Source organism: Hyperoodon ampullatus, assembly GCF_949752795.1.
Source record: "Hyperoodon ampullatus genome assembly, chromosome: 18".
Taxonomy (NCBI): domain Eukaryota; kingdom Metazoa; phylum Chordata; class Mammalia; order Artiodactyla; family Ziphiidae; genus Hyperoodon; species Hyperoodon ampullatus.
In genome coordinates this window covers 47,125,845-47,264,000 of record NC_136931.1, presented here as the reverse complement: position 1 = coordinate 47,264,000, position 138,156 = coordinate 47,125,845, and the positions used below count along the sequence as shown (strand labels likewise).

General features: G+C 52.6%; 11 protein-coding genes across 19 annotated transcripts; 4 read left to right on the top strand and 7 right to left on the bottom strand.

Annotated features, from left to right (window-relative positions):
• Positions 1-7,263: 7,263 nt before the first annotated feature.
• Positions 7,264-18,657, top strand: PRODH2 (proline dehydrogenase 2; the record flags this gene model as incomplete). The annotated part of the gene is made up of 10 exons (XM_079723188.1): positions 7,264-7,437; positions 7,514-7,710; positions 7,801-7,939; positions 8,022-8,108; positions 13,325-13,405; positions 13,492-13,647; positions 13,752-13,918; positions 16,914-17,024; positions 17,411-17,496; positions 18,473-18,657. 10 exons carry the CDS (start codon positions 7,264-7,266, stop codon positions 18,655-18,657), a joined length of 1,383 nt encoding a protein of 460 aa, XP_079579314.1.
• Positions 18,658-27,636: 8,979 nt separating this feature from the next.
• On the bottom strand, positions 27,637-37,532 carry ARHGAP33 (Rho GTPase activating protein 33; the record flags this gene model as incomplete). The annotated part of the gene is made up of 16 exons (XM_079722992.1): positions 27,637-29,286; positions 29,380-30,045; positions 31,095-31,169; positions 31,250-31,395; positions 31,499-31,652; positions 32,288-32,433; positions 33,829-33,936; positions 34,021-34,103; positions 34,181-34,325; positions 35,530-35,632; positions 35,716-35,868; positions 35,959-36,018; positions 36,102-36,168; positions 36,254-36,331; positions 36,419-36,541; positions 37,440-37,532. The coding sequence occupies 16 exons, from the start codon at positions 37,530-37,532 to the stop codon at positions 28,028-28,030; spliced, it is 3,459 nt and encodes a 1,152-aa protein (XP_079579118.1). The 3' UTR covers positions 27,637-28,027.
• A 7,849-nt stretch (positions 37,533-45,381) lies between these two features.
• On the bottom strand, positions 45,382-53,728 carry PROSER3 (proline and serine rich 3; the record flags this gene model as incomplete). The annotated part of the gene is given in 10 exon segments (XM_079724416.1): positions 45,382-45,425; positions 45,428-45,507; positions 45,663-45,744; positions 45,844-46,819; positions 46,935-47,110; positions 51,374-51,516; positions 51,617-51,699; positions 52,352-52,452; positions 52,559-52,686; positions 53,658-53,728. Coding segments are annotated over 10 exon segments (1,869 nt in total). The 5' UTR covers positions 53,714-53,728.
• Positions 53,729-56,368: 2,640 nt separating this feature from the next.
• Positions 56,369-58,921, top strand: HSPB6 (heat shock protein family B (small) member 6). 3 transcript variants are annotated; one of them, XM_079723910.1, is made up of 3 exons: positions 56,369-56,571; positions 57,568-57,663; positions 57,802-58,921. In XM_079723910.1, exons 1-3 carry the CDS (start codon positions 56,374-56,376, stop codon positions 57,991-57,993), a joined length of 486 nt encoding a protein of 161 aa, XP_079580036.1. In that variant the 5' UTR covers positions 56,369-56,373; the 3' UTR covers positions 57,994-58,921. The 3 variants fall into 3 exon arrangements, with proteins under 3 accessions (XP_079580036.1, XP_079580035.1, XP_079580034.1); XM_079723909.1 differs by having other exon boundaries at positions 57,568-57,690; XM_079723908.1 differs by having other exon boundaries at positions 57,568-57,723.
• A 56-nt stretch (positions 58,922-58,977) lies between these two features.
• On the bottom strand, positions 58,978-63,903 carry LIN37 (lin-37 DREAM MuvB core complex component). Of its 4 annotated transcripts, none has more exons than XM_079722916.1 (9): positions 63,708-63,903; positions 61,069-61,144; positions 60,857-60,907; positions 60,509-60,538; positions 60,342-60,427; positions 60,090-60,256; positions 59,349-59,489; positions 59,187-59,260; positions 58,978-59,100 (listed from the first exon to the last, which is right to left on the bottom strand). In XM_079722916.1, the coding sequence occupies exons 1-9, from the start codon at positions 63,739-63,741 to the stop codon at positions 59,019-59,021; spliced, it is 741 nt and encodes a 246-aa protein (XP_079579042.1). In that variant the 5' UTR covers positions 63,742-63,903; the 3' UTR covers positions 58,978-59,018. The 4 variants fall into 4 exon arrangements, with proteins under 4 accessions (XP_079579042.1, XP_079579044.1, XP_079579041.1 ...); XM_079722918.1 differs by having other exon boundaries at positions 59,349-59,431; XM_079722915.1 differs by having other exon boundaries at positions 59,187-59,431.
• Positions 63,904-65,459: 1,556 nt separating this feature from the next.
• PSENEN (presenilin enhancer, gamma-secretase subunit) lies at positions 65,460-66,776 on the bottom strand. Of its 2 annotated transcripts, none has more exons than XM_079724307.1 (4): positions 66,718-66,776; positions 66,429-66,546; positions 65,898-66,002; positions 65,460-65,711 (listed from the first exon to the last, which is right to left on the bottom strand). In XM_079724307.1, the coding sequence occupies exons 2-4, from the start codon at positions 66,487-66,489 to the stop codon at positions 65,572-65,574; spliced, it is 306 nt and encodes a 101-aa protein (XP_079580433.1). In that variant the 5' UTR covers positions 66,490-66,546; positions 66,718-66,776; the 3' UTR covers positions 65,460-65,571. The 2 variants fall into 2 exon arrangements, with proteins under 2 accessions (XP_079580433.1, XP_079580432.1); XM_079724306.1 differs by having other exon boundaries at positions 66,429-66,584; positions 66,718-66,764.
• A 7-nt stretch (positions 66,777-66,783) lies between these two features.
• U2AF1L4 (U2 small nuclear RNA auxiliary factor 1 like 4) lies at positions 66,784-69,156 on the top strand (the record flags this gene model as incomplete). The annotated part of the gene is made up of 8 exons (XM_079724072.1): positions 66,784-66,863; positions 67,202-67,289; positions 67,685-67,751; positions 67,835-67,884; positions 67,959-68,057; positions 68,231-68,364; positions 68,475-68,570; positions 68,927-69,156. 8 exons carry the CDS (start codon positions 66,784-66,786, stop codon positions 69,009-69,011), a joined length of 699 nt encoding a protein of 232 aa, XP_079580198.1. The 3' UTR covers positions 69,012-69,156.
• Positions 69,157-69,925: 769 nt separating this feature from the next.
• IGFLR1 (IGF like family receptor 1) lies at positions 69,926-71,983 on the top strand (the record flags this gene model as incomplete). The annotated part of the gene is given in 6 exon segments (XM_079724071.1): positions 69,926-70,148; positions 70,629-70,811; positions 71,127-71,183; positions 71,186-71,522; positions 71,605-71,883; positions 71,886-71,983. Coding segments are annotated over 6 exon segments (1,140 nt in total). The 5' UTR covers positions 69,926-69,962.
• Positions 71,984-72,374: 391 nt separating this feature from the next.
• KMT2B (lysine methyltransferase 2B) lies at positions 72,375-92,936 on the bottom strand (the record flags this gene model as incomplete). Its single annotated transcript, XM_079723098.1, is given in 38 exon segments — positions 72,375-72,935; positions 73,026-73,155; positions 73,275-73,358; positions 73,476-73,583; positions 73,888-74,065; positions 74,170-74,244; positions 74,329-74,466; positions 77,434-77,543; positions 77,621-77,710; positions 77,797-77,990; positions 77,992-79,094; positions 79,178-79,405; positions 80,485-80,645; positions 80,747-80,825; positions 80,903-81,023; positions 81,270-81,428; positions 82,162-82,299; positions 82,380-82,471; positions 82,567-82,682; positions 83,286-83,359; positions 83,493-83,597; positions 83,683-83,772; positions 83,847-84,031; positions 84,189-84,302; positions 84,799-84,916; positions 85,388-85,483; positions 85,583-85,729; positions 85,851-85,964; positions 86,106-86,204; positions 86,483-86,577; positions 86,874-87,152; positions 87,383-87,438; positions 87,600-87,879; positions 88,164-88,314; positions 88,409-88,522; positions 88,756-90,779; positions 91,019-91,091; positions 92,568-92,936. Coding segments are annotated over 38 exon segments (8,163 nt in total). The 3' UTR covers positions 72,375-72,659.
• Positions 92,937-94,181: 1,245 nt separating this feature from the next.
• On the bottom strand, positions 94,182-96,566 carry ZBTB32 (zinc finger and BTB domain containing 32; the record flags this gene model as incomplete). Of its 3 annotated transcripts, none has more annotated exons than XM_079723106.1 (5): positions 94,182-94,462; positions 94,649-94,813; positions 94,937-95,005; positions 95,123-95,196; positions 95,454-96,566. In XM_079723106.1, the coding sequence occupies 5 exons, from the start codon at positions 96,353-96,355 to the stop codon at positions 94,182-94,184; spliced, it is 1,491 nt and encodes a 496-aa protein (XP_079579232.1). The 3 variants fall into 3 exon arrangements, with proteins under 3 accessions (XP_079579232.1, XP_079579233.1, XP_079579234.1); XM_079723107.1 differs by having other exon boundaries at positions 95,123-95,259; positions 95,454-96,355; XM_079723108.1 differs by lacking the exon at positions 94,937-95,005 and having other exon boundaries at positions 95,454-96,355.
• Positions 96,567-121,101: 24,535 nt separating this feature from the next.
• UPK1A (uroplakin 1A) lies at positions 121,102-129,877 on the bottom strand (the record flags this gene model as incomplete). The annotated part of the gene is made up of 7 exons (XM_079723124.1): positions 121,102-121,146; positions 121,226-121,309; positions 122,615-122,794; positions 124,465-124,572; positions 124,706-124,780; positions 128,081-128,281; positions 129,794-129,877. The coding sequence occupies 7 exons, from the start codon at positions 129,875-129,877 to the stop codon at positions 121,102-121,104; spliced, it is 777 nt and encodes a 258-aa protein (XP_079579250.1).
• Between the last annotated feature and the right edge of the window lie 8,279 nt (positions 129,878-138,156).

The following is a 138,156-nucleotide window of genomic DNA, read 5'->3' as shown; positions in this document are numbered from 1 at the left end:
AGGGAGACGCAAGAGGGAAGAGATATGGGAACATATGTATATGTATAACTGATTCACTTTGTTATAAAGCAGAAACTAACACACCATTGTAAAGCAATTATACTCCAATAAAGATGTTTAAAAACAAAAAGCCTGTAGCGTCCTTCGTCAACGCGGCAACCAAAAACGTTTGCGCAAATTTCCAAAACTCCCACCAGGGGGCGGTACCGCCCCGTTTGAGAAGAACCAGTCTACTAGAAGATTTGCTGTGTATTGGGGAGCTCGGGGGACGGGTCTGTGCTGGAGATGATAACTTGATGGTGGTGGTGGGAGTGTCTTCTGCATGTTTAGTGGTCACTGAGCCCCAATATTAAAGGCTAAGTAGCTGTGCAGGGCATCAAGACATAGGGGACCGCAGGAGCACAGAGTGCAGAGGGATTTTCTTAAAATTGTCGCTGGAGAATAACTGTCAAGGCAGGGGGAGGTAGGAATTGAGGCTGGCGAGATGGGCAAAGATATATCACGAAGGTCATCTTATGGCGTTTGTACTTTATCCTATGGGTGATACGAAGCCACTGAATAGCTGAAATGCAACAACGGACAGACAGCCTTTATTAGCTGTTTCCACATGCCAATCCCTCTTCTAAGTTCTTTTTATTTATTTATTTATTTATTTATTTATTTGCGGTACGCGGGCCTCTCACTGTTGTGGCCGCTCCCGTTGCGGGGCACAGGCTCCGGACGCGCAGGCTTAGCGGCCATGGCTCACAGGCCCAGCCGCTCCGTGGCATGTGGGATCTTCCCGGACCGGGGCACGAACCCGCGTCCCCTGCGTCGGCAGACGGACTCTCAACCACTGCGCCACCAGGGAAGCCCTAAGTTCTTTTTATGTATTCTCTTCCGGAACCATCAGAATTACTCATGAGCTCAGTTGTTCTGTCATCCAGAGTTCATTCACCCTTTTCCTGGTGACCTGCAGCCTTCTCTTGGGAAGCATCGGTGCCTGGCCACTTCAGATATGCTTTGTGCTTCGTATGTAGCCCACTCTACCTGGGGCTCCACGAATAGGGATAGCCCTGGGAACTGACCAACCAGAGTGTCTTATTTTCTAAGCCCAGTGGTTGGCTTACGAGTCATCAAGTAACCCAGTCAGAACCAACGAGAGGACTCTGACCCCCGCAGTTGTTCTCCCCCTTAGAACTCTGCCCTGCCTCTGAGCTAATATTAAAGACCCTTTTACTCTCAGCAGGAAGTGGGTGGTCACCCACAGAAGGACCATCTGGGAACTTCATTTAAGAACCTTCCCTAGCTACTGTTGAGCAGCTTGTTGTGTTCTGCCTGTTCTGCCAGGGGCTCAAGTTTCCCCACTTAGCCTCTGCCCCCCACCGCACTGTCATTTTCAACTTCACTTTCTACCAATCCTAGTTCTGTGTTTCAGGTAGTTAAGAAGAAATGCTTTACCTCCTTGCCTTTAAATCGTCTGTGATCTCAACCTGGTATGCCCACCCATTTTATTCAATAAGAATTTGTGGGGCATCTAGTCCATGCTATACTCTGGAGGATGCAGAGATAAATAGTAGATCTGGTTGTCTTCAATGTTGTGCAATTTCGTTTTGATGTATTTAGGCATGAATTTATTTTTATTTATCTTGTTTAGGATATACTTGCTTCTTGGAACTGTGGATTCATGTTTTTCATCAGTTCTGGAAAATTCTCAGCCATCATTTCTTCAAAGATTGCTGTTCCTCCGTTCTATTTTCTGCTTTTTGGTCTTTTATTAGATATTTGATGTATCTTAATCTCTCTTTCATATATCCATCTCTTTGTCTCTTTGTGCTATGTAATTTCCTCTGATAAATCTTTCAGTTCAAAAGTTCTGTCTTCAGCTATGTCTAATCCACTGTTTTGATTTTTATTGTGGGAATTACATTTATTATATTTTTAATCTCTAAAAGTTTCATCTTTTATTTTTCAAATCCACTTTTTTCATTCCTGATACTCTCTTGTTGCTTGCTTACATTTGTGATTGTATATTTTATTTCTTTAAACATTTTACAAAGGGCTAGTTTGTAGTCTGATTTTGACAATTCCAATATCTGAAATTTTTGCAGGTCTGAATCTTTTGTTTGTTGTTACGTTATATTGTATTTTTCCAAAGATGGCCAAAACAAAATTTGCTCTTTACAATATGACTTGACACAGGGCAAGTTTATGACTATAGCAGAAGTGACATTGTGATTTCCAAAGCTAGGTCATAAAAGGCAGTACAACTCCTCCCTGATTCCTTTAGGATGCTCACTCTAAGAACTCCACCACCATGCTGCAAAGAAATCCAAGCATCCTATGGAGAGGAACTGAGGCCCCCAGCCCACAGACCTGACCGAATCTCCAGCCAACAGCCAGCACCAAGTTGTCAGGCATGTGAGTACAGTATCTTGAAAGTGCATCCTCCAGCCCCAAGTTGAGCCAACCCTGCTCATCCTACATGGAACAGAAACAAACAACTGAACTGAGCCCTGCCCAAATTGAGAAATTGTAAGCAAAATAAATTATTGCTATTTTTTAAAGCTACCAATATTAGGGGTAGTTTATTTAGCAACAGTTGTTAACTGGAGCAGTTGTTTCTGCTAACCCTCACTCACGGTGGCTTACTCTCTTGTGTGCTTGGTGATTTTTTTTAATATATATATTACCAGGCTGGAACATCATTATTTTATACTTTTTTTTTTTTTTTGCAGTACGTGGGCCTCTCTCTGCATCATTAATTTAGAGTGATTTATCTTCTCTTTTAGGACAGACCTCAAAGTTAACTACTGATGAGATTTCCCATTTCTCATCTCTCTTGCTCGATAACCCTAAAGAACTCACCCCTAGTCTTGGATGGCCCCATCCTGGGACAGTCTGTACTTTTCACATTTGTAAATATCAATATCAGACTGATAATAATCTCATCACCACACCCCAGTTCACCCCCCACATCTCTACCCTGGGAGAAGAACTAAATTCTTCGATTGGTTAACACATTGTCAGAGGTCAGGGAGCAGGCTAGTTTCCTCCTACTACAGGAAATAGAAGACAACCACACACATCACTAGTTCAGTGTAAGTGTGGCTCACCTATGCCTAATTTGAGAAAGGAGCAAATTCGTTCTCCCTTCAGTAATCTCCCTCTATCACCATTAACCTTTGAGATCCCTAAATGCAAGCAGTTCACCTGCTGCTGCTTGGTTCTATCGCCTTAGTTGTGGCTCGCTGGCTTCTTAGTTGTGGCATGCGGGCTCCTTAGCTGTGGCGTGTGAACTCTCAGTTGCAGCATTCATGTGGGATCTAGTTCCCTGAGCAGGGATCAAACACGGGACCCCTGCATTGGGAGTGTGGAGTCTTAACCACTGTTCCACCAGGGAAGTCCTGGTTCTATCTCCTTAAGAACAAGCAAGGGGAGGAAAAAACGTAAGATCTGCCAGCTGAGAAATAAAAAATATCTTCTCCAAATCCCACTAAGGTGCCTTTTCCACCCAGAACTGAGTTTTCCCACTGCTATATATCTCCTTGTAACTTAATTAAAGAGCAATCAGGGCCTGCCTGCCTACCCTCCAGCATAAACATCCTTGGAAAACGTCAAACACACCTGGATAACTAATTTTGTCATGAGAACCTGTCATGAGAGAGGGGAAGATCTTGGCACCGCCTCTACTGGAGCGATGAGTGCAACACCACGGCACCTTGGTAAGCAGCGCTGCTGTCAGTAACCACTGTTAGAGCAACTCTACCTCTCCCAGCTGCCCCCTACTCTATCCCCTGTCAGATCATGACTTTTTTGAGGGAGTGATTCTTGTGGCCTCCTCTACTTCTTCCTGGATCAGCACTGACTCAAGAAGTTGATCTTATCCACATGGAAACAAATGTCCATCAACAGATGAATGGATAAAGAAGACGTGGTACATATATACAATGGAATACTACTCAGTCATAAAAAAGAATGAAATCATCCTATTTGCAGCAACGTGGATGGACCTAGAGATTATCATACTGAGTGAAGTAAGTCAGAAAAAGAAAGACAAGTACCATATGATATCACTTACATGTGGAATCAAAAATATGACACAAAAAACTTATCTATGAAACAGACTCACAGACATAAACAGAATTGTGGTTGCCAAGGGATGGGAGAGGGATGGGTTGGGAGTTTGGGATTAGCAGATGCATACTATTATATATAGAATGGATAAACAACAAGGTCCTACTGTATAACACAGGGAAGTATATTCAATATCCTGTGATAAACCATAATGGAAAAGAATATGAAAAAGAATGATGTATATATATGTATAACTGAATCACTTTGCTGTATGGCAGAAATTAACACAACATTGTAAATCAACTATACTTCAAAAAAATAAATTTAAAAATTTATGACTTTAGACCCAAACTCTGGTTTACAGGAAATACAGAAGATAAAGGAACACATTAAATGACATCACAATGACATCATAATCAGGCAAATACAATATGTAGGACATTCTATAAGACAACTTTAAACTTTGTTTGCAAATTTTCATGATAAAATATCAGGGAAAGTGAAGAAATTATCAGTGATGGGAATCCATTCAATACAACAATCTGCAAATGTTAAAAATGAGGCAAATCAGCAAACTATAGAGAAAATGAACAAAGCCAAAGTTTGAAAAAATCAGCAAGATTGATAAAATCCCCAGTTAGACTGATCACGAAAAAAAGAGAGAACAGAAATTACTAATATCAAGATTGGAAGAGAGATTATCACTACAAATTCTGTCACCATTAAAAGGATGTAAAGAGAATATTATGACAACTTTGTGTCAAGGCCTTGACAATTTAGATGAAATGCCAATTCCTTGAAAAACATAACATATGAGAGTAACTCAAGATGCAATAGAAAATATATTTATTCAAGAAATTGAACTTATTATTAAAATCCTTCCCACAAAGAAAGCTCCAGGCCCAGATGGCTTCACTGGTGAAATCTATCAAAGATTAAAGAAAGAAATAACATAAAATCTTTCAAATCTGAGATCCAGCTATATGTGCTGAGATGGAAACAATTCCTCAAGATACATTAAGTAAAAAAATCAATGTGCAAAGGGACAAGTAGTATTTTCTCATTTATGTAACAAAAAGGAGCTATATAGGTGTGTTTCTATGCACAAACTATCCTCCGCAAGGATACCCGGTTGCTTTAGAGGCATGAATTGAGGAGTTGGAGAAACTGTTTCACTCCTTTTCCTTTTGTATTATCTTAATTTTAAAATATGAACTGTGCATGTAATAAAAAAAGTTTAAAGACTTTTAACCCCGGATTTTCTGGATTTATAGTCTGACTCTTGTCCCTTGATTCTGTGAATTAGGTACTGAGGAAAAGACTGCAAAAAGGGTGGTTCAAATTTTATTCCTGGGGTTTAGGGGACAAGGACATTAAATCCACACTTGGCCACTGGCTGTGTGACTTCAGACATCTTTACCTCTCTGAGGCTCCACTTTTACTATCTGTGAATGGGAGGTTGTGCATTAGAGGATTAATTTTGTCCAACTCCTGGGAGGTAACCTCTAATCCCTTGGAATAGCCTGCTTGTTAGGAGTATCTTTGTTTACCTGGGGTCCTTGGGCTGTGCAGTATAAGCTTGACCCCTGGAGGGGCTGGAGACTAAGGTCAGTCATGTGGGAGGTAGGCCATGCCCATGTAACTGACCCCCAATAAAAAGTCTGGACACCACGGCTCATGTGAATGTCCCTGGCGTGGCACTCCATGTTTGTTTTCATGTTTTGTTGCTGGGAGAATTGAGCACCATTCAGTAGGCTCTGCTGGGAAAGGACAATGAGAAGCTTGCCTTGGTGTCTCCAGGACCTATGTCTTGTCTTGGTGTCTCCAGGTCGTATGTCTCCTATGTCCCATAGCTTCTTCCCTTTGGTATTTTTAATCTGTATCCTTTCACTGTAATAAATCATAACCATGAGTAAAACAGCTTTTCTGAGTTGAGTCCCTCCAGTGAATCGGTGAGCCTGAGGTGGTTTTGGGGATCCCTAAACACAGGGGTGATTAATGTCATATACCTCTTCAGGGGCATAGATACCAATGGGGTTGTACGTACACAAAACTTAATGATCACAGCCAGTATGTATTGAGCACATACTGTATACCAGGCTGTGTGTGTCCACGAGCTCACTGGCTCCTCATAACAACTCCGTGAGGCTGATACTATGATTAATTTCTTATTTTTATTTTATTGTGAAATGTATTGTACGTTCAGGAGTGTAAAATATAAATGTATGGCTTTAAAAAATACTTATAATGTGAACAACTGTGAATCCTCATCAGGTTAAGAAAAAAAGGACATAGAAGCCCCCATGAGCCCCTACCCAGTTACGACTCCTCTAATCCCTTGAGGTAACCACCTTTTTGACTTTTGTGATAATAATTTCCTTGCTTGCCTTTTCTTTATAGTTTGACCGCCCATGTATGTATCCCCCATACTATATTGCCATTTCATTATCCCTGCTTTTGAGTTTTTTGAATAGAATAAGACTGCATGTCCTGTTTGGCTGTTTGGTGTCTGGTTTCTTTCACACACCACGTGTGTGAGATTTATCCATGTGGTTGTATGTATCAGTAGTTTATGCTCTTTTCATTGCTCTGTAGTATTCTGTTGTATGACTAGACCACAGTGTATTTATCCATTCTCCAGTTGATGGAGATTTGGGTAGTTCCCATTTGGGACGATTACAAAGAATGCTGCTGGGAACATTTCTTCCTGTACATGTTTCCTGATGCCCATGTTCAAGTTCTCTAAGATATATACTTAATATGGAACAGATAGGTAAAAGGTTATGTGCATTTTCAAATTTATTCAGTAGCACTAGCCTCTCTCCCATTTTAAGATGAAGCAATTGCAACAAGAGAGGTTGATAACTTTCCCAAGATCACAAAGCGACACTGCCTTGCTCCCAGAGCCCACATTCTCACTTAACACCCACTGGCATATGATGGGCACCTAATAATTGTGAGCTGTTATTCTGAGGGTCGTTGGGGGCTGTTTTGGGGGGTTTCCTTTCCTGTCCCCGTTATTCTGAACTATGTCCCCATAAGTTAATAATTAACTGCCCCTCAAGGAGCCTGTGATCCTAAAGATTTACCTTTCCCTGGTTACTGTCTGGTTAATCAGTCACTGCCCCTGGCCGGGCAAGGGGCATTAGGTGGACCAGCTGCCTCCAAAGCCCCCTGACCTGGTGTGGAAGTGGCGAAGGATTCCTGATGCTCTGGACCTGTCGTGTGTTCTGCTCCCAAGCGGGCCCCTCCCCTGGGGGCTGGAAGCCCCTCAGCTTTGATGGTGGGGCCTTCCACCTCAAGGGCACAGGAGAACTGACGCGGGCTTTGCTGGTGCTACGGCTGTGTGCCTGGCCCCCTCTGGTCACCCACGGCCTGGCGGTGAGCAGTGACCGTGGGGACTGGCCCAGGGGGTCCCCAGGGCCAGACTCTGAGCCCTTGCTCCCTGTCACCCCAGCTCCAAGCCTGGTCTCAGCGGCTCCTGGGGTCCCAGCTCTCGGGCGCGCTTCTCCGAGCATCCATCTACGGGCAGTTTGTGGCTGGTGAGACCACAGAGGAGGTGAGGGGCTGTGTCCAACAGCTCCAGACCCTAGGCCTCCGGCCCCTGCTGGCAGTGCCCACCGAGGAGGAGCCAGACTCAGCTGTCAAGACTGGGTGAGTATGGGGCCAGGGACCAGGGTGGCCGGGAGGCTTGCAAGAAGGGGGTTAGTGGGCTCCAAACCCTGACGCCTGCTGGCTGGGCAGTGAGGCCTGGTATGAGGGGAACCTCAGTGCTATGCTTCGATGCGTGGACCTGTCACGAGGCCTCCTGGAGAGCCCTGGCCCGACTGGCAACATCCTCATGCAGCTGAAGATTACGGCGCTGATGAGCACTCGGCTCTGTGTAAGGGACTGGCAGGGTGGGAGGGGAGGGGGTGGGCGCCCCCCAGGTCCCCCTCGCTACCCCACCTACCACCTCATTCCAGAAGGAGCTAACCTCACGCGTCCGAAGGCCAGGGGGGTCCTTGGAGCTGAGCCCTGAAAGACTGGCTGAAGCCATGGACTCTGGGCGGGTAAGGAGCTCAGGCTGGGGGAGATTGGTTGGTGGGGAATGTGGGGGAAGCAGAGCCCCCTGGACTTGGAGGTAGCAGGCACCCGCCAGCGGCATGTTCAGAATGTTTAACTACCTCTACTTTCCAGGCTTAGAATGATCGGAATAAGTGTGGCTACAGACCTGGGGCATGGCTGGAATAAATGGAATATGGGTCACCTGTGGACTCTAGGGGAGGAGCCTGGGGGCTGGGAGCTCTCAGAGGAGAGATTGAGACAGCAGCTCTTTACCAACTAGAAGAAAGTAATCAATATTTTATCAATTGACTCAGCTATGCTAGTGTGTGCTAACTAGCTGGTAGCTATGATTAGACCAATGGGTTTTGGTTCATTCATTCACTCATTTGTTCTTTCATTTATTCTTTTTTTAAATTAACTGTAACTTTTGAAAAATGTTTACTCTATTCATTTATTTATTTGGTTGCGCCGGGTTTTAGTCGTGGCAGGTGGGCTCCTTAGTTGTGGCAGGTGGGCTCCTTAGTTGTGGCACATGTGCTCTTTAGTTGTTGCCAGCAGGCCCCTTAGTTGCAGCATGTATGTGGGATCTAGTTCCCTGAGCAGGGATCCAACCTGGGCCCCCTGCATTGGGAGCACGGACTCTTAACCACTGTACCACCAGGGAAGTCCCTCTTTCATTTGTTCTTTATTTCCATATCATATTTCTACCTTCCCTGCCATCAGCAGCATGTATCTCTTTGTTACTGTGATTTTGTTTTGCCAAGTATATGCTCTTTGGGGGCATATTTTTCCAACATTTTATTATGAAAAATTTCAAACGTACAGAAAAGTTGAAAGAATTTTACAGTGAACACCCATATACCTGCTGCCGTTAACATTTAACTATACTTGCTTTATTTATTTATTTTTTTTAAACATCTTTATTGGAGTATAATTGCTTTACAATGGTGTGTTAGTTTCTACTTTATAACAAAGTGAATCAGCTATACATATACATATATCCCCATATCTCTTCCCTCTTGCATCTCCCTCCCTCCCACCCTCCCTATCCCACCCCTCTAGGTGGTCACAAAGCACCGAGCTGATCTCCCTGTGCTATGCGGCTGCTTCCCACTAGCCATCTATTTTACATTTGGTAGTGTATGTACGTCCATGCCACTGGGCATATACTTGCTTTAAATCCTATCTATCCTTCTATCCATTCCTCTATCCATCCATCAATCCCCATTGTTTTGATGCATTTCAAAGTAAGTTGCAGACCTCAGCACACTTATCCCCCAAATGCTTCAGAATGCACATCACTAATTAGAGCTCTGTATTTATTTCTTTTCAGGTAAAATTTACATACAATGAAATGCACACATTGTAAATGTACCCTTTGATGAGCTTTGACAAATACACACCTGAGCAATTCAAATCCCTATCAAGGTATAGAACATTTCCATCACTGCAGGAAGTTCCCTTGTGCCCTTCTCCATCAATGGGGCTGGGTGGGGGGTGGAGGGTATAGTTTTAAACGCACACAAGTAACATTATGTTATCTATGGCATTCTGTTTCTTACTTTTTTCACTGAGCACTCTGATTTTAAGATCTCTCCAAGCATCTCTGTGTACATCTAATCCATTTTTAAAAATATTTATTTATTTATTTGGCTGTTCTGGGTCCTAGTTGTGGCATGTGGGATCTTCGTTACCGCGTGCAAGATCTTTTAGTTGTAGCATGTGGACTCTTAGTTACAGCATGTGGGATCTAGTTCCCTGACCAAGGATCGAACCTGGGCCCCCTGCACTGGGAGTGTGGAGTCCCAACCACTGGACCACCAGGGAAGTCCCTAATCCATTGTTTTTAATGGCTGCTTCTGGCCGCATGGTTTACCTCTCCTGGGATGGACACCCGGTTGGCCTCTGAGCCTCCGTCACCCCAAATAATGCTGCCTGGGACCTGCTGAGGTTTCTTTTTTTAATTCGTAATTTTTAATACGTGTCACAGAACACATAGAAGCAGGACTTAGTGCTTCAAAGGATCAGCTTTGGAGTGTACCGAATTTCACCTCTTCGTGAACTTAGTTTACTCATGTGAGGACAGTGATGGTAATTTCTTCCCAGTGTGGGTTTAAAGACTAAAGACCCTGCCAGGCTGGCATCCGCACGATGACAGAGGGGCCCTCATCCCTCTGTGTCACTAGCTTCCCTTGGCTTCCCCAACACCATCAGACCTGCTGTTCCTTTTCCATCTCTGCCAGCTCATTCTCAATCTGTTAGGTTTTACTCTGCCTGACTCTTAAATATGGAGGTTCCCCAGGGCGAGGTCCCGGCTCACTCCCCTCTCAGTCCTTACTCCCCTCCAAGGGGCCTTCGCACCCACCCCTACAGCCTGCTTCCCTGCTCTGCACTCATGATGCCTGCCTTCTGTCTCCAGCCCCAGCCTTTCCCCTGAGTCCCTCTGGAACCTCCGCCTGGACGTCCCCCAGACCCCTCACAACAACTGGGTCCCACACTGGCCTGTGTCTCCCCAAACCTGCCCCCTCCTCCTGTCCCCATCTCAGAGCAGTCCTACCACCCCCATCCCAGATCCCAAGCCCCACCCATCCTTGGTCTTCACAGCCACTGGCTCCACAGCACGATTCATAACTGTCCCGTTCACGGCCATATCCCAGGCCATGGCACCTAGACAAGATGTGATAAACATATGTTAAATAAATGAGTAAATGAATGGAGCAAGTGAGTCTGAAGCAGTAAACTAATGGTGGAGAACTTACCACTCACAATGTGCCACGCACTATCCTAAGTGGTTTACATGTGTTCAAGGGAAGCATTTACTCTCTGCCTGGAGATGCTGAGGTTTAAATCCCGGGTCAAGCTGTGTGATTTTATAAGTTTATTTATTTATTTATATTTTTGGCCACATTGGGTCTTTGTTGTTGCGTGCGGGCTTTCTCTAGTTGCGGCAAGAGGGGGCTACTCTTCGTTGAGGTGCATGGGCTTCTTATTGCTGTGGCTTCTCTTGTTGCGGAGCACAGGCTCTAGGTGTGCAGGCTTCAGTAGTTGTGGCTCACAGGCTCTAGAGCGCAGAATCAGTAGTTGTGGCACATGGGCTTAGGTGCTCCGCAGCATGTGGGATCTTCCCGGACCAGGGCTCAGACCCGTGTCCCCTGCATTGGCAGGTGGATTCTTAACCATTCTCCACCAGACACAGCTTGGAAGTCCCAAGCTGTGTGATTTTAGATGAATGACTTCAACTCTCTGTGCCGTCACCTCTGTTTCCCCCTCTGTAAAATGGGGATGACAATAGTCCCTACTTCAGAGGGTGGTGAAGGGTAAATGAGGACCTGAAATTGCATGTGGCACCCTCTTGGCCCTCTGTGAGGGTGGCGGCTCCACCAGCTGCTCACACCCCAGAACTCTCCTGGGATGATGCCCCACAGGGAGACAATTCTCTGATTGGGGAGAAGAACTCCACAGGTGCCCCTCACCCTTCCCTTCTCCTGGAGAGTCTTCTCCCCCGGGATGGGATCCATATCCATCCTGTTGACTATACTGGAGCCCTAAATTCCACCTGTTCCTCTTTCTTTAACTTCCCAATTTCTTTGAACCCAGCTGGACTCCCTGAGTCACCAGCAGCTCACATTCACCCTCGAATCCCCCTAAGAGGACCCTGAACTAGGGACAGTTATTATTTCCACATTACAAATGTAATAATTCCCTAAACGTTTGTTGAACATCTACCGCGTTCCAGGTGCTGTGCCAGGGGTGGGGATGATGACCAAGATAAACAAAATCTCTGCCCTCGAGGTAATTTCTTGCTAGTCTGGGAGGCGCAAGAGACACTCAGTTGTTAAAACCAAAGCCCAGTGGGGGCTTGCAGGGCCTCGTGCCAGTGAAGGGGGGGCGGCACAGCGCACCGAGCTAGGAAAATCATTCTTTTTCAAGTTTAGGTTCTAGTACCCCTCAGAGTCTCAGTTTCCTAATCTGGAAATTGGGAATAATATTTACTTAATTGTTTTAGGGGATCAAATTAATTAATGCAGATAAAGTAGGTGCTTTTGAAATTGGGCTCCGAGAGCTTCCCCCTATTAGTAAACCGCCTTTTCACCTGAGCTCTTTTGAAAGGTTTCTGTTTATTGTTCCCTTACAGTCAAATGATCTTGGATTCAGATGGGGAGAGTGGTGCAGAGACAGACACAGAGGAACATTGCCCTCTCTTCACTCTATCCATAAGTGTGTGAAAAAATGTAATAAATGTTTAATTGTACTAAAACAAAAAACAAAGCCGATATGTTACAAGTATAGACAGCCATTGTAGGGAAAAATAAGGCTGAGGAAGGGGAAAGGAAAGCCCCAGGAAGGGAGTTGCAAGTTCAAACCAGAGAAAACCTCATAGAGAAGGTGGCATTGAAATAAAGACCCTGCGGAGAGGTTGGAGTGAAGTAAGTGGACATCTGGGCGAAAAGTGTTCCAGGCGGAAGGAACAGCCAGAGCAAAGGCTCTGAGGTGGGAAGGTACCTGGCATGTTCAAAGACTAGCAGGGAGGCCAGTGAGGCTGGAGGGCAGTAAGCCAGGTGGAGGGTGGGAGGAGGTGAGAACAGAGGGGTCAGACCAGGGGAGCCTTGTGAGTTGCAATGAGGCCTTCAAAGTTTGATGAGGAAACTGAGGTCCCAAGAGACTAATGCAAGGTAACACTTATGGCTCTTATTATGAGCTAGCTACTGTTCCAAGCACCTTCTAGATGCTAATTCCAAGTCACGTCACTCTCCCACTGGAAAATAGAGCTTGGAATAACATCTGCCTACTAGGATCATTGTAAAGAGTAAATACATAAGATGGCATTTGAAGCCACCTATTATTATAACATGTATTGAGTGCTTATCATATTCTGGCACTGTCCTGTCCTGTTTATGTCCAGGCACATCTCACATATTGACACATTTTTATCCACACAGCAACTCCATGAGGTAGTTATTATTATCACCCCCATTTTACAGAGGAGAACATTGAGGCCCAGAGAGTTTATATGATTTGTTCAAGGCCACACAGTAAGTGGTAGAGCCAGGATTCAAACTCAGATTCTGAGCTCTCAACCATTGTATCAATATCAATGTGATACAGTTACTTTTCAATTTCTAAACTGTTTTTCCCTTCCTGCTGGTGGAGGAGAGAAGACTTAGGCTCTGGAAGGGTCCAGTAGCCCTGAACTGCTCTTGCCACCCCCCACCCCCCACAGGACCTCCAGGTCTCCTGCCTCAGTGTTGAGCAAACCCGGCATCTCCAGGCCTCCTTGAGCCGTTTGCACCGGGTGGTACAGGTAACACCTGCGGCCGCGGTCTGGCTCCACTGCACCTGCGTGCTGGTCGCTCCTGGGGGCCCGACCACAGTCTCTCTCACCCTCAGCACGCCCGGGCCCAGCATGTGAGGCTCCTGGTGGATGCTGAGTACACCTCCCTGAACCCTGCACTCTCTCTGCTGGTGGCCGCTCTGGCCACTCGCTGGAACAGCCCCAGGGAAGGCGGGCCCTGGGTGTGGAACACTTACCAGGCCTATCTGAAGGTGTGTGGTGCACTTGGGGTGGGGGTGGGGGAGGGGTCCGGGGGAGGGGACCGCAGGCCGGGGTCCCAGCACCTTGACCCGAAGCTGCCCCTGTGCTCTGCCAGGACACCTATGAGCAGCTGAGGCGGGATGCTGAGGCCGCAGACGGGGCTGGCCTGGCCTTTGGGGTGAAGTTGGTACGAGGGGCGTATCTGGAGAAGGAGAGAGAGGTGGCCCGGCTCCAGGGTACCGAAGATCCCACTCAGCCTGACTACAAGGCTACCAGTCAGAGGTGGGACTGGGGCAGGCTGGTCTCTGAGACAAACAATATTAGCATCTAACCTTTCATTAGCACTCACTTCCCAGGGAGCTGAGTGTCCTGTGTGGGTCTACACAACACTCCCTCTCCCCAGTCCAGGACACTGTCACTTCCCCCCTGAAGAGCAGCCTCCTCCTTGGGCTTCCTGCTCCCTTCTCTATCCCCCCTCCCCATTCGGTCCCCACATGCAGCCAGAGGGAGCCTGCCTCACATCTTGTCCCTCCTCAGTTCAAAATCCTCCCATGGCTCCCAGTGAACCCTTGATAAACCCCAGATCCTTGCAGCTGCCTGCAATCCTGTCTCCTCGCTCACTTCACTCCAGCCACACTGGCCTCCTTGATGCCCCCCAGGGCCTTTGCACTTCCTGTTCCCAATGCCCAGAACCTTCTCCCTCCAGACAGTGGTGTGGCTCAATCCCTCACCTCCTTAGGTCTTTACTTGTTGGTACCTTCTCAGGGGACCTTCCTGCCCTCCCTATCAAAAACTAGAACTCTCCACACCCACTCACTTCTTAGATTGATTTTTCTTCCGGCGCTTATCAGCAGTTGAGGTTTCACATTCGGTTGCTCATTATTCGTCTCACCCATGGGAGCGTGGGCCCGGGAGGGCAGGGCCTTCTGATTTGTTCACTGCTGAACCCCCAGTGCTTAAAATTGCGCCTGCTGTGTGGTGGGTGCTCGGTACAGATCTGTTGAAAGAATGAATAAACAACCCAAGCGGTAGACACTATTATTATCATCCCCATTTCACAGAGGATGAAATCGAGGCACAGAGAAGTGGAATCACTTACCCACGGTCGCACAGCTAGTGAGTGGCAGGGCCAAGATTTTTGGCAGACTGGCTCTAGAACCCACATTTTTACTCACCTCAAATCCTTGTGAGTTCCTTGGGCCACCATCCCATGGCCCTGGGAAGTAAGAATTTATTATTTCAGGGAATTCCCTGGCAGTCCAGTGGTTAGGATTCTGGGCTTTCACTGTTAGGGGCCCAGGTTCAATCCCTGGCTGGGGAACTAAGATCCTGTAAGCCAAGAGGCCACAGCCAAAAAAAAAAAAAAAAAAAAAAAGAATTTATTCTTTCAATACATACTTGCTGACCACTTTATTTATTTATTTTTCTTTTAAATGTATCTATTTATTTATTTATTTTTGGCTGTGTTGGGTCTTCGTTGCTGCGCTCAGGCTTTCTCTAGTTGCGGCAAGTGGGGGCTACTCTTCGTTGCTGTGCGTGGGCTTCTCATTGCGGTGGCTTCTCTTATTGTGGAGCACGGGCTCTAGGCGCACAGGCTTCAGTAGTTATGGCACGCAGGCTCAGTAGTTTTGGCTCACGGGCTCTAGAGCTCAGGGTCAGTAGTTGTGGCGCATGGGCTTAGTTGCTCCGCGGCATGTGGGATCTTCCCAGACCAGGGCTCGAACCTGTGTCCCTTGCATCGGCAGGCGGATTCTTAACCACTGTGCCACCAGGGAAGTCCCTGACCACCTGATTTAGATCAGGAACTGTGTTGCACCCTGGTTGCAGTGGCAACCAAGGTGGCCACCAGGCCCTGTCCTCATGGAGTTTTCAAAGCCCAATTCCATTTCACAGTGGACCAAGGAGAGGTCTGTAGAGTTGCAAGTACTTACCAAGCTTCCAGAGCAAGTTGCTAAGCCACGAAGGCTAAGCTTGCATCCAAGCCCATGAAGGTTCCTAGGCACATTTGTGTCCCATAGGCTTAATCATTTGGCACCATTTTTGTTTTTTTTTTACTGAGATATAATTCACATATCGTAAAATTTGCTATTTTAAAGTGTACAATTCAGTGGCCTTTAGTATGTTCATAAGATTGTGCAGCCATCACCACTATCTAATTCCAGAACATTTTCATCACCTCAAAAAGAAACCCCATATGCATTAGCAGTCACTCCCCATTCCCACCCACCCCCAGCCCCTGGCAACCACTAATCTACTTTCTGTCTCTATAGATTTGTCTATTCTGGACATTTCCTATTAATGGAATCATATAATATATGACCTTTTGTACCTGGCTTCTTTCACTCAGCATAATGTTTTCAAGGTTCAACCATGTTGTAGCATGTGTCAGTGCTTCATTCCTTGTTATGGTCGCATAATATTCCATTGTATGGAGAGTTCACATTTGATTTATCCTTTCATCAGTTGATGGATATTTGGATTGTTTCCACTTTTTTTGTCAATTGTGGATAGTGCTGCTATGAACATTCACATACACATTTTTGTGTAAACATACAGTTTTCATTCTCTTAAAAGTTGAGTTCTCTAGGACTGGAATCGCTGGGTCATATGGTCACTCCATGTTTAACTTTTTGAGGGACTACCAGATGGTTTTCCAAAGTGGCCGCAGCATTTTAGACTCACACCAGCACGGTGGGAGGGTTCCAATTTCTCCACATCTTCTCCAGCACAGTACCATTAATGTTTTAATAGAGATTTTGAATAAATAATACATTCACATGATTCAAAAATCAAAATGATATGAAAATGAACACACCAACACAGCTCACATTCACTCACATCCCCATGTAATCATGGGGTCTCCCTGCCCCCACAGGGGCACTCCACTCTCCTCTGGGTGTTCATTTAGCTGGTCCCCCACTTACAGACATTTGGGTTGTTACTAACCCTGCTCTGTAGACACTGCTGCAGTGAATGACCTTGGATAAATGTCATCTTGTGTGATGTGGCCCTTAGCTGTGACAGTGCCATTGTGCCAGAGGCTTTATGTCCACCCTCATCTCACTCCATCCTCACAGCAACACTGTTAGGTGAAGGTGAAGAAAAAGGCTCAGAGAGGGGATGTCTCTCGCAGCGGAGGCAGGTGGGATGCAGGTACTTCCTGACTTCAGGGTCCTTGCCCTTAGGCACCCCACCTCCCAAGGAAAGAAATCCCCAGTCCCTGGGGCCTAACCCTCACTTAGCAGGTGTCATATGCCAGACCTTCATCTCCCTTCAGTTACAGCCGCTGTCTGGAGCTGATGCTGACCCAGGTGTCCCATCGTGGCCCCATGTGCCCCCTCATGGTGGCTTCCCACAATGAGGACTCCGTTCACCAGGCAACCAAGCGGTATGGAGTAGGGGAATGGGAAACAGGTGCCCAAAGGGTGGTGGACATGGAACAAGGGGAGGGACAGTGTGGGCCAGTAGGTTCAAAGGGGATGGGGAGGATATTCAAAATATTTAACTCCTGCTACACCTGCAGGTCCCATAGTCCCCAGCTGAACAAGGCATTGTCCCTTATTTGCTGGGGCATGGGGAGGTCCCAGGGCTCCAGAGAAGAAGTGGGGACTCACTGGGGATCCTTCAGGGGGCCCAGGGCAGTGGTTATTTATCAGTGAGTCTGGAAGTACTTCAATATTTGAATAACTAGAACAGCCATATGAGTGCATCATGGCTGACTTTCAGCTCTGGATCCAGCCACTGTCTGGATTGATGATGTGGCCTTTTCTGTAGCATGTGGGAGCTGGGCATTCCTCTGGATGGGCCTGTCTGTTTTGGACAACTTCTGGGGATGTGTGACCATGTCTCCTTGGCACTGGGTATGTGAATGATCCGTCCCTCCCAGCCCCACTCCCACATCCCACCCAGTCAGCCCCAGGCCTCATTCCCTCCCACACAGATCCCATCTTCCATTCCCAGACAATGCCTGGCCAGGCTCCCATCCAGGGCCTGCAGCTGGCAGAGCGCCAGACCGTTCCAGATAAATCTGTCCCGTAGCTGAAGGCCTTGCAGGCCTGTGTCTCTGTGTCTCTGCGGTCTGTTGTTTTTGTTGGTTCTTCATCATGGTATCTTGTCGCCCGTGTGCCTTGTTATCTTTACTGTGTTGTTCACCAGGGCCTGAGACCAGAAGATTTATGTTTTCTCCTGCCAGGTGCTAAGGGGTACAAAATCAGTGCACCCTAACTTCACAGCTTGAGGTTTCTTGAGATATCCCAGGGATGCAAATTGGGGCTGCAAATATTTTAGGGGACTAACCCATGGCCACAACCTATCAGAGATGGATTTCTCTATTTTTTTCCTTGCTCTGCTCATGGTCAAGGCCATTCCCTGGGAGTGAGGGAGGGTGGGAGGTTTGACTTCTTGTTATCTCTTACTTTGAGGGTCTAGATTTTTGGGTTCCAACTTAATCTGGGGAAGTTCTCCTTTATAACTCTTACCCTGGTCAGGCTTTGAGCCTCCATTTCTGTACCCCCTGAGCTTTGAAGTCATTAAATAGCAGCTCAATTTTGCCTTCAGGATAGAAATGCTTCTTGTGTAACCCTTCCTTCTCTGGATTCTCACTTTCTCTTAATTCTTGGATTAGTAAATTCCTTATTCTCTTGGCAGCATTTTCATAACTTTGAGAATTTTTTTTTTTAATGTTTACTCCAGGATTTTTAGTTTTTTCAGTGGGAGATTTTGTCCAACCCACCTAGTCTGCCATGTTCTCAGAAATGGAAATCCCTGTTCCAGATGGGGCCTGGGGGAGCCTCTCCCCAAACACCAGCCCACACCCTGCAAATACTCTCCCTCCAGGGCAGGCTGGCTATGCTGTGTACAAGTCCATCCCCTATGGCTCCCTGGAGGAAGTGATCCCCTACCTGATCCGGAGGGCCCAGGAGAACCAAAGTGTACTGCGGGGTGCCCGCAGGGAACAGGAACTGCTCAGCCAAGAACTTCGGCGGAGGCTGATGGGGCGGGGCCTGAGGGTACCCCATTAGCACCCCCAGGGGTCATATGGTCAATAAAGGTCCTGAGCTGCTGCCCAGGCAGCTGCCCTGTATGGAAGCCACCTCCTTGGGGAAGGGCTCATCTCAGCCTCAGCCAGCCCAAGCTAAGGGGGCTCTGTGGCTCAAGAGAGATCTTTAGATGACCCTAGAGCATAGCAAGGGCATTGATCAAAGATTAATGAGCTCCCCCACCAACGCTGAGGCAGACGATCCTGCGATGGGCCTGGGGTCAGCTCTACTCAGCCAGTTAGTGGCTCACGCGGGAATTTTCTTCACTCCAGTGGACGCCCAGGTGAAGAGCACAGATGAAGAGCAGACACTGAGGCACTGAAATCTAGAGGCTGGGCTAAGGCCACACGTCCACGGAGGGACAGAGAGAAGACCCAAGCCACTCTCTCATTTAATAAGCATTTACTGAGTCTCCTTCTGAGCTAGGCTTCCAGGTGAACAGTGCTAGGGACACAACAGTGACCAAACACAACCCCAGGCCTGGCCTCACAAAGGTCTTAGTCCAGTAGGGGTAGACAGACCCATCTTCAGACAGTGACAGCCCAGGGTGGTCAGGGCTGTGATGAGGGGAGCCCAGGCAGAGTATCAGGGCAACGTTGGGAAAAGCCTGGAGGCTGTAGGAGGCCAGAGGAGACACCTGGTGATCAAGAGGGCGTCCCAGAGAATTCATAAGAATAACCAAGTGAGTACTGAGAAGAGCATTCCAAGACAAGGGCATGTGCATAAACAGACTGCGGAGTCGGGGACAAGGATGGAGGCGGGGGGGCCAGAAGATGCAGTCTTTGGTGCCACACTGCAGGGTATCGACTCTGTCCCAAGGGCACTGGGGAGTAAGGAGGCTTTGAAGCAGGGGAGGGACAGAGTCAGGCTGGGCTTTAGTGAGAGTCCCTTGGCTGCAGCACGGCGAGTGGACCTTGAGCTTTCCGCCTGAGAGCCCAGAGGAAGCTGGGGTAGGGAAGCCTGGCAGGTGGGTAGAGCAGGGCAGGGTGTGGGGAAGGGAGGAGGGGGCTGGTGGAGAGAACAAAATCAGGAGGCTGAGCGGAAGGGCCGTGGAGCTGATAGGCTGGATTTGAGGCAGACGTTCAGGGCCAGGCCCAGGGCTCTGGCTTAAAGAGGGGACAGTGGCTCCAACTCTGAGATGGGGATCTGGGAGGAGATGCAGTTTGGGGGAGATACTGAGGCCAGTGTGGGACCCAGTGGGTGTGAGGGTCCCAAGGGACGTCCAGAGAGAGGCAGAGTATCAGGACATTGTGGACCCCCAGGCGTGGGGCAAAGAAGAGAGGCTGGGGCTGAGATGGAGGAAACCGCCCGTGGGCGTGGGCGAAAAGCATGGAAAGGCAGCCACGGGCAGGGATCATAAAGGGCGCGCCAGCCCAAACAAGAAGGCGGTAACATTAGGGGGCAGTCAGTAGCTCTCGGGTGGCCATTGCTGTCTCTCCTACCGGGTTACCTCGGGGCCGCAGGGGCAGCTCTCAGGGGAGGGTGGCTACTGCGCAAGCGCACAGGTGGCCCGAGACAGCGGGTGCGCACGAGCCTAGGATTCCCGCTCAGATCGCCAGAACCAGCGCACGGGGTCACGTGGGGGTCACGTGGCAGCCACGTGGGGATCACTGCCGGAGCCCAACGGTAGGTACAAAGCTGCAGGGACTGGGCCCTCAGCTGTCCACCAGGCCCCTTCCGCAGCCCACAGACCCCCGCCCTCAGACGACCCCCGCCCTCAGACCTCCCCCTCCCTCACACTCCTCCCTCCTTCCCACCCCTCCTACGCCCTCAGACCCACCCCTTTATCAGACCCTGTCTTCATTACGCGCTCGCTTCCCTCAGCCCACGGATGCAGTCCTCAGACCCCTTCCTTCTCTCCGCCCCTTCTCATAATCCACAGACCCCATCCTAGCACACAGACGCTTCCCTAAACCTCAGCCCGTGCCCCCAACCCTCAGACCCTCTCCCAGCCGACAGACCCCAGCCACTACCCTCAGACCCCTCCTCAAGCCTGCAGACCCTGCCCTCAGACTGTCCTCCTCCCTTGGACGCCTCCCTCTCACAGCCCGTAGACCCCAGCCCCTCTCAGGTCCTAACCCTCAGACCCCTCTTCCTCCAGCCCCTCGGTAGTCTTCAGACCCTCTTCCCAAGCCCCCAGACTCCTTTCCTTGGCCCAGATCCTATCCCCGTAGCCCTTACACACTCTCTCCCAGAGGGAGCCCCCAGCCCTCAGATTTCCATAGATCCTCTTCACTCCCAGACCCCCTTGGACCCTGACCTGTTGTGTAGCTGTCCCAGAGCCCACCCCTTTTCTCATTCTGATGCCTCTCTCCAAAGCAGACCCCTCCCGAATTGCCTTTTTTTCCCAGCCTGCCCCCCAGGACTCCCAGCCAGCTCTGTCTTCATTGCCCCCCCAGAGGTCTAGTCCTTCACTTCCTCATGCCCTCATGAGACCCGCTAGCTGATCCCTGGCCAGGAGCTGAGTCCAGAGCCCACAGATGCCCTCACTGCGTTCTCGCTTCCCCGTGGAGCTGGGCTCCGTTCGGGATCCAGGAGGCCAGGTGGGCCATCTGCATCGCCTGGCTATGGCCAGGGACCCAGGCTGGGGCCTCACCCGGCTCCTGCGGAGAGGTGAGAGTTTGGCTGCTGGAAATGCCTGGGGGGACAAGATCAAGGGGCAGAATGGAGGGTGCGACTTCAGTTGGCCAGCCAACAAGTGTGTAGCAGGCACGTATCGTGTGCCAAGGCTCTGTTGTCTGAGATGGGGATTTATGGGTAAACATGACCTTCTGGGTCATTGTGAATGAAATCTAATATGAGAATTTAAGAGAGTGATGAGAATGATGTAGAAAGGAGAGGTAAAGAGGATGGCCTTCCGGATAGGGTGATACTTGGGTCCTCCAGTATGAGTCAGTTAGGCAAACAGCTGGGGGGAGAGCCCTTCAGAAAGATGGACTCGCCTGTGAAAAGGCCCTGAAGTCAAAACACACTGGGTATGTGTAAGTAACAGCAAGGAGCAAGGGGACTCAGGGAGAGAACTGAAGCTGAGGGGCAGCAGGTACAGACAGGAAGGGGCCTTAAGAGGGGCGTGAATTTTGTTGGATTTTGTTCTGTGTGTGATTGGAAACCATCGGAGTTGTAGGCAGGAAATTAACACTATCAAATTTAGTTTCTGTTTCTCATTGATTTTTGTAAGTTGATTGTGTATCCAGCCACTTTCTGAACTTGCTTAATAGTTGTAATTGTGTGTTGATTCTTTTACTTTTTTGTTATCTGCAGACGGTGACAGTTTGGTCTCAGCTATTCAATCTTTAAACTCCCATCTCTTTTTCCTGTCATAAGCTATTGGCCAGAACTCCCAAACTTTGTTGTCAATGGCCATCTCTTTCCTTGTTCTTGATATTAAAGGGAAGAGCCTATGTTTCTGCACTAGGTACCATGCTTGCTCTTTGGGTTTTGGTTTGTAATTTTTATCAAGTAAGGAAGTTCCCATCTATTCTTAGTTTTCTGCGGTGGTTTTTTCTCTCTCCCTAATCATAAGTGGGTATTGAATTTTATCAAGTGCTTTTTTCTACTGATGCAGTTATACGTGATTTTTGTCCTTTAATTCATGAATGTGTTTTGTTACATTGATAGATTTTCTTTTGTTGAATCATCCTTGCTTTCTGGGAAAAAATCGATTGGGTTACCCTTTTTACTTTATTTAGGGGCTTTGCGTATATGATCATAAATTGAATTGATATATAGCTTCATTTCTGACTCTGGAAACTCTCATCTGGTTTTGGAGTTAAGGTCGTACTAGCCTCATAAAAATGAGCCTTGCCCTCTTTTTCTATTTTTCTGTTTTGGACCAACTTGTATAAGGTTATACGTGAAATGAAGTGATTATCGTAATGATTATATTGTGAAATGATTTGTGTTTTAAGATGATCCCTCTGCAGGGCAAAGCAAATGCAGAAAACCAGTTAGGATGCCATTGCAAAAGATGGTAGGCTACTGAGTGAAATAGGATGCAGTAAATGTGATATTCAGAGGTTCCTGAAGGACCACATTTGGAAGGATTTTGAGGCAGAGACCAAGCTAGGTTGGACCAAGTACGTGATTAATTAGCTGTGTCTGCCAGTTACATAGGAATGCAGGGACAAAGACACCATGGGTATATGGGATAGAGTCTGGAGGAAGAGGCACTCAGGGATGATGGATGCAGAGAAACAGGGCTTGGGACATGATGGGTGTGGAGATGAAGGGTTGGGAGTGGGGCTCTGAGCAGGATGATGGTGAGTAGGGGATTGGCGAGGGCATGGAGGCTGAATCCAGAGGAGGTTACTACCTGGATTCAGCTCTTAATGGCAGTGTTCAAAAATAAACTTGAGAGATTTCCTGATAAAATCCAGAGAGTTTGCTTTTCTTGAATTTGGTGCTGACCACATGGGACCTGTATTCATATAGTGAAGTGGAGCTGGGTGGAGCCTGCCTGCCCTAGACAGTGCACGAGGCTCCTGTAAGCCCAAGTGCCCATGAAGTCCACTTCCTCCTGGCCCCTGGGTACCTTGGTGTGATTTTGACACCTCTGGGATGGGGGATGGATATTGGCATGGCAGGTAGATGTCACCTTGTTCCAGTTCTGTGGACTTAATGGTGAGGACTGTGTTGAGATGGATTCTGAGGCAGAGTCCCCAGCGGCTGGAAGGTGGGCGCTCCAGGACATAGAGACGGAACCTGGAGTCAAGGAGGGACTGTGGGGGCAGGGAATTGGGAGAGGACCTCTGCCCCCGGAGTAAGGGGCAGGGGTAATCCTCAGCCCTGCTGCCCGTCTGTTGTCCAGGTAGATGGTGAGAGCTCTGCCGGGCAGACGGCGCTCTTCCTCGCGGCGCTGCTGGGCCACAGCTCTGCCGTGCAGCTCCTGCTGGCCTTTGGTGCCAGCCCCAACCAGTGAGTGGACAGGTGGTGATGCCCCACTCTCCCAGCGCCCTGAGTCTGAGTCCCAGAGAGCCTGAGAGCCAGGGCTGTCTTCCCCAGAGGCCTGTCTCCCTCAGACCCCCTTCCATCCCCAGGGACCAGCCCCCACCTTGTTCTCTCAGTTCGCCCCTTCTTGTCCTCCAGTGACTATTCCCGTTCTCCCAGTGCCTCCCATGCCCACCGCTATCCTCTCACCCTCTCAGACTCCAGTGTGTTCCCAAGTGAGCCCCCCATCTTGATAGCCACCTCCCATGATCATAGTGACCCCTTTATCCCTCAGTCCTCCCATCCTGCCACCTCCTGTCCCTGTTCCGTCCCTTTCCTAATCCATTACTGTCCTCATCGTTCTGCTGCCTGGACGGCAGCACACCTGTGCATGCGGGCGCCTTCTCGGGCCGCAGCCTGGTGATGCTGCACGTGCTGCAGGCGGGGGGTGACCTGCGTCTGCATGGCCAGCAGGGTCGCACCCCTCGGGAGTGGGCAGAGCTGGGAGGTGAGCCGTGGCCGGGGGTGGTGAGGGCGTCAGGGCGGGCGCCCCACCCTGCCTCACCCCACGGGCCACCCCCTGTCCGGGTGCTGGAGCCGTTACAGCTCTGCCGTGCCCACACATCCGCACTGGTGCATGGCAGTGAGTTGGCACCCACTGCACCCCTGGGCCAGTTGCAGGCCAGCTCTGGACAGAGCCTGTGTGGTGGTGTGCGGCTGATGCAGGCCGACAGGTAACAGCCCACATCCCGAAGCCTGCCCGCCCACCACTCCCAGCTACCCTGGACTTACTCTCAGACGGCCCTTTACCCCAGGGCACGGAGGCCGGAGCAGATCAGGAGAACCCCCCAGATCCCAGCCTTAGGGTTCGGCCAGGTAAGCGGGAGACGTTGGAGGGAGTGGGGACCACTCTGTCCTCTTCCTGCCTCATGGTCCCGCTCCCACCCCCAGAGGAGCAGCTTGTGGCCACTGGGGCTGGTGACAGGCGGACCCTGAGGAGCTGCTGCCAGCCTGGGGTGAGCCCGACGGCACCTACGAGAGCAGCTCCCACACCCTCATGGCCAAGTGAGAGAGAGACCCCTCCCACACCCCTGCCTGGCTGTGCAGCAGAGCTCGGGGGAGAGTCCAGCTCTCCTCTCCCCTTACAGGGAAAACCCCCTTGTCTCAGACCCACACTCTCTCCCCCTCCCCGTTTCTCCAGCCTCCTGTGGAGGGCCACCCCGTGACCGTGACCGTGACCATGACCGTGTGGCAGCTGAAGGCACCTGGAGCCCAGCCTGATGTGCTGTTGCCTGACCTTCAGCACTGCAGGTACGTCACCCCAGCCTTCCCGCCAGGCCAGCCCAGTCCTGCAGAGCAGTCTCCTGCCTGCCCTCCCGACTCAAGTGTTTCGGAAACAGAAGCCCAGGGAGTGTGGCAGTGGCCGCGGTTACAGTCTTCACCTCTGGGCCAGCGCTTAGCGTGAAGCCCTCCTACCGGTGTGACCCCTCCCCACGGGCAAGTGGGTACCCAGTTCTGCGCACTGTCTTGTAGGCCTCTGAGAGGAGGCGGGCGTAGGGAGGGGCACCACAGACAGGGTGCTGGTTCGACCACTGCCAGGCTGTATGACCCGGGGGCTCAGTTTCCCCTCCGTCTGGTGGCTGAGGCAGATGCTCAGCCCCTGGTGCGTGGTGACCTGCGCCCGAGGGCAGCCCCCTTCCCCGTGTGGGTTGGGGCCTCCTCACGAGTGGCCTGCTCTCCGCCTGCCCAGCGCCCTGCACCACCCCAGCCTGTTGCTGCTGATGGCACTGAGCCCCTCGGCCGACCCGTCGGGGCTGTGCCTTCTCTTCGAACCCGTGTGTCTGGGACCGAGAGAGGGGGCCCCTGCCCTGTGCCGGCCGGCCGCCCGGCCACCTGCCGCTGCAGGTGCTGGAAGCCCTGCTGTTCCTGCAGGCCCGCTGGCGTGCTCCTGGCGGCCTCAGCTCCCATGCTGTGCAGCTGATGTGGCCAGGCCTGGCCAAGGTGGGCAGCCTGGAGCACGGGCGCCCGCTGCACCAACTCTGGCTGCGGCCCAGGTGAATGCCTGCCTCACTTGCCTGCCACTGCATCCCTGTCCGGCGGCCACTGGCTCACCAGGTTCCTTGGCCTCCACAGGCCACAGCAGGGCTACCCATGGGGAGGCCCAGGCCCAGGCCCAGGGCTGCCCCCACCTCCCGAACTGTACCCGTGGTTGCCACTTGAGCTCATCTGCGGTAACACGCCTGCCGCCACCTCACACCTCTACAGCTTCTGCATCCTGGCCCAGGAGGTCTTCACTGGTCAGCGAGTGACCCCGCTCCCTGCCCCAGTGAGGCCCCCCACCCGTTTGGGTCCCCCAGTCATGCTTCCTCACAGGAGAGCTTCCCTGGGCTGGAAGAGAAGGGCCTGAACTGGAGGCTGGTGAAGGCTGAACTGGAGGCCGGTGAGAGCCCAGCCCTGGACCCCCTGGTGCCAGCCCCCTACCAGGCCCTGGTTCGGGCTGGGCTGGGTCTAGGGCCTGCTGACCGCTGGGGCAGCCTGCAGAGTACACGATACCTGCTGCGGAAGGCCATGGCTCAGGTATAGGGCAGGTCGGCCGGGGTGGGTGGTAGCCCTGGCACCTCAGGCAGGGCCCGTGTCCCACACCCGGCCTCCTCTCCACAGGACTCAGCCTCTGAGGTGAGCTCCCCAATGGATTGGACCACACTGTGCCCTTCACCCCAGGGTTCTCCACCAGGTTAGAGGGCAAGGAGAGGACGGTAGCAGGTGCTAGGCACAGGTCAGCTGTGCCCCCACCCCATTCCAACCAACTGGTCTGTTCCCCCAGAGCCAAGACTGCACTCAGGCCTGTGCCCCCTGTGATGTCCCCAGGCCCCTCCCCATCCAAGGTAGGAGCCAGGACAGGCATGTGGAGGACCCAGGGAGCTGTGGGGCACCTGGGCAACCATGCCAGCTCTCTGCTGTCGCTCTCTGCAGGTCATGGGCCACAGCAAAGTCCAGAGGGGTGCAGCCTGGGACTCGGGCAGCAGTTCGAGTCCCAGCCCCAGCCTCTGCCCAGGGCACAGCCCCACAGCCAGGGTCAGCCTGGACCGCTGCCTGGAGCCCAGATCAACAGTATGGATACCCTGAGCCCTGCGCCACCATCCATTTGCTCACCTGTGACCCCTCCCTCCAGTTGTCACCAACCCCAATTTCCCTGGCTGCCTCTTCTCTGATCAGGGACCCGCTGGGACCCCCAACTGTCCACTCGATGACCTGTGACCCCCAACCAACCCTGCTTCCCTCAGGGCCCTGCCCTGTACTCCAGCTTTCAGGACTCAGCCTCCCTGCTGGGGACTCAGAGCTCTGAGGAGCAGTTTGAGAGGAAGTTCTCAGCCAAGATCCAAGCCCTGCAGGGGCTGCGGCGGCACACACACAGGGCTGCCCTGCTGGACCCCCAGCCCTGTGAGCCCACCACCTGCCTACTGACCCACAGGGAAGCTTCCCACACCCTGGAGGCTGCTGGCAGGGAAGGCCGCGAGGGCAGGTGAAGCCGAGGGCCCTGAGCCCCGCCCCTGCCCCACCCCACCCTCCCCGGGCCATCCTGAGCTCCGTGGCCTCCGGGTGGCAGCTCTGGTCTTTTACTCCTGCAGGTGCCCAGCCCTGAGCTGATCAGAGGAAGTCTCTTCTCCAGCCTGAAGAAGTGAGAAATGGGGCACTGGTGGGATGGCCACAGGCCCCTTCCTCATCCCTGAGATAACCCTCAGTCCAACCCTACCCGCCTGCCACCGCCCCGCCCCCCCCCAGGATGGATCTGCTGGAGGAGATCATAGCAGAGCTACAAGGTGGATGCCAACTTGAAGACAGGCCCAGGCTCAATCCCACTCCTGACACAAATTGTTAGGGCACCCATGGCCCCTTCTCTGCAGATATCGCCCCTCAGAATCTCCCAGGAGTGACTCGCCACTTAGCACCTGCTGAAATGATAAAATGAGAAAGCAACCCATCTGTTACTGCCTCTTTATTCACTGAGCCTGGCCCCAGCATGACACTAGCAGCCACATTTTCACCATTTTTATTCATTCATTTTGTCAGATGGTTTAGTGGGGTATGTGGGGGGAGATGGCAGGAGCTGTCCCCCCACCCCCTGTGCACAGGACAGGACATGCTGGGAACTCCTGGAGAGAAAGGGAGGACAGGGAGTCAGCCTAACCCTCTCAGATTTGTGCAAGAGCCCCCACGATGGAGGATGGTGGGGGGATGGGCATGCCCTTCAGCCCAGGGTAGGTAGGCTATGATAACAGGTTAGGGACCCACATCAGAGGCAAGTTACAAAGTTAGAAACCTGGGGTAGGGGTCAGGAGCTCAAGAAAATACAAAACAAGGGATAAGGTTGGACCAAGATCAGTGAGGGAGAAGAGAAAGTAGGAAGGTCTCTCCCAGCTCTGGCTCAACAGTAGCTTCGGGTCTGGCCCTCAGAGTGGAAGGACCAGCTGGGAGTGGGGTAGGGGGGTGGGGGACCAGCCCCCTCCCTTCCTTGCCCCCCACTCCTGTACAAGGACCCTCGGTGGTGCTCGCCCCCCCTCCCATAGGCTGGTGGGGCTGCCCTGTAGGGGAGAGGGTCTGGAGGGCCCCAGGGCCCAGGCACCCTGTGAGGGGTGTGGTGGCCCCAGGGGGCCCGCTGTTTCTGGGGGAGGCGGGGGGCTGGGGGACCAGGATCAGAGCGGCTTCTGGGGTGGGCCGGAGGGGAGGAGGAGCTGGAAGAGGCAGGTGAGGGACCCCTGGGCCCTAGGGCTAGGTTGACATAGAGGGGCTCAGGTCGGGTGGGGCGCCGGGCAGGGTGCTGGGGGGCTGAGTAGGCAAGGTGGTCGTGGGGAAAGCAGGAGGGGGGTGGTGGGTAACTGAGCAGGAAGTCGGGGGACCTATGGAGTGGTGGTGATTGGCCAAGCATGCCGTACGAGGCATTGAGCCTATCTGGGGGCATGGAACGCAAAGGACTCCAGGACCGGGTGGGACCAGAGTAAGGGGACCCCTCGCCTGCCTCGATCTCATAGTACAGGTTCTCTCCTCTGTCCAGTGGTGCAGGGGGACCCAGGGGGCTCCTCCAGACTGGGGCCGGGGAGCTGGGTTGGAAGGATGGGGAGCCGAGAGGGTACAAGCCTGGTCTGGGGACCCCGAGGAAGGATGGCAGGCACTCCCGGGGGGCTGAGGAGAAGAAGCCAGGGGTAGGAACCTGTGGGGGGACAGAACACAGGAAGTGGGCTGCCATCTCTGGCACATCCCTGCGCCTCCCACCTGTCCTGAGCTGGGCACTGACCTGGGAAGGGCCCCTGGGTCCCCTCCTTGAGGTCCCCGTGGGCCGCTGGCTCCTCACCAGGCTGCCGTCGGCTTGTTGTCTCGGTAGGGAGGGTGGGGGTCCTGGAGCCCAGGCAGCTGGGTGGGCTAGGGAGCGGGGGGGTGGCCCACCCCCTGAGGTCCCTGGGGGCTCACTGCCCACCTCCGGGGACCGCGAGCCATGGGAAGGGGAGTGGGGAGCAGACGGGGTGCTGCCCTGCTCCTGCTGGCTCTGTCTCTGAGCCACCTGCTGAGCCCGCTCAGCCAGGGCCAGGGCCATGAGGCGTGCTGGGTTTTTGGGAGGTGGGGGCGGGGCCCCCCCAGGGCGAAGGAGGGACAGGGGTGGGGGCAGCAGCGGTGAATCCATACCAGCACCTAGGAGGGGAGTGGGAAGAGGAGTCAGCAGGGTCTTGGGCGCAGCCTCAGGGCTGTGAGGGTGCGGGGTCGGGTGGGCTGGACAGGACTCACCGTGCTGGCCTTGGGCTCCCCGGGGACCAGGCAGTGCCAGCTTGCTGCAGATCTCCTGTTGGCAGGTGTCGCTCAGCTGGGCCTCAGCTCCACGCAGCAGCAGGGGGATGAGATGGGGGCGCAGGCCTGGGCTGGGGCTGAGGGCTGGCGCTGGGGTGGCCGAGGCAGGTGTTCCCCCAGCCCCCAGCAGCTCCAGAACAGCGGGTGGCACCGATACAGCCAGGGGCTCTGAGATGTCCAGGGCAATGGGTGAGGCAGGGCCGGTGGGCCCACGGGGCGAGAGGGCCTGGGGGGTCACCCTGGGTGGAAAGGCAGAGGCGGGGGCCGGGGGTGCCGGGCTGGCGGGAGGTGCAGGGTCCCCTGGGGTGGGGCTGCTGCATCGAAAGGTAAGGGGATCAAAGTCAAGCCCCCGGAGCCCCTCCAGGCAGCGGGGTGGGCTGAAGTCCAGCTCATCACCATCATCTAGCCAGGCTGAGGCTCGGTGTGAGGGGGAACCGGAGAGCGCCCCCAGCCCAGCTGCTGAGGACTCGGAGGACTCAGAGGACTCGGAGGACTCGGAGGACTCGGAGGATGACAGGCTTTCGCAGGAGCCAGCAGGTGCTGGGCCCACAGGAAAAGCATCACTGCTGGAGTGGGGTCGCCGTAGCCTGTGCAGCCTCTGGAGGCCTGGGAGGGCAGTATGGGGGGGCAGTTAGGGGTCAGGGGTCAGAACTTTACATACCCATATACATCAGTGAGAACAGGACACACCACCCAGTAAGTTGGGGAAATAACATGAAGAGGCACATCCCTGGATAGGGTCACAATGGCTGGGAATCCAGGGAGAGCTGTTCAGACTCGTGGGTGATAAAGGAAATAAATGGCAAGTCCATAAAGAGAATCCTTCCAGACCCAAAGGCAAGAATGAAGTCTGACGACCCCACTGGCTGTGAGCATGAGACCAGCAAGATCTCATACACAGTGGCTGGGAGTACAGCGTGGGGCGACCACGTCTGGGAAATACTTGGGCCTTGTCTTGTACAGTTGGACGTGAGCATACCGTACAGTATGCACCTCCACTCCTGGGCGAGCTCATCAGAGCCCCCAGATCCATCAGAAAGAGGGACGGACAAGCAACTCCCAAGGGGATACCCACACATGGAACACTAGAGAGTGACGGAGAGGAAGGAAGCTGAGCTATACTCAGCAGCGCGGACGGCAGCCTATAATGTAGTGGTGAGTGAATCCACATATAGCACGATACCGCTTTTAATGACACCCTTTAATTAAAGTTTCAAAACAACTAGAACTTCGCAGTATGTTATTGATGCCTGCACCTGCATGTGATAAAACTGTAAACGCAAAGGGATGAAGACTATCAAATTTAGAGGATGCCCGTGGTGGGGAGGCAGCAGGTAGGAGGGGGAGGAGTTCGCAGGTAACGAAGTGGCGCTCTTTTAGTTCTGGCCAGTGGGTTCATGAGTGTTCATTATACTATTTATTTTTTTTTTCCAAAAGGGATGAATAAAAGACTTTGAAAGGACGCTGCATGGACCAGTGATCACAGTGCATCATGAAACAAGGGTGAAGCTTTATCCAACTTATTGTACCTATGGTCCAGATTAAAAACGAAAAAGTCCAAGACCCCCAAATCTGAAAACACCACTTGGAGGCCAGCTCAGGGCCCAGTCCCTCACAGCTCCACCTGGGCATAGGCAGCGCTGCCCTGTGCTCACCAGCCCCGCTGGCCTGCGATGACAGAGACTCCTCACTCTTGGTAGATCTCAGTGTGACGGTGTCAGGTCGGCTGCCTGCAGGGAGAGGAAGAAGGGTCATGGGGGGCACTACGCAGTGCCTCTCTGACCACCACGCCAGCTGCCCGGCCTCTGACCTGAAGGCGGCGGTCGGGCACGGGTGCCCCCTAGCCAGGGAAGAGGCTTCTTTCGGGGGATGCTGGGGCCCCGGCCCAGGGCAAAGAAGGTCTTCCAGCTGCTACCCCCAGGCTTCCGCTGTTTCTCGCCTCTCTCCCCTTTCCTCCTGGAGTTTGGGTGAGACACAGGAGGCAGGCTGAGAGCTAGGGCCCCCAGGCTGGCCCCTCCCCTTCCAGGCCGGCCCCTCCCCTTCCAGGCCTCCCACTCACCTTTCCACAGGTGAAGCTGGGGCCTTGGAAGTTGTGGGCTCGATGGGCGTCCCCAGCCGGCCCTGGGTGCGAGCCTGGGCTTCTTCCAGCGTCAGCAGGCGAGTGGAGGGGCCGCTGCCCGCAAGGGACTTGGGCCTGGGGAGGAGGCAGCGGCCTGGGAAGTCGGGAAAGGGGGCAGCCGTCAGCTCTGGGACCATTCAAGGCCACAGGCAAAGCCAAGCGCTACAGCCCAAGCCCCGGCCCAGCAGCGTGCCCACCCGGGCTGGCAAGGCAGGGGGCCAGGGCGGATCAGGCGGGAACGGGTGGGCAGCAGGCAGGTGAGGAGGAGGCGTGAGGCAGAACGAGCTGATGAGGAGGCAGCTCCCAGCAGCCAGCGAGGACAGCGGCTCTGGCTTCAGTTACCTCGAGCCAGAGGGCCCTCCGACGTGCTGAATCCTGACTGGGCTGGGGTCCGGGGCAGGGCGGGGAGTCTGGGTGGGGCCGGGGCGGGGTCAAGTCTGGGGACCTCCCACCTCCTCCCAGGTGGACCCAAGGCCCCGAGCGCCCCCAGGAGCTACAAGGGGTGAAGGAAGAACGATGTCCGGGCCAAGAAGTGGGGATCCTGAGCGTAGGAGCTGAAATGAGAAGGGGGGGGAGGGGAGGGAGAGGCCGGGGCGGGGTCCTCAAGGAGCCAGAAGGGAGGTCCAGCTTCAGTGGGATAGGGATGGGGCTGGGAGCCCACCTGCCCTCCCGCTGCAGCCCGGACAATGAGGGGGCAGTAGTCAGGACATCAGGGGTGGATGGGCATACCTGCAGGGTCAAGGCCAGCAGAGGTGAAAGTGTCACTGAACAGGACGTCCACGTGGGTGAGCAGGAATTCCACCACCACCGACTGCACCCGCACCTCCCGGAAGGCTGCTGCCCCCCCCAGCCCCACTGACTCCAGCTCCATGGACCTGGATGGGAGGAGGGGGAGGGTGGCCGGGTGCCTTGAGCCCCAGCTGGTGGGTTCTGGCCAGGTGAGATAGGGAGCCTTGGAAGCAATGACTATCATGCAATGTCTCTGACCCTGTCAAACTAAAACTGCATTCTCAACCCTTCCCCGAACCTGCTCCCTCCCTGCCTATCCGATCTCAGTCAGTGTACTTCTTCTGCTGGCTCAGGCCAAACACCCTGGAATTGCCCTCAGACCCTCTTTCCCTCACACTCACATCCAATCTCAGCAGACCCTGTGGGCTCCACCCACAAAGTCCAACCAGAATCTAAACTCCGCTCCTCCACTGCCCCCACCCTGGCCCAGCCTCCATGCTCTCCCTCCTGGACCATCACACAGCCTCCTCCCTGGACTCCCTGCTCCCATCCCACCCCTACAGTCTGCTCCCCACACACAGCCAGAGGGAGCCTGTGAAGCCCTGAGTCAGATCAGGGCCCTCCTGGCTCAGAGCCCTCCTCTGGCTGCATCTCACTCCTGGTAAAAGCCAAAGTCCTCACTATGACCCACAACCCATAAGTCCCTCCCCTACCTGGTCCATCACCTCTCTGACCTTACTATCTCCTCCCCCTCAACCCCTCCCTCACTCACTCAGCTCCAGTCACACTGGCCCCTCTGCTGCTCCTCCAAAACACTAGGCCCTGACCCAGCCCCAGGACCTTTGCACTTGCTATTCTCTCTGCCTAGTTTGCTCCTCCTCAGATATCCACATGGGTCCTTCCCTCACCTTCTGCAGGTATCAACTCAAATGTTACCTTCTCAATGGAGTTTTCCCCACCCACTTCATTTAAAATTGTAAACCTCTATATTCCAGGTCTGTCTTTATTTTTTCCCCTGTAGTTCTTATACCTACCATGTACCATCTATTTTATTTATTTACTTATCTGTTTCCCAAGAAGAACTGAACTCCTCCAGGACAGAGAACTTGCCTGTCTTGGTCACCATCAAATCCTCTGGGGCTTACCCTGCTGCTGGCCATGGAAGACTTCTTCCTGAAGCCTTCACTGCCAATCTAAACATTTCAAATGCCATGGCCCTGCAGATCTCCCTTCCCCACTTTGTAATCTTTCTCCTTGCCACTCATCACCATCAGACAGTGCTCTGTGTTTTTCTTGTAATGGTTCACTGTCATCTCCTGCATGAGAATGTGAGCCCAGAGCACAGGTTCCTGCTCACTACTGTGTCCCCGGTGCTGAGAACAGGGACTGGCACACTGGCATCCAACACTTAAGAAATATGTGAAATGAACAAGAGAGCAAAAGCTGGGTGGGTTCCTGGGGTGGGGTAGGCATAGGGGGAGACTCAAGGCCGAGCCTGTGGGAGGGAGCTAGGGGGGCAGGCTGGTGAGCTGCCAGCTTACCGTAGCAGGTTGGGTGCCCAAACGATGGCCAGGTTGCGGGCATGCATGCTGGTGTTGGCACTGTGTCTCGCCATGCGGGCCAAGTGCCTCAGCAGGTACTCCAGGGTCCTGGGGGTGGAAGCGGAGGGGGACGCCTGAGCCTCAACTCCCTTGGGAGCCCACCACAGCCCTTCCCTGCCCCTCCTGGTTTACCTGTAGTGAGGCGGGGGCAGCTGCTGGATGACGTCGTGGACCCGCACCAGGCGTTCCTCCTCCCCAGGCACTGACATGGCTTCCTGAGATTGTGCGGGCATGAATGAGGGGGGCCGCACGCCTCCCAGCACCCTCCAACCTTGCCAGCGCCCTCACTCACGCTGAACTTCCCGTAGAGCTGGTATGTGAGCAAGGGGTTCGGCAGCTCTCGGAAGTAGAGCTTGCAGAGGGAGGACACGCTGTGGATGTCCTGCAGGAAGGCGGGGCCAGACAGTTCAGGGATCCTCTCACTGTCAAACTCATGCCTGAGGCCACCAGGTCAAGGAGGAGGAAGATTCAGGTCAGAGCTAGCCCACCTGGCCGTGTCCTTCCCCCGCCCCCTAAAGTGTCCACAGGTGGATGCAATCCTTTTCCTGTGCTGGGCCCTTCAGAGGCTCTCAGAACCTTACTGAGCCCCCTTCCCCCCAACAACCCTATGTGCCAAAGACAAGGGCACCCCACTTACAGAGGAGGACACTGAGGCTCAGGTGGGAGATGCCCTGCTTGTAGCTACCCAAGGCTATCTGCCTCCACAGTGTGACCGGGCTCTGTCCACAAAGTTGTGCCATTTTCCTGGCTCCAAGAGGTCACACTGGAAAATGCGGCTGAAATCCCAGCGGCCCCTGCTCACAACCTGGCGGTGTCCCACCCTCTCAGGTAAAAGCTCTATGCACGTGACCTCGGCCTCATCTCTCACTGCCCCAGGCTCCACGCTCTTGCTTCACGGCCTCCTGTCAGCGTGGAAGCCCATGCCTCACTGCCTCCCACCTCTTCGACTGTTGTTATGCATGCTGCCCCTCCTGGGCTCAGAACCCATCCTGTGGTTCTCCTCTTACTCGCAGTAAAAGCCCAAATCCTAACAGTCATCAAAAAGGCCCTGTGTGCTCTGCCCCTAATCATTTCGCAGACATCATCTCCTGCTGCTTTCCCTTCACGCTGGCTGGTCCCTCCAACGTGGATAAGCACATGGCTCGCTCCCTCACCTCCTCCACAGCGAGCTCTCCCCCAGGAGGCCTTCTCCGCCCACCCTACTGAAAACCGCAATACCCCTCCCTGGTTTCTTATTATGATCTTCCTTACCCCTGTCTTTTTTTCTCCGTACCACTCGTCACCTATTGTAAACTCTCTCATTTCTTTGTTTGGCTCCCCCTCTAGCACGTGGGCCCCGTGAGGGCAGGAGTTTCTGGCTGTCTCATTCACCACTGCGTCCCCAGTGCCTAGTGCTTGGCATGTGGCAGGTGCTCAGTGAAGGCCGACTCCTCTGCTTTGAGTGCTTGTTCTGCTCTCACCTTTCAGACCTCAGCTGGGGTGTCACTTCCTCAAGGAAGCCTTCCCTGCCCCCACCCCGGTCCAACCCTGCCCTGTGCCCTCCCAATAACTCTGTGTCCCCAGCACATGGCACAGGGCCTGGAATAGAGATGATGCTCAATAAATGTTTGCAGAGGGAAGGGGTTGGTGGAGGGTCCTCACCGTAGCCTCTGGATGTTGGATGACACACCCGAGAGCCGATAGATTCCATCTACCACCCCATGGGCCTCGATAAACTCAGAGCAGCAGCGAAGCACCTGGGGCACTGGGAGAAACAGCGGGGTCAGGGCTGGACAGGTTGCAGCCTGGGTGGGACGGTCGGGCAGGGCAGGTGGGCCCGGGCCTCACCATCCTGGCCTGAGTTGCTGAGGTGCTCTCCAAGGTCACAGCCGAACACCCTCTGCCGCAAGATGCCCCGCTGCCGCAGCCGCTGCCGGGAAGGGCGGGAGTGCATGAAGGTGCGGAGGAGGCCGGCCAGCTTCCCACGCGGCCGGGGCACAGCTGTGGGAGTAAAGGCGGGTCACACAGGGTCAGTGCAGCCCCTGGTCTGGTGGGGTGGGAGGCAGGGGCCACGCCCCTCGTTTGCATTACCTGAGGTCAGAGAGGAGATACCCTGGGGAGCTGGGACACCACCCGGGGGACCGTCAGCATCTGTGGGGCGAACAAGGGGTGGAAAGGATGGATGGCAGGCAAAGGATGCAGGAGGGCCTCCCCACTTTGCCCAGGACACTCACCCCCCTTTAGTCCTGGACCCGGCCGCTCTGTGAACAGCTCCACACACTCGCTGGGGAAGAATCCGACCTGAGGAGGGTTTGGGGTCAGTGACTGGGCCATCTGAGCTGGCGCGGTGCCCCGACCCCACCTGTCCACCCCAAGCCAGGCTCACCTGGAAGCCCCTCTTGCCCCGCCACCAGCTTCGATCCTCCGTGGGCGGCATGTCGATCACCGAGACAATGTCTCCCACCTGGGAGTGGGCAGGTGTGAGGAGGGAGGGTCAGAAGGCGCAGGGGAAGTGGGGACCCAGCTGGAGTCTGCTCCTCCACAGCCTCACCTCAAAGGACAGCTCGTCTGGTGCCTGGGCCGTGTACCGCTTCACCACGTGGGCAGCGGCCACCGCAGGGATATTGAGTGAGGCCTCCTCACTGAGGAGCAGTCGCCGGCCGTGGTTGTCCAGCTGAGATGGAAGGGAATGTGGCAGGGAGAGGCCAGAGGAAGGCGATGGTAAAGACAGAGAATGTTCCTCCATGCCCAATGGAGGCCACCACCTGTCCCCCACCCAAAAGCCCCTGTCACTCAGTGCTATTGGTCAAACACCTACATTCTTGCCCCTCCCAAAACAAAGCCGTTTCCATGTCCCAGGACTCCCCTGCCCGAAGTCTTTCTGATACACCCCTGCACCCTCGTCCTCCACAGCAGACACTGCACATCTGCTATCTAAAAACCTGCTGCTTGGGGCTTCCCTGGTGGCGCAGTGGTTAAGAGTCCGCCTGCCAATGCAGGGGACATGGGTTTGAGCCCTGGTCCGGGAATATTCCACATGCCACGGAGCAACTAGGCCTGTGCGCTACAACTAGTGAGCCTGCGCTCTAGAGCCTGTGAGCCACAACTACTGAAGCCCACATGCCTAGAGCCCGTGCTCCGCAACAAGAGAAGCCACCGCAAGGAGAAGCCCGTGCACCACAACAAAGAGTAGCCCCCGCTCCCCACAACTAGAGCGTGCAGCAACGAAGACCCAACGCAACCAAAAATAAAATAAATAAATAAAATTAAAAAAAAAAACCCCGCTGCTTTAAGCCACTCTTAGCCCGGCATTCTGTGAGCTACAGCCAAACCTATTTCTAACCAATATACCTTGAAATTCTCACATCCCTACAGCTCAACACCTGTGCGCACATGCGCGCGCACACGTTTTTCCCTCATAGGCAAGCGCCCACACACACACTGAAATACCAGCGTCTCCTCCACTCCTACTCGTTTCTTTCCTGTGCCCACACACACCCTCCCAGGCTGGTTCTTGCTCCCCAGACATCCCTCACTCACTCCCAGCTCCAAGCCCTCCTGCCCAGGCCCACCTCCATCCAGGTGAGCACGGGCCCACAGTTGAGGTTACTGTCCACCAGCCCTGACAGGGTCTCCAGGTACTGCAGCAGCAGCGGCACCAGCATCTGGGGGCAGGTGGTCAGAGTGGGCTATGTGAGAAGACTCCGCCCAAGACAGCCCACTGCCCTCCTGTACTGCCCTAGCTCGCCTCTGGCAGAGCCGAAATTCAACTTGTACGCATGGGTGCTGCTCCACTCGCTCTTAAGTACTGAAATGCTGTCATATCAATTGGTTAAATAGATTATGCCGAGTCCCTGTGTGCCCCCATTGGTCTGGCCATTCTGAGCCTTCCATGGAACCCCCGGGGACTCCCTATGATCCTACAACTAAAGGGAGTCTCCAGAACCCTGCTGCAGTTCTAAGGCCTCTGACTGGCTGGGACTCGGGCCATACCAGTGCTTAAATATTTATCTATTCCCATGCCTTGATGGTTTCACACATCTCTGATGAGGACACACCTTGGCTGAGGTAGGGGCTGGGATAACAAGTAGTTTACCTGGGCAGCCCTGGCACCCTCTGGGGGTGGGGGAAGCTCTGGGAGGCAGGAAAACCTCCGGTCAAATATGCACCGGTGGAGGTGGGCATCCAGGGAACGGAAGTCATCATAACTGCGAAGAACTGGCCAGGAACGGCCCTGTGGGAGTGGGAAGGAGAGGAGGGAGCAATGGTTCCGTTACCCTGAGCTGAGGACTGTGGCAACCAGTCCGCCAGGCTCGATGAGAGGCAGGGGTGGATGGCCTCACCTGACAGGTCACCTGCACCCCAAACACCAGTTCATTCTCTCCAGAGAAGCTGGGACCTTCACGCTCTGGAGACAGCAGGAGCTGTAGAGGGAAACAAAGGTCCAGGTGAGGGTCTCACTTTTTTCCAGCCCTGACCTCTCCAGGTTGGCAGTATCTAAGGATGGGTCTGTGTCCCCCTCCTGAGCCTCCCCAAAGGAAGGGCCTGGTGATGTCTCCGTCAGAGCACAGGGTCCTGGCACAAAGCATACACCTAACGAAAAGTTGTTGCTGAATGAATAAAGGAACGAATGAATGAACAACTCTCCCCTTCTGCCCTGCAGCTCCTGCCACTGAGCAGCCAGTCCCAAGGGCAGGTTTCAGTGGTAAAGTGGCTGATACTGCTTCAGGGTTGGGTGGGATCTTGCCTACCCACCTGGTGCAGCCCCCATACCTGAATGTGGCCGAAGTCAACGTTTTCGTAGTGGAAATGGGCACAGTCAGCTAGCCGCGGAAAGGGACCTCGAGGAGCCGAGAGCCTGGGGGACAGGTGACAGGTCACTAGTGGCTCCTGCGCTTGGTTCCCCTCCTAAGTTGAGCCTCTCCCTCACCTCTCACCTCTTCCCAGGCTTGCCCTTCACACTGGGCCCCCCAGCTGGGGGCAGGGGCTGCACTGAGCCTTCCCCTGGGCCATCCAGGCTGTCAGTGCTGCGAGCCTGTAGAGCAGAAAGAAGAATCAGAGGCCCCCAGAGATGGGATCAGAGAGACAACGGGAGCATTGTTATCTGTCAGCCTGGGCCTGCGGGCCCGAATCGCTCCATACGCTGCCCTGAGCAGGGAGAAGACGGGTAGGTCAGGGGGAGGTAAAGGCTGGGCTGAGGGTAGGTCTGCTTCTTCGTGTGTGGTCTGGGGTGGGGGGCTGGCAGAGCAGGGCCCACGGGTGAATTAGGGAAAGAGCATGTTGGTACCATCTCTCCCCATTTAAAACCCTCCTGTAGCCCCAGCAGAGTATAGTCATCTCCCGTCTGTGCCTCTCCACGCCTTTCATAGGCATCTGGACAGTCACTGCTCCCATCTTATCAGTCTTCCTGCTTCCACCTCTCCCTCCCTGCCAGCTTCTTCACAGCAAGAGCCAGTGTAACTTTCACAAAACACAAATCTGCCTCTGTCTCTCCACAGGTCATGAATCTTCAATGGCTCCCTGTTGTCTTTAAGATAAAGCCTAAATATTCTGGTCTGTTTACCTCTCCAGCCTCATCTCTTCCCATTGCCTCTGCTCTCAGAGCTCTCAAACTTCTAAGAGTCCAACAAAAGTACCATCTTCTCATTTCCTTCTAGGGCTTTGCAAAGGCTGTTCCTGCTGCATGGAACACCCTTCCCCATCCTTTCCCTGTCTTTTCACTTATCCCTCAGGTCTCAACTCTCATGTTCCCACCTCTCGGAAGTTCTCCCTGACCCTTCAGGCTGTGTCAGGCCCCTCTTCTGGACTCCCGCATCCCCTGAGCCACCCCCATCCCAGGCTTGATGATGTTGCCTGAGCTTCCCTCATTACAGCCTTGAGCACTCTGAGATGTTCCTGTCTGGTGACAGTCCAATGGAGGAGTCCATCTCCCCCATTGGACTGGGGCTGAGTCCCTAGTCCCCCAGCATTGCCCAGAACAGAGCTGGGCACAGAACTGATGCTCCTCACAGGTTGGGTTGTGCCTGATTCCTCTCTGGGTCCCAATGCCCAGTGCCAGCTCAGTCACACAGCGGGGGCTGGGTAAAATCTGATGAATAAATTAACCATCTGCCAGATGAGGATTCCTCAGACTGGGCTCTAGCCTCTCCCTCCTTCGTATCCCTACAACGCCGACTTCATCCTTTGGGTCTCACCCTTGGGTGGGTCCCTCTCCAGCCCATGAAGCTCCCCAAGGCAGGAGGGGATCTGACTTTCTCTGTGCCTGGAGCAAAGGGGCTACACAGAGGTCTCAGTGAATGTTAAGTGAGCGAATGAGGGAATGAATGGATGAATGAGCAGGAGCAGCAGGGTGGGAGAGGGAGATGGTGGGGGAGGGCGGATGAGGACAAGAAGATGGAGAGGACCCAAGGATCACATCGGGGTACAATGCACGCTCGGGATTAGGGTGGAGTAAGGAGGAGGGTAGCAGCTGGAGAGGCTGAAGTAAAGGTTCAGGCTGATGGGGGATAAGGGAGGGTTGGTTGAGAGGGACTGGGAAGGGGTGAGAAAGACGAGAAGGAGAAGAAAAGGGTCAGGCTGAGGATGGAGCCGGGTGGGGGTGGGGCTCAAGAATGAGAAACCGGCTGATGGTAGGAGGAGGAGGGGTCTAGGCCAGGGAGGGGTGGAGGCTGGGATGGGGACGCTGAGGATGGCTCTGGGATAGGGCCTGGTGAAGGACCCAGAGAGCCTCAGCAGGCCCCTGCGGGGGCCACTTGGAGGATGCGGGGTCCTTCCCTGGACCAGCCCTTTTTCCTCCCAAGTCTGGGTCTTCGGCTACTGTCACCCCCATCCAGGGCGTGGAAGGGGGATGCGCGCTGAGGGGGCGGGGCTCGGGTAAGAGCTCGGGCCCAAGACCGGGCCGGGGTACGAGAGGGACCGCGGTGAGGGGTGAGGGGCGGTGCAGGCCGCGGGCTCGGGCGGGGCCGGGGGCGGGGCGCGCGGGGCGTGGCCCTGCGCGGACAGACTGACTTCGCCGACAGATTGACGGCCGCGTGGGCGCCTCACCACCATGGTCGCGTAGCCTCCTCAGGCGCCGGCCGCGCTGGACCTCTCGCTCGTCGTCCTCGTCGCCGATGCCGCCGCCATGGCGACACAAAGGGGAGGGCGCGAGCTGCGCGCGGGCGGCTGCAGGCCCCGCCCCTAACGGCCGCCCGTGGCTCCGGCACTAACCTCACAGGGGCGGGGGCAATGCGGGACGCGGCGCAGCGTCTCATTGGCTCCACCCTTGGCCTTAGGACGACGCCCCGCCCACCTGGCGGATTTTCATTGGCTTGGGTCTCATTTCTGGCTCGGTCTCTCCGGTCCCGCCCAGCGAAGTTTGACAGCGCCACGCCTATGCCTGCTTTTCATTGGCCGTCATTCCCCTCCTGAGACACACCCTCAGGTTCTTTATGCTTTGCTTCTAACATTTCTAACACTAAGCAGTGGACCCTTCCCTTAGTCCACTGTCAGTGACAGCTCCTCTGCCACTTTCAATTGGCTTCTCCCATAGCCTCAAGCTTTTCTCCATCCCCTAAGCAGCTCTTCAAAGTCTCGCTCTTCTGACCCCAATTTGTCAGTCCTTGACCCCTCCCCTGCCCACAGAATACTAACAACATTGGCCCCTGGATGTTTTTCACTGGCTCAGATGCCCTGCCTGGGACATAACCCTAGGCAATCTGCGACTTCGCCTCCCCCTACTCACTGGACATTTTCCTTGCCTCCTCCTCTACTGCTTCTTACAGGCTGGCCTCCAGCCTTGACCCCTTTTTCCTAGGAATAAATTTAGCCTGCATGCCTGAACATGACCACGCCTCCCATAAAGCCAGTCCCAGTTGTTCCCGCTGTTGACTGAGGCTCAGAAAACACTCTGTAGGGACTTCCCTGGTGGCTCAGTGGTTAAAGATCCGCCTACCAATGCAGGGGATACGGGTTCGAGCCCTGGTCCAGGAAGATCCCACATGCCGCGGAGCAACTAAGCCCGTGTGCCACAACTACTGAGCCTGCGCTCTAGAGCCCGCGAGCCACAACTACTAAGCCTGCATGCCACAACTACTGAAGCCTGAACACCTAGAGCCTGTGCTCTACAACAAGAGAAGCCACTGCAATGAGAAGCCTGCGCACCGCAACCAGGAGTAACCCCCGCTTGCCGCAACTAGTGAAAGCCCGCGCGCAGCAACAAAGACCCAACACAGCCAAAAATAAATAATAAATAAATTAATTATAAATAAATAAATAAAGCTCTCTGATCCCTAGCCAGGTATGTACATTAAAAAAAAGAAAGAAAGAAAGAAAAAGAAAACACTCTGTAACAACGCCCTTTCCAAGAGAATTTGCCATTGGTCATGCCCTCAACAAGGCCCTCGAAGGTACATCCTTGATCCACCCATTCAATCATTCAAAAACTCTGATCGCTTAATTTGTGGATATATCAGTAACCAAAACAGGGGAAAATATACCCTGCCCACATGGAGCTCAAAAGCTAGTGGGAAAAGACAGTTTACAAAATAAGTATTTTAAAATATAGAATATTAGAAGGCAATAAGTTCTATGGATAAAATTTAAGCCAAGATTGGGGAAAGGGAGTGCTGACGGAGGGGTAAATTTACAGCTACTTATTTCAGTTTATTGAACTTGCTGACCTCACTTCCATAACAGGGATTTCCCACATGAATTTCCCTCCGCCCGGAGTATTCTCTGCGGGCCCCGCTGCCCCCCCCCCCCCCCATTAAAACACGACTGCAAATTCTTTCACACTCCTCTCATGAAAAGGTAGAGTCTATCTCCATCTGGGCAGGATTGTGACAACTTCAACCAATAGAGAATAGGAATGAATAGAAATTGACACTATGTGATTTCCAAGGCTATGTAGTAAAAGGCAAAGGCATTCTTTGTCTACTGGAATGACTAGCTCTGGAGCCTTGAGGCATCATGTGAGAAGTGCAACTCTGCTGAGGTAGTCGTGCTCTGAGGAAGCATAAACCACATGGAGAGACTTTGTGTAGGCACTACAGTCCGTAGTTCCAGCTTAAAGTCATCTGAGCCCTGATGTCAGACTTGGGAGTGAAGAAGCTCCAGAGATTCCGCCCCCAGCTGTCAAGCCACCTTTGTCTTCCCAGCTGAACCCCTAGACATCATGGAGCAGAGACAAACTGTCCCCAACTGTGCCCTGTCCAAATTTCTGACTCACAGAATCCATGAGCATAATAAAATGATTGTTTTATGCCACTAAGTTTTGGGGTGGCTTGTAACCCAGAAATAGTAATTAGGATGGCCCTTTGTTAGTTATTAATTCCTACGTGTCTCAGCTCAAATATAACTTCCTCAGGAAAATTTCTAGGTCCCACTCACCCCCCAAGATCAGATTCTGCTACTATAAACATCTTTTTTTCTCCTTATATCTAAGCAGCTATTTCCTTCTTTTGATTTTATTTAAATGTATGGTTTGTTCAAAAAGACTGAAAACAAATATTTACTATGTCTGTGACATACAGAAGCTACTTTTTAAAAATAAATTTATTTATTTATATTTTTTATTTTTGGCTGTGTTGGGTCTTTGTTGCTGAGCGCGGGCTTTCTCTAGTTGCGGTGAGCAGAGACTGCTCTTTATTGTGGTGCGCAGGCTTCTCATTGTGGTGGTTTCTCTTGTTGAGGAGCACGGGCTTCAGTAGTTGTGGCTCGCGGGCTCTAGAGCGCAGGCTCAGTAGTTGTGGCACATGGGCTTAGTTGCTCCGTGGCATGTGGGATCTTCCCAGACCAGGGCTCGAACTCGTGTCCCCTGCGTTGGCAGGCGGATTCTTAACCACTGCGCCACCAGGGAAGTCCCAGAAGCTACTTTTTACAGAAATCTATCCTATCTTCTCTTTTTTTGTAAATACAAATATCAAAATAATCCTGATCATATATTCTCCAACATTTTATTATAAAAATTTTCTAACATACAGCAAAGCTGAACAATTTTACACCCATATACCCACCACTTAGATCCTACCATTAGCATTTTACTATATTTGCTTTATCTCACATCTACTTATTACTCTATTCATCCATTAATCTAATTTTTGGATGCATTTCAAAATAAATTAAAGACATTGTATACTGTCTCCTAAATACTTCAGCATGCATATCCTTCATTGGAGTTCAATATTTATTTTTTTTTGAGGTAAACTTTACATACCATGTAATTCATAAATTTCACTGAATTTTGACACCTTTGTAGTCAAAATCCTTATCCAGGATGGCAACTGGACTTTTTATATGGCATTCCAGGGCTCCAAAAGGAGGGGGACGGGGAGAGACGGAGAGAGAAGAGGGACTGGGAGAAAAACAGGTGGAAATTATATCATCTTTTCTAATCCAATTTAGAAAGTTAAAGTAATATCACTTCCTCTGCATTTTATTTGTGGAGGCGGTCACAAAGTTCAACCCAGTTTCAAGAAGGGACATAGACTCTACCTTTTTGATGGGAAATGTGTCAAGGTATTCACAGATAAAACAATAGGTTTTTCACAATAGTCCGGACAGGTGACGATAGCCTAGACTGGGGTGGGGCAGTGGAATGGGAATAAAGGCGGGGTTAAATTCTGGAGAGATTTTAAAGGTAGAGATGATGATAGAAATTGCTGGTCAGCTGACTGTGGGTGTGAGGGAACGAGAGGAGTCAATGACAGCTGTGAGGCTTCTGACCTGAGCAAGTAGAAGGATGGAGCCGAGAGCCAGGGAGGAGCAGGTTTAGGGGGAAGATTAAGATCTGTGGAGTTTGAGACGTCTCTTAGACCTTTTTGTGTGGATGATGAGCAAGTAGCAGGGTACAAGAACCTGAGGTTCTAGGCTGAAGATAGAAACTTGTGGACTATCAGAAAAGAGATGGGGTTTAGAGCCCATGACGCCAGATGAGAGCACCCGGGATTGACTGTAGATGGAAAAGTCAAGGCCAGGGCCCTGGGACGCACTAAAGTGACAGGGGCGAGGCACAATGAGAAAGCACAGCCAGAGGTGAGGAGAGCGCTGGGGTGCTGGAAGCCAGGAAAAGAAGTGCTTCAAGGAGGGGGCGGGGATCAGAGCACCAAATGCTGCAGCTGGCTCAAGCAGGATGTGCACTGAGGCCTGACCATTGTCCAACACTCTGATGACTCTACAAGCTTCATACCCAGAGGACAGTTCCTTTGGTCTCATCTGAGACAGGAGGATCCACTCCTGAGTTGAAGGTCACATAAGGTGAGTCCCAGTCTTGCCCGGAACCCCTCTCCTGCCCTCATAGAGGATGAAACCAGAAGAGACTTTGCTTCAGTGGTCAGAAACTAGGGTGCGGTGGGGCAGCGCAGAGCTAGGGTGTGTGTGTGGGGGGGGGGGGGGGGCGGGGCATCGGAGCTATTTCCCTAAATCAGCATGACCCTTGGCCTCTCCAAAACAACTTCTTTCTCAGAGACAACCAGTAACCTGAAAAAAAAATTTATTAGGAAAAATAGAATCTGTACAATTCAAAGTCGTCTGGCCTCAAGAGAGGCTCCTTCCCTCCTCAGCCGCATCCCTGGGGACCCGGGAGGCGACCTGGCTGGAGGAGACCAAGACCCTGGGTCTTCAGTGTGGCCCAGCAGACGGGATATCTGGGCGTCCACATTCCTGGAAAAAGGACAGGGGAGCAGAGGCTGAGGTTCTGCTCAGGATTGGGGTCCGGGGCTGTGTATGTTCTGGGAAAGGGTCTCAGGAGAAGTGGGTACCAAACGGCGGTCTCAGAGGATTCAGGGGCCGGGTGTCTTAACTCCTCGCATGGTCACCTTTTCTGCCGCCGCAGCTCCGCCCTTTGAACCCTTAGCACCTGCAGTATAGGGTCATCCTGGAACTCGCTGCCGTCGGAGTCTGGGGGAAAAAGAGCGAGATTCAGGAGGCCGGACTCGTAGCGTGCTGGACTGCCATTCAGGTCCGGGCAGCCACGAGCATCGGTGCGCATCAGCTCACCTTCCGCAGCCTGCAGAAGTCTGGCAGCCTGGGAGAGGACGTCCTCTGAGGGGGCGTGGCCACCAGCGGATGAGGGCGTGACCACAACTTCAAGAGCCCCCTCCTTGAACGGACGGGTCGGGGCCTTAACACAAGTGGCCGCCTCCTCAGCTGGAGGGGGCCGGACCTTGGGCGGCTTACACCCGACTTCAGCCAAGAAAGTGGCTTTGTCCTTCCTAGGCACCGATCCCACTAGGGGGAGCATGGCCTTGGCGTTCCGGGACTCGGCCTTAGACCGACCCTGCGGGGTCTCTGCCTGGGGACACCGTGATTCAGATGAAGGGGCCGTGACCTCTGAACGAGAGGACAGAGCCTCGGTTTGAGGGCGTGTGGCCTTGACTTTCTGAGATTCAGCCTCGGGTGGAGGCGGGCCCTCTTGGCCAGGGGGCGTGTCCTCCAGGCTGTCCGGAAACAGCCGAGCCGCCACTACTTGGCCCAGCGCGCCTCTGAGCTGCGGGCCAGGGCCCTCGTCCGCTGCCGTGATTCGCCCAGCAGACTCCCGGCGTTGGGCTCTACTTCTTCGAGGCTTGGAGCTCTGCCTCTCGAGCTCGGCTGGGCTGCATGGTGCAGGGGTGGGCGGGCCCTGGGGGGCGGCAGGGGGCGCGGGAGTGGAGGCAGAGGGCGCAGTGGTTGAGGCTGGAGGCGCAGGAGTGGAGGCTGGGGGCGCTGGGGGGGAGGCGGCGGCCGTGGGAGGGATGGCCCCAAGAGATACCCAGGGACCGGGCTGCGGGTCCCAGAAGAATCCATGGGGACTGGGGCCCCAAAAGATATGTGGAGAGAACCCTGGGGGAATAGGAGGCCTCTCCAAGCGGAAGGCTTCCCGGGGACCAGGTGGAGCCACACTGCCCCAAAGTGGGATGCAGTTAGGCTGGGTTCCCAGGGAACCAAGGGTCTCCGCAGGGGCAGGAGAGGTCTGTAGACAGATGGGGATAGGGACCTGAGAGGGAGAGAAAGGGTAGAGGGTCCTCAGTCCTCCTCAGCCTCCCCCTTCCTCCAATTTCCCTTAGGATCCCCGCTCCAGCCCCCTCAGTCTCCTCCCTCCCCCATCTCACCGTAGGGGTGAGGGCAGGGGTCTGGGGCAGCACCCAGGTTCCATCACCCTGGCTTCCTCGAGCCTGTTCAAGCTTCCGCCGCTGCCGCCACTGGTACAGAATGTCATCCTCTGGCCGCAGGGGTGCCCGGGAGGAGACTGGGGATGGAGTAGGGATGGGGGCAGGTGCTGGGGTTGCTGTGGAGTAAGTAGAGGGAAGAGGGGTAAGGCAGGGCCTGGGGGGATGAGCAAGGACAGCCTAGCACACACCCTTCGACTGTACCAGAAGGTTATTCAGACAGGCTCTCCAGATAATGTCCCAAGTCCCCCTGCAGATTGGGAAGTGGGGAAAGGGGCAGAATCAGAGAAGAGAGCCCTCATGGGCTTCTCAACTTGTCATCATTCAATTCTTCATTCATCAACAAATATTTATTGAGCTCTTACTATTTGCCAGGCACTGTTCTGGACATGGTGGTTACAGCAGTGACCAAGGCGGATCCTCCAGAATCTGCCCACTTCTCCCCACTTTACTTCCCTCACCTGCCAACCTCAAAGCAACTTCCTCCCTGGTTTCCCTTCTTCCTATCCTCCCAAACTGTCCCCACCCGCAGCCAGAGGGAGCCTGTGAACACCTGAGTCAGATCAGGGTCCTCCTGGGTTAGAATCTTCCCCGGGCTGCACCTCTCTCCTGGTAAAAAGCAAAAGTCTTTGCATTTATGGTTTCTTCTGCCTGGAAGGCTCTTCGTTCATGTAACCACAGGGTTCACTCTAAGTCTTTCCAATATTTGCCCAGGTATCACCTTCTTAGTGAAGCCTTCCCTGGCTACCCTATTCAAAACTGCAACAACCCCAGCCCTACCACTCTCCATCCTCTTTCCTGTTCCATTTTTCTCCTTATCACTTATCACCTTCTAACTAAAGATCATACTTCTTTGCTTACTTATTGTTCATCTCTCCCTCCACAATGCCAACTACACAAGGGCCTTCTAACTACTAAATATCATACTTCTCTGCTTATTTATTGTTCATCTCTCCCTCCACAATGCCAGCTACACAAGGACAGCAATTTTTGTCTATCTGGCCATTATCATATCCTCAGTGTCAAGAACAGGACCTAGTGTCAGTATTTGTGGCATAAATGCAAAATGAACTGTTTATTGTGTTCCATCCCAGTGCCCAGCCCTGTTCTGGGAATACAGCAGTGACTAAAGGCAGGGCCACTGGCTGTCCTCGGTCCTGTGGGGCAAAGAGACACCATTCCCTATCACCCAGAGCATCATTTTGTCAGTTACGATTAGTATGGCTACCATTATCTCTCAGAAGCCCCACCTACTAATGCTGCACAGAGAAGGGGGGCGGGGTGCCTCATGTGGGACCTCTTCTTCTCTCCCTTCTATATACTGTGATTCTAATTCCAGACCTGGCCACTTCCCTCTACTCTGCTCCTCAGGCTCTGGCCCAATCCAAACTACCAGAGTCTGTCTCTCACCAGATGTTGATAGCAGCCATAGGGAGCCAATAAAGATCCCGTGCCCTCCTTGCTCAGAACTCTCCCGTGGCTCCCCGGTAGATTATGACCAAATGCCTCACATGCCTACATAGCCCATGGAATCCGACCCCTGCCAATCTCTTCCACCTTATCCCACACTACTCTTACTCCTGGCTCTTGCCTTTCCTAGTTCATTGTCTGCATCGTGTTCCCTCCGACCTCAGGTCCTTTGTGCAGGCTAGAGGGCTATTGTCCCCACCTGCATCATTCAGGTCTCCACTTAGATAGCACCTCTTCCAGGAAGGCCTTCTCTGACATCCCAGCATCGCAATTCTCTCCTGCATGGCCCTCGTTTCTGCTTATATTTCACATTTGTTTGTGGAGTTATGTAGCTATCCTCTGCCCCACACTCACTATCCTGTGAGGACCATGAAGGTGGGACCATGTATGGTTGGTTCACTAAGGAATCCCCAATCCTGCTCACAGGCTTCATACACAACAGATATTCAATGTTTGTTATGTGAAATAATGAATACATTTAATCTGCAAAGCAACTCATGAAGTAGGTAGTAGTTTTATCCCCATTTTACAGATGAGGAAACTGAGGCTTAAGGAGGAGAAGTGAATAAAAAGAGAATAAAAAGAGAAGGAGCAAAGAATCAGACAGGGGAGTGCTTGGGCAGGATCACACAACATGCACAAACACCACTCTGTTCTCTCTGCTTGCCTGTCCCCACTCACGGGAGTCCTGTGAGACATGGAGAGCATCTGTCCTGTGCACCACTGCATCCCAGGACCTGGACACAGAGTAACGGTAACAACGATGACCGTAACAGTAACCCAGGTCCTTAATCCAATCTCTGAAATCTTGGGGGCAGAAATTTGAGAGTTCAACTGTGTGCATGTTTTAGCAAAGTTACATGGTATGTACAGTGTTGACAGGGGTCTGGGTCAGTACACCAGACTCAAACACATTGGTATTTAGTTGAACAATATGAAATTCCCATTATTCAACCATTTTTCACTTACAGACAAAAGTTTCATATGGTTCAATGTTATATATCCATAGAAAGAAGAATGAATATTTACTCCCTGACTTCAGACTATACTACAAAGCTACAGTAATCAAAACAGAGCAGTACTGGCACAAAAACAGACAAGTAGGTCAATGGAATAGAACAGAGAGCCCAGAGGTAAACCCACATACTTATGGTCAATTAATCTACAACAAAGGAAGCAAGAATATACAATGGGGAAAAGACAGTTTCTTCAATAAGTGGTTCTGGGAAAACTGGACAGCTACATGTAAAAGAATGAGATTAGAATATATTCTCCCACTACATACAAAAAGAAACTCAAAATGGATTAAAGACCTAAATGTAAGACCTGAAGCCATAAAACCCCTACAAGAAAACACAGGCATGGAACACTCTTTGACACAAATCATAGCAAAATTGTTGTAGATCTGTCTCCTAACGCAAAGGAAACAAAAGCAAAAATAAATGAATGGGACCTAATTAAACTTAAAAGGTTTTGTACAGCAAAGGAAACCATCAACAAAACAAAAAGACAACCTACTGAATGGGAGAAAATATTTGCAAGCAGTATGACTGATAAGGGATTAATGACCAAAATATATTAACAGCTTATACAACTCAACATCAAAAAACAAACAACCTGATTAAAAAAGATGGGCAGAAGACCTGAATAGACATTTTTCCAAAGAAGACATACAGAAGGCCAACAGGCACATTCAAAGATGCTCAACATTGCTACTCATCAGAGAAACGGAAATCAAAATCACAATGAGATATCACCTCATACCTGTCAGAATGGCTATCATCGAAAAGACCACAAATAACAAATGTTGGTGAAGATGTAGAGAAAAGGGAACCCCTGTACACTGTTTATGGGAATGTAAACTGGTGCAGCCACTGTGGAAAACAATACGATGGTTCCTCAAAAAACTAAAAATAGAACTACCATATGATCCAGCAATTCTACTCCTGGGTCTATAGCTGAAGAAAATGAAAACAGTAATTCAAAAAGATACATGCACCCCAATGTTCATAGCAGCATTATTTACAATAGCCAACATATGGAAGCAACCTAAGTGTGTCCATCAACAGACAAATGGATAAAGAAGATGTGGTGTATATATACAATGGAATCCTACTCATCCATTAAAAAGAATGAAATTCTACCATTTGCAACAACATGGATGGACCTGGAAGGTATTATGCTTAGTTAAAGAAGTCAGACAGTGAAAGGTGAATACCATATGTTATCACTTATATGTAGAATTGAAAGAATAAAATAGATGAATGAATATAACGAAACAGAAACTGACTCACAGATACAGGGAACAAACTAGTGGTTACCCGTGGGGAGAGGGAAGCAAAGGAGGGGCAGGATAGGGACAGGGGCTAAGAGGTACAAACTACTATGTATAAAATAAAGAAGCTACAGAGAAATATTGTGGAGCACAGGGAATATAGCCAATATTTTATAATAACTTTAAATGGAGTATAATCTGTAAAAATTTTGAATTACTATGTCGTACACCTGAAACTAATATAATATTGTAAATCAACTATACCTCCATAAAATAAGATAGATATATGAATATTCTTCGTATTGTTTACATCAACTTTTGCTGGCAAATCAGCTGCGGTGCCAAATTTGCAAGAAGCCTTCTGATTTTGGGGCTTCGTGTTCAGAACTGCAGACAGGATGCAGAGAGAGAACATGCATAGTCCTGATAGCTACTGTTAACAGAGTCGTGCTAGGTGTTCCATGTATTCACCAACTCATTTAATCCTCACAACACCCATAGCAGAGGAGTACAATTATTTCCCCTGTTTTACAGCTGGGGAAACAAGGCCCAGAGAGGCCCAAGGTCACAGAGCTGGTAAATCGAAAGGCTGGGATTTGCAACCAGACTGCCCTCATCCTTGCCTCTCAGAACCTACCTTGTGCCTTGGGGTCAGAGCCCTTGCTGGAGTCAGAAGTGAAGGTCATGGAGAAGGGAGAGAGGCCATCAGAGCTGACGGGGAATGAGGAGATGCCGGCATCGCTGGGGCTGAGGGAGGAGGAGGAAGAGATGGAGGCCTTGCTGTAGGGAGAGGCAGAAGTGAGGCAACGGGGGTCTCAGAGGCAGTGGCCCGAGCCTGGAGGGGAAGGAGTGGGGAGGGTGACGGGGGCGGGGGAGGCACCTGCGTTTGAGCAGCTTGGCAGCTCTGCTTTGCAGGCTCAGTGTCTCCAAGTCCAGCAGGGATGAGTTCCACGTGTTGAGGCTCTGTGAGGTGAGAGGGGTCAGAGGCCAGTCCCCATCCCAAAGGCTACTGGGAAAGGGGCTCGGGACAGAGGGCCTGGATGCAGGTCTACATTCCACCTGGCGCCCTCACATGCTGGCTTAGAATCTGCTCTTCTTCCTCAGGAAAGAGAGACCAGGTTTTCCTCTGTGGATCCATATCCCTCAGTGCAGTCATTGTTATAGAAGGGTTGACCCTGCCTTCCTGATCAGGCCTGGCTAGTCATAATGTTCTGTCCTCTGGTTCACAGTGATTGGCTCAAAGATGAGCGAATGAGAGTAAGCCCTGGGGTTTAGGATGGAGCTATTGGAAAAGGCTTCTCTTTCCACTGGAGTGATCAAGTACATTAGAAGCCTAGAGTAAACGGGGCCATCTTAGCTATTTTGAGGGGAAAGCCTACCTGAGATTGAGCCAAACAAGGAGGAACAGGGAGCCATGAGAGTCAAGTTCCTCCCAATATGGTTCAAACACCTGGATTCAGCTATACCTGAAAGCAGCTACCTTTGGATTTCTTGATTGCATTAGCCAGCAAGACCTTCCTTTTTTGTTTACACTTCCTTGAATTGGGGGTTGACTCTAATTCTATCCCAGGGCTGGTGCTGCCAGTTCAGGGGAAGGAGTGGATGGGGATGTCACCTGCTTTATTTCCTGAAGGGGGGCCATAGTCTGTGATGCACTGGCTACCTTGGCACGAGTCGGGACTGCTGTGTTGGGTCTTTCTTCTGGTTCATTGGCTCCTGTTGAGAAGCTCCAATTGATTTGGGGGGGCCAGGAGGAGTGGCTGCTGGGGGTATAGCTCAGGAGAGGTTATAGGCCAGGAGTAGATGAGACTGAAGCAGGTACCTGCTGCAAGTTGACTGCTGGGGTCTGGTGATTCAGGCCACAGCCACCAAAAGTCAGCTGGGGTTGGGCCCGCAGACTCGCGTTCCTCTCGGCTTGTGGGCTGAGCCTGTCGGAACCGGTTTATGTACCTGCGAGCATCAGAGAATTACAAGGTGGGTGGGATGAGGAGAGCTTAATACTTAATAATAACCATAATAATCACAATAGCCAATTTTTACCTAGCTCCATAGCAGCACTTGGGAGTTGCCCCTCAATATCAGTTCTCCTTTCTTATAGAGTAATGCAATTTTGTTTTGTTTTGTTTGCTACACTGTGCGGCATGTGGGATCTTAGTTCCCCAACCAGGGATTGAACCTGTGGCCCCTGCATTGGGAGTGCGGAGTCTTAATCACTGGACCGCCAGGGAAGTCCCCCAGTAATGCAGTATTATATAAGATGATATAATCCGGGGCACATAGCCACTCTTCTATAAATACATTTACCAGGTGCCCTTGTAGCTTTATGGCCATGTAACTCTGTTCTTGACCAACAGGTATGAGGAGGTGTGATTCTGGAAAATGGATGTGGCTGGGAGCCATTATGGGCCATGAAGGAAAGGGTAACAGACTAGGGAAGTGAGAGCGACAAGAGAGAAGGAAACTATGTCTCTGGCACCTCAATTAGGGGCTGCCACATCAGACCTGGTTGCTTCTGTCTGGACTATTAGGTGAGGAAGGAATAAGTACTCTCTTGTTTAAGCCACAATTAATTTGGGACTCTGTGTTATAGCAGCTGAACTTGGATCCTACAAATCCAAGTGCTCACTATGTGACAGGCATTGTTATAGATGCTGTACGGACAGTGACTCATTGAAAATTTAAAACAGCCCTAGAGCATACATGCTATTAATATCCCCAATTTACAGATGAGGAAACTGAGGCCAGGATCATATACAGAGTTGGTGACAAAGCTTGGATTTGAACCTCGCTCCAGATCGCTTGCTAACGTGCATGAAGTGTGGTCCTAAAAGTGCGGATCTGGCTGTGATGATTATTATGGGACGTCTGCCCCCTCCCGCTGATCCAAACCCTTCTTTTCCCCCAGGGCTACTGTTACTTACTTGGCCACCACAGAGTCCCCGCTGTCAGTCACGGTGAGTGGTGGAGAGGCTCCCATCTGTCCCTCAGTGGTGCTGGGGGGGGAAGGGGTCCCTGAGCTGGATGGCCAGGACTCCTCAAACAGCTCAGGGGATTTGGGACCTGTGGCCAGAGCCCTGGGAGCTTCTGGGAGCCTGGATCTCTGGGACTTGGATGAGTTCAGGGTCTAAGATAGGGGAAGCGAGGAGAAGAAAAAGTGAGGCCGAGGGGTTATCCCTGTAGGGTAACGAAGACACATACGAAGTCTCAGTCCGGAGGGGAGGAAACACATCCCACGACTGCAACAACTCAAAGTGATTGGGGCTGTGATGCAGGATTTAGGTGGTAGAGGACAGGATAAGGGTAGGGCCATAGGGAAAAGAGGAGGGACTGTCTTTTGATCTCTCACCCCCATCTCTCATCATGTGTTCCTTCCCTCTAGTCGTCACTCCCTTGCTACTGGGCTGGAACACAGCACTCTCTGTTGGGTGTCCTCACCTTGGGGTGCCAGGTCAGTAGTGGCTTCGACCCAGGGGGCCGTCCCCAAAAGTACTGTCTTGGGTGGAGAAAACTGGCAAGCTGCAAGGGGAGAGGGGGGTTGGCAGGCAGGGCATGGTCACTGCAGCCCTGCTGGGAGGCTGTATGTGGGTGGGGTGAATGGGAGAATGGTAAGAGGGCAGAACCACACTACGATTCCCATGGATTCCTGGAAGAGATGGACTATAATTCCCGTGAAGCACCACTGCACACTCAAGATAATGATACCGGAGGCACGATTCCCACCAGCCCTTGGAGCAGTCTCAAAAGAGAAGAACCCAGGAACTGTTGGTTGGTGGTTCTTAACCGTGGATCCAGTCTAGGAGGAGTCTTTTAAAACTACAGATGCGTGATCCTCACCCCAGACCAAAAGAATCAGAATATCAGGAAGGGGGCTGGGCATCTACATACATCTTCTTCGCAGTGTCCCAGGTGATTCTGAAGTGGAACTCACGTTAAGGGCCAAGGCTAAACCTTATCACTGTACATTTCCCATAAGTCCTTGGGACACTATCTGAGGAGAAAGGGGTAGATGGATTACAATCCCTATAGTCACTGGGCTCCGCCTAAGCAAGAAAGGTCAAAAATAACACCCATGGGAGTCTGGGGACAAATTCAAAATTAAGAATCTTAATTCCCAAGATGCCCCTGAGAATTGCGAGGTTAGAGGAGGAAAAAAAAAAAAAAAAAAAAAAAAAGCCCTCGGGGCCACTTAGCAGAACGTAAGACGCTATGGAAACCCCGGGATGGTGAAGTCCAAGGCGGGAGCCGCTTAAGGCTGTGGAGCATCTTGGGAGTTGTAGTTCCAGTGCGGTTGAGAACGAGAGACTCCGCACCCTAGAAAACCTGATCCTAGGCTGCGTTGCTCTCACCCTTGGTCCTCCCCAGCCCTCTTGTGATCCCCGGAAGAGGGATCGGTCTCACCTGCAGTCCATCCCGCAGCTACCTCGCCGATTCCGCCTGCTCTTCTCGGTCACCGGACTCACTCGGAGCGCATCTTTGTCGCTTAGCAATGTCCTATCAGCCCCGCCCCTCTCTGGGACTGCAGGCGCGGGAAGAGAGCGGCCTCCAAGGCGACGAATGATAGGAAAATAAAAGTAATTGGACGGTGGCCAAAGGGAGATGTCTCACAACTGGTTGGCTGTAACGTGAATGAGAGAGCATGTTTAATTGGAGAACCGTAGCGAGCTGCTGTAATTGGCAAGCCCGTGGACCAATGGAAAGGAGCTGAGGCTGGGCTCGCGGTTAGGAGGGGTTCCAATGTACTCTCGCTTTCCTGTACTCGTGTATGCTGGCCACGCCCCCTCTGGCAGCGTATATCTCATCCAGATTTCAGTCGAACTACGGTTTTTCCCGTTGCAGGGGCAATAAGGGCGCCTATGCCCTTTCTAACCGCCGTCCCTCCATCAGTCCAGCAGCCTACCAGTCCCACCCGGTCATCTAACCACTTCCGTCTTGCTCCAGGAGCAGCTGGTTGCGCCAAATGCCAGGCCTGGGCTCCTGGCCGAGGTGGCTGGATCAAAATGAGCTATTTTGGGCCCCGGCGCGCTGCCCCAGGGGGGCCAGCCTGGACTGCTCTTGCCCGCGCCCCCTGGCCGCTGCTCACCTGGCAGACGCCGCTGCCCTGTGCACCCGAGGCTGAGTCAGACGCACAGAATTAGGCCCGGCTTGCCGGGGGGCTGGGACCAGGGCCCTGCTGAGATGGAAATAGGGTCTGTTCTGTGTCCTCCTGACAGCCTGGCCCAGCTACCGCATTCCCTGTACCCAGGAATCTGCTCCTAAGACCGCCATCTGCGTCATCCTCAGAGCGCCTTCGGGGCGGGGGTGGATTAAAGGGACTGGGAATTCTTTGGTGGGTTTCTCAGGCCGTGGGTCCCAAACGCCACGCTTGCACCCCACTCTGGCAAGGCTCCGCCTCCTCAGCTTTAGTTTTCCTTTCGGAAAATTGGGGAATGATACCTCCCTGGCATTCAGCAGGCGCTTAATAAATGGCCAAGTCATTGTTGGGCTGTCTAAATAAGGCTCTATTAATGGCCGGCTCTGGCCGCAGTCCCAACGTCCCCGGGCGGCCCGCCGAGGGGCGGACACAGAGCGTACTATAAAGCAGCGGCGACACCCGCTGGGGCACTGCGGAGCCTAGGGCGGCGGCGGCGGCGGAGCACGATGGAGATCCCGGTGCCTGTGCAGCCGTCTTGGCTGCGCCGCGCCTCGGCCCCGTTACCCGGGCTTTCGGCACCCGGGCGCCTCTTCGACCAGCGCTTCGGCGAGGGGCTGCTGGAGGCCGAGCTGGCTGCGCTCTGCCCCGCCGCGCTGGCCCCCTACTACTTGCGCGCACCCAGCGTGGCGCTGCCTACCGCCCAGGTGCCAGGCCTGGGGGAGGGGCGGTAACCCGTCTACTTCCAAGGCTGGGGTCCCCGGTCACCCTGAGGGGGGTGAAGGAATGTCCCTTGACTTTGAGCGGGCCAGAGAGTCCGGCCCCTCAGAGGGGCTTCCGGAGTTCCCTGAGTATGGATTCTCGGAGGTCAGATTACTGAAAGGGGTGGGAGGTCCCCGTCAGTCTGAGGAGGGTCTCAGCTCCGAGAGGAGTGTAAGGGCTGGGTCACTAATTGGGTGGGGGCGGTCACTCTGAGGGAAGTCTTGGTGATTCTGAAGGAGGCTGGGGACCCAGGGAATCTGGGGGAAACGGGGAGCCCAGTCATTCTGAAGGGCGTGGGGCTCCCAGTGCCTCCCGAGGGGAGGGAATATTTTGTTATTCTTGAGGAAGAGAGTTTGGAGACTGTGGTGACTGTATGTCTCCTGGAGAGGTAGAGGGGAGGGAGGGTCCTGTGACTTGAGAAAGGGGGGTCTGGCCACTCAGAAGTGGGGGAGGAGTACTGGTAACTACTGAGGGCTCAAGCGATCCCGTGACTCGAGTGGGAGGGTAGAAAGTGGACTCTGGAGACTGGGGGAGGAGGCATCTTGGCGATTTCTGGCGTGGGTGGTGCAGTAAGGGCCCCTGGGGCTCTGAGGGGAAGGGGGCTGAGCAGTCAGTGTTCAGAAGGACACGCTGACTACGGCATTGCTGACACTGGGGGAGAGGGCAGGCCTTACCCCGTGAGGACGGAGGTCCCTGACCTTGCAGGGTAAGGGGGCCTCATCACTCTGGATGAGAGGGGAATCCTAGTGGCTACAAGGGGAGGGATGATCCCAGTTATTCTGGGCGAAGAGGTCCTCGGTGGCTACGTGTAGGAAAGGGGACGCCCCAGTTCCAGAGGCCAGGAACAGCTGCAGCACCGGAACCAACGGAGAACCAAGGGGAGGGGCCTTTCTGGGTCCCCGGAGCCTCGCCCCGCCCGATGACTATCGGGCTGTGCGCAGGTATCGACCGACCCCGGGCATTTCTCGGTGCTGCTGGATGTGAAGCACTTCTCACCGGAGGAAATCGCCGTCAAGGTGGTTGGCGACCACGTGGAGGTGCACGCGCGCCACGAGGAGCGCCCGGTGAGCCCGCTGGCGGGGGCGGGGCCAGAACAAGTACGCGGGATCCGCAGGCCGGAGGGGCGGGGCATCTACAGGGAATGGGCCGAGCCCCTCAAGCCTCTTTCCCTCCAGGATGAGCACGGATACATCGCGCGCGAGTTTCACCGCCGCTACCGCTTGCCGCCTGGCGTGGACCCTGCGGCCGTGACGTCCGCGCTGTCCCCTGAGGGCGTCCTTTCCATCCAGGCCGCACCTGCTCCGGCCCAGGCTCCACTGCCGTCGCCGCCGGCGGCTGCCGCCAAGCAGGAGCCAGGGCACGCTTGAACCCTGGAAGCCGCCTGAGGCCCCTCCACCGCACTTTTAAAGCCGACCTGACTCCGCCCAGCCAGATATCCCGAGCGCGCCAAGACTACCCGCCCACCCAATCTGGGATCTGCCTTGAACCTTCCAACCTAGACTCAGCCTTGATAACCTAGACCTTTCCACTGACACTCCCTCTCTCACACACTCTCCTGTTTTCAAACCTCCCGACACCTCTCTGGCTTCCAGACCCTACAAGCACAATCTCTCAGCCTACAGTCTCCCATCCCCACTGACCCCGCTTGGCATAGAACCCCACTCCAAACTCCCTATTTCCTTCTGACTTCTCTAGGAAAACATCTCCACACCCCGTTTCAATCCCCCCCACCCAAGATTATGGTGTAGACAGACCTGCCCCCACCCTAGGCCTAGGCCAATCAAGCATAAGCCCCCGCTTCCCCTCAAATGTCCCAGACTCTGCACAGACCTCCCACCCTGGACCTTCCTGGCCTGGTCCCCAAGACTCTGGGTCCTTCCCCTCATTCCAACCAGATACTCCACTTCTCCTCACTCTCTCCCCCCAACCCATCTTCTAACTTGAAACCTCAGCCAGCCACCCCCAGACTCTTGAACCCCTTTTCTGACCCCCACCCTTGTACACCTGTTCTAGGCCAACCAGGACCCTCAACCTCACACTGTACAGATACCCACCCCATCTCCTCAGACTCTGCACGGATGTCCTAGGCCCCTATGCCCAGCTCTAACCAGAACCCCCCAGTCACTGTCTTGACCCCCAAGTCTCCAACCACATAACCACCTTCCACACCCCTCCCCTTATTCTCCAAGACCCAACCAAGCAGCCATTTTCTTTGATTCCCCACAATCTTTCTCTCGCCTCAAATTCCCTGATGCCCCGTCTCCTCACTCCCCCAATAAATGTGCTAGAGCTGTGCCAACTGCTTTATGTCTGATCCGGGAAGGATGGGCTGGAGAAAGCGGAGGCCAGTGTGGAGGAGGGGAATGTTTATTGGGGTGGGGACAGGGGAACATCACTGTCGCTCGTACATCTCCCGTAGGATCTTCATGCTTTCTGAGTAACGAAGCTGGTTCCGATGGGATGCCTCCTTCCACCTGCAGTTGGGGTGGGGGGAAGGCAGAGGGAGGACTCAACAGTTGGAACACAGGCCACAGGGAACAAGCAGTTGGGGGATGCTCACCTCTGGCGGATGCGTTTCCAGCGCTGCATGTTTCGGTAGATGAGTGTGGAGGGTGAGGGCTCAGGCTCAGAGGGCTGCATGGACAGAGAGGCCAGGCTGGGTGGCCACGCCCGAGCCCCACAACTCCTGCCCCATTGCCCCAGGCCGGCCTTGCACACCCACCTCATCATCAGGGGTACCCTGGGTCTCAGGCTGCAGTGGGGATGGAATTCGGGATCTACAGGCATCTCCGGGTGGTCCGGGAGCTGTGGGTGGAGGCAGCTTATACACATCACGACTCTTGCTGTTGGTGACCTCTGAACCCTGAGGATACAGGACCCCACCCAAGCCCAAGAGAGTCAGAGAAGAGGGCCAGGGGCACACATTTCACACCTCCTTCCTTTCCCAGTGACAAAAGACATGAGGGACTCACCAGGGACCTGTACTTAGGAGTCATGTCTGTCTGCTCCAAGGATCCCTGTTTTCTCCTATCCAACCCAGGGATCCCCTCAATTACTCCTGCCCAGCACACAGACCTCCATCTATGGAGACTTCCATTCCCAGCCCAAGGGGTCCCCATCTGCTCCCCTAGGCCAGGTGGCTACACCTGTTTGCACTAAGAACCCCTGCCCAGTCCCCCAGCTCTTGGGAACCCCTGATCTTGGAGGTCACATCTATTTGCCCAGAGGAACCCTGTCTCCTCTCCCTCCCAGACCAGATAGCCACGTCTGTCTGCTCTGGGGCACTCCAACCGTTCCCCTGGCCTAAGGGTTCCTATCTGTGTGCCCCACCGGATCCAGGAGTTACCTGGGAGACACAGAGACCTGTGCTTGTCTATCCCATTAGCCTGGGGGGAAGGTACCTTGTGACTGTCTACCCACTGCCCTCCCTGGCTGCTGGGCAGGGGCCCACCACCCATCCCACCTCCTCATCCTCAGGCAGTGGGGGCAGCGGTGAACTGGGCGAGCGTTCACGCTCGCGCACTGTGGGGCTGTTGCGCATCCAGGCTCGGCAGATCGGGTACAGTGGTGTGTTCTCACTGAACTGAGCCAAGTCCACGCTCCGGTCAAACAGCTTGATCACGTACGAGTCTAGGGTGGTGAGAGTGGGAGGGGTATGAATATCGTCACGTAGACCGCCATCACTGCCTGCCCTCCAGGGCCACCGACTACTCACTGGATCGCTGTGGCCCTCCCTCGGCCAGCCCCTCATCCATCTCCCTCCTCTTCTTCCTCCGCTGATGGGGGAATCGGGCAGATGGCCTGTGTGGGGAGGGAGAATTTCAGGACCGGGGTGGGGACTGAGGACCTCTCATCAGCTGGCTGGGGCCCCTGCCACCTTACCGTTTGCCGCTGGCCGTGATGGAGCAATCCCTGTGGGGAGAGGCAGGGCGTCAGCAGGCTTACCTTTGAACAAATGCCTGCTCAAAACCCCCCAAAGGGCACCCTGGGGGTACTGTGATCAAGCTCATATAGATGCCACCAACTCCTCAGTCCTTGTGTTCCCCCCACACCGGGGCTCGAGGTGGCATCATCAGGGGATCTAAGCTTCTGCTGCCCCAGGGCCTTTGTACATGGAGAGTGGTTAGGAGTGTGGTGGAGAAAGCATGGGGCAGGGTGGTCAGGGATTGGATGAGGAAAGAAGTTATCTACTACAAACCCTCAAACACAGATCCCATCAATAAAACTTACTTGTTGTGGGTGTCTGAGGGGGTCTTCCCAGCTTCCTCATCCAGACGCTCCCTGGTAGCAGAGGAGAACTGTAGGCTCAGGGTTCCAAGGGCCCAGGGTGGGAAGGCACCCAGTGGCCTCATCCATTGGGCCCCTTCCTCCCTAAGCCAGCCTCTGGGGTCCCACCCAGGGCCCCCGACTCCCTATGACCCCATGCTGGGCCAGGTCCCAACCTGTCCATGTGACTCTTCTCCAGCAGACACTGCAGAACAGCATCCAGTTGGTTCCGGGCCTTGGCCATCTCCAACTCTGGGGAAGAGGGTACCGAGCAGGAGTCACTTCCCAGGCCCACCGCAGGTGGGCAGCCACTGGGCCAGGGAAGGGCATGTGTATCCAATCCTTCGGTCGGGCCCAGGCATGATGGGAGGGTACAGTGGGCAGAGACTACTGAAATGATGAGCAAGAGCTCTGGCTTCCAGGGCTGACGCACATGCTCACGTGTGACCTAAGATGGATCACCTTACCTCATTGAGCCTGTTTCCTCATCTCGAAAATGGGTCTCTGAATGATACCTACCTGCTAGGACTGTTTTGAGGTTTAAACAAACCTATGTTGTATATGAATCTCTTAGTAGGATGCAATAATAATAAGTAACATATATAGAGTGCTTATTATGTGCCAAGCACTGTTCCAAGCACATCACACATATTAACCCATTGAGTTTTCACAATAACCCTGGCAGGTAAATATGATGTTTATCCCCATTTTACAGATGATGAAACTGAGGCACAGAGATGTTAGGCTACTTGCCCAAAGTCACACAGCTAGGAAATTGCAAGGCTGAGGATTTGCACCCAGGTCATCTGGCTCCACAGCTGAAGTTATAAGGCACGGACTCAAACTGGGTGCAGAATCCAGCCGCCAGATGTGCTTTGTTTGGCTGAGGTAGTTGTGTTATTTTAAATCTGAGTTAAATCTGAATAAGATGACTAAATTTAATAATTGGGAGATTTCATCTCAAATACCCATTTTTGGCTTTTTTTCCCCCAGGAAATGAGATCTGGGCCCACCGTCCTGCATGCCACAGCCCCTGCCTGGCCCTGTCAGACTGTGTGTTTGCCTCTCTTCATCACGGAACATAAGTAGGTGATGATGTTATGAATATTCTCCTCTTACTCTTGTAGGGTGTTCACTCTTCTCTTCCAACTAGTAGGAGCTCTGACCCAGCGCTCAGAGCCTGGAAGGACACTTGGGGACATGCTTTGCCAGCCCTGAGACTTCCTGAAGAGACCAGGAGACATGACTCAGAGGAGAGACAGGGTGGGGATGCAGGGCTGGGGGCAGCTGAGATTCTAGCAAAGAGCCTTGGTTAGGAGCCAAGGTATGGATCATGCCCACCTCTCCTTCCCTAGTCCTTGCTTCTCTCCTGAACCTCAGATCTTGGGATCCTATGGACTCCTGGACACTTTCCCCTTGACATCCCCCAGGCTCCTGCCACCTACGGGGTCCCACACTGGCCTCAGTGTCTCTCTAAACTTATCCCTTTTCCTGGACCCCCTTCTCAGGGGTATCCACACTGTCACCCCATCCCTCCCTGGGCCTCAACAAGGTCACTTCTCTCCCTCCCCCGCCCACCCCACGGCCTGTCCACTTGGTCCCCTGAGTGTCTCTCCCCCCTCCCTAGTCTGCCCACCCGGGTCCTTTCCCTCCCTCCCCCTGGGCTCCCTGCCTCAGTCTCCCCTTCTAATGAACCCTCCACAAGGTGGCCAGGGGAATCTTCCTAAACCCAAACCTGACCCTGATCCTTCCCTGCTTAGAACCCTCCATGACTCTGCAGTGCCCCCCTGGGGCAGAGTCTGAGTGTTTCAGCCTGGTGTTCACAGGCCTCCATGACCCTGACTACTCCTTCCTCACCACCATCATTTTGTTGTGGTCAGGCCCCCTTCACTTTTCCACCCACGATTTTGGGGGCATTTTTTGGCATCTGGGGGGCCGTCTTGTAAAACTCCCTCCTTGGTTCAAAACCCTCCCTTGGCTCCCCATTTCCCTCAGAGCAAAAGCCAAAGACCTGCCCCCCCCCCCCCCCCCCCGCCTTTGCTCTCATCTCACACTTTCTACGTCACTCGCTCTCCTCCAGCCACACTGGTCTCCGTGCTGGCCCTTGAACACTCCGGACAAGGCTTTCACCTCTCCGCTGTTTCAAAGCTATTTCCTTTGTCAGATTTTCTGTTCTCTCACTTATCCTCATCACTCTCTCCCTCACCTTGCCTCACTCCTTATCTCCCTACCTTCTCCTGTTTCGTTTTATTACCACTTATAGCATTTAACATCTCACGTCATTTTACTATTATTTTGTTGTCTGGATCCCATGCCTCTCCCACCACCCTTAACGTGCCAGTCCTGGGTTCCCATCAAGCTTGGCCCCAACCCAAAATGACTTCCTCTCTCTCAGATTCAGTTTCCCCATCTACCACATTTCCCACGTCCTAGGATTATTGGGATACAGTGACTACGAGGATTAAAAGCTTTCCTGTACTTCAGGTGCTCAGCAAATGCTGGATTCATGACCACTGCGAGAAATGGAGAAACGGACAAAAGAGTCCTTCTTTGAGTCACACGGCTCGGGATCCCCATGTCTTACCGCACCACACCACTGCCTGAGCCACCACCATTCAACCTCAAAGCTATCCTGAACACACACCGGGAGGGTATCAAGGTGGCAGGAATCGCTCGATGCCTGACAGCGATAGTCAGATGGGCTGCGGGGAGAAGTCGCGTAGTCCGCCTTATCGCGATAATGCTGTCTATAGGGACTCCCACACCCTGATCAGTCCGGTGCTCCCCTACAGGTCCCCGACCTCGGGGTCCTCACCTGATTTCTCCACTTTCACCTTCACCGGGAACATGGTTGGGGTCTGGGGTCTGGCTAGCTGGGTCAGAGAAGCCCAAAAGAGCCTACGGTCACAAGTCAAGGCCGGAGGCAGACGGGGAGAAGTCAAAGGTAAGCTTCGTGTGTGGGCAGTCCTCCGCCCTGAGCAGTGTCCGGCCGCGACGGCCGCGGAGGCCGCCGCCGCCTCCTCCAGTTCCCCTTCTGTGGGCGGGCCCTTCGGCAATCCCTTGTTTCCATTAGTCAATGCAACCGTCAATCTCGTACCCTGGCCAATTCACAGCTGCCGCTGTCTGTTCCCAGCTCTAAGTCCCACCTTTCTGGGTCCAGGTTTCCGGAAACAAACCAATGATATCCCAGGGCGCTTCCTGGGCGGTGGAGTTCTAGCTCCCGAGACTCAGCCGAAGTAAGGGCGCCTGCGCCGCGCGAGGCACGCTGGGAGACCAAGGATCAGAGCGTCGCGAGGTTGCTTGGCACTTATAGTATTAGAAGCTTTGAGTAACACCAATTTCGCTATTGAACAGGAGTTATTTAACCGTGGGAGTCTCTCTTGGTCCCTAAGAGGAAAACAATTCTGGGGTTAGGCTGGGTTCCCTCTTAACTAAGTATTCACTACGTGCCAGCTACCTGTTAAACTCTTTTCAGGTGCAGCCTCATTCACTTAGCAAATATTAAGTACCCTGAGCCACGTACTCTTCTAGGTACTGGAGACACCGCAGTGAACAAAATGGACAAAAATCCTTGCCCTAATGAGCTTATATTTTAGAGGATGGAAGACGAACAATAAACAAGTAGAGCATTTAAAATGAAATGTAAGAGGAGAAAGGATATAGCCTGAAAGAGACACAGGGAGTGTGGTGGCCCGAGCGCGGGTTGGAAAAGAATTTCCAGACACAAGGCAGAATGTAAGAAAGATAGAGTTTATTAAAGAGAAGGGTCGCTGCAAGAACAGCGGGCCAACTTCCTGGTAGCCAGGGAAAGTCAACCCCCTTTGTGGGCTAGCAGCCAACTTTTATAGCCTCAAGACAAAGAAAAATCCTGTGGGCAGGATGGCATTAGGTGATTGGTCAGGAAGCTACAAGCTTACTACATGGTGAATATTTTACCTAATATGGAGTCGGAGGGGCTGTCCGGTTTAGATTTGGAGAGCCCATGGCAACAGTTGCTATGGGGGCTTGGTTAATTCCAGAGTTTTTGTCCCGTGTCCTTGATGTACGGTGTCCTTGATGTAGGGCTCCACAGGGGGTGCCAAGGCGGGGATTGAAATTTTAAATAGGAGAGTCAAGGAAACCTTCTCTAATGAATCTCTTGAATACATGTCTATTGCTGCAGACAATCTCCTTCAGAAAATGAGGAACTTCCATTTACCACATGTGCCTTGGCATAGATAAATTCTAGGGGGTAGCATTGTGATCCACACTTCTGATAAGAATAATGAGGTCGAGCGGGGAAGTAATGTTTTCAAATTCACATACTACCTGTACAGGATAACAGTCCCTAGTAATGGAAGTATTATTCCTTCTTTGGTTCCAGATCTGTACAATAGGGTTCCCAAGCAAGAAAGTTCCTATTCTTGATGGGTTATGAGTAGTATACAGTGAACTAATGCACATAATGTATGAAGCACTAAGCCTAGCACAAAGTAAGCAATCAATAAATGTTTCGGAATATTAATAATCATTTTATGTTTCAACCTCCAAAAGATCCCAGGAAATCAATATTGAGAATTAGGGTCCTTTATTAGGGGATGTCAGCAGAGAACACAGGAGACAGGAACAAGTCTTAGGGGCTTGAGAGTGGGCTTGGAGGAGAGGGGCCCATCCTGGTCCTCAGGCCTGTGCAGAAGTTGTCAGGGGGTACCCAGGGGTATGGTGAAGGAGAGGTAGTCCCCAAGGGCGCCCCAACGTGGCCGGTAGATCTGGAAGATAGTGATCCAAGTGGTGAGTACAATCACCCAGAAGAGGAAGCCCACAGCTGAGCGCCAGACATCTGTAAGAGGGAACAGGAGGGGAAAGGTTGGCCACCACCTGCTCTCTGGTCTCCCCGAGACCGGCCCTCTCTTCTCTTCCACAGAGTCCCAGAATTCTGGAACCTCCATTGTCCCTTCCCACCAAGGCTCCCACAGTCCCCCTCCCCACACCCGATGGCCTCCCTTCACCTGTGCCCTGGACTCACAGCCTTTGATTTGGCTCTGTTCCGTGTATGCCGGGACAAGGAAGGCCTCTCGGAAGAACCAGAAGATGTTGACCAACCAGAGAAAAGGCAGGAAAGCAAACCCACCTAAAGAGAAGAAAATAAACTGGGACTTAAGGCAATGAGGATCCTCCCAACACCCACGTAGATGACCAATTTGGAAGGTCCTCTCCCATACCCAAATTCAAATGGAGATCTCTGCTATCAGGGATTCAAGAATCCTGACTCCTCCCCGGGATCCAGGAATCTGAGTCCTCAACCAGCTTTTTGGCAGGACCAGGAGTCCAGGCCCCCAGGCCCCCAACTCCCCTCCTCTCTTGGGACCCAGAAATTGAGGCCCCAGTCTCCTCCTCCCGCAGGACCCAGGCCCTTCCTTTCTTGGGACCCAGGAGTCGGCGTCCCCAGCCACTTCATCCTCTAGACCCAAGAATCCAGGCCCCCAGACCCTCTTCCCCCAGGCGCCCTCGTCCCGTCCCCTCTCTTCTCCGGGGACCCTAAGATATCAGCCCTTACCCAGGTAGTACTTCCGGCACAGGTTCAACTTCTCCTCGTTGGACACCCGCTCCAAGTTCATAGTTGCGCTGGGGCCGGGTCTTCCGAGGGTCTTCAGGGCAAGACCCAAGCCCTGACCCTAAGTGACAGATGCAAGGATCACAAACAACCACGCCCCTATTACGACAAAAGGGAGAGAAATTGAAGGGTGGGTTTTCTGAAAGAAGGGTACCCCCGCCCCCACCAGCAAGCTGACTGGGTTGAGACGCTCTTTATGTTTATTGGGGTACGGAGACGACCCCTAACTCACCGGTGGAGTCTTACTTCCTCCGGTTTGGACCCCTTTGCCACTTTCAACTACGGACTTTTGCGCGAGATGCCGCAAGTGTCTCTGGACCTTGTAGTCTTTTTGGTCAGGCAACGCTGCACGCATGCGCTTTCAGGAAACTCCAGTGGGTGAGTCCATGGGGAGGGTGCGAGCCTCCATCACGCAAGCGCACTAGGGAGTTTCTGAGTGTCCGGAGTCAGCGAAGAACTACATTTCCCAATGCCCTTAAGCAACGGAAGTGGCGTAATAGCAGACATAGTTGGAGGGTTCGGGTAAAAATGGCCGAATATTTAGCTTCGATATTCGGGACTGAGAAGGACAAGTGAGAACGGGCGCAGGGAGTGGCCCCTCGGGAGCCCGAGGACGAGGCACTTGGTTCCCTGGTGGCTGGGCGGCGTGGGGCGGTGTTTCTGGGGTGTCCGGCTCCCCGGCCCTCGGTTCACCTCTGTCTCTGCACCTCTTCCAGGGTTAACTGCTCTTTTTACTTTAAGATCGGGGCCTGCCGGCACGGGGACCGGTGCTCCCGGCTTCACAACAAACCGACTTTCAGCCAGGTGAGACTCGGCACGGAGCCTGGGGGGTTAACCTCCTGTCCGTTCCCCTTCTGTTGTCCACCATCACGAGGTCCCGCCTTTTCCGGATTTCTAGGGCCCACCCTACCGCCCGGCTTTTTTCTTGTCGGACCTCTGCAGGTTCCTCTCCCAACCTTCAGGCCCTTCTCCCAGGAACTTGGCCACGCCCCCGTACGTAAAGACCACACCCCTGGGCTGTCCCTCACTGCTAGGTACCCCCTCTTCTGGTTTTCTGAGGGACAGGCGTTGCTGATGCACTCGGGATGCTTATGCTTTTTCTCTGGTGCAAGGTCTCACCCCCAACCTTCATACCCAACCTCTTTGCATATAGCCCCGCCCTCTGAGCTCAGGCCCCGCCCCCTTTAAATTCTGTTCAGACCATAGTGCTGCTCAACCTGTACCGGAATCCACAGAACACCGCCCAAACCGCAGACGGATCGCACTGTGAGTGAGGGACCTGTCTTGGGGGCAGGGCGGACAGCTCCCGGCAGGCCACGCCCTGATTCCACCCTGCCCCCCTCCACCAGGTCACGTGAGCGACGTGGAGGTGCAAGATCACTATGATAACTTCTTCGAGGTGAGGGTTGGCAGGGGTGGGTTCAGTTTCCTGTGGGCCAGCAGCTCGGCTGAGTTTCTCCTGGTCTTCCACAGGAAGTGTTCACGGAACTGCAGGAGAAGTACGGGGAGATTGAAGAGATGAATGTGTGCGACAACCTGGGGGATCACCTCGTGGGCAATGTTTATGTCAAGGTGCCTGCTGTCTCCCCATTAGAGCCTAGAGGTGGAGGCAGTTCAATGCCTAACGGCCACCGCTGAAGCCTCACAGCTTGAGGTCCATCACTAGATCCACTCCAGGCCCTGAGCTGCTAGCTAATCCCCTGATTTCTGAGTTTGATTGCTGACCCTGACCGACTTTCCCTCAGTTTCGGCGCGAGGAGGATGCAGAGCGGGCAGTGGCTGAACTCAATAACCGCTGGTTCAACGGGCAGGCTGTGCATGCCGAGCTGTCTCCCGTCACTGACTTCCGGGAGTCGTGCTGTCGGCAGTATGAGATGGGGTATGGTAGTGCAGGGGTGGGATGGGCACCTGGAGTCCCAGACTTCTGTGTATGAGTTGAGGGGGCTGTCAGTGACAATGGCCTCATCCGTCCATCCATGCTTTACCCAGGGAATGTACCCGGGGTGGTTTCTGCAACTTCATGCACCTGCGACCTATCTCCCACAACCTCCGGCGGCAGCTCTATGGGCGGGGACCCAGGCGCAGGTACCTCAGGACCAGCCTGTCAAGACTTCTCGTATCCCAAGGCCCCTGTATCCTGAGATGAAACTGATCCTGTGCCCCAATAAGTGTCTCAAGCCTTTTGTGCCCTAAGGCTAGCCCTGAGCCCCATCTGAAGACCAGCACCTAAGTCCCAACCCCCAAACCAGCCTGAACCCCAAACCCAAGTCCATCCTGGATCTCCAATCCTGAGGTCAGCCCCTGTGCACCTATCCTGAGGCTATCCCCAGGAACTCTACTTACTTCATCAACGGCCATGCCTTATCCCAGAGCAGAGAGGCAGAACTGGGGGATCTGCACACCATTCCCATGGCTCTAACCCTCCTCTCTCCTGACCCCAGGTCACCCCCAAGGTTCCATACTGGCCACCGTCCCCAAGAAAGAAATCGACGCCGGTCCCCAGACCACCGGCATAGCCGTTTCTGAGATGCTGACCTTCTTGCCCTCCACCCCTGGCAGGCACTATGTTCCTGGCCAGGACCCCTCCTCAAAGCCCCCTTAACTCCCTGGTGCCATCTTTTCCAGGCTCCGGGTCTCCATGATGTAATACCTTCAACACAGGGAACTTCTATCGCCCCGCCCCTAATAAAGTTCTATATTGAGGGTTTAGAGCTTCGTTGTTAGCTTGAGCCTGGCTGTGGGCTGGTTTCCTTCCACCCCCACATCTGCTGATGAAAAGGGGAAGTAGGGCTGGGCTCTGGCCACAACCTCAGCCAAGAAACTTCCAACAACAGGTGGGAAAGCAGCATGCCCAGGGTCCTAGAAACCCCCAAGTGGGACTGGTTGGGTGGGGCTGCCTTTGTGCTGAAACTTCAGCACGTCCATCAGAGGATTCTCAAGGGGGAGATGCTTGGTTGTGGCAGGTTGGAGGATTCCCAGTCTGGAGGAGATTGGGGTTAGGAGCTAAGGTAAGATTGCTGGGAGTTGGGTGGGAGTCTCCAGTGGGTGATGGCTGGGTCCTCCATGCCCACTGCCCTGAGACGGGAACAGATAGTACCTAATAGTTAAGCTTAGTCTATGCCAGGTGCCAGGTGTTCTAAATGCTTTACTTCCAGTAATGGTTTTACTTCTCCACAATAACCTTCTAAGACAGGTACTATTATTATACCATTTTACAGATGGGAAAAGAGAGGGCAAGAAGATGGCAGAGATGGGATATAAATCCACGCAGTCCGGCTCCAGAGTCCTCGCTGTAGCCATTTGAGGCCTTGTGGCCTCTCTGATAACGGGCCAGGAGCTGGTCTGGGGGCTGGAGAGTAGATTCCTGGCTTCCAAAGGGGACTGGGGATCCTATTCCCCCACATCCACTGCTTCCTTCTTCTGCCCCGGTTTCCTGGCAAGTGCGGCAGAGGTGCTGTGGCAGGAAGTCCTGTGGTCATGGCCCCCCAGAAGGCAGGCTCCGCCAGGATGGGGCCCCTATGCCTCCTCCTGACTGCCGTGCTGCTCCTGGCCCAGGCGGCGCCGAGAAAGGCCTCTCAGCACTGCAGCCGCCTCGAGTACTGGAACCCTGATGACCTGTGCTGTGGCAGCTGCCTGCAGAGCTTCGGGCCGCCCCCTGCTCGGGTAAGGAGCGGGGACTGGGCGTTTGCATATGTTCAGGCGGAGTTAAGGGGTGATAGGGAAGGGGGAAGGGGCGAGGTCTGTGGGGTATGGCCCGTGAGGCTTGCTTCGGGGTGGGGGCGGTGGGCCGTACGTAGACAAAGTGGGGATGGGGGGCTGAGCCTGCGAAGAAAGGGACAGTGTGAGTTAAGAGGGTCGTGGTTAAGGGGTGTGGCCGGTTAGACAGGCGGGAACCGGGAGGTGAGGAAGAGGCGGGCGGGGGAATCAAAGGGGCGGGGTCTGTGTAGAGAAGGTTGGGAGACTGGCAGGGCTAGTGTGAGTGGGGGGGTGAGGGGGGCTAGAGAGATGGGCACGTCAGCTGATAGGTTGGGTGAGTACAGTGCAAGGGGCGGGGACTGCTGGGATAGGACAAAGGGGAAAGCACGTAGCTAGCGCAGAGGAGGCAGGTTTGGCGGTTGCACGTGAGACGCTGTGTCCCACCAGACTGAATTTTCGGAAAACTGCGGGCCCGATGATGCGGGCAATCACGTAACGCACCCCTTCAAAGAGTGTCCTCCGGGGCAGTGCAACCCCAAGAACGAGGAGCTATGTAGCCCTTGTGGCGGCGGAGCAACGGCCCCCACTTCCTTGGGGAGCCGCGGCGGGACCCGGAGGCGCGGCAGACAGGTGCTGGTTGGGCTCGGGAGAGCCTGGGCAAGGTGCAGCCCCCCGGAGGGGGGCGGGGGAGGGGGCGGGGCTTGGGTCGGGTGGGCGGGGTCTGTATCAAGGGAAGGGAGGGTGTAACCTAACTGAAGAGGACAGGGGTGGGGCACAGTATTAATAGTATCAGGGTTTAAAGGAGTCGGGGTGGGGGGGGGGGGGTGGGGGGGGGTGGGGGGGCTGGATCCGGCGGAGATGTGGCCCCATTGAGGGATTTAAGGATGGGAAGTTTGTGCTGAGGAGGCAGGAGTAGGGAGGGCATGCTTCCCACTTTATTTCCAGAAGCCGGTCCCTAACAAGGAGCCCTGCCCCCTGACACGTGGAAAGCTGAGCGTCCTTAGAGTTCCCAGGAGCCCAGCGCACCGGCGATTCCCAGTCTCCTGTGGACATTTGAGCACAAAGTCCCTCAGCAGGCCTGGCCGAGTTGGAGTTTTGACCTGTCCCTGGTGCTGGTTCTGCTCGTGACCTCAGCAGAAATCCTCCTGCTCGCCCTGCAGAGGCACCGCCGTCGCCACCACCAGGGGAAAGCGGTCCAACACCCCTATCCTGGCTTGGTTTGCAACGACCTCAACACCCACACCCTATTCTCCTTGCACTTGTCCCCTCCAGGCTCCCTGGAGGCTTCAGAGGCAGGGGACTCAGGGAAGGAGGTCCCTCTGCCTCTACTCCTAGGCAGGGGTTAGTTGAGGATACACCAAGGGGGGGGAGGGGGGCTGGAAGCTTGCGCTAACTCCCCTTCACCCCTCCCTTTGTCTCCTAGAGCTGCCAAGTCTGGAATCACAGCCACTGTCTCGCCTCCTGGATGAGCTGGAAGTGCTGGAGGAGCTGATGGTGCTGCTGGATCCTGAGCCTGGGCCACGTTGGGGGAGAGCCTGTGGCAGCACTCGACACCTGGCTGCAAAACATGGACTGCCTGCTGCCTGGTCCACTTCTGCCTACTCCCTGCGGCCCAGTCGCTGGCCTCGGCGGGCCCTGATGGAGATGGTGGTGGCAAGGGAGCCCTCTGCCTCTCTGGGCCAGATTGGCGCACACCTGCCGAGAGAGGGCAGGCAGATGCACTGCGGGTGCTGTCCAAGCTTGGCCGAGCTGGGGCCTGCCCGGCCCAGTACCCGATAAAAATAAAGTTTCCATTGAAGTAGGTGCCTGCTGTCTCTGGGCATCACGGGTCCTCTTAAAATAGTCTTAATTGGGCCAAAACCCAACAGACATCCTCTCACTCCCCTCCCCATTCAGGGAATGGGCCAATCCCACCACACACACAAGACCAGATGCGGGTTACTTCTGGGCAACCAGGGTCCCCTCTGAGAAATGGCCCTGCTACCCTTGGGAGGGTTCATCTATAGGGACCCATCTGAGTTCTAACTTGGGAATAGGTGTTCCATTTATGCTCTGGGCCTTAAGAGACCCCCCCAGTTTACTTCTAATTCTGAACGATGCCCTCTCGCCTTCCCTGGCTCAGGATGAGTGTGGGGCACAGAGGACCAGAAGCTCCGACCTGCCCCCAGCACCATACAAATGGAAGACCACCTCTCCAAACATTGACAGACTTTATTGTGGGGGGTTCCCACCTGGGATCCCACCCTCTTAAATAAAAAAGTGCATAGAAAAGAAGGGATTTAGAAACTTTTGTACAATATCTACATCCTGGGCCCCCAGGGAAAGAAGGGGGTGATTGCTGGGTGGGCTGGAGGGGTGGAGGCAGGGCCCTTGCCACCTGCATGCCCACATCCACCCTGAACATGAGGGTGGGGTGAGATGCTCTGGGAGGGACGAGGGGCAAGACGGCAGCGGGGGGCGTGGCAGGCAGCCACAGCTTCAGTTAAGGAACCGACGGCAGCGCTTGGCGCCACAGTTGCAGGGCAGCTTGTTGCTGGCATCCTCAATGGGGAACTTGTAGTCATAGGTGAGCTCCTCGCCACGCAGGATGCGGCGCAGGGCGAAGATGACGATGTGCTTCTGGCCCTCCACGTGGATGACTCGAGAGAAGCAATTGGGCTCACACGAGTGGTTGATGAAGCGGGCGGCATTGCCATGCATGGTGGCATCCACCACGTCAAAGTCATCCATGCGGAACATGTAGCACCCAATGCCCTACAGGGACAGGGTGGGGCAGTCAGGGGCTCTGTTCCCATGGACCACACTGTTTCACCCGTCTCATTCCCATGGCCTGGCAGAGCCTACCTTCCCGTCATAGAACTTCTCCCGCTTGTCAGTCAGCACAGAGCGAATGACAATACCAGAGTACTCAATGACCATCTCGCCAGCATCGATGTTGCGTTTACAGAACAGGCCCCGCCCGTGGATGGCAGATCTGCAGGGTTGCATGGGCAAGGGGGAGGTCAGGGGGCAGGGGGACAGAACCAAGGTGGTCCCACACTAGGGCACCTGTCCATCCACCCAAGGGGCATCCTCCCCCCCAACCCCACTGACCTGTAGACACCCACAGCCTCTTTGGATGTCTTCTTGAGGTGGCGAAAGCGCATGGCCATGGGCAGCTCCAGACTGGTGGCGCGTCTGGTGGGGGACGGCAGCGTCACACAGGTTGGTACCCAGGAATGACCTCTCTTGCCCTGATCACCCTCTTTTGGACCTTTCCAGACCATCCCCAGTACCCTGGCCTGCCCTCCATACCTGGTTGACCTGAGCTGCACCTCATCCTCTTCCTCGTCACAGGTGGCTCCCTCAGGGAGCACCCGGTGCTGGGAGGCCAGGAAGTTGAACATGTCAAAGGTGCACTTCCTGCAGGTGGGAGGGAGGAAAGGAAGGAGGTTCACAGCCATTCTTTCAAGAAGATGCGACCCATCTATTCTTTGGCCTGGGCCTGCTGCTGGTAGGGTAGGAGCAATACTGCTACTACTGAAGACACAGCAAAAGGGGAACAGATGAGGTTCATTCTTCTGATGGGAACTCTAGGAATAAGTTCTGGAGTGGCCTAGTATCTTCTCCTCAGACCTCAGTTTCTAAACTGTAAAGACTTAATTCCCACCCTTGAGAACTCCGACAGGGCTACCCCGACTCAGGCGCCACACCCCAGACCTCTCACCGGAGATAGACCTCAGCGCGGGCTGCCCCATGGGGATTCAGGGGTGGCTCCTCCTGGCCCTCTCCCTGCTGGTGGTAGCGGAATTTATAGTGCTGACAGCGCTGAGCTCCGGGCAGTTGCTCTGCCAGGAAGATGACTGCATCGTGGTGGATGCCCAGGAGCCTTGCCCCACTCATTCCTGGGGAGAGTCAAAAGTGAGGACACGTAAGTCATGTCGGAGGCCCATCCTGCCAACAGGGAGTCATCCCGGCCCCCAGCATCCCTGTGAAACCCCTCAGTTACCACTAAAGGAGAGATGTCTGAGCCGGGCATGCCCTCGGGCCTCTTGCACCTTCTCAATCAGAATTCTCCATGCCCCTGGGGAGAGGGCAGGGCCAGAGCTGTCAGGATGGTGTTCTACGGGACACCTTCCCTCCCTGTCGATGCTACTCCCAAACTCACCCTCCAAGCTCTCGGCCTCCACGCTGAACCCATCCTCACTGCTGATCTCGAAACGCAGGTGTGGGCCCGCCCGTTTAGGGGCCTGGTTCTCTTTGTCCTCTGGGGATGGAGGCTCTTCCTCAGAGCTTGAAGCCTCACCTGGTCCCAAGGAGCAGATCAGAGTTGGGGAGGGTCACCCCTCCTGGACTCAGAAGCCCCTGGCTCCCCTTTGCCCTTCCTTCCTCCTGGCGTCTAAGCACAGCTGCTGGGTCTGAGGGCCTTCCTCCTGCAATATTTGCCCAGTGAACCCTATAGAATGGACATTATTTTTTCTAAAGGGCCTACAGTCCCTTTACTGCAGGACACGCTTATGGCTCACTCAAACTCAGCCTACCGTAAATGCCGATCTACTCCTCATTTTTCTGCATCTCGCACAAAATTTATAATACCGGAGAACTACTATATTTTGCACATGTATTTTTCTTATGTGTACCACATTTCCGTAAAGATTACCAATATATTATTATAAAGGCCCATACTCACAGAATCAAGTATATGTACACTACGAGGGATTTCTCAGGGGCTAAAAATTTTAAAGCTAGAACAGATAGGACTAGCTGACACAGGTGAGGTGGATGTGAGAGAAAAGGGGGGTCAAGGACAATTCTTGAGGTGTGGAGCCTGAACAACTGGAAGGATAAAATGGTCACTGACTGAGATGGTGAAGGTGAGGGAGAAACGAGTTTGGGGTGAATGTCGAGAACTCAGTTTGGAACATGTTGGGGCTGAGATTCCTCTTAGAAAACCTTGCCTTTCAACTTGCTTGTGGAGATGGCGAACAGGCAGCAGGATATAAGAGCCTGGCTAGTGACTTGGGGGCTATCAGAATTAGACATGGGGTTTAGAGCCAGGAAGCTAGACGAGAGCACTCGGGAGTGAGTGGAGATTAGAGAAGTCAAGGCCAGGGCCCTGGGACACACCAAAGCTGACAGGCTGGGGCAGTGAGGAGGCACAGCCAGAGGTGAGGAGAGGGCTGGGGTGCTGGAAGCCAGGAAAGGAAGTGCTTCAAGGAGGGAGGGATCAGCACACCAAATGCTGCTACTGGCTCAAGCAGGATGTGGACTGAGGCCTGACCATTGTACCTGGGTTGAGTGGGGTGGGGGGCATACGTTTGAGTGGAGCATACTTTAGGAGGGGCAGGAGCCACATGGCCATACTTTCTCCCCACAGAACTGCTCTGGGCCAACCTGCCTATGTGCCCTTCCAGCCCTAAGCAAGACTCTAAACCTAACTCTTGCTGTGTGTCCCACATCATCCTTGGGCCTCGCAATGCCCTAGGGTCCACCTCTGACTTCTGCCACCTTTCCCCATCCTCACTTCCATTCTGTTCCCTGAGCACAACCACAGAGGCCTCGCCTGGGCACACTCTCACTTTCTTCTTTCTCATGGTGCTCATCCTAAGCTAGAATGTGCTTGTTAATTACACATCTGTTTCCTCTAGCAAAATGTGGTCTGGTTCCTATGGGCAGGGGACCTGTCTGTCATGGTCACTGCCATATCCTCATGCCATCTCCGACCCCTGTAAGTAGCCTTTCAGTTAAACAGTCTCAGTCTACTTCATTCCACTTCCATACTCAGCAGCTTAGCTCTACATAATGAGAAAATCCACACATCTGGACAGGACTTGGGGCCACAAGGAATTCCGAGCCTCAGGCTGCTCAATTATCAGCTTACTTGGCTGTAGCCTACTCCCTCTCCCACTGCCCTCCATGACCAACAGAGCACTGCCCTTCCAGCTTCACTGAGTCCATCAGCCAGAACTGCTCCACGTGCCCCCATCCCGCATACTGATGTCTCGTATCTCTGCAAGTACAGGCATAACTCGGAGATACTGCGGGTTCAATTCCAGACCACGGCAACAGAGCGAATATTGCAATAAAGCGAGTCACACAAATCTTTTAGTTTCCCAGTGCATATACAAGTTACGTTTGTACTATACTGTAGTCTAGTAAGTGTGCAACAGCATTATGTCTAAAAAAACAATGTACGTACCTTAATTAGAAAATACTTTATTGCTAAAAAAATGCTAAACATCATGTGAGCCTTCAGGGAGTTGTAATCTCTTTGCGAGAGTAACAGCAAAGATCACTGATCACAGATCACCGTAACAAATAATGAAACAGTTTGAAGTATTAAGAAAATTACCAAAGTGTGACACAGAGACACCAAGTGAGCAAATACTGTTGGAAACATGACGCTGATAGACTTGCTCCATGCAGGGTTTCCAAAAACCTTCAATTTGTAAAAAACGTGACAAAGCAAAGGGCAATAAAACGAGGTATGCCTGTACACCTTCCTCATGTCCTTCCCTCCATCTCAGGGGTCTCTTATGCAAACCTGACCGCTATGTCTCCTCCCACCTCCTTTTCCATCCACGAGTCCCCGTCACCCTCATCCTTGCTTTTGCTGTCACAGCCCTCACACCAAACCCCTCTGAGCTGCTCCCCCCAACCCCCAACCCCCACCCCAGACTCTTAACTGAGCTTTTTGGCAAAGTGCCTGGCTGCTGTTCTGGCTTCCTCGTCAAACACTGTCTTCAGTTCTGGACTCTGACACAACATCCTCCCTACCCTGTGCTACCTGCCCAAGCAGTACACCCATCCTAGACCCCACATGCCTGGTGTTCTCTGTGGCAGTTGGGACTGCTGACCACTCCCTTCCCTGAGCCTCTGGGACACCACCCTCCTCTGATCTCCTTCCCACTGTTCTTGTCCTTCCTCTGGGTCCTAGGTGGGCTCCATAGTGTGGATGATCCCCAGAACTTCATCTCTGGCTTTACTAGGTACCTAACCTCTGACCCTGGTGCACTAGCCCCTGAAGCCCGTCCTTGGGCTCTTGGGCACACTGAACAGGCATGTGTCTGTTTCTGACACAGGCCATAAGCTCCCAAGGGTGTCCCTGTAACTCTAACACCCAGCCTCAGGCTCGTACCCAGGTAGGTGTGCAATGTGCAACACCCAGTGAGCTGTTTTTTTTTTTTTAAGTGGACCAATTCTGTATCAGTGAGTTACTCAGCTGAGGCAAGCACGAGGAAGGACACAGTGAGAGGGAAAGGCTGGCCCCTACCTGAGTAGTGGTGCCACTGGGACTCAAGCAGCAGGTCAGGGGGACCATCGGGGGCCCGGGGAGGACCACCTTCTGGAAGTGGCAGCAGAGGGGACCGGTCCTGGAGGGACCTGTGAGGAGAGACCTGTCAGAAGGAGGAAGTGACAGAGGTTCCAGAGCCTCCAGGGAAAGGAGGCTGGCCACTCACCTCGGGCTTTCCCCCCAAGTGGGCTCCCCAGGATCATCCAGGTCGAGAACTCCACGCACAGTGGGCGTTTTCATCCTCACTCGGCTAAACCTGGTGCGGAGTGGACTATGAGAAGGCTGAGCTGCCTTCTCCTGCCCACCTTTCTCCCACTCCGCAGCCTGGGCACGCTCACTCACCCGCTGCCACAAAGCCCTGGACCCTGCGGGGGGTCCTCCGAGGACTCTCCATCTTCCTCCAGCCGGGGAGTTTTGCTTGGGGGAGGTGCTGGTGGGGAACGGCCAGAGAAGGTGGACACCCTTTTGACGCGGATGGCCTGGCGGGGCGGGCTGGGGGGCCCACTGCTCAGCACCAGCGTCAGTGGAGGGGGGGGGTGGGGGAGGGGCAGGGCGGACCACCCCTACTACTGGCAACACACCCAGCAGGGGTCCGGGGGGCAGAGTCCAGGAAGCAGGGGCCGTGGGAGGGATGGGAGGGGGCAGAGGTGGTTGCTTCACTGGGGGTGAGACAGGTTCACCCTCCCCTGCCATCTTTACGAACACTTGCCCCAGCTTGTTGACCAGGATGATCTTGGATGTGGCAGGTTTGGGGGGCTCGGGGGCAGGGCCCAGGCTCAATACCCGGACCCCTGGGGCCCCAGGGAGCCAGGCAAACGTCCGGGTGGGGTCAGCTGGGCTAGGGGGCAGGCCCTGAGGGGGCTGGCTGCCATTGGCCAAGGGAGGTGCTGGGGGGAGTGGCTCCTCTCTAGGCCCAGCGCCCCCCTCCCCAGGCCCCCCTAGGTTCTTCAACACAAAATCCACAATTTCTGACGGCAAGTCCTCGGGAGGTCGAGCCCTGTCCCCTGCAGCCCCGATGACCCCAGCCCGGCCTGCTCCTGGCCCTGAAGGTGGAGTCCCCTGGCCCCGAGGCTGCTGGACTGCCTCGGCCTCGCTGTCGGTGCCATCATCCACTCCGTCCAGCTGTTCAATGCGGGGGGCTCCAGGGAGGGCTCCAGGGGCCAGGGCAGGGCCAGACACCACAGTCACAGGGAAGTGGACGTAGCGGGGGGTGGGGCTGGCCTCCTCCTCCGAACTGTCCCCTGGGCCCCCGTGGCTGCTCCCCACTGCCCCTGCAGCCACAATCTCTTCCTGGAAGGGCTCAGTCCCCAGCAGGCTGGCCGCAAAGTCCAGGTCAGCAGCACTCAGTCCTGACACCACCTCCATGTCCTCAAAGTCTGGGCCCAGGTCTTCAGGGGGTGGTGGAGGAGATGGGGCCCGGCCAGGGGGAGCCAGCTCCCCTGAGGTAGGTGTGAGGGCTCTAACGACTGAGGTAGGAGGGGGGACCCTGAGCTGAGGAGAGGTTCTGAGAGGGGGAGAGGCCCGCCGTGATGGTGGCAGCCTGGAAGCCAGGGGACTGGGACGACGGGAGCGTCTTGGGGGAGCTGGGAAGTCCGGGTCTCCCACCGTAGGGATGTGGTGGGTCAGAGAAGATGGACTTCCTGTAGGCGGAAGGGTCAGGGTCAGCCAGGAGCTCCTGCCGCACCCTGCCCCACCCCTCTCCCAGACACTCCCAGGTACTCACCAGGGGAGGGCAGGGGTCCAAAGGAGACACCCCCCAGGGGCCTCCGGGATGGTGAGTAGTTGGGCACTTTGATTCGAGCCCCCGAGAAGGAGCGGGGGGCTGGAGGAGGGGCGCTGCTTGGATCCGGCCGAAGTGGGGGGTCCTGGTTCTCAACGGGTGAGTGGTGCTCAGGAGCTCTAGGGATAAGGGCACCTGTATCTGGTGGGGGGTCCACATGATCTGGGGGCTCTAAAGAGGCAAAAGAATGGCATCATGGGTGGCAGGGGCTCTTTGTGAAAGCCTCCCCTCACATACCCTTTGTTCTTTTGAACCAACCGCACCTTCTCTGCCTGGCCCCTGAGCTGGGGACAAGGCGCATGGGTTCCCAGTCATCACCCAGGTCCCAAACCCCTCTGTGGCTTCTGCAAAACCTCCACACACACCTGGGTCAGAGTTCCTTTGTGACCCCTCCTCACCCATCCTTTGCCATCTCCCCACTTCCTGGCTGCCTACTGCTCTCTGATTCAGGCCCCACACAGGGCACTGCCCTCTCTCCAGCACGGCCAGTCCTACCTGCTCTGCACATCCCTGCCACATCAAATGCATCCACCCCGTCCTGGCGCTTGCGGCTCCCCATTACCTGGCTCCACCCAATCTGTGCAAGCTGATCTCTGCTGCCTCCTCCCAACACTTTCTTGTTTCCAGCCAGGATGGCTGTACCCTCCTCCCCTCTCTACCCTGTGTCATGCTCCAACCCAGAACAAACACCTCACCCACAAGCGCAATCCAAATCTCCTCCTCCTCCCATTCGGCCCACAAGGACCTCTCCCTCTACCTATCTCCAAGCCCATTCTTTGCTTTGTGCCATCCAGCGCTCAGCTACATCCCTCAGTGCTAGCACAGATGGGAAGGTGCCAGTTTGGGAAATGAGCAGATTTAGGTTTGAATCCTGGCTCCACCACTAGGTCACTGTGGAGAGCTACTGCCCTCTTTGAGTTGTACAGAGGAGCTTATACTTTTCTCAAAGGGCTGTGGGGAGCACTACATGAGCACGCAGCCCCAAGTCAGGTGGCCATAAATGCTCCCTACATTTGTGCACAAGCAGGTAGCATGGCGCTCTCCCCTCAGCGTCCTGGGAGATGCTGAGCACAGTCCCCGCACACTATGCGCAGCCATTAAGTCATCTCAAGCTACTGCCATTACAACAAGTGGCACAATGGCAAGCATCCTGGGGTTTCCTTAGGGCACAAGGAGAATAAGGATTGGTGGGTAACTGTTTGGGGAGGGCAGCACTCAGGGAAGAAAATGAAGGAGTTCCAAGGCTGTACCTGAGGAAGGGGCGGGGCTGTGCACAATGGTCTGGTTCTCCTCTGCTGCCTCCAGGTGAACTGGCTCTTCCCTCGGCCCCCATGGCCGATACTCCAGAATTCGACACCGATACCAGCAGCGCCGCCGAGCATCTACTGTGCTCCAGTATAGACGGGAGCACCTGATGGGTGGGCGTGTGGGACAAGAGGGTCAGGACAACTTAGGAAACAAGATCCAGTCCTGGAGACCCCCAGCCCCACCAATGTCCCTTGGGCTGCTCACTGGTAGCCAATGGGGAAGAGCCGTCCCTCGCAGTCTGAGAGGTCAGACAGAGTGCCCAAGGAGTCGATTCGGATGGAGCCTATGGTGCAGAGGAGAGGTCAGGAGGGTGGGTCCAGGCAGGGTCAGGAAGACCAGGGTAGAGAGCAAGCTGCTTACCAATGAGCACATTGATGGCATCAGGTTCAAGCCCCGTCAAGAACTTTCGCTTGAAGTTGATACCCTCAAAGTCCACATAGACTCGGCGGAGAACATCAAAACCGTCAGGGGTCACGATCTCCTGGGAGGGGGGTGGCAAATGGGGTTGCTGGATTGGTGGTGGGTGAGGGGGATGTGAAGGCAGGCTCTGGAGGCAGAGACTCTGGTCAGTCAGGGGCTTGACTACAGGACTGGGGGCGGGGGGTAAGGGAACAAGGAAGAGACACTGAGAGACAGCTGGGGCCAGGCCTGAGGGGCTACGGAGCCCCCTGAGTGGAAGAGGAAGAGAGTGCAGTGGGGAGCTGTCTCCTCAAGGGTGCGGGCCCACCTTGCCATCCAGCAGGTCTGTGTGTTTCTGGCAGAAAACTTTCTTGTCATCTTGGAAGATGCAGTAGCTGGCCCGGGCACACATGAAGTGGAAGTTGCTGAGGCAGGAGGAAAGGCAGCAGCCCACCGTGGCTCCAGGCTTCAGGCAGAGCTCACAGCGCTGTGGGGGGAAGGGGCTGCTAAAGGGGGAAGCCAGTGACCTGAGCCAGGGTCTGACACTCAGCATCGTTGTCCCTGAGACTCTGCTTGGGCCCCTGCCTAGCCCAGCACCTCACCAAGCAAAGGCACTCACCAAACATTACCTCTCCCCTAGCTGCATCCAAGGCCAGGTACACATCAAAACCATTTCAGACTGTTTCAAACAGAATTGCAGCAGGAAGAAAAATAACAAGAGCCAAGGCTGAGAGTGGCATTTACCTTACCATCTTCCTCATGCTGTTCTAGCATGGAATCTGTATTATTTCATTTCATCTTCACACCTGCCCCGTGGTACGTCTATCATCCTTCTTTCTGAGGGTGAGCTGGAGACGTTCTACAGTACCTGACTTAGGTTCGAAACTGGTAAGGGGGATTTCTAACTCAGGCTACACCTCACCTCATAGGGATATAATAAGAGCTAAACCCCACACTGTATGGAAAGCATCCAGCACAGGTTTAATCAACAAATTCAACAGACTAACTTTTAGGCTCCCAGGCTTCAGGCCCATATTATGGCCAGAGAGCACAAATAGGAAAAGAGTTGCTGTCACTGCAGCACCACAGTGCTGGGACAACCAAGAAAGGTACCTAGGACCAGCAGTGGAAGGACAAGCTGTGGCAGAGACTGAACAAGAGCGTCTCTGAGTGGAGGAGGGCCCCGAGGACTGCCCACCTCTCCAGGCCCGTGCCCTCACCATCTGCCTCCCTCGAGCCACAGCAGCGTGCACATTCTTGAGGGAGCCGTCATTTTCTTCGAACACTTCGGCTGACCAGATGGCACAGTTGACATGTGTCCACTCATTCTGCCCGATGTACAGAAGCCGCCCTGCCTCCTGAGGACAGAGGAGGGTGGCAGAAGGGGAGGCCCCAGAGACCAGACCCCACAGCCTGGGCTTCATGCAGTAGCCCTCACCTTAGAGTCTGCATCCCCATATTTGAGGCACAGCGCACACTGACGGGGGTCCTCCAGGTGTGAGAAAGCAGCTGAATCCTTGCCCTGGAAAGCTGGAAGGGGTGTGGGAAGGAAGGTCCAAGAATGAGGACCTGGAGCCTGGCCCACCAACCAGGGGATCTGGCTTCCAGCCCCGTTTTCCCAGTACCTGTTGAGGGATCCCCTGGAGGCTGCCCTGATTCTGGGGTCTCTGGTTCCTGCTGCCTCCACTGAGCGTAGACATGGTCCAGGGAAGGGGGCAACACGGCATTGGGGAGGACTCCGCTGTGGACAGGCAGGGTCAGCCTCTGACATGTCTCTTAACGGGGGGTGGGGGCTGCACCGGGGCCCACCCACAGTATCAGCGTGAATATGCCATGACACCCTCTGTCCTCTCTCTACGTGGAATTTCTCTCAGTCTCCCAAACAAGCCAGGCCCTTTCATGCCACCTTTGGCCCACGAAACACTGTTCCTCATGCCCGGAATACTTTTCCTCCACTTCTCAGCTTGGATGTCATCTCTCCGGGAAGCCTCAGGCCCTAGGCTCCTAGGCAGGCGCCTCCTCTGGGCTCCCACAGCCCCTGGGTCTCCCCATCAGCGCCCTGACTGTCTGGGTCATCAGTGCCTGCCCAACCTCCCAAACATGGCTCGCCCACTGCTGTCCCCAACACTGCCTTGCATAAAGTAGAACCGAAGTACGATTTAACTACACAATCTGAGTCTCTGCTCGTCTAGAACCACTGGGGACTCTCATGCTGGTTCCACCACCCTCCAGACCCTAACCCTGCTCCTCGACTATTCTCAGTCCAGCTTGACCCTGGATTCCTAGGTGCCCTTGCCTTTGCCCTCACTCCCTGGTTCCCCTCCTGCTACCCAGCCTCGCTCACTTGGGCAGCCGGGTACTCCGTCGCCAGTACTTGGGGTCGTGGGCGTCGAACCAGCCGAACGCAGACTCTAGCAGCTGGGGAGCAGGTTAACAGGATGAGAAGAATTGGCTTCCTCAGGAGAGCTGGCGGGGGCAGGGTCTGAAGGACCCACTCTCTCCTCCCCACTACCACACTAGCTACCCTCCAGGCATCCCCCAAAGAGCTCACCTTCAGTAGGAGCCCCTTCGTCTGGCCTCCAGCCCGGCGCTCCGGCGTCTCTCCTTCTTCCGAGTGCCTCATCAGGATGCCCACCACATCCTCCATGAAGCTGTGCTGTAAGGGGGTTTGTCAGGACTCGAGCCTCGACCCCAACCCTCTCCTCCTGGAACCCACCTGTTCCTCTCAATGTCCCACTCACCACGGACTTGTAGTGGCCTTCCTCAAAGCGCTGGCTCACAGCGTGCAGATCACAGGGCCCTGGGTGCAGCTGCTTTCCATCCTGCCCACACTGTAAAGAGGGGAAGTCAGCAGGGCTCGTGCTGGACCTAGGCCCACCCCGTCCTGCCACCTGGGCCCCCAGACCTGGGTGCACAGCAGCAGTGGGCCTGCCACCTTGGAGCTCAGCAGGCCCTGGAGCACCTGGCGCAGGCCCCCCTGCAGGGCCCCACTCAGGGCCTCTCGCCAGCGGGGGTGCGTGGCCCCAGCACATGGCCCACAGGTGTACAGCACCGAGTCTGGCAGCCCCGACAGGATCTCATAGTCTTCATCTAGAACAGCCAGGGCAGGAAAGGAAAAAATGGTTTAGGGAGGTGTGAGGGCTTTCACCAAGAACATTCAGCCCTGTCCCCTGAGGGCCTGTAGTGGAGGGTAGAACAGGGGTCCCCAAAGGACTGAGGCCATCCCCCAGGTAATCCACCCACTCACCTGAGAGCCCCTCACACTTCGCGTGCACCCAGTGGTCACACTGGGCGCACTGCATCATCTTGCTCTCGTAGTCGTTGTCTTCATAGCAGCGTGTGCAGATCGGGCAGTAGTTTCCTAGAGCGAGAGGGAAGGAGAGACAAGTCAGAGGAGCTGGTGCCACTAGCTGCCCCTCAGAGCCCCTGTCCAGAGGCCAGCCATCCCTTGACTGCTGCAGGGGCTGCCTCTATCGTGCCCCACTTGGGTCCCTACCATTCCCCAAAAGCTGGCTGAGAATAAGGCTGCTTTTCTAACTCTGCAGCCTCAAGGCCTCACAAAGGAAAAAGCTTTGCTAAACATGCTGCCTGAGTAAATGAGGAAGCCCAGGTCTTCAAAGAGTTCAGTGGAGACTTGAGGTTCCAGGAGGTATCTCAGGGACCACCACAAGGGTGGGCTCCACGCCCTCTACTCCCACTGCCCTCAGTGGGAGAGTACTCTGAGTGGAAGGAAAGGCTCCATAGTTAGAAGAGAGTAGAAAGCCCCTAGAAAAGAGTATCTGTTCCAACTGCTTGTCTAGGAACCTGGCCCACTCCCCGGTGGCCCCCGGGGCCCCGGTCCCCTGCCAGGTCCCCACCTTTCTCATAGAGCTGGGTGCACCTGGGGCAGAGGCTGTAATCTCCCGACCACTCGACGTCCCAGTTCTTGCCTGGAGTCGCCCCACAGCTCTTACAGCGCACGCAGGCTGAGCAGATCTGGGAGGGCAGGGCGACATTAGGGGGAAAGCCAGACACCGGGCTGGAGCAGTGCGAAGGGGGGATGGGCAAAGAGGAGGCAGGAGACAGATGAGGAAGGATGGATAAGAGGAGAAAAGGTGTGCAGGAGAGGTGGAGAGGAGGAGGAAGGGAGAAGGAAAGCAGCAGGGCAGGAGAGAAATGAAGTGGGGAGATGGGTAGAGTGAGGCGGAAGAGTTTAGGCTAGAGCAGGAGGGGGCTGTGAGCTGGGGGCCGTGGAATGCATGAGCCCGTAAAACCATTACATACAAATTCTGCACATAAATCTTGTCTACGTGAAATTCTTGAAGAGGACGTGTGATGTTTATCAAACTCTCAGAAGGACCTCCACCCTTCCCCTCCTCCTGAGAGCCCTGGCCTAGAGCAAGTCTGGGGGTGGTGTGCAGCATTAATCAGAACTCCAAAGTAAGGGGTGGGGGCCTCATCTCTCACCCAGTGGCGCCGTTTGCGTGTGGCCCGGGTTGGGTAGCTGGGCCCCAGGCAGGCTGGGTGGTAAGCATGGCGGCAGCGCTCGCACTCCAGGAGGTGCTGTTAGATGTTGGAGAAAGACAGCAATGGCAGAACCTACTGGCACAGGGACACCCCTTCTCTTTCATGCCTCCACTGCCATGGCCCTCGTGCCCAAACCTTGGATCCCCGGCCTTTGCGCCCACAGACATGGCAGAACTTGCAGCGGCGGCAGCACCAAGCATCATGATGTTGGGGCAGGGGCCGCTCGGCCTCCTCCAGGCAGAATGGGTGGAAAGGGTCACAGCAGACTTGGCAGAACACCAGCTGGGGTGGGGAGACGGAACGACGGACAGAGTGTGAGGCCAGGAGGCCAGGGAATGTGACCCTGTGGAGAGGGCCCAAGAAACCAGACTTGGGGGGCTGTGAAAAAAGGCAGGGGTCCAACCTCATGCAGGCCTTTGCTGGCACACAGCAAACACACCATCGGTGGTCCCCCTGGCACGGAGGTGAGTACGCTCAGGCCGCCCATCAGCCACACGTTCTCCAGATCACAATCCTCCTGAGGGAAGAGAAGACAAGAGGTCAGAGAGCAGCCAGGAACACAAGCCAGATCCAACCTTAAAGCCTTGGTTTCTCACTCATAATAAACACGTTTCCTCCCACCGTAGTCCCCACCACCCTCCCCTGCTCCATGCCGTACCTTAAAATCCACACGAACCCGGTGCACGCCATCAGGGGACTTTTGTTTTCCAGTCCAGCCATTGGGAAAAGAGACAAAAGGGCCAGGGGCCAAAGCATCCTAGGGAGGATGGTGGTGCTCAGAGTGCTGCCAGCCCCACCCCTTACCAACTTTTCTCCTCACCGCCCTCTCCTCCAGCCTACCCAACCCTGCCTTTTGCCCAAATCCTACTTGGCCTCAGAAGGATAGGCCTGCTTCAACCCCTCAGGACCTGTTCTCTGGCGTGGACACACCACGGCACTCAGGTGAGCCTGTTACCCTGACTTGCCAGGAAGCTCCTTGGGATGGAGCCATGCCTTCCACAGGACTCGGGGCTCTTGGTGTGGGGCTATGCTGACCTTGTCCAGGCGCCTTCGGGCCTTGAGCTGCAACACAGGCTGCAGGGTGGGTTTGCGGGGCCGACTCTGCTCCTCTGGCTCTGGTACTGGCAGCTCTAGGCAGGACACATGAGCGGTGAGGTTTCCTCCTCTTCTCTGCCCCATTCCCCCTCCTCTACAACCCCCAATTGTTACCTGGATCCCCAGGGCCTTCTTTAACTAGACAAGGTCCACTAAGATGACTTGGGCCTTGTTCCGCAGGCTACTGAAAACCTCCTGCACCCGTCCTCCCTGTCCACTAAAACCACCCCCCTTCTCTACACTGAGACCGACAAAGCCCTGGGTCTGGGAGTCCTGACCGTTCCACACAAAAGACACAGGACCGACAGAGGAAGCAACAAACAATTCGCACCATTCTCTCGGGGGGTCCGACGCCGAGGAGCAGGGGGACCCCCAGGCTCTGAGTCATCCGAGTCCTCGAAGATATCATAGGAGGGTCGCTGTTTGACGCAGCGCCGGGCTGACTTGCGCTGCAGTAGGAGGGAGTCCTGCTCCTCGGGCCCCGGGGGGGCCACCACCTCCTCCCGGGGCCCCCCAGCTCCCGCCCCCCGGCGTGGGCCTGGAGGACCAGGGGAGGCCTCAGGAGATTCATCGGAATCCCAGGGCAACAGCGTCTTCACTATCGTCCGGCCTGTGGGAACAGGGGACGTAGTAGGATCTGAGCTCAGCCAGGGACATGGGACACTGGGATGGAGAAAAGCCAGAAAAAAGTGGGGCAGAAGCGAACAAGCACATGATGGAAAAGCAAAGAAAGGTGGTGGACTGCAAAGGTATGGGGAGGAGAGCAAAGAAGACATGGTTTCCTCCGCACCACGAATCTCAGTAAGATTGTGTAAAGAAATGCTCCTCAAACCTCGTTACCTTTTTTGGCCAGCCGTTCCATCTTCCGAGCCTCTATCTTGTCACACTTCCGGTATCTGGGGAGGGGAGCAGCACGTCACCAGGGTAGGGGACTGGTGGTCTGGGGGAAGAGAGGAAGCTCTCCACAAGGATGCCAATCCCACTGCTCTGCTGGGGCAGGAGGCCTGGGTAACTGACAACCACGGGTGGGAATGGAGGCTGCACCTCAGCTACTCACACACAGCACTGCTTCTTGGTGTTGGGGCCCCCAAACTTGGGCTTGTCCAGGCAGTTGACACAGGACCCACAGTCCTGCACACGCAGGCAGCCCCGACAGTGTCCACACCGTGCCATCCGCATCTTCTTGCCATGATGGGAGGGCAGTGAGCGCCGGGGTGCATGTGCCAGGGTCCCTCCAGACCCCGCAGGCTCTGAGTCTCCCCCAGGCCCTGCTGGCTCCACCTTTCCCCGGCGGGACCGAGATGGGACGCTCTCAGTCTCAGATGCTGACGATGTATCTAGTGCAGCAGAGAGGCCGGGATGGAGCCACAAAGCCACCAGGAGTTCTACCTCATTTCCCTAACCTCCCCTAGATCCCATTCAACTGGCCTTCTGGTCCCCACTTTCCCACAGTACTCCCATTTCAGGTGCTCCCAAATCCGCTCTAAGACCTAGCACTCCAACCCACTTGCCACCTGGCCCCAAGCACCCGACTCAGCTGCCATTCTTCCAGGTTCTTGATGCTTTCACTTGCCGCCAAACTTGACACAGCTGTCAAATATCCCAACACACCCGCCCCTACCCTCCGTGGCGAGGTCCTGCCGATCCCGGAGAGGGAGAGCGCTGAGGCGGGGGACGTCTTCGGGCACCATGGCCCGGGCCTGACCCAGGGCCACAGCAGCATGACGGCAGACGTGTTTGATGCGGGGGCCTTGCACAGGGGACTCGGGGCCCTGGGGGGAGGAGAAAGCAGGAACGTATGTGGAGCGCTGCCCCTTGTGGCCCCGAAACCAGCCTTCTTCAGAGCGCCTTCTTCCCACTCCATACCGATGGTCTCTCTCTCTTAGTTTCCATCGATTCATCTTCAGACCTGACAGAACCTCTGTCTGGGATCTGCTTGACAGCCCCCACGACCTCCTCCATCTGCCCTCCAGGGCTTGACTGGTGGGGGAATAAACAGGGTCAGAGGCTAGAGAGCGAGAAAAAATGGGGCCAGGAGACTAGCAGTGGGGAGGGATGGGGCCAGGGAAGGAACACAGGAAGCTGGCGGACAGGGGAAGGACCGGCTCTGAAGGTTCCCTGCAATGCTGGAGCGTGTCTAGGGAGGGAACAAGGTTCAGGGTCACAGAGGATTGAGGCTGGGTGCAGGGGCCTGGCCCAAGAACCACGCTCACCGGCATCAAAGATGCCACCTTCTGCTGCTGCTGCTGGTCGATCTTGATTAGCTGCACCTTGGCTCTCTTGAGGAGGCTGAACATTTTCTCCTCCACACCAGACAGTGGTAAGGAACCCAGGCCTGCAGTCAGGGCCTTTTCCAGTGGTGGCGGCTGCTGCGGTGGTGGCGGCTGCAGCTGTAACTGCGGCTGTAGTTGTGACTGCTGTGGTGGGAGCGCTGGAGGCAGCAGCTGGGTGTGCAAGGCCTGTACGGGCTGCTGCAGCTGAGCCTGAGGCTGCTGCCCACTGCTTGGAGCTGGAGCCCCAGGAGGCGGCACCTCCGCCTTAGCAGGAGTGGCGACCACAGGGGCAAATCGAGGCAAGCTGAGGTGGTTCGTGCGGCCCACTGCCCGTGGCTCAGGCTCAGCTGGAGAGTCATCGGCAGGAGGCGGCTCTGGCTCAGGGGCTTCAGGGGCCCCAAGAGGAGGAGGAGTAAGCACCGATTCGTAGATCTTCAGGTGGGCTTCGCTTGGGGTAAACTGAGGGGCCCGAAGGAGCAGGGGCCTCCGGGACGGAGTGACGGGTGCAGGAAGCGGGGGTGGGGCCGGTGGAGGAGCAGGGGGAGGAGGGGGCAGTTCCCGGGTCAGTGAGGTCCAGCGAAATGTGGGTTCCCTTAGGATGGACCGTCTCTTCTCAGGGAGTGGGGCTGGGGTAGGTGGAGGCGTTGGGGCACGCGGTGGAGACGGGGCTGGCGCTGGTTCCTGGGGTGCGAGTGGGGAGGTGGCAACAGGAGGCCGTAGAGTAGGTGAGACCTCCACCTTTGAGGGTTTGGGCGGGTCTTCATCCATAAATCGCCGGGGCGTCTTGATGACACGGGAAGAGCGGGCACTCACCACAGGCATAATAAACTGCCGGATGTTCTTCAGAAAGGTGGTACTTTTGGGGGCCACAGTGGGGCTGTCTTCCAGAGGGCCTCCTGTGGTGGTGCTGGGGACTGGAGTGGGAGGAGAGGTGCCCTCTGGCCCTGCCCGAGCAGCTTCCCGCTCTGCCCGCTGGCTGGGAGTCAGGGGAGGCCGGCCCCTCTTCCTGGAGCATGTAGCTGGTGCCACGGGAGGAGGGGATTCTGCCTGCTCCTCTGGGGCAGGAGGCGGTGGAGGGGATGGTGGGGGCGGAGGAGACACGGCGGGTGGTGGAGGGCAAAGTGGGGATGGAGGAGATGTTGAGCAGGGTGGGAGGGAAGGAGGAGGTGGAGGGGCCGGAGGAGTCAGGGGTGGTGACAGCAGCTTCGCCTCTTCCTTTTCTTCAGCTGGCACCATCTCTTCCTCGGCTACAGCTCGCTCTTCGTTCTCTTCCTCCTCCTCCTCCTTGTCTTTCTCTTCTTTCCCCTCCTCTCCGTCCTCCTCCAGCTTCTGCTCCTTCCTCCAGCAGGGGCCCTCTCCCTGTCCAGATCCAACTCTTCCTTGAGGGGCATCCTGCCAGCTTTCCTCATGTTGATCTTGACCCTGACCTGATTCAAGTCCCAAGGACAATTGTCCCATCTTCACTTTTTTGGCCTTTGAAACAAACTTGATCACGAGGGGGAGCCCGCCTCGGCCTCGGCCCCTGCCTCCACGGCCTCCTCGCCCAGACTGTCCTCCACGCTTGGGGGTCCCAGGTCCTGGGCCGGGCCCCTCCTTGCACTTCCAGCTGCCAGTTCGGTGTTTTACTGGAACAACAGGAGGTGGGGGCTCAGGTTTGGGGATTGTCACAGCTGCTTCTGCCACCACTACTGCTTGTTGCTTCTTCCTGCAGGGGCCTGCTGACCGTCCTGGGGGCCGCCCCCGAGACCGACGGGGGGTGGAGGACTCACATGCCCGGCTCCGGGGGGCTGGGGGTGCCTGGGCCCGCCGGAGAAGTTCAGTCAGTGCCTGCACCATCCGTTCTGTGCCCTCCTCACCCCGTTTCCGGGCAGGAGTCTTTGGGGGGGTAGGAGCCACATCTGCTAGGCGAGGAGGCGGAAGGGGGGTCGTCTTATGCTTGCGGCCCCGACCTCGGGGGGCTCGACCTAAAAGGAGAATAGGTGTGGGGAGATGGGTCAAGGTAGCCCTGAAGACTGAGGAAGACTCCAGGAGGGCAGGGACTAAGTCTTGTCTGTTTCCCCGACAGCCCAGCCTAGCTTGAGCTTTGAACACAGAACACACTTGGTAACTGATGAAGACTCTAGTTGAGCAGGGAAGAGCTGACACGAAAAGCAAGAATAACATTCCTGTAAAGCTATAGAGGTAGAGTTTCCCCATCACTCACCTCGCTGGGATCGGAGCGCAGAGCGCAGGGAACTGGGGGCCACATCTTCATCTGAATGAAAACCCTGAAACTCCTGATTTAGGGGACCAGGGGTGGAGGGGAGAAACAGCAGTCAGTGCCAAAGCCCTCATTTCATGTGAGACTCAGGTTCCGAGGAATATCCCCAGCTTCCCCCTTAACATATCCCTATTTACAAAAGAACTAAAAAGACTGGAAAGTGAGGGGAAAAGAAAAGACGGTCTCCTCCTAGGGATGGAGGCAGAGGTTATTTTGAACCTGCACCCCGTTCCAGACCACACCAGCACAGCCATCAGTGGTTCACTGGTCCAAAGGGAACAGAAGAGGGTCTCCTCAGATCAGGCAGTAGGGCTTCCCTGGTGGCGCAGTGGTTGAGAATCTGCCTGCTAGTGCAGGGGACACGGGTTCGAGCCCTGGTCTGGGAGGATCCCACATGCCGCAGAGCAACTGGGCCCGTGAGCCACAACTACTGAGCCTGCGCGTCTGGAGCCTGTGCTCCGCCACTAGAGAGGCCGCAACAGTGAGAGGCCCGCGCACCGCGATGAAGAGTGGCCCCCGCTTGGCACAACTAGAGAAAGCCCTCGCACAGAAACGAAGACGCAACACAGCAAAAATAAATAAATTAATAAACTCCTACCCCCAGCATCAAAAAAAAAAGGAAAGATCAGGCAGTAGGCACTACCCTCAGATTCCCTCATTCTCCAACTGAGAAAAAAGTGGAACCTCTGCTTATACCCTCTCGGGCTGCAGTTTCTTCCTCAATGAAAATGGGAATTGGGGCACCCAAACAGGGTGTGTGTGTGTGTGGTGTGTGTGTGTGTGTGTGTGTGTATCAAACGGTTTATCATACTATAATCTGCCCTGAGTCCTCAGGTGGCTACAAACTGTCCTAAGTAATAAAAAGCACACCTTCCTGCCTTTTCTGAGAGACTGGTAATAAATCGTGAATTGAACTCAGACCTGCCAGAGTGCCCAGTCTCATCCTGCATTCCATTTCTCTTCAACCTGTGCCCCCAAGAGGAAAACCTCCACCATTTTACCCTCTCTCCACTTTAAGTCAGAAAAAGAATTGGGGCGCTGGTGAAATCAGGGATGTGCCGGAGATTATGCGGCCGGGCGGGGCAGCCTGCAGGTAAGAGCCCAGAGAGCCCTAGCCTGGGTCGACACTCGAGCCACGCTGCTGCTGTCAACCACCGGTTGGGAGTGCAGTCCCCACAACCTCCTAGCCCAAACCTCTCCTGCCCTGGATTTGCCAACTACCAAGAAGGATCAGCCCAAGACACTTCAGCAGGACCTGCCTCGGGCCCAAGTGCCCAGCTGCAGCCCGGGCTTCTCTATCCACTTTCAGAGGCCTCTTCCTCCGACAGCTCCGTGCAGCCTACCTCCTCCCATGCCTACGTCCAGGGCCCTTTCCCTCCTCAGGAGACCTGAGGACCACGCTTCCCCACGCCACCCCTCGGGGCCACCCAGACCCCTGGAAGCCCCCCGCCTCCGCCCCGCCCGGCGCTGGGGACGCCTCCGACTGCCTCACCTCATCGTCGGACTCCCCGTCACTGCTCTCCTCCTCCAGCAGGCAGTCCCGGCTCGGGCCCCAGCCCCAGCCCCGGCCCCGGCCCCGGCCCCGACCCCGCTGAATGCGCGGGCCGGCCCACAGGCGGCGGAGCCGGCGCAGGCCCCGGCGGAGCCCCAGCAAACGGAGCAGGGCCGTGTCCTCCCCGGGCTCGGCTCCGCCCGGCCCCGCCGCGCCGCCGCCGCGCCGCAGAGCTACCCGCACTCTTTCGGCCCCGCTGCCCCGTCCGCCGCGGCCTCCGCCCCCGCCAGAGCCCCGAGGCCGGCCCGGGAAGCGGCCCCGCGCGGAGCCAGGCCCGGGGCAACTGCCGCCGCCCGCCGCCGCCGCCATCTTGGCACCGTGAGAGGGGCCGGGGAGGGGGGGGGAGGGGCGGCCCGTAAGCAGGGCCGGGGGGGGGAGGGGAGCAGAGGAGGGGCGGGGCGGCGGCTCACGACAACAACCAGCGCCGCCGCGGGGTCGGCGGGAGCCGGGGGCTGGGCCGGCCGCGCGCGGGGCACCACGGGAGCGGGAGTCCGAGGCCTGCCGGCCGTCACCCTTAGACCGCATCTGAAGAGCGTAGACCCCCGCGTCGCGGCGGGAGAGGATGAGGCGCAGGGGCCTCTGGGAAATGTAGTTCGAGCGCCTCGCTCCTTCCCGGCGAGCTAGGGCCGCGAGAGCTGGGATTATGGGGTCCTGACCCGACCCAGAAAGCGATCTCCGGGGCCGCCGGGAGATGTGGTTCTTGCCCCAGACTCCTCCCATTGTTCTTCTCGAGGCCAGCGGCCCGTGTGAACTACCACTCCCAGAGTGCGGTGGGCCTCGGACCCTGGGAGCACCTGAGACACTGGAAAATGAAGTTCGCTACTGCAGGAGGCGTGGGCTGGGTAAGGGGCGGCGGCAAAAGATTAGTCTCAGTTCGAAGCTCAACCCGGCAGCCGTTTCGTACAGCCTGGAGGGAAGATGCCGGAGAGGCTGCGGCCTTTCGGCTCTTGTGCTCTAGGAAAGAAGGAGGGTGGCCGAAAGCAGGGCGGAGCACGCGTTCGTCTCGAGCCCCCGGCTGGAGGCCCAGACTCAGACTCCGCGCGCAGTTGCTTGCTGTGGAAGGGACGGGTAACTTGGGTTCTGACAGCCTCCCCCCACAGGGCTTGCTGCTAAGTCGGCCTGGACGCCGAGTCCTCGCGGCCCGTTGCCTCCGGGGGAGGAGAGGGAGCCCCGGGAGACGGAGGAGGTGGCCGCCGCGCTGAACCACCAGGGGCCGCTACAGGACTAGGGGCAAGGCTGTCCCCCGCCCGCAGGCTAAAGTCCGGACTCGGCTTTCTGGTTCCGAGAGGAGGGCACAGGAAACTCTTTATTTCGGTGATGAACCGCCAGTCCCGCACAGTTAACCTTCACTCGTGCACACTTCACTGCCCTCACCCCACACGGGCTCGCTGGCCCAGGTTTCTGTGGCTCTTGGCGCCCTTCCTGCGACGCTTCTTGGAGCAGAGTTTGTTAGGCTGCCGTAGCCGCGGTGCGAGGTCAGGAGCCTAGCAGGCCCGCCGGCCCATCTTTCGTTCTGTACGCTTGGCTGAAGCCAAAGAAGCTACTGACACCCTGTCAGGTGGTTGAGGAAGGGGGCCTACAGGGAGAGGTCGGTGCCCGAGATGGCCTCGAGGAGGAGGAGGAGTAGAGGAAGGTGGAGCGAATGGTCCACCCGGGCGGGAGCTGGCTGGGCGAGTGGCCGCGCATGTGCGTCTGCATGGAGGCCAGGCTGGGGCAGCCGGCCTGGCACAGAGGGCAGCGGTAGGGTGCGGCCCCGTGCGTCCGCAGGTGCTTGGTCATGGCTGAGAAGTCCCGGGAGCGCTGGGGACAGAGGCTACAGGAGAAGGGCTTCTCTCCTAGGGCAAGTGGAGGGGAAGACCCATGAAGGCAAGAAGAAAGGAGCGAAGGCTGGCCTAGGGGTAGATTGGGGCAACTGGGCAAGGTCGTTGCGGGGGAGCCAGACACTCAGAGAGGGACTTAGGAGCGGGCCCACTGGAGTTCGGAAGGAGGTAGACAGTTCACACAGGGCAGGGCGCCCATACCTGTGTGGACACGGTAGTGCGTCTCCATCTGATGTTTGAGTGAAAACCTCTTTCCACAGACAGAACAAGAATAGGGCCGAGACCGAGCAGGAGGGGGTGGGGGAGGGTGTTGGTGAGATGGGTGGCTTGCTGTGCCCACATGACCCACACAGGTTGCAAGTTCACCTGTGGGGACAAAAGGCAAAGGAGGGCAGGGCTGGGAATCCCAGAGCCGGATCACTGGAACACTCAGGGAAGACATCAGGGGCTACAGTGGGGCTGAGGCAAAAGTGCCCTCACCCTACTCACCTGTGTGCCTCTGATCAGACTCTTCCATCTCCCCAGGGCTGAGCTGTGTGGGGCCCTGGGGGAGGGAACCTGAAGGGAGCAGAGTGAAGTAGGGGCTCTGCTCAGGCTGGACTCCTGGAGCCCCAGCCTCAGCCCCAGCTGAGAGAACATGTTACAGGGTGCATGCAGGGCAAGTGAGGGGCTTACCTGGGGTGGGGCTGCAGGAGGCCAACTGGTTCTGGCTCCAGAGGCCTTTGTGGAGGTCCAGGGACAGTGGGATCCTGGGAGTGGGATGGGGAAGAGTTACAGCTTTGGCTACACCTGGGATCCTGGCCAATTCCTTTCTGGAGAGGGAGGTGTCATGAGTCCTCAGGTGCTGGGCTTTGGCTTTCCCTGTGGTGGGAGCTTCTTGTCCTTTTCCCCAGCTCAGGAAATGTATAGTCGAGATAAGAAATGTGGTGCCCTTCCGTCCTTCACTGCTGCCTCTCCTGAGCCACTCCCTCCCAGCCGGAGGTCTTCCATAGGCCCTTCCACTCACCTCTGGTCCCGAGGCCAGACCTCCTGCCGGGCTGCAGTCATGGGGGTGCTATGGGAGAAGGGAGTGCCGTATCTGGGCGGCAACAGCACGATGCTCCACAGGGCAGGCTGGCCCTCCCCCAACCAAGGGGCCTCAGCCCACCAGGGCCTAGGGGTGATGCTGGTTTGCAGGGAACCTGGTGGGGGAAGGGGGCCAGGGAACTCCCGCAGACTTTCCTCAGAGCCCCCTGGACTCTGAGGGCCCCCTGGACCCCTCACCCACATGATCACTTCTTGCTTCCCATCTACCCCTCCGCGGCCAACAGGCGATTGGTTGAGTTTCTCCTCTGGTCTCATCCGCTCCCCTTGCTCCTCCAGAGTTGCCTCTGCCACCTCAGGGCTCTCTCTTGGTGGCCTGTGCCTGTGCAACGTCTCCTGTTCTTTCCCACCAGCTCTAACAAACTTCTGTGGTCTCTGCTTCTCTCCAAAGCCCCCCACTCCTCTCATAGAATCCCTTGTGGGTTTCTCTGGCTCCTCCTGTTGTTCCTTCAGCCCTGGACCCAGCTGTTCTCTGGGCGTATCTCTTCGAGCCCTCATGCATGCCTCTTCCAGGGACTGCACCCCTAACGCTCTGGCTGCCTCCTCAAGGGGCCCCAGTTCCCCAGGTTGCAGCTCTAGGCTCTCCCCATAAACAAAGTGCAGAAGTTGGGCAAAGGTGGAAGGGCTGATGCCTTTCACCAGAGCCCAGCGACCCCTGCGACCCAGTTGCTGGCTCACACCTGCCAGCACCAGGCTGTGGGCAGGGAACTCCTGGCTCCCCACTGTGATCAGGGTATCACATAGTGCTGGCCGGAGCCTGGCTGCTAGCCGTACCAGCCGATCAGAGCCATAGGGACTAGGCAGTCTTGTTGGGGACATGGGCATTGTGCCTTGCCTGGGTACCAATCTCAGAGGTTCTGAGAGAAGGGCCACAGTGTGGGGTCCATAGTGAAAAGGGGAGGCAGGAGCAGCATATTCTCAAGCCTGTGGAGGTGAGGGGAGAAAGAGTGAGTTGCTGGTTCTGAATCAGAGCTCTCTGTCCTGAATGGAGCAGATAAACTGACCCGAGAGAGGACCTGAGCTTATCCAGAATCATAGCAGGGGCCAGGGGTGGGGGCGGGGTGGTGGGAGAATGGAAATTAGACCAAATTCAGGACTTAAAGAGCAAGGACCAGCCAGTTAAGAATTATCTCAAGCAGTGGATTTAAGACAAGTATAGATGGGTCCTGCCAGTTGGCAACGTCTGACTTAAAGGATAGCAAACACTGATACTTCTGCTTCTCCAAGCTCCTCTGCAGGGAAAGACCTGTGAGTAGGTCAGGCTCTCCTCATTCCAGACAAGAAGATCACCACAAAACCCAGTCAGCCCTGGAAGTTAGGGATGGAGCAAGACACAGCTTCATGGGTGAATTTAGAAAGCTAGTGTGTCCTCCCCCTGCAAGCCCATCATGTGGAGCTGAGGGTCCCGAGAGGAAGAAAGGGCAGCAAGAGAGGGGTCGTAACTGCAGGAGGGCAGGCTCTAAGGCATCAATCAATCATCTCCCTGAGGACGAAACTTCTAGAACCCATCCTCAGAGAAGGAACTGGAAGAGACCAAAGACTCCCATGCAGTGAGATAAGAGCAGGTCAGAAGCCACAGGAGAGAAGGCTCCTCGTCTGAAGATGGAGAGACTTTGGAGAAGGCTTTGACCCTTGAGGAAGCCAGAGAAAGGGAAATGGGAACTATAGAGGGAGAGGCTATTTCCTCTCAAGATTAGGATAAGGAGACGGTTCAATTTTGTTTTTCATAAGCCAAAAGTGAAGAACAGAAAGACAGAACCGAACAAGGCAGAAATTTATCACGCATCAAAACCACCACATTGGCTTTTAAGAAAACTGGGAAGAGACGCACCTAAGTGTCGCAGTGCCCAGCAGGCATATTCCTAGGTGTGGGCTCACCATGAGTATGGACCCCATAGGAGGGAGGATTACTAGTTGGACACTTCACGGAGAGGGCTACAGGCTGGCAGGAAGTGGACAGAAAGAGGGGTGTAGTGGGAGGAAAGTCTCAGCTGGGGAGAAGCAGCCACTCACCAGTTGTAGCTTCCTCCTGGACACCGCATGCTCTGAACTGCTGTTGGGGCTCCTGGGCACCCCCACCCTGGAGCTAGCCCCGCCCCTGACCTCACAGTCGTCCATTGGGTGTCCCAAGTATCAGTCTGCCACAGTCCCCCAAGGGGTGTGGTTTTATACCCCTGGCTGTGCTTCACTCCTCCAGGAGAGACCACTCCTCCCCTCCAGAGCCCTGGCATTCTGCCTCCTAACCTCCTGTCTTCTTATTTCATTTGTGAACTCCTAGAGTCAAAGAAGTGTATCTAAAGCAATAAGAACTTTGGGATAATCAGACCTGCGTTTGAGTCTCATCTCTGACATTTACTAGTTGAGTCACCTTGGGCAAGTCACCTCTCTGAGCCTCAGTTAACTCATCCATGAAATAGGGATAACCTCTGCTTACCTCATTTGGAGGTGGGGTGAAGGTGAAATGACATGATGTATGTGAAAGTGGTTTCTCGGTACACAGCATCATTCAAATAGTATTAGTTCTGTTTCTTAGAGGTGTCAGTAGATCTCTAGCAGCTGGAAGCTCTTTCTACTACCTCAGAAGTAAAAAGGACTGAAACATCTGCATTCTAAGGAGAGAGTGAAGGAGGGCCAAAAGCATGCCTCCTCCTCCCACTCTCTGACTTGGTACTAGGAAGCCTCAACTGCTCTGTGGGAATGACCCCTGTCATCTGGGCCATCACTGGGGACTGGGTGTGTGAGTGACTCAGATCCTCCCATCAGGCTTTGATGGGGGCAACCCCAGGAAGGGCCTGTGGTGGTCTTCGAAGAGAAAAACTCCTTTTCTTGGGTTGATGACAAATGACATTTCTCTGAAATGAGGACTCCGAGGTTTCTTTGACTTCCTGCCCAGGGGGTGAAGGTCCTCAGAGATTTGCCCTCTTTTCACACTTTAGCACTCCTTAACCTGGGGAAAAGATGAGGTCTGAGAGACTCAAATTTCTTTCTCTGTTTCTTATAATTTCATTATTCCTCGTCCTTTGGCAGAATTTTCATTCACAGAACAAGTGCTGCTAAATCGCTTATGATATGTGCCTAATAAATAACTGGAAGGTTAACGAGTCAGGCACTGGTAGGCTGCTCTGGTGACAAGACACAGTCTGGTTCCCCCTGGGCTTCTCTCTTAGATTCTGGTCCCCTCCTAGACTCAAATATTATGTCTCTAAAACTCCTGTTTCACCTTTTGGCTCCAGGACCCCCAAATGTTCAGACCATCCTTCTACTCTCTCTCCAGACCTAACATGCCTTCCCTCTACCTCTCTTTCTAGCTTGGGTGCAAACGGATGTTAATCCCTCCTAGATCAGACAGGGTGTGCCAATGGGTGGGGCTAGTGGAGGGGCAATAATAGTGTGGGGAGAGGGGAAGATGAGTCAGAGTGAAAGGGAAAATGCAAATGGGCAAGCTGTATGCATTTGCTACTCTGGTCGTTAAATATTTTCCATTTCTGAGCTTTCTAACTCCTCACACCACCACACCCAGGGACTCATTAGATACCCATATAAAAGACACTTGACTTGGACACAGAAATGCACCAATCCCTGACATGTAGGTATACAGAGGGAAACATCCTTCCTCCAATACAGAAATACTCCCTGAGGATATGGAATAAGTGGCGAAAGCCATGAAGGAGAAACCCCAAGTGTAGGTATAGGGGTCTGGAAGATTACATCATCACCCAGTGGAGTAGGGTCCCCTCACCTCCCAGGCCTACATCATGTGCCCATGACTCGGCTCCCCCACTGGTGGTTGCCCACTGATGTTCAAAAGAGTTGGAGGCTGTGCTCAAAGGGCAGCATCCTCTTTATGCAGTTGACAGGGAGTGCCAACGGGCTTTCAGGAAACCTAAAAGTGAGGGCAAGGGGACTCCCCATTCAGTGAACAAAAGCCCCATCTTTCCTCCCACTTGGTGTCTACCCCTATCTAAGGATATCCCTTTAGAGACTCCCTCCTTAGAGGTATCTCTAGGGCCCTCTACACCTCAGCCCTTCTTCCTTCCTACATTCTTTTTTTTTTTTTTTTTTTTTTTTTTTGCGGTTCGCGGGCCTCCCACCGCCGCGGCCCCTCCCATTGCGGAGCACGGGCTCCGGACGCGCAGGCTCATTGGCCATGGCTCCCCTGCCCAGCCGCTCCGCAGCATGTGGGATCCTCCCGGACCGGGGCACGAGCCCGCGTCCCCTGCATCGGCAGGCGGACTCTCAACCACTGAGCCACCAGGGAAGCCCCCTTCCTACATTCTTGACATTCTTGACTGCACAGTCCAAACCACCTTGCACTAAGCAGTGATAGCAGAAGCAGAAGCAAATAGCACTTTGACTTGGAAGGGTAGGGACACTGCTGACACACTCACTCACTCTCTCTCTCTCTCTCTCTCTCTCTCTCTCTCTCTCTCTCTCTCTCTCTCTTTGGCTGCACGGCATGCAAAACTTCCCTGACCAGGGATCGAACCCGTGCCCCTGCATTGGAAGCCCGGAGTCATAACCACTGGACCACCGGGGAAGTCTGTGTTTCTCTTCTTGAAAGGACTCTCCTCCCCAGCCTCAGAAACCTTGCCCACCTTCCACTTCCCAGGCTGACTCAGTAGGAATCTCCTGCAGTTGTCTCTGGGGTGGAGCCAGGAAACCGCAGGTCATGAGGACACAAGCCTGCATCTTGGGAGAGGGTACCGTAGGTGGGAGAGGTTAGGTAGGATATAATTGGAAGAAAAGAATGTGGGGAAAGGAGGTATGATTTTTGCCTCTCAGTCCTTTCTAATACTCATATTACTAAATAAAGTTTGAAATCTGATATCTTTTATTCTTACTGATAGACTTGACCATAAGCCCCTTCAGGCACAACCCAGCTTGCTGTAAAAATGTCAACACAGCAATACAAGTATAGAGTCTCTTCAAATATTATAATTAAAACCAAACCATCAGAATATGCCAATTAGAGGGATGATTATTTGTTTTATGAAAATATTCTCCCTTGGTCTCACGTATTGAGGTATTGAGTACCTCCAAAAGCCAGGTTAAACAAGATTCAATTCAGAAAAGTTCTATGAACTTTCCACCCTTCCCAGGAACACATCGCTTTCGGCAAATTAAGGTGGTTAAACTCCCCGCAGCATTTTATATAGATTAAAACCAATTATCCAAACCTTACATAAATCTTCAAATGTTCACTCTTTTTTTTTTTTTTTTTTTTTGCGGTACGCGGGCCTCTCACTGTTGCGGCCTCTTCCGCTGCGGAGCACAGGCTCCGGACACGCAGGCTCAGCGGCTATGGCTCACGGGCCCAGCCGCTCCGCGGCATGTGGGATCTTCCCGGACCGGGGCACGAACCCGCGTCCCCTGCATCGGCAGGCGGACTCTGAACCACTGCGCCACCAGGGAAGCCCTGTTCACTCTTTTTAATTAAGTACATCCAACACATACCAGAGGAGAGACACCACAGAATGAATGAGTTTCTTTCTTCCCTTAAATCTATGTTCTACACAGCCCAAGATCTGGATATAGTAATAGGCAGGTGAGCTGAATCTAGGTCATAGAGACCCTATCATAGCACACCTTTTGTGGATTAAGTGGCAAAAGAACCAGATGAGAAGTAAAAACAACAGGTTCCACTGCGTCCTCACAGTGGACTGCCTTTTTCTTCAGCACTAACATGGGGTTAACTCTTCTGAGACCCTCAACTTCCTCATAGGGACTATTATCAAGACCAGTATTGAATATCCATATTGCCTCAAATCCAGACAGAGGGCCCCACTCTGACCTCTAGTTGTGTCCCTCCCCATGGGCTGAGGAGTCCAAGGGTATCTAGGAAGTACCCCCCTGGAAACTGTGCCCCCCAATTCTAGACCATGCTCTGGGAACTCAGAACTCTGGACCTCCTGGCCCAAATAGCCCACTTCCTGGGTTTACATTGGCCTCAGCCCCAGGTCTATACTCTTCCGAGTGGGCTACGTGATTGATGTAATTGTGTGGCCCTGATTGGGTGGCAGGGGCACGTAGACTGAACTTGGACATGCAGGCTAGTATGTGAGACACCTTGAAGTATGTGCCAACACCAGATGTGGGGATAAGAGGGGAAATCTCCATTTCTAGTCTTGCCTAAGCCCCATAAATAATATGGGAGCCTGCTTTATTTTACTGGTTCTTAACCTCTCAGGGGGTCACTATGCTTTTTAAAATTGTAAGTCGTGGAATCAACTCTTTACATCAGAAAATTGTAGATTCTCATACCATTTTGCATATGAATGACAAGAGTCACAGACTGCTCTGAAACTCACCCTTGGACAGGCTTCACTCCTCATCCTTGTGGCTGCTTTTATCACCCCCCCCCCCCCGCCAACACACATACAGTTTTTTGGATTATTTCCAGGAGCTCATAGACCCTGTAATCCACTCATAGACTCTCCCCCTTGCACCTCCACCCTTGGTTTAAGAACTCTGGGTGTACATGAAAGTACCCTGAAAGCTTTAGTACCAGGTAGACCTTGAACAGCGGAGTGAAATTAGATATCAACATCCTGCCTCATAAGTATAAAAAGATCTTCAGAAAAGACAACCTGGGTGATTTCCTAAAGAGCAGGATATCTCACACACCTCCTATGCTCCAGTACAACGTCCATCTTCCCCAAGCAGCTGCCCCATGCTTAGAGCCTGATGTCTTCTGGGAATGACCAGAATCAGTTTGCAGAAGAATGGGAACAGGGACTAAAAGGCCCCAGACACGACTCAATCCTGTTTCTATCTAGAGCCAACACAAAACAATAATACTTCATGGAGGGCAAACAACCTGCTGGGATTCAGAGACACACTCCCCACCCTGGAACCTCCAGAAGACCACGGCCCTAACCTCCTGGCCACGTTGTCCAACCTGGACCCAGTCCTGGAAAATCTTACACGAGCACCCCAACCCGGAAGCCAGAGTCCCCCCAAAGTCTTGCAGCCACATGTTCCCATCACAGCCAGGATGCAATGACTCTTGACAACTTCCCATTGGGCTTTCGACTTCATCAACACTCACTCTCAGCCCAGGCTGGATCCAAAGACTCCAGAAAACCTCTCAAGTTCTCACTAGTTTCATTTCTTGGCCAAAGACTCCCAAGAACCTCTGGAGAGTCACAGACCTCTCCAGTCACCAGATCCAGTCTCAGTCCAGAGGCCCCGGACAACCTCGCATAGTTCAGAGGCCATACCTCATGGCCAATGACCCCACACAGAGCTCCAAGTGCCTCCACCTGCCCCACAACACACTTCCAAATCAGGCTGTCTCAGGGACCAGGGACATGCCGGCCTGGTCTCTGCCCAGCCGGGCCCAACAGTGCCCAGGAGGCCCCATTTCCAGCCTCTCCAGGGCAGAGGGAGTCCCCAAAGCCTAACGCCCTCACCCCCACTTCCCGATCCTCATCCTCAGGGCGACCACTCAAGCCCCCATACCTCAGCTTTGCCTGGGCCAGGCCCAAGCCCGAACAAAAGAAAGAAAATCCATGGCACTCACCGACTCAGGTCCTGTTCCTCTCCTCATTCCGCCTCACATACACTCAGGGCGGCACAAACCCGAGCGGCTGTTAGAAAGTGGAGCGGCGCGAGGCTCGCAGCTCGAGGCCGGGCCGCGTGCACAGCTCGCTGGTCGCCCTGGATCCCGAGGCAGACGCTGATTGGCCGCAGTGCTGGCCACACCCTCTTTCTTGGCTCCCGCAGGCTGAGGGATCTCAACAGCCTGGGAGGCACCTAGGACAACTCCACTCCTCACTACCCCCGCCCCTCCCCCTCCCCGCCCCCGGGTCCCCAACTCCGCCTCGCGACCTCCGCTGATTGGCTGTGGAGCCGAGCTCGCGCCCACCTGGCTGGCGCTGTGGAGGGACAGGGCCTTAAATCTGATTGGTCCGCGGACTTAGGCTTCAGGTCTCTAAAGCTGAGATCTCATTCACCAGCCGGTCCTCAATGCTTTCTGGCTGCGGAGATTGCTCTGTCCCACCCTCTTTATGAAGAGACTGGGGCCTGAACCGCCTTCACCTGCATAGCTTTGGAGGCTCCCTCTGCAACTGCTCAGGGATACCACTGCTTTCTTGCTTCTATCTTTCCATCCTGTGTAGTCCTCGTTGCAAACACTTTCACCTTTCTCTCAACCCCTTACAATCTGTGGAGAAGTGACTGGGATTGGATAGGAGGCCATCAGGCTTTGGGTGCCTGTGGGCAGCTCCCCTTTCCCGCCTCTTGCCTTGCACCACCATTAATTGGCTGCAGAACGCACCCTGCCTCACCCGGAAGTATGGGGGACAGGGAAGACACAAGAGAGGGCAGTGCCTTGACCCCCCCTCATTGGCCTAGATGCTCGCGCTTCAAATACACGATGACGCCTCAACTGTCTGCTGAGTCAGGATTAACTGCGTACTTCATGTACCAGCCCCCACCACACCATAAAGAGAATGATCCATTACGCTGCCCCATCATTAACTGGCCCGGGGTTAGAACCCGGCCAGCGGGCTTTCTGACTAGGCAGGGCTTTGTTGCTGACACACCGTACCAATCTGTGGCTGGCCGACTGCCTCCCTTCTTCCCCCGGCCCCGCTGCCATTGCACCGTCGATCAGCTGGCCCCACTCCTAAGTGGCTTAGCCTGGACACATCCAATCAGGCGCGAGGGCGCTTTAAGGAGGCGGGCATTGCTCCACCGCTTCCACTTCTGATTGGTCCAGAGGCTTGCTTCTTCGCCTTTGATTGATCAGAGGACCTGGAGGAGGGAGCCCAGCCCAATGGTTTCGGGCGGCGGTTAGAATTCTGTCCCTTTGCTTCTGTTCAGCTTCGGGGTTCTGGCGACTGTTGTCTGGCGTCTCCTTCCCCACGGCTAGTGGGGAGATGAGGATGGAGAGTGGGGTGGGGGGAGGAGCTAGAAGGGGCCCTGCTGAGGAGGGCGTGACTCGACTCAGAGGAGCTTAGGACAGTGGGAACCGAGACCACCTAAGGCGAGTGCCTGGCACGCGGGAGATAACCCTTCAAATAGCAGGGGAAAGACGGGCGCTGTAGTAGTAGTAACAACAGCACTTTCCATGTACTACGCTTTGTGCATCATCTCACTGAATCCTTCTAAATAGCTCTGTGAGGGAGTCTATTACTAGCCGGGTTAAACGCTGAGGGTCAGAGGTGAAGTCACTGGTCTCAGGTTCCACAGTGAGTATGGGCATTGCTGGGACTCCGACATTGTTCTGGTGAGAGTCCAACATCCGAGCTACACTACAACTAAGTAGGATTGATCTTATAAAGATGTGGAATGGGGTCTGATGTGGTCACATGACCTTGGTTTACTTCATCATATAAACAAGTTTTTTTGCTTTTCTTTTTTTAGACTTGAATCCCATCCTGAAGGCTCAGCACTCAGCATGTATTTTCAACTCCTCCAACTCTGGGACAAATGCATTTGCATTCTAGAAAAGGATATTTTAAAAATCAGCATCATAATATCTTTGCCACTTTTTGGCCACTGACACCAAACCAGGCCAGTTTTAAGTGTTTTACATGTATCCTCTGACTGAATCCTCATAAGCTGTATCAGATGTTTACTGTTATTTTTCTCACTTCACAGATAAGTATATTGAGGCTGACAGAAGAACTTGATTTCCCTAAGATCTCACCAGGAGTAATTGTCAGAGCTGGAATTTGAATTAGGCCTGTTGCAGTTTGACGTCAGAGAAAAGGTCCTAACCACTGATATACAACGCCTGTCATCCTAACAGCTACAGTGTCCAGAGTGTGGGCACACATCGTCCTGGGGAATCCTCCTAGCCACTCTAGGAAGAGAAATGATGACAACACCCATTAGAACAGACAACAGAGGCTCATGGAGGTGAAGACACTCAGCTCACATAGCTGGTCCATGGCTGAGCAAGGAGTAGAATGAATGATACCTAATATGCTGAATCCACACCCCACATTCTTAATCACTCCTCACACTGCTCCCTTCCCATTTGACAAACGAAGAAACTGAGGCGCTGAGGAGAAATCCAAGCTGGAATTCAGACCCGGGTCTATCAGACCCAAGAGATCACTCCCTGAACCACATTACCTCCAGGAAGTACGTGTCTGATAGATCCTGTGTTGGGTCAGGTGAGAAGTCCTCATACCCAGCCAGCCTTGTCTGCAAGCAATGAGGTCATCTGGTCCCAATTTTGGCCCTAAAGGTGGTTGAAAGAGTATTTCACAGCCTCAGAGCCTTTGGGGGCTTCTCATTGAGAAGCCTTAATCATAATTGCTACAATTTATTGTATACTTTTTATGAGCCAGGCTAGGTGGAAACCATCCTGCATGTATCATCTCACTGAATCCTTATAATAATTCTAGGATATAGGGGTTGTTATTGTCCCCAATTTACAGGTGAGGAAACTGAGACCTAGGGCGGGATGTAACATTTCTATGTTTACAGAGCTAGTGAATGCGGGAGCCTGGACTGGAACTCAGAGAGCCTTACTCGAGAGCCCTCAATTCCAGCTACTACCCAGTGTGTACAAGCATGAGAAGATGGAGTGAGGGACCCTGGGTTCTGGCAGGATGGAGTCAGAACGGTTGTTGGTTTCATTCTGGAGGTTGGACTGTAAGATTTGAAGAGTAAGCTGTCTGAGAGGAGTAGAGAAATAACTATGGCTTATGGAACAACTACCCCATGCCAGGCCCTATGTTAACTACACTTTAATATATGTTGAGAAGCCTTGTGGTTAAGAAGCTGGACACTGGATCCAGTCGGCCTGGATTCATGTCCTGGCCTTGCTACTTGCTAGTTGTGAGACCTTTGGCCAGTTACTTAACCTCTCTTGGCCTCAATTTCCTCATCTGTAATGTGGGGATAATGATAATAAATACCTCTCAGGACTGTCAAGAGGATTTTAAATGAACTAATAGAACAGTGGCATCTCTTCTCTTCTCCAGTGTTCTGAAACTGAGTTGTTTCCTTGCAATCAACATCACTTGCCTTGACTCTGCTGTAGATACTTAAAATTAAGGCTGGATATTTGCACTGGGAAAGTCTGGGGGAAGTGTGTTCCCAGAAGAGGTACCAAGAGCAAAGGCCTTGAGACAGGAGTGAACTTAGTATGTCTGAGGTACAGCAATAAGTCCAGCTGGAGCCAGGCAGATGACTAAGACTCAGGAGCTCAGCCCAGCTGCACATGTGCTCATAACAGGCATCAAAACGACCCTGTACTTTTCAGAGCATAATGGACTTTACCCAAGCTTTGATTTCTGGAGAAACCCAAAGCCATGATTACTTTATTTTTTAATTAATTAATTAATTAATTAATTAATTAATTTCTATTTGGATACATTGTGTCTTCGTTGCTGCACGCGGGCTTTCTCTAGTTGTGGCGAGCGGGGGCTACTCTTCGTTGCAGTGCTCGGGCTTCTCATTGCGGTGGCTTCTCTTGTTGTGGAGCATGGGCTCTAGGCATGAGAGCTTCAGTAGTTGTGGCACAAGGGCTCATAGTGTGGCTCACGGACTGTAAAGCGCAGGCTCAGTAGTTGTGGCGCACGGGCTTAGTTGCTCCATGGCATGTGGGATCTTCCCAGGCCAGGGCTCAAACCCGTGTCCCCTGCACTGGCAGGTGGATTCTTAACCACTGCACCACAAGGGAAGTCCACCATGATTACTTTTGAGGCTCAGCGTCCAAGCACAGGGATTTAGAGATGTTGCTTAGAAGTCAGGTCGTCTTGATCCAGGGCTCATGTGTAGGGGTCAGAAGACTTGCATTCACTCAAATATTTATTAAACTCTGAGAGCATATGCCATCTGTGCCAAGCCCAGGGAAGACCTAGCTCCTTCAAAATCTTTAAATTAAAAGATTTAACCTTATAGAAAGGAATTAGACCTTAAAACATATCCTTCCAAAACCAAGTGGAAAGTGTAGCAACTAAAGCCCAGAAGGGGCACTTAAGCCAGGGCTGGGGGAGGGAGAAGGGTGAGGGAAGACTTTTCAGAGAAGGTGGTGACCCCTAAGTGTATATTTTTGGAGGACCTACTATGTGCTAGGCATAGTGCTTAGTCCAAAACATATAATGGCAAACAAGAAGAGACCGAATGTATTAGTCTGCTAGGGCTGCTGTAACAAAATACCAAAGGCTGGGTGGCTTAAACAGTACAAACTTCTTTCTCACAGTTCTGGAGTCTGGAAGTTCAAAATCAAGGTGCCAGCTGGGTTCGTTTCTCCTGAGACCTCTTTCCTTGGCTTGCAGGTAGCTGCCTTCTCACTGTGTCCTCATATGGCCTTTCTTCTGTGCATGCACACTACTGGTGTCTCTTCCTTTTCTGATAAGGTAAACTGAATGTTTGTGCCGCCCCCTCCCACACCCCCAGCCACACCAGATTCATAGGTTGAAATCTCATCCTCAATGTGAGGATATTTGGAGATAGGGCCTTTGGGAGGTAATTAGGTCTTAAGGGTGGAACACTTATGAATGGGATTAATAAAAGCCTTCAGAGAGAGCTCCCTCACCCCTTCCACCATGTGATTTTACAGTGAGAACACAGCCATCTATAAACCAGAAAGCGGGCCCTCACCAGATACCAAATCTGCCAGTGCCTTGATCTCGGACTTCCCAGCTTCCAGAACTGTGAGCAATAAATTTCTGTTGTTTATAATCTACCCAGTCTTTGGTATTCTGTTACAGCAGCCCAAACAGACTAAGACAGAAGGACATCAGTCCTTAAACAATACAAACTTATTTATCAGTCCGATTGGATTAGGTTCGTGCTCTTAGGACCTCATTTAACTGAATTCCCTCCTTAAAGGCCCTGTTTTCAAATACAGTTACATTGAGGGTAAGTCTTCAACACATGAATCTGGGGAATTTGGACTTATTGACAATTCAGTCTATAACACTAAATATCTACCACTGAGGGATTAAACAGCCTGGTAGGGGAGATGCATATTATTAACAACATGTGGAGCGAGCAGAGCAGAATGGTTAAGGTGTCAGCTCTGGAATCAGACTGACGGTGTGGGTCCTGCCTCTGTCATTTACCAACTATGTGACCTTGAGCGAGTTTCTTCCACTTTTTGTGCCTTGAGAGAATCAAATGAGCAGATACCCTTGAAGTCCTTAGGACAGCCCCTGGCACTGAGTAAGTGCTCATTAAATGTTGGCTATTGTTATTAATTACAAGTAAAATTAAAATTGTGCTAAATGCTCTGAAGGAAAACCACAAGATAGATTAAGAAAGTAAAACTCTCATCTGGCCAGTGTTTTCAAGAAAGACTTCCTGGAGGAAGTGATGCTTGTACTCAGGTCTGAAAAATGAGTACTCACTAATCAGACTAGGGAGCGAGGAGAGGCTTCCAGGCAGTAGGAAAGTAGGTTCCAGAGCTCTGGGGTGAGAGGAAACATGGCCCAGAATCCAATGTCTCAGAGCAGAGCAAGGAGGTACAGGGGAAGCAGGGGAGAGGGAGACCTGGTGTAGTTGGCAAGGCCTGGCCTTGCCAGGAGTGCTGGCTTTCTCCTAAGAACCATGCAGAATCACAGAAGGAAGTGTCTATTTTTTTTTAACAGAGACTGGTTTGATGAACTTCTATGTACAATACTTATCACCCAGATGCAAGAGCTATCAACATTCTGCGTTTCTTATTTCATCAGTACTCCCTCAGTCTTTTTCTTTTAAATATTTTTCTCCTTGAACACATTCTGCTTGACAATGGAAGCAATTGGGATAAAAATCTCTTGAGAAGGGGAAATATACAAACACTTTATTAGGGAGAAAAGGTACACACATAGTTGGTTTTATCTAGTGATAATGCATGCTTTTTAAATGACACATTTTGTGAAATGCTTTGTAAATGCCTTAAAAATTTTTTTAGCACCAATCAGTAGCCTTAACAGTACAGGAATATCTCGTTTTATTGTGCTTTGCTTTATTGTGCTTCGCAGATACTGCTTTTTTTACAAATCAAAGGTTTGTGGCAACCCTACTTTGAGCAAGTCTATCAGTGCCATCTTTCCAACAGCATTTGTTCACTTCATATTTCTGTGGCATATTTTGGTAATTCTTGCAATATTTCAAACTTTTTCATTGTTATATTTTATGGTGATTTGTGATCAGTGATATTTGATGTTACTATTGTAATTGTTTTGGGGCGCCAAAAACCTCACCCGTATAAGACAGCAAACTTAATCAATAAATGTTGTGGGATTACTGGTGTGATTTCTCCACTAATCAGCCATTCCCCCTTCTCTCTCCCTTTCCTAGGGCCTCCCTATTTCTTAAAACACAACAATATTGAAATTAGGCCAATTAATAAATCTACAGTGGCCTCTACATGTTCAAGTGAAAAAAATCACATGGGAATTCCCTGGTGGTCCAGTGGTTAGGATTCTGCACTCTCACTGCCGAGGTCCCGGGTTCAATCCCTGGTGGGGGAACTAATATCCCACAGGCCATGCTGCGTGGCCAAAAAAAGAAAGAATTACATGACTGTCATTTTAAATCAAAAGCTGGAAATCATTAAGCTTAGTGAGAAAGGCTAGGCCTCTTGTGCCAAATAGCCCTGTTGTCACTGCAAAGGAAAAGTTCTTGAAGGAAATTAAAAGGGCTACTCCAGTGAACACATGAATGATGAGAAAGTGAAACAGGCTTACTGTTGATATGGAGAAAGTTTTAGTGGTCTGGACAGAAGATCAAACTAGCCACAACATTCCCTTCAGCCAAAGCCTAATCCAGAGCAAATCCCTAACTCTCTTCAATTCTGTGAAGGCTGAGAGAGGTGAGGAAGCTGCAGCAAAAATGTTTAAAGCTAGCAGAGATTGGTTTGTGAAGTTTAAGGAAAGAAGCCATCTCCATAATATAAAAGTGCAAGGTGAAGCAGCAAGTGCTGATGTAGAAGCTGCAGCAAGCTATCCAGAAGATCTAGCTAAGATAATTAATGAAGGTGGCTACACTAAACAACAGATTTTCAATGCAGATGAAACAGCCTTCTATTAGAAGAAGATGCCACCTAGGACTTTCATAGCTAGAGAGAAGAAGTCAATGTCCGGCTTCAAAGCTTCAGAGGACAGGCTGACTCTCTTGTTAGGGGCAAATGCAGCTGGTGACTTTAAGTTGAAGTCAGTGCTCATTCACCATTCTGAAAATACTAGGTCCCTTACCAATTTTGTTAAATCTACTCAGCCTGTGCTCTATAAATGGATGCTGTAAACAGATGTGCTGGATGACCGCACATCTGTTTACATGGTTTACTGAATATTTTAAGCCCACTGTTGATACCTACTGTTTCAGAAAAAACCATTCTTTTCAAAATATTACTGCTCTTTGACAATGCACCTGGTCATCCAAGAGCTCTGATAGAGATGAACAGTGAGATTAATGTTGTTTTTATGCCTGTTAACACAACATCCATTCTGCAGCCCATTGACCAAGTAACATTTCGATTTTCAAGTCTTATTATTTAAGAAATACATTTTGTAAGGCTAAGCTTCCATAGGTAGTGATTCTTCTGATAGATCTGGGCAAAGTAAATTGAAAACCTTCTGGAAAGGATTTGCTGTTCTAGATGCCATTAAGAACATTGTGATTCATGGGACGAGGTCAAAATATCAACATTAACAAGAGTTTGGAAGAAGTTGATTCCAGCCCTTATGGATGACTGTGAGGGTTTCAAGACTTCACTGGAGGAAGTAACTGCAGATGTGGTGGAAATAGCAAGAGATCTAGAATTAGAAGTGCAGCCTGAAAATGTCACTGAACTGCAGCAACCTCATGATAACCTTTTCACGGATGAGGAGTTGCTTCTTATGGATGAGCAAATAAAGTGTTTCTTGAGATGGAATCTGCTCCTGGTGAAGATGCTCTGAAGATAGCGGAAATGACAAAGATTTAGAATATTACATAGGGCTTCCCTGGTGGCGCAGTGGTTGAGAGTCCGCCTGCCGATGCAGGGGACACGGGTTCGTGCCCCGGTCCGGGAAGATCCCACATGCCGCGGAGCGGCTGGGCCCGTGAGCCATGGCCGCTGAGCCTGCGTGTCCGGAGCCTGTGCTCCGCAACGGGAGAGGCCACAACAGTGAGAGGCCCGCGTATCACAAAAAAAAAAAAAAAAAAAAAAAGAATATTACATAAACTTAGTTGATAAAGCAGCAGCAAGGTTTGAGAGGATTGACTCCAATTTTGAAAGAAGTTTTACTGTAGGTAAAATGCTATTAAACAGCATTGCCTGCCACAGAGAAATTCTTCATGAAAGGAAGAGTCAATTGATGCAGCAAATTTCATTGTCTTATTTTAATAAATTGCCACAGTCACTCCAACCTTCAGCAACTACCACTTTGATCAGTCAGCAGCCATCAACATCAAGGCAACACCCTCCCATCAGCAAAAAGATTACAACTCGCGGAAGGCTCAAGTGATGGTTAGCGTTTTTTAGCAATAATGTATTTTTAAGTTAAGGTATATATACTGTATTTTTATACATAATGCTATTGTATGCTTAATAGAGGACAGTATAGTGTAAATATAACTTTTATATACACTGGGAAACCAAAAAATTCTGGTGACATGCTTTATTGCAATATCCTGTGGTGGTCTGGAACTGAACCTGCAATATCTCTGAGACATGCCTGCATTTTAAGAGAATGTTTTTAGAAGATTAAAATTGACTGGGGTTTTATCACATACTCGGCTTGAGGGTTAGTATGGTAAACATTCGAAATACAAGTATCTGTGATCACAATAGGGCTTTTACCCATGAAATATCTTGATCGTTAAGTAAAAAGCATATGATGGGGCTCACGGTGTCTGTTAACCTCATTCCTTCCTGATCAGAAAATTTGCCTTTGCTGAATAAAAGATTTGGTACTTTGGCATGGAAATGTACAATAAACTCATCTATTTTGATTTGATTGATAATCTCTTTCTTGAGGAAGTTCAGGAAAGTCTAATAAGGAACAGCACTTGTGCTCATGATTGATCTCCAAAAAATGTCAGTGATTGCACCTGTTATTTCTAGACCAATTCTCTGTAAGTCCTGGTGATGTCTCAGTTGCCATCAGGCAGGGATGTGATCAATAGATGTAATGCTTGCACTAGCAAGTTGATCTTTTGTATATTAACTTTGTATCCTGCAACTTTGCTATAATTGCTTATTAGTTCCAGGAGGTTTTTTGTCAGTTCTTTTAGATTTTTTACATAGACAATTATGTCATCTGCAAACAAAGACAGTTTTATTTCTTCCTTCTCAATCTGTATACACTTTATTTCTTTTTCTTGTTTTATTCCATTAGCTAGGACTTCCAGTATGATGTTGAAAAGGAGTGGTGAGATGAGACATCCTTGGCAATTTGATCTTAGGTACAGCAAGAGGAACTTGACTACTAGGGACCTTCTTCTTCTTCTTCTTTTTAATCTTATTTATTTATTTATTTATTTATCTATGGCTATGTTGGGTCTTCATTGCTGCGTGTGGGCTTCTCTCTAGTTGCGGCGAGTGGGGGCTACTCTTCAGTGCGGTGTGCCAGCTTCTCATTGCAGTGGCTTCTCTTGTTGCTGAGTGCAGGCTCTAGATGCTCGGGCTTCAGTAGTGGTGGCATGTGGGCTCTGTAATTGTGGCTTATGGGCTCTAGAGCACAGGCTCAGTAGTTGTGGCACACTGGCTTAGTTGTTCCATGGCACGTGGGATCTTCCTGGACCAGGGATCAAACCTGTGTCCCCTGCATTGGCAAGCAGATTCTCAACCACTGTGCCACCAGGAAGTCCCTAGGGACCTTCTTTTAATTATGTGTCCAACAGTACCTAAGTGGAACTCCAGAAAGACCACTTTCTTAGCTTTTTACCTCTTTTTTTTTTTTTTTTTTTGGCCACACTGCATGGTTTGTGGGATCTTAGTCCCCCAACCAGGGATTGAACCCAGGCCCTCGGCAGTGAGAGTGCAGAGTCCTAACCACTTGACCGCCAGGGAATTCACAGCTTTTTACCTTTTATATTTTATTTATTTCCATTCCAGTGCCCATGGCATCTGAGGCGGCCATCTGAGAGATATCTAAGGGAAACTTGATATCTTTAATAGATCTCCTGCTTGGGTTTTGAAACATGAATTAAGTCAAAACATTGTCTCAAACTTCTGTGATATCTGAAATTTGGGAAAAAGTACTTATTCACAGGACAACTCTTTGATTACTGGAGGAACGGCTCAAGGTCCAGGCTACTGTTGGCATTAACTGTTTCCTATCTAGTTTCCTTCTGGGAACTGTAAGCTGTTTGAGGAGATCACAACTGTGGAATTCTCTCAAATAAAGGCATTTGATACTTCTGCTGGGGACTGCTGGCACCTTTTTATCATCCTGGTTAGATTGTTAAAATAGCCTCCATAATTCTCCTCCCTTCTGCACACCTCCCATACTCAGTCTGGCCTTAACCATTGACTTGCTTCACCCAATGGGACAATAGCACATGTGGTAAAACAGAACATTGAAAATTGCTTACGCACCTTGGGACTTGTCTTTTCTTGCTGCTCTTGGGAACCCTGCAAGCACCACCATGTGAATGTGCTTGGGCTGGCCTTCTTTAGACACATGGTCCAGTCAGAGCCCTCACCCCAGCTACCTACACCAACTTCCAGCCAGCCACACATGTGAGGGAGGCCACCCTAGACCAACAAGCCCCCAGCCACCCCATAGCTGACTACAGCTGCATGGGTACGACCAGGTGAGAAGAATCGAAGAGCTGCCTGGCTGACTGAGCTCAGCCCAAATGGTCCCACAGAATCAGGAGCTAAAAATTAATCATTATTTTAAGTCACTGTGTTTTGGTGTGTTAACAAAATTAACCAGTATACCCTGGGCTAGAGTGGTTTCTAGGCAACAAATATACTTGCTTTGGCTCTGGGTATACAACTTGAAAGCTGAAAAATCCCTTCAGTTTCTAGACCTGTTCCCTCAATTTTCTGAATACATTTTTATGAGATGAATTTTAATGCCAGGGATCAAATGCCAGGATCTTTTGATCATTTTTTCCAGCAGCCCTAGAAGTGGTTCTTCAAAAAGACCATTTGCTACGTTTTTCATCTTTCTATTTCCAGTTGAAGACCATCTGGAAAGACAGTGAGAAATCATGATTCTATTTCCTGTTTTCAGTAGGTTTCTTACTTGGGTTAAGTGGTGCGTCCCTAGCTGGGTTAATGAAGGTGGCTTAGGAAAGTGTGGAGAAGAACCCCAGCCACCTGCTGGTCACAGCTTCGTTGGAACAACAAGGAAGAACTGGAATCCAGAGAGAACCCCTAACTTCTGCCGTGTCCCTGCAGCGCCCTCTACTCACAAGACCTAACCTTGTGCTAAATGATACATGGAATTTAGAGGCATAGCCATGACATGTTTTTCGAAACCAAGAAATTCACACAAGTACAGGACTATCAAATAAACTCCAGACTTTATTTGGATTGCACTAGTTTTTCCACTAATGTCTTGTCTTTTCAGGATCCAATATAGGATATCACATTGCATTTGTCATATATTCAGTTTTTTCTTTGTTTAATTTTTTAAATTTATTTATTTATTTATTTATTTTTATTTTTATTTTATTTTTTTTGCGGTACGCGGGCCTCTCACTGCTGTGGCCTCTCCCGTTGCGGAGCACAGGCTCCGGACGCGCAGGCTCAGCGGCCATGGCTCACGGGCCCAGCCGCTCCGCGGCATGTGGGATCTTCCTGGACCGGGGCACGAACCCGTGTCCCCTGCATCGGCAGGCAGACTCTCAACCACTGCGCCACCAGGGAAGCCCTATACAGCAGGTTCCTATTAGTTATCTATTTTGTACATATTAGTGTATATATGTCAATCCCAATCTCCCAGTTCATCCCACCATCCCCCCCACCACTTTCCCCCTTGGTGTCCATACGTTTGTTCTCTACATCTGTGTCTCTATTTCTTCCCTGCAAACCGGTTCAGCTGTACCATTTTTCTAGGTTCCACGTATATGCGTTAATATATGATATTTGTTTTTCTCTTTCTGACTTACTTCACCCTAGCATACATTCAGTTTTGCACGTTGAATTTTTCTCAGTGAACAATCTTTCTTGGAGATGATTTCAGATCAGCAAATATAAATGTAGCTCCCTTGAAACTTAGCTGCAGAGTATTCTATGGTGTGAGAAAATGAATTGTATAACTAGTTCTCTTCTGATGTGATTCAGGCTGTTTCTCAGTTATTGCTTTTCTGTTACCCTTGTACGTGGGTCTTTGCACACTCTCGGGAGTGTATATGCAGGATAGATTCCCAGAGGTGGAATCGGGTGGGTCAAAGGGGTGTGGGTTTTACACTTCAGTGAAAAAGTCAACTTGCTCTCATGGAAGGAGTGTAAGCAACAGTGTATGTAGTCAGAGGTGTGTGCCTGCTTGATTGCTATAATGCACATTAGTTTATTCTTTCCATTCTATGATCTCCAGTGGTGAAAGAGAGGTTGGTTCAACGGGACAGGAGGGGGGAATTCCCTGGTGGTCCAGCAGTTAGGACTACACGCTTCCACTGCAGGGGGCACAGGTTTGATCCCTGGTCGGGGAACTAAGATCCCGCAAGCTGTGGGGCACGGCCAAAATTTTAAAAAATAAAAGGGGGGACAGGAGGGAGAGATAGGCTTGGGGAAGTAGCAAGGAGACAAGCCACAGGGCCCCTCAGTGCCAGGCCGAGCAGCTGGACTTTGTGCTGAGGGCACTGGGGAGCCACGGAGGGTTAGAGGCCGGATCCAGTTCTGGACAGACATGGTCCTGTAGAGGTGCAGTAGGAACAGCCATCGAATGGCTCCCTCTCTCTTGGGTGGTCCTGGGAGCCTCACTCACCTGGCCCTCATCTCTTTGTTCCTCTCTTACCCACAGGAGTGGGCCTCTGGGTGAAAAGGCCAGGGCAGACAAACCCGTCCTGCCAGCTGAGGCCTGCCTTGGCCGGGCCACACTGCTGCCATTCCAGCTGAGCAAATATGTGGCCAGATGAAGCCAGAGAAGGGAGTGGCAGATGTGGGACAGAGGCGGAGGCCCCCTACCTGCTGCCCAGAGGCCAGCTTGACTCCAAGACCCCAGCATCTGACAAGGCCTGAACTGTGGGTTTTTTTTTTTTTTTTGCGGTACGTGGGCCTCTCACTGTTGTGGCCTCTCCCATTGCGGACCACAGGCTCTGGACGCGCAGGCTCAGCGGCCATAGCTTACGGGCCCAGCCGCTCTGCGGCATATGGGATCCTCCCAGACCGGGGCACGAACCCGCGTCCCCTGCATCGGCAGGTGGACTCCCAATCACTGCGTCACCAGGGAAGCCCAGGCCTGACCTGTTTTAACGGCTCAGGTAAAGTCTGAAAATGTTTAGCAAGGTAATTCTTTTCTCAGTACACATCTCATGTCCTCCAGTGAAGTTTTTATTAATATTTATTTTTGTTCTTCTTTAAAAAGATTATCAATCATTACCCGTTCATCCACCCATCTCTCTATCATTCATCTATTTTATTTATACAGTTACTACCAGAAGTGAAAAAACAAGAGCAGCTTGTTTGTAGTTGTCTGCAGTGGGCGCTGGACATGGGGTGGGGCAGGTGTCTGGTTTTCCCAGCTCTGGTCTCTCTGAAGTTGCTCAGTGGTGGGCTGCCTTTAAGTTTCCTTTGCTAGTCACTTATCTGGATCTTACTTGAAACAGAAAGGCCTACAGAGGGACACCCACTTCTTCTGCTTCAGGAACTGTCTATTGGAAATTGGATCACATCCCATTCAACCAGGCAAATTTGAGCTCCATTGTTAAATTGCAATAGCCAATGTGAGATTGATGGCTAGAGAGGAGTATCTGTCTTCAGGAGGCTGTGGTTGGATGATCAGAACTAGCTCTGTGTAGGAGTGTTAAGAAAATCAACTGAGTAAATCTGAAGATCTAATTGGTTTTATTCAACAAGTCATGAATTAGACAGCATTCTGTCTAATAAGTAGAAAGGAGCTCTCTTAATATTTATTTTTATTGGAGGACAAAAGCAAGAGTCATCATAGAATATTTGGAAAATACCAAAATGCCCAAGGAATGAAATAAAAATCCCCCTCAAGTGTCTCTTCTTCCCTGATAACCAAGGCTAACCTTTGGGAGACTGTGTTTTACAACTTTAACACAAACACACACATACTTGAATTTTTATCAGAAAAGCAATCATACTTGGCATGCCTTTTTGTAATCTTCTTTTTTCACTTAACAACTTTTCAGGTATTCTCCCACGACATTAAATATTCTTTTGCAGTGTGACGTTTAAGGAAAAATTTGATTTTAGGCGTATCAATCTCCACAAACGTTCTTGAAGGACCCTCAGGCAAAAAGCGTTATATTAACGCTAACATATGCTGAGCCCATGGGTTGAACATCTCTCAGCGAAAGCACCAAGTATTTTCAAGTATGATTTGACTTTTGAAAGCATAGATATGTGAGTCACTTCGATGAACTGGCTACTGTACATCGAGGTGGTAGAGCCCCAAACCTTTGAAACTGGGGCTCACCAGACACAGTAGCAGACTTACCCAGCAGTTTATTTCTGCATTTGGTTCTGATTGCACAGAATTTAGAAAATTCCTGATTCATAGTAAAGGGGTCTGTGGGTTCCAGAGCTCTTAGAATGTATTGGACCCTAAGCTATGCGGTAGGGACTGCTAGAACCCCATTTTATAGAAGGGCACATGGAGGCTCAGAGTGTGGTGGAGGCGTGGTGAGAACCCAGTACTGCCTCTCTGCCTTTCTCAGAGAATCTAAGTCATGGGCTGGGTCACTGTGAACTTGCTCCTGAGGGCACACCTGAATTTAAAAGTAGATTGGGAAGAAATCCCCCCTTTCCTTGACATGTTTACAACGTGGTCAAATATGTGCTCAGGGATGGGGGAGAGGTTTCATTCCAGGGCCTGCAGAAAAGCCTGTTAGGCCAGTTAACCCAGAGGGACTCTTGTGTGTTAAAATATGGTACGTGTAACAACTACACGGCATGTAAAAAAATTCTGGCTTGAAAAGCAAAGCTGTACATTGTTTAGTATCTTAGAAACCGCTTTACTAGTTTTTGTTTCTGGAAAGTAATAGATTATCTTTATGAACATCTTTTTCAAACATTATAAAGATATATGGTGTGAAAATTCTTCCTCTGGGCCCTCCATCCCATACCCCTTCTCAACGGAATCCTTCATGAGAAATATGTATATAGAATTTTTATAAAAATGAAATCACTTGTGCTTATTCTGCTCCTTGCCTTATTTACTTACAACAGAGCATGATGATCGCTGACACAGCTATACTCTGGAATACACTGCAACAGTCAAAAAAAATAAAAAGAGGTGAATTCATATATACTGACATGGAAAGATGGCCAAAATATACAGTTAAGTGAAGGAAACAAGTTGCAAAGCAATATTAAAGCATTGTTCTATTAAATGTGTGTGTATGTGTGTGCCCATATAAGTATATATAGATATGTTGATATAAACTTTTGAAAAGCCAAAAAGGACATTTATCATGTATTAATAGCAATTATCTACAGATTTGGTCGGGAGTTTACTGGGGAGCGGAACATGGGACACTTCCATTTGTAAATTTTTATTATCTTTTAAGCGGAAGAGTTATAAATGATTTTTGATTTTAAAAAGTATTTTCCCTAATTCTTCTAAAATTTATTTTAAAAACCTTGACCCATTTATTTAAAAAGACAAGACCTATCCTTCATATGTATCTACAGGGATAAAAGTACTGTATGTGGTTTGCAAGTGTTTCTACTTGCATTTCTTGGAGATTTTTTTCATGTTAAAACATTATTTTTTAGTACTGTGTGTGGTATTCTAGAGAATAGACATAGCATAGCTAATTTAACCAGTCCCCTACTTATGTTCATTTAGGTTACTGTAATGAACATCCTTACACCTGCTTTCTAATTATTTATACCATTATAACATCTTTTTATATCAGTTCACATAGATCTATCTTCTTTTTAACGGCCACAGAGAATTCCAGTCCAAGGATATAACACGAGTTGTACATCCCACCCCCTGCTGATGGAGGTTAGGTTGTTTCTAATTTTTCACCCTAATAGATTTGACCAATACAGATTTTTTTTTTAAAGTATATTTTCAAAAGCTGATATCTGAATTCAGCATTTGCAGACCATCTGCAGACCACTAGAGTAAATGAGGACCCTGAGAAACCTCATTTGATGGGGAAGGAAGACAAACTCTCCTCACAGGGCCTAATTGCTGTAAAATGGCCAGAGCATGAGCCTGCTTCAGAGAGGACAAAAGAGCAGTGATGAGATTCTTAAACTGTTTGCTCTCATGCACCCCTTAGAGAACCTGCTGGAAGCTTTAGTCCCTAGTAGGAGGATGTCTGTCACCTGTACTGGCCCAGCATCCCTGCGCTCTGATTTTCCTTTGGTAAACAACCCCCTTTCCTAACACCACCCCTGGATGCATCCTTAGCAGGAATGTTAATCCATAGTGCCTGCCCTTCCCCAACCAAAGAGTGGGTCTAGAACCTAAACCAAGTCAGTGAGATTTAATCACTGACCTTGGCAAAAGTTATTGGGAAAGAGGACCTTTCTCGCTGCTCTGTTGCTTAGCTATAAAGATGTAAGTCTGGTGTCACCAGAGAAATCCTGCCTGAGAATGAAGCAGGTTTCCTGGAAACATAGACTGAACCCCTGGATCAAGACATGCCTGAAGCCAGATTTACTGACTCAGTTACATGAGCCAATACTTTCTACTTTGTGTTTCAGTCAGTGCCAGTTGGGTTTCTGCCACTTCCATTGGAAGAGTTCTGGTTCATTCGCCTTGACCTCCAAAGAAAACAAATTAACTCATTCAAGCAGTATTTATTGAATATCCATTCTCAGTCCTGTGCCGGGCAATACTGGGGATATTAAAGTAACCATAACAGAACTTGTCCCTCCCCTCATGGCAGTCCCAGTCTACCAGAGCTTAAATAGACAATCACAAACTATTCAGTGATGATGATGACATCCACCATGAAGGAGGAGCTCAGGGAGCTACAAGAGAGGCGTCCGTGGTGGGGGGGGTGGTGGTGCTAAGATCAGGGAAGGGTCCCACCCCCCCCTCCCAGGACAGGACTTCAAGTTGACACTGAAAGATGGGCCAGGAATCAGCCAAGTGAGATGGGGTTAAGGTCTAAGGGTCCGTGCACACATGTCCAGGGGTTTCAGGGCACCCCAACTCCCAGCAGGGCTCAGAAACCTGGTAAAACATCTTTGGAGGGGCTTCCCTGGTGGCGCAGTGGTTGAGAGTCCACCTGCCGATGCAGGGGACACGGGTTCGTGCCCCGGTCCAGAAGATCCCACATGCCGCGGAGCGGCTGGGCCCGTGAGCCATGGCCGCTGAGCCTGCACGTCCGGAGCCTGTGCTCCGCAATGGGAGAGGCCGCAGCAGTGAGAGGCCCGCGTACCGCAAAAAAAAAAAAAAACAAAAAAACTTTGGAGTGGAGGGAGGGAAGGGTGGAGGAGGTGGGGAAGGGAGAGGCGGGGCGGCGTCTCAGCTGGAGGAAGCAGGGGCAGGGGAGCTGAGTGTGCACGTGGGCTTCCCTTCTCTTCCTCACAACGTGCTGTAGAAACGCATGGCCATCAGCATCACAGGAAGCTGGAGGGGAGGAGGCAGGTGAGGGGCGCCCCAGCCTCACAGTCGCGTCCCACCCAGCCCACAGGCTCCCGCCTCTCACCGTCCACATCAGGATGGCGAACCCAAACCATGAGATGCCCCACGTGTAGCTGTCGATGGCGTGGCCAATGTGTTCGAAGCAGCCCTGGGCAGGGGGAACACGGGGGTCTGAGAAAATGCCTGGGGAGGCTGGCTGCTGAAAGCAAGAGTCACTGGGCACCCTTGGGAAAGTCACTTCCTGCCTCGAGCCTTGGTTTTCTTACCTGTGGGACCATGAGGAAGTGGGTTTCTCACCCTGGGGATCATGGCAGTGTCTCCCTCCCAGGGTGGTTTCAGGGAGCCAGGGAAGCGATGCTAACCCAGGCCCTGAACAAGCAGGTGCTGCCCCGATGGTGCCTATGACATTCTGAGGGTGATTTTGTTTTGGGCTGGCTTTCCATGCTGCCCCCAAGTTCCAAGGGTTTGAAATACGCCTTTAGGATCAGTCCAGTTCTGACACCTCCTCATTTGGAGGTAAGGCTGAGTGGACCCAGAGCCCCACACCTGTCGCCTTCATGTAGACCCCTGCTTGGCCCAACTTGGAAGCTGCCAAGAACAAAGGTTCAGGGTGTGTGCCCTGGAGTCAGGCAGGACGGAGCTGGGGGCCAGCTCTGCCGCTTGTTGGCTATGGGGCCTAGCTATGATTCTGACCCTCTGAGCCTCGGTTTTGCTATCTGTGAAATGGCGATCTTTGACAGCACTGCCCTCCGAAGGCAGTTGTGGTGATTCTGTGAGATGATGCATGTAAGCACTCTGCAGACAGCCGGGCTGTCAAGGAAGGGCTGTCCGACTCTGGCATGCAGGCTCCCCTCTCTGTGACACCTGATCTAAGGCGTGATGGTGAAGGGCCCCCAGGCAGCCAAGGGGACCGGTTCTCCCCCTCTGGTTTCTCTCTCTGTCTTTGCACTCCCTTTGCAGGAGTTCAAGCACCTGGTTGGGGCCTGACTGCCTGAAATCACATCCCAACTCCATCCGTCACTAGTGAGGCTCATCATCTGTAAAATGAGATAATTATAACCTTTACCTCATAAGGCTGTGGTGAGAATTAAATAAGGTAAAAACTGAAAGCACCTACAAGGAGGCCTGGTACAAAGTAAAAGCTCAATAAATGTCGGTTGTTATTGGTGTTGTGCTGCTGACACTGTTATTGTTGCTCTTATCCCCAGACAACCTGAGAAAAGTTTCGGGCGCCGCCAGGTCTGGATCAGATCAAACCGGAACCGGGGTTCATCCCGCTGACTTGCAGAGGGAGGGAGGGACAGATGGAGAGTTGAGAGAGTCAGAGGGAGGGGAGAGAAAGAGAAAGCCAGATGGGAGGGAGGAGCAGACAGACAGTGGGAGGGAGAAAGAGACAGAAGAACCAGAGAGGGCCAGAGAGACCGACAGACACAGCACGGGGGAGGAGACACACCTTGGTGAACAGGTAGTCCAAGTGGCCCAGGCGGCAGCCTTCTTCACTGAGGGGGATGAAGTTGCCAGTCCGTCGACAGCACAGCGGGGGCCAGGGGAACACCATCTCTGGGGTGGTGGCCCGGAAGGCTGATGTGAAGTTCACCCAATCCATGGGACCTGACGTGCCACAGCACTCTTGCTGGAGAGAGAGGCAGGGGTCAGGAGGACTCTGGCTCAGAGAAGGCAGCCGCTCCCCTGAGGTCACACAGCGAGGAAGGATAAGGTTGGCCTGCACTTCCCCACATCCTGCCCCTCCTCGAAGAGGGGCAGCAGTGTCTGTGTGTGAGCAAAGGAGCAGAAGATACTTGTCCCAGCACCCCGAGGCTGATGGGGGATTTGGCTCAAACCCACACTCCTGATGTATTTTAAAATTTTTTTGAAAAAAAAAATTCATTGGAAAAAAAAGTTTTTTTTTAATTAGCTGTCAACAAAACCTGAGGTAGGGGCTTCCCTGGTGGCGCAGTGGTTAAGAGTCCGCCTGCCGATGCAGGGGACACCGGTTCGTGCCCCAGTCTGGGAGGATCCCACATGCCGCGGAGTGGCTGGGCCCGTGAGCCATGGCCGCTGAGCCTGTGCGTCTGGAGCCTGTGCTCCACAATGGGAGAGGTCACAAGAGTGAGAGACCCGCGTACCGAAAAAAAAAAAAAACCTGAGGTAAATGACACCAAGAGGCAGATTTCTGGCTTCTCCTGACCCCCATGGGTGTTTAATTTGTGACTCTCAAATGATGAAAACATAGGCTCCTTCAAACCTGGGTCGCAGTCCAGGCTAGCTGCATGACGAACCAAATGGGTACCTTAATTTCCCTTGGGTCCTCAATATTCTCCTCTTGTGCTGCCGTATCATGTTGAGTTTAATTAAGAATGTGGCTTCTGGAAGCTGACAGCCTGGGTTTGAGTCCTTTACGTTCTGTGACCTACCAGCTGCGTGACCTCGTGCAAACCCTCAGCTTCCTGCCTTGGCTTCCTCACCGCTAAAGAGCTGATCTTCTTTATGGACTGGTTGTAAGGATTAAATAAGTTTGAAAGTGCTTTGAACGGCACTAAACAAAAGATAGTGCTCTTTAATGTTTGTTGTTGTTGTTTTTTTAATTGAACAATTCTTTTTTTTTTTTTGGCCACTGCCTCGCCGCTATGCAGATCTTAGTTTCCCAGCTAGGGATCAAACCCGTGTCCCCTGTGGTGGAAGCACGGAGTCCTAACCACTGGACCACCATCTGTTATTATTATTACTATTGTTACTATTAAGACAGCAGGTGTGGACTTCCCTGGTGGCCCAGTGGTTAAGAAACCGCCTGCCGATGCAGGGGACATGGGTTTGAGCCTTGGTCCGGGAAGATCCCACATGCTGCGGAGCAACTAAGCCCGTGTGCCACAACTACTGATTCTGCGCTCTAGAGCCTGTGAGCTACAACTACTGAGCCCACGTGCCACAACTACTGAAGCCCATGTGCCTAGAGCCCATGCTCCTCAACAAGAGAAGCCACCGCAATGAGAAGCCTGCGCACCACAATGAAGAGTAACCCCTGCTTGCCGCAACTAGAGAAAGCAGGGGCTCTGGATCTAGGTTTGGATCCCAGCTCTGCCCCTTACCAACCATATGACCCTAGGCAAGTGGCTTTCCCTCTTTTGGGCCTGTTTTCATCCCGAAAATGGCAAGGACCAGAGCCTCTCCCTCATAAGAACCGCATGAGTGGATATCATCTACCGGTGGGCATAATGGGAGCCCTAATGGGGGCCATAACGGGAGATCGGGTCAGAACCTCAGCTCTTCCAGCCCTCCCCACCCATCCTGCCTACACTTGCCCACCTCAATCATGATGCGATCCCAGAGGCGGGTGAGTTCCCGGCCCTGGTCCGAGTCTGCGCCGTAGAAGGTCAGCATCTGCTTGGTGATCAGGGATGGGCTGGACACCATCTGCAGTGGGCCGGGAAGAACAGGGTCCAGCGGGGCTGGGTGGGGAGAGAGATCGACCTCCACTGCCGGCCCGAGACCCTCACCAAACTCCCCCTGGAAGTCATGCCCCTCCCCTATCCTCCCCCCGGCTCACGTAGTCTCGGTGGGTGTAGGACGTGATGCAGGAGGCGCACTCAAAGATGTAGACGGTGAGCATGAGCACCAGGTACTGTGGAGAGACGGAGGGAGGGTCACAGGGAACAGCCCTGTCAGGGCAAAGCCTGTGAAGTCACACCCCTCAAGGGATGGATCCATGATAGAAATGCAATTTTTTTTTTTTTTTTGGCCATGCCCCGACCAGGGATGGAACCTGGTCCTGGTGGCAAAAGCACCAAGTCCTAACCACTGGACCGCCAGGGAATTCCCAGAAACACAATTTTTAAAAAAAGTATAGGACGTGGATAAAGAAGATGTGGCACATATATACAATGGAATATTACTCAGCCATAAAAAGAAACGAAACTGAGTTATTTGTAGTGAGGTGGATGGACCTAGAGACTGTCATACAGAGTGAAGTAAGTCAGAAAGAAAAAAACAAATACCGTATGCTAACGCATATATATAGAATCTAAAAAAAAAAAAGGTCATGAAGAACCTAGGGGCAAGATGGGAATAAAGATGCAGACCTACTAGAGAATGGACTTGCAGATATGGGGAGGGGGAAGGGTAAGCTGGGACAAAGTGAGAGAGTGGCATGGACATATATACAGTACCAAACGTAAAATAGATAGCTAGTGGGAAGCAGCCGCAGAGCACAGGGAGATCAGCTCGGTGCTTTGTGACCACCTAGAGGGGTGGGATAGGGAGGGTGGGAGGGAGACGCAAGAGGGAGGGGATATGGGGATATATGTATATGTATAGCTGAATCACTTTGTTATAAAGCAGAAACTAACACACCATTGTAAAGCAATTATACTCCAATAAAGATGTTAAAAAAAAAAGTATAGGACAATGTGAATGGAAACATCTACGTGGGGGATATACAGGTGTTCACCGTGCAAGTCTTTACCTTTTCTGTATGTTTGAAATTTTTAAAAATAAAATGTTACAGGACAATGCAATCAACAAAAATATGTAAGGTATTCCCTTAACTGTTAACTGTTGGCTTGGATGCAGTAAAATGAATGCCTACTGTAGAAAAGAAAAAAATAAAGACATTCCTGAGACAACCAGGGACATCTGAACACAGATTGGGTATTGGGAGATAGATAGGAAGGGACTGGGGTGAATTTTGCACGATGTGCCCGCAGTACGGTGCTTGGGGAAAACAAAACAAAACAAAAGGGCTTCTTCCCTGGTGGCGCAGTGGTTGGGAGTCCGCCTGCCGATGCAGGGGACACGGGTTCGTGCCCCGGTTCCGGAAGATCCCACATGCCGTAGAGCGGCTGGGCCCGTGAGCTATGGTCGCGGAGCCTGCGCGTCCGGAGCCTGTGCTCCGCAATGGGAGAGGCCACAACAGTGAGAGGCCCGTGTACCGCAAAAAAAAAAAAACAAAAACCCAAAAAACCCAAAAAACAACCCCACCCAAACCTGAAAAAGCTCTTTAATTGGTGTTTAATGAAAATTATTTTTCTGATCCTCAGCTGTCCCCTCCCCTCACCCTTAAAGCAACAGGGCATGGGGTGTGGATGTGCCAGCTCCACTGCCCAGACGAGATGATGTGGCCACACATGCCTGGCTGCTTTAAAACCACGTCCTTATCACTCAGAGAAATGTGCACACAAGTATTTACAGGGAAGTGACTTGGTGTCTGGAATGTGCTTCAAAATACCCCAGGAAAGAAAAATGTGGGCAGGCAGAGGGTGGGGGTGGAGGGGACGATGTGTGGGTGATATCGTGGAAACCAGGTGATAGGTACACAGGGCGCATCGTGCCGTTCACTCTAGTCTGTTTGAAATTTCCCATAACAATTAAAAAAAAAAATCTGTCTTAGTTAATGACAAACTAATAGGAGAGACAGACACAGACCTTTTTTCTTTTACTAGTTGGGTGAACTTTTAGGACCTTGGTTAAATTGTTCTGCCAGAGAACTAAATGCAGGAAAGAAAGAAAAAAAAAAAAAGAAGAAAAGGAAAGGAAAAGAGCCTTTCCATGGCTCCACGTGACTCATAGAGAAGCCGAAGTCCTTACCAAGGCCTGCAGGTCCACCTGATAGGCCCACCTCCGCTCTCTCCCCTCTCTCCCCTCAAGGCCAGCAAACCTCCCCCCACTGCTGTTCTCCTCCCCTGTCTGTCCTCAGTTCCTCTCACTCACTCACTCACCCCCACTTGGCTCCAGCCACACTGAACTCCTGTCCCCTCTGGCTTCAGAGCCTTTGCTCTTGCAGTTCCCTCCACCTGGAATGCTCTTTCTGCAGATACTCATGCGGCTCACTCCCTTACCAATCCCCCGCCCCGCCCCCCCGGCCCCCACCACAACCCCGTCTTTACTTTCTCTGCCTGCAAGATCTTCCCTTTCCCATCCCCAGCTCCAGCTCTCCCTTGCCTGGTCACTGTCTCCCTCATGAGAGTATCCTCCCCCACGGCAAGGGCTTTTACGGTTTGCTCACAAAATAGCCTAGTGCCTAGCGCAGGGTTTGGCACATGGTTCTTGCTGTATAAACATTTGTGGATTGGATAAGTAGCTGCTCCTGGGAATCCAAAAAGCCCTCAGCTGGGGAAAACCCAGTGTTGGCTCTGTGTCAGTGGGGCCAGGATTGGAATCCCTGGTCTCCCTGTGGGTCTCTTTGAACCTCAGTTTCCTCATCTGGTAAATGGGCAGAGAAGCACTAACTTCAGATGGATTCTGGGAGGATTGAAGGAGCTCATTTTCTAAACTGCTTAGCCTAGTGTCAGAACATGAGAGGTACTTGGGGAGTGTGGGTTATTGCTGTGGGCAGAGATTAGGAGCCTAGGCTCAAGCACTGAAGTGCTCAGGTTTAAATCCTGGCTCTGTCACTCACTTGCTGTGCCACCCTGGATAAGTGGATTCACTTCTCTGAGCCTCAGTTTCAACTCTGTCAAATGGGCCATGAAGATGATGATGATGATGAAGATGACGATGGTACCTCACAGTGGGTTGAGAGGAACACATGAGCTAATCTATGTAAAGCACGTAGAATGTAGTGAGCGCTCATTAAATGGTTGCTGTGCTATTATTATTGTCACTGTTATCAACAGAGCTCCCGAGCACAGACCCTGGAGACCAACCAGCTGAGGTTCAAATCCCAGTCCTGCTACTTAAGAGCCATCCTCCCAGGCAGAGCTTCCTTCCCTGCCTCCCCTGTGCCCCGGTTTTCTTTGCAAAATGGGGGTAACAGCTGAGCCTAGGTTATTAGGTTATGGGCAGATTAAATGACCTGACTGCCACGAGGCCCAAGTGTGGTGCCACGTGGAACACACACTAGTAGCTGCAGTGTGGTTGTTATTACGACTCTGTGAGGATGACTTTTGTGCCCAGCCGTCCCCATCCCTTCCTCCTGGGGCCTCACCGTGAGCATCATGGACCGGTGGCGGCACAGCACTGCGCCCACACCAAAGCTGGCCACCACGAAGAAGGAGAAGCCGCAGAAGATGGCGATCCAGGCACCGGCGAAGACGTCATCCTTGCCCGAGACGCCCATCAGTGGGTACACGCGGTACTGGTCGGCGGTCACCCATACCGTTTCAGCAAACAGAGCCAGGCCTGACAGCTGGACAGGGCAGCCAGTTAGCAAGGCCTGCACAGGGGCAGCAGCCCCGGCTCCATGAGTCTCCGTGAGAAGGGCCTTCCCCATTCTGAGCCTCTACTGCCCTCTTGGTAAAGTGGGCACATAGTAAGAGTGGCAAAGATGTCACCTTCCATGAGCAGGGATGAAGGTGGGCAGGAGGCCATGAGGGAAGGGAGGACCCAGCCAGATCTCCGCCCCCACCCACACCCCAGCTGCCAGTGGCTTCAAGGATACAAAGAGACGCTACATGTAAAGCCTGGCGCTCATGACTGGCACCGAGGAGATGCTAGGTTAGCCCGCCTCCCCTGAAGAGCATTGCTATTCCCTGAGGAGGGGAGTCTGGCCGTGGCCAGAACTATTACAAAAGCATCAACCCTTTGATCCAGCAATTCCACTTGCAGGAATCAATCCTCCAGATACACCTGCCCAGGCAGGAAAATCACACACCCCCAAGGTTATTCCCCACAGCACCGTGGGTAAAGGAGCCAGGATGCCACACAACGGAGGGCTGGGCAGTTGTGGAAAAGGGCAGGGAGGCTGTCTGAGGACTCATGTGGACAGAGAATGTGCACAGGAGGAAAAGGGAGGCACGGAGCAGGGTGTGGAATGAGCTACGTTTGGGGCAAGAAAGGGGAGAAAATAGGTATATAGGTTCTTATTTGCTTGTATTTGCTTAAAGAAATATTGGAGAAAATAAAAATCTGGTTACCTGTTGGGATGGGGAACAAGGAGAGAGGAAGACTGCTCAGTGGATACCTTTGCCAACAGTCAAACTAACTCTCATAGAGTCTCTACTGTGTGCGTTGGTCCTTGAAACTGCTTTCTGTGTGATAATCATCGTTGTTACCAGCTCTCCCGCACTACTGCTGTTATGGCCAACACAGATAGCAACCATGTGTGCCAAATTCTGGCCTAAGCACAAATCCAATAACTCATTTTATCCTCTCAGCATTCCTATTTTATCTCCATCTTACAGATGAGAACACTGAGGCCCAGAGAGGTTACATCACTGGCCCCAAGTCCCACAATAGAAAGTGACAGAGCTGGGATTTGAACCCAGGGTGTCTGGCTCCAGAGCCATGTACAGGTATCACGTAATTAAAAGGCATTGTTATTATACATTACGATTGGTCTCCTGTGCACCAATCAGGCACCTTATGTCCATAATCATATTAATGATGATAGCTGGCACTGGTCAAGCACTTTTTTTGAGCTGAGGGCCATACATGGATTAATCCACACAACAATGCCCACAGTGAGGACATAACTTATAGATGGGGAAACAGGCACAGAGAAGTAAAGTCGCTTACTCAGGGTCACACAGCTGGGGAGAGGCGGAGCTGGGATTCGAATCGGGGCTGTTCTGACTTGAGAGCCAGGCGACACTGGCCATTAGGTGAGTCCTGAGCCCTCAGCTGTCCCACTCCCAGGCTCAGGACCGCCCCCCTCCTCTTCATCCGCCCACTGGGCTCCCAGCCCCAGGGAATGTCTCACCAGAATAATGATGTTTCCCACGACCAGCAGACCCACCACAACTGGAGACCCCTTCTCTGTTGTTGCTGCTGCCGCAGAAGCCATAGTCTTGCCTGGGACACATGAGCCGGGATGAGGCCAGGCAGGGGCCGGGGGAGGACCCACTGCCCCATTCCACACCCCAGCTGCCAGGGGCTGCTGCCAGCTCTCTGATGGGCCCAAGCCAGTACCAAGTGTGCCCAGCCTCCCACAACCCCAGCAGTGGGCCATTTTACAGAGGAGGAGGGAGTTCCCTGGTGGTCCAGTGGTTAGGACTCCACGCTCCCACTGGACATGGGTTCAATCCCTGGTTGGGGAACCAAGATCCCACAAGCTGAGTGGCTTGGCCAAATAAAAAAGAAGAAACGAAGCCTTGGGTGGGGCAGTCACTGGCCAGAGCTCAGGGCTGCCCCCCACCCCTAGCCTCAGACCTCCCCAGCTCCCCCTGCCCGTCCAGACCCCTAGAGTCCTGTCCTCACCTTCTCTGCCTGAAGCCTCTCTGGCCAGGCCCTCCCACAGTGGCTCCCTATATATGCCCAGGCCCCTCCTTGGGCCAGTTTCCTGGAAGGGGGGAGGGTGTCTGGAGGAGGGGACAAGAGGTCAAGCTGGCAGATCAGTATGGCAGAACACTTTTATGAGACCCCTCCGCCAAGTGATTTACAGACCTGAAATTCCAGATTGTGCTAATATCTGGCCACATGAGCAGGGTGATCTGCAGTGGCCTCTGGTTCCCAGTCTGTCATGGTGGTGGAGGGGGGCGGGGTGGAGAGGGCGAGTGCTCCACCTGCTGTCTCTCCTCAGGACTAGGGCCTTAATGGGAGGAGGGAGAGATCCAAGTCAAACCCACAAGTGAGGGGACTTTCCTGGTGGCACAGTGGTTAAGAATCCACCTGCCAAGGCAGGGCACACGGGTTCGAGCCCTGGTCAAGGAAGATCCCACATGCCGTGGAGCAACTAAGCCCGTGCACCACAACTACTGAGCCCGTGCTCTAGAGCCCTCAAGCCACAACTACTGAAGCCCATGCGCCTAGAGCCCGTGCTCCGCAACAAGAGAAACCACCGCAATGAGAAGCCCGCGCACCGCACGGAAGAGTAGCCCCCCCACCCCACCCCCCACTCGCCAGAACTAGAAGAGAGGAAGCCCGGGAGCAGGAATGAAGACCCAAAACAGCCATAAATAAATAATTTTTTAAAAACCCGACAAACAAAAAACCCACACGCGTGTCCGCAATCTCAGAATTGCATCCTCTACTGGTGGCTCCACCTCTCCAAGCCTGGGAGCCCAAGGGGAGGTCTAGGCAGGGACCCCAGCAGGCAAGGGCAGCTGGATGAGGCAGGGAGGTGGGAGGAGATGAGGCAAGTGGGAGGGATGCTCGGGATGCTGGTGCTCGGTCTCTGCGCTGAGGGGGAGGATGGAAGGGGATGGGTGTGTGACGGGATTCTGAGATGAGTGTTCAACGAGCAAGCGGGGAGAGGAGTGTGCAAGCAAAAGGGAGGGGCACCCTGAATGGGCTTGGTGGGAGGCCCCCCCCACCATCACCACACACGCACGCGCGGACAAAGCAGGGTCACGACGAGGTGGAGCCGTGGGTGGAAATGTCTTCAGTTTGCGGAATCGAAGAGACCTTGGTCCAGATCCCAGTTCCGCCTACTCCGTGCCGCGCGACCTGGCGTGTGCATTTGCCCATCTGCAGAATGGGTACCATCAGACCACTTTCCTGGGCGGCGGTGGGAACTCTGGGCGGGGATAGTGGGCAGCCGCGCCTCACCAGCAGCGCTCCGGAGCGGCCCACGGTCTCTCCGATGGCGCCCCCTAGTGGCAAAAGGCTGATTCTGCAGGCGAAAAGGGTGACCCGGGCCCGTCCTTCCCGAGAACTTTTCAACCCGGAGAGCTAGGGCATTTGCTTGGTTTTCTCTCTGTGCTTTGGCTTTCCCCAGTGAGAAATGGGCAAACAAATGGAACTTAAAATTCAGTCGTCAAGATACTGGCTTGGTAATAAGACTCATGAGATGTTTTCCGATTAAAATGGATAATTTGATTTTTAGTCAATCCACTATACATTTAAAATAGTTTTTCTCTGTTGATTTACATCTATATTAAGGACTAATGAGAACACTGAAATAATAATGTATATAACCTGTCAAACACATTTTATAAGTTTTAGCTAAAGTAACTTGCAAAATAATAGGACCATGCTAATAATATGAAATATTTTTATTTTCAAATAGTTGATAACTATAAGCAATTGGAAGTTATATAAAATGTCTGGTAAAAGCAGAAAATTTTCATCAATGGAGGCATGTCACCTGTCGTAAAAGGGATTCATTTTGTTCTGAGACAAGAACCCAGTGTGTTTTGATGTCAAACTTGAATTTTCACTATTCTTTCTCACTGTTATATAAGCTAGTCTTCAAAACAATAAAATTTGAAGTGCTAATTACTCAGATGCTCAGAAGGCTGATGATAAAAATCACAACGCCAAGATCTCCTAAAGATGACGTACGCCTATGCTATGATCCAGCCATTTGTCCCTGGAAATTCCCCCACTTCCGTCTACCAAAGGCTGTGAGTGTATTCATAGCAGCCCCACATTGGAAACCACCCAAGTGTCCCTTAACAGGAGGATGGATAAGTCCATGATGGTACATGCATATAATGGATACTATTCAGCAAGAAAAGGGAACGAACTATGGATACACGCAACCACTGGGATGAATCTCAAAAGCATTACACTAAATGAAAAAAGCCACTCAAAAGACTACCACTGTATGATTCTAGATAGGAAGTTCTAGAACAGGCAAAACCAATCTAGAATGATAAAAGTCAGGGAGTGGTTACCCTTGGGAGCATGTGACTGGGCAGGGGGACACGAAGGGGGCTTCTCTTTCTTGATTTGGATGCTGGTTACACAGGGGTATTCAGATTGTGAAAATTCATCACGCGGTACCCTCACGATAAGTGCACTTTTCTGTATTTTTTTTTATTCCAATGCCTTATTCTAAAGAGGGTAGATCCTTTCAGAAGAAACACATTCGATGTGTTAAAAGTGGTGTTTTCGAAAGAGGGCACATGAGATAATTTTAGGCATTCCATGGACATGAGATGAAATGGCATGAAATGATACAAAATTCATATGACGAGAAGATGAGCCATTTCTAACCAGTCCTTCAGACGGTGCCATGGAGAGAGGCTCAGTGATTTGATGCTACTGTGTCCTAAACACCTCTCCTTTCTTGCTTAGAGCAGGTTTCAACAGGCCTCAGTGTCTCACTAGAATTTAATAGTAACATATTTTCATTGTATTTATTTTTAAGATGTTTTGTTTTCCATGGGCAGTGGTGAAAGGAAAGTTTTCTCAAACTTTTTTATTATAAAATATTTCAACTATACAAGAAAACGTAGGGATAATGTAACCTACACCTACATCCTTACATCCCAGCTTTGTCAAATCTAAGTATTTTCTGTATTCACTGCAGATTGTTTTCTTAAGGTGCATACATTGCAGATGGCATTTGAAGCTACCTGATCCCGCCCCAGAGACAACTTCACTACTAAATTTGGGACTCGGGCTTCCCTGGTGGAGCAGTGGTTAAGAATCCTCCTGCCAATGCAGGGGACACGGGTTCAAGTCCTGGTCCAGGAAGATCCCACATGCCACGGAGCAACTAAGCCCGTGTGCCACAACTACTGAAGCCCGCGCGCCTAGAGCCTGTGCTCCGCAACAAGAGAAGCCACCGCAACGAGAAGGCTGCGCACCGCAACAAAGAGTAGCCCCAGTTATAAGAGGTAACAAAAATAGTCAAACTCATTAAAGCAGAGAGTAGAATGGTGATTGCCAGGGGCTGGGAGGGGAGGAAAATGGGGGAATTACTAATCAATGGGTATAGAGTTTCACTTATGTAAGATCAATAAATTCTAAAGGTCTGCTGTACAACATTGTGCTTACAGTTAACCATACTATACTGTACACTTAAAAAATCTGTTAAGGGGGGGCTTCCCTGGTGGCACAGCAGTTAAGAATCCGCCTGCCAATGCAGGGGACACGGGTTCAAGTCCTGGTCCAGGAAGATCCCACATGCTGTGGAGCAGCTAAGCCCGTGAGCCACAATGACTAAGCCTGCGCTCTAGAGCCTGCGAGCCATAACTACTGAGCTCGCATGCCACAACTACTGAAGCTCGTGTGCCTAGAGCCCGTACTCCACAACAAGAGAAGCCACCGCAATGAGAAGCCCGCACACTGCAACAAAGAGTAGCCCCCGCTCGCCGCAACTAGAGAAAGCCCATGAGCAGCAACAAAGACCTAATGCGGCCAAAATAAATAAATAAATAAATAAAATTTATTTTAAAAAAAAAGAAATAAATAATCTGTTAAGGGAATTCCCTGCTGGTCCAGTGGTTAGGATTCTGCGCTTTCACTGCGGAGGTCCTGGGTTCAATCCCTGGTTGGGGCACTAAGATCCCGTAAGCCGTGTGGCACAGCTAAAAAAAAAAAAACAACTGTTAAGAGAGTAGATCTCATGTTAAGTGTCCTACACACACACACACACACACACACACACACACACACACAGAGTGAGAAGGAAAAGTTCCTTTATGTGTCCACAGCCCAGAAAGGAGACCAATGTATCAGGAGCAAATCATATCTAGAGAGCATTTTCAACACACAGGGCACTGCTCTAAGCACTTCACATATAGTATCAGGCACTGTTCTAGGCACTTTACACATAGCATCCCATTTAATCTGCACAACAGCCCAACGAGGAAAGTGTCATTAACATTTTACAGATGAGGAAACCATGACACAGAGAGGTCAAGTAATTCGCCCAAGGCCTCAGAGCTAGTAAGTGGTAGAGCCTGCATTTGAACTGAGACAGCCTGGCTCTAGTGCCTACCCCCTTAACCACTACACTACACCATACGGCCTCTCTGGGTGATACTGACTCTGCTGGAATATTTTCCTTTTTTTTAAGCCAAGAAAACATATTCAGGGAATTCCCTGGCAGTCCAGTGGTTAGGACTCCTTGCTTTCACTGCCAAGGGCCTGGGTTCAATCCCTGGTCGGGGAACTAAGATCCCACAAGCCACATGGTGTGGTCAAAAAAAAAGAGAAAAGAAAAAAGAAGAAAACATATTTATGCATTACTTGCACAATTTGAAAAAGTTCAAGAATATCAGATTGACAAGGAATGATTTCCAAATACTATTATTAATGGAGAAAAGCAAGGTTCAGAACACCAGGAACAGCAGGCTACTATGGTGGGTAGGCAAATAGGAGGGAGGATCTGCTTGCAAATGTATAAACTATCTTTGGAAGGACACACAAGAAACTAGTGATGGCAGTCACCTCGTTGTGGCTAGAGGAGGTGGGGAAATGACGGATTTTTCCTGCATATTTTTGTACCTTTGTAAAAGTTGAGTGATGTTATCAAAATGGTGAAATAGGACTTTTTCTACCATCGTCCCCCAAAAGTGATTTTGAAAATCACTCACAGATGAGAAGTCTGGGTATCCAGCAGAGAAGTTCCAGCACATTGCTGGGGGAAAAAAAATCCAAGATTCAATGCACTGAAGAGGAATACTGAGTTTTGCATAACTTGGGGGGGGGGGCGGTCGGGGTGGAGCTGGGAGAATAGCAGCCAGGGCTATCAGAAAGAATCAAAGGGACTCAGATCCTAGTAACCACATCACAGACAGTAGGAAGACTGCGTATGAGCCACTGGCGGTGCCTCGCCTGTGGTTCCCCCACAGCTGGCCCACAGCACCTCCAGTGCTCTGCGTGCCTCATCCACGCACATTCCCACCTCATGACCAGCTCCCTGTGCACACCCTTGAGGGCTGTGAGAGTGAGCCTCTGCAGATGGCTACTGAGCGCATGCAGAAAGTCAGCCAACTCTGGGGGATTAGGAGAAAGCACATGAACTTGGGCATTCAGCACAGTCCTAGGGAAAGCAAACAGGAGGTTGTCAGCATTCAGTCTGGCTTTGCAGGATTGATAGAAGGCATACAGTCTTAAGAATTCCCCCTCAAGAGGGAACAAGAAATGATGGAGCAGGTGTATCCATAGAAAAGTCCTGAGAAAGCCTCAGAATCCCTACCAGGGCTGATGGAAGGTATTGCTCATCTGAAGCCAGTCAGTAAGACTGAAGGAGGTGACCAATTCTTCAAAAGCAAAGGAAGCAATGCAAGACTTCAAGAAACGTGAAAAATCAAGGACACCACCAAAGGAACACAATAATTTTCCAGTAACCAACCCCAGTGAAATGGAGATCTGTGGTTTTCCTGATATGGAATTTTAAATAATTGTTTTAGGGAAGCTTTTCTTTTTTTTTTTTGCGGTACGCGGGCCTCTCACTGTTGTGGCCTCTCCCATTGCGGAGCACAGGCTCCGGATGCGCAGGCTCAGCGGCCATGGCTCACGGGCCCAGCCGCTCCGCGGCATATGGGATCCTCCCAGACCGGGGCACGAACCCGTATCCCCTGCATCGGCAGGCGGACTCTCAACCACTGCGCCACCAGGGAGGCCCGGGAAGCTTTTCTTGAGCTACAAGAAAACATGAAAAGACAATTCAATGAAATCAAGAAAACAATACAGAAAATGAGAAGTTTAACAGAGACATAGAAATTATAAAAGAGAACAAAACAGAAGTTCTAGAGCTGAAGAATACAATGAATAAACTGAAAAATGGAGTAGAAAGCATGAACATAGCTTTGATCAAGTAGAAGAATCTGTGAAGTAGAAGAAAGTTCAATTGAAATTTCCAGACAGAAGAGAATGAAGAAAAATGAAAACGAGTGAAAAAAGCCTGTGTGAACTATCGGATACCATTAAGAGAAATAAATTATGCATTATTGGAGTCCCAGAAGGAGAAGGGACGGAGAAAGGGAGAGAAAGCTTATTAAAAGAAAAAATGGCTGAGAACTTCGCAAATCTGAAGAGCAATTTGGACATTCAAATTCATTAATCTCATAAGCTTCCCCCCAATTTTTAAAAAATATTTTATTCCAGTATAGTTTATTTTTTAAATCTTTTTGGCTGCGTTGGGTCTTCGTTGCTGTGCTCGGCTTTCTCTAGTTGCGGCGAGTGGGGGCTACTCTTCGTTGCGGTGCGCGGGCTTCTCATTGCGGTGGCTTCTCTTGTTGCAGAGCACAGGCTCTAGGCACGTGGGCTTCAGTAGTTGTGGTGCACGGGCTTAGCTGCTACGCGGCATGTGGGATTTTCCAGGACCAGGGATCGAACCCATGTCTCCTGCATTGGCAGGCAGATTCTTAATCACTGCGCCACCAGGGACGTCCCTCCCCCAAAATTTCAACTAAAACACACACACACACACACACACACACACACAAACGTCTCCAAGATACAATAAAACTGTCTAAAATGAAAAACAAAGGCACGATGTTAAAAGCAGCAAGAAAAAATATCCTTACCTACAAAGAAACTCTCATAAGGCTATCAGTGGATTTCTCAGCAGAAACCTTACAGGCCAGGGGAGTAAGATAATATATTCAAAGTGCTGAAAGAGAAAACTGCCAACCAAGAATACTTACCTGTAAAAGTTGTCCTTTAGAAATGAAGGAGAGATAAAGACTTTTCAAACAAACAAAAGATGAGGGAATTTATCATCACTAGAACTGCCTTACAAGAAATGCTGAAAGGAGTTCTACAAGCTGAAATGAAAGGATGCTAACTAGTAACATAAAAAGATGAAAATATAAAACACACTGGTAAAGGTAAGTATATAGTCAAATTCAAATACTCTAATACTAAAATATAGTGGTGTGTTAATCACTTAACTCTAATATGAAGATTAAAGGACAAAAGTATCAAAATTAACAATAGCTAAAATAATTTGTTAATGGACACAATATAAAGAGATGTTGTGACATCAGAAATATAAAATGGGGGTGTACAAGGATAGTATTTGTAAGTGATTTGAAGTTAGCAACTTTACTGAATTTGTCTATCAGTTCTAACACTTTTTTGGTGGAGTCTTTAGGATTTTCTACATATAAGATCATCACGTTCAAACAGACCATTTTACTTCTTCCTTTCTGATTTGAATGACTTTTATTTCTTTTTCTTGCATAATTGCTTTGGCTGGGACTTTCAGTACTATGTTAATAGGAGTGGTGAGTGAGCACCCTTGTCTTGTTTCTGATCTTAGAGGAAAAGCTTTCAACCTTTCATCATTCAGTATGACGTTAACTATGGGCTTGCCATATATGGCCTTTATTATGTTGAGGTATGTTCTTTCTATGTGGGGTTATGCCGAGTTGAACACGATGAGGGTACACTATATCCAAATTCATATCATCACATGGATTTATTGTACCAAATTTCCCC

Bases quoted from the DNA above. Each gene is read 5' to 3' on its own strand.
- HSPB6 (XM_079723908.1), top strand. From the start codon at position 56,374: ATGGAGATCCCGGTGCCTGTGCAGCCGTCTTGGCTGCGCCGCGCCTCG. The intron at 56,572-57,567 runs GTGCCAGGCCTG...GGCTGTGCGCAG, and splicing joins TGGCGCTGCCTACCGCCCAG to GTATCGACCGACCCCGGGCA. The intron at 57,724-57,801 runs GTACGCGGGATC...CTTTCCCTCCAG, and splicing joins CGGGGGCGGGGCCAGAACAA to GATGAGCACGGATACATCGC.
- LIN37 (XM_079722915.1), bottom strand. From the start codon at position 63,741: ATGTTCCCGGTGAAGGTGAAAGTGGAGAAATCAG. The intron at 60,428-60,508 runs GTAAGGTGGCAG...CTCCCCACACAG, and splicing joins ATCACGGCCAGCGGCAAACG to GCCATCTGCCCGATTCCCCC. The intron at 59,101-59,186 runs GTGAGCATCCCC...CCCCAACTGCAG, and splicing joins TGGAAACGCATCCGCCAGAG to GTGGAAGGAGGCATCCCATC.
- PSENEN (XM_079724307.1), bottom strand. From the start codon at position 66,489: ATGAACTTGGAGCGGGTGTCCAACGAGGAGAAGTTGAACCTGTGCCGG. The intron at 66,003-66,428 runs GTAAGGGCTGAT...TCTTCTCTTTAG, and splicing joins GTGCCGGAAGTACTACCTGG to GTGGGTTTGCTTTCCTGCCT. The intron at 65,712-65,897 runs GTGAGTCCAGGG...TCCCTCTTACAG, and splicing joins ACAGAGCCAAATCAAAGGCT to ATGTCTGGCGCTCAGCTGTG.